Source organism: Pyrgilauda ruficollis, unplaced genomic scaffold (genome assembly GCF_017590135.1).
Source record: "Pyrgilauda ruficollis isolate IOZ18807 unplaced genomic scaffold, ASM1759013v1 scaffold25, whole genome shotgun sequence".
NCBI classification, from domain to species: domain Eukaryota; kingdom Metazoa; phylum Chordata; class Aves; order Passeriformes; family Passeridae; genus Pyrgilauda; species Pyrgilauda ruficollis.
This window is the reverse complement of record NW_024523822.1, coordinates 2,381,877-2,526,055: the sequence shown is the minus strand read 5'-3', so window position 1 is coordinate 2,526,055 and position 144,179 is coordinate 2,381,877. Positions and strand designations below refer to the sequence as shown.

The following is a 144,179-nucleotide window of genomic DNA, read 5'->3' as shown; positions in this document are numbered from 1 at the left end:
TTTCTCTGCCAGCAGTCTCTAACTTTGTGCTCTTCTTTTGCCCCATTTTGTCCTTTCAGAAGATCTGCTCTCATTGTTTAATGTAAAAAACTTTTCACACCTTTACTTTGCAAGTGATTTTCTCACGGAGTAATCAGCCAGAGGATCCAGCAGTTAGGTACATCTCTAGAAACAGGAACTGTGGGGGGTTTTGAAAAGCCCACAGAACTTAAGTGTGGACTTTATTTTGACAGTTGATGTTACCTCTGTCCACTCCAGTTTTTCTCATGCCCTTTTCTCCTTTGTCATCCTTTTTTTCACTGTTTTTGTTTCTTACTTTTTTTCCTCATAGCCTGTCTCCAAATAGTAATGAAATTAACATTTGATTTGCTACTGTCACATAAATTATTTGGGAACTCCTCATGGCAGTCTTGAATGTACATACAACAAGGCCCCTGGAATCCACTGATCTTTAGATCTGTGGCATCAGTATAGTAAACATGGCTAACAAAAATAATAAATTTTTCAAACTCCTATATTTTGGGAAAAGTCTGGAAAATCTCACTCAACCTCTGACTGATGTTTCTGATGAATCACTTATTAAATAGGTGTACCAGTACTTACTATCTCTGAAAAATGCTTAGTAATATTACAACGTATTTTAGTCTTTCAAGGAAAAGCATTGTTTTCAAATATTCTGTTTTATTATTGCTATAGTGCTTTCTAAATAATGCATGTAGATATTACATTTTTATCATTGTTTTCATAATTAATTTCTTTTGAAATTGAGTTTTATATGTCAGTTTGCTGGAATTCTAAGCCCTAACGGGTAACAGCACATAGCAACTCCTGTTGCTATGTCTTGTCATGTCATGTCACAAGTGGAATCAGTTAAAAATCACTTCTTGAGCAAAAACCAGAGTGTTACTAATTTATGTCAGTAAATAATGCTTCACAAGGGGATCTAGAGGTAAATTTTAGAAGGTATTTGAAGATAGAAGTGTAGCTGATTATGAGCCTTTCAAGTTATGCCAATTTCTATGCCCACAAAAATTAGAAGCACCAGAGAAGCCTGTGTGATGCAAAATTAATGTTAGACCAATCAAAAAAAACCATTTTCATTGCAGTATTTCTGGGAAAAAAATACTCTTCATACCTATCTTCACAGATGTAAATAAAAGTTGTGCTTTTGCTAATCTGTAACCAAGATGGCCAAGAGGAGTGCCTTTGTTGTCCCCATTAGGCCCACTGCTTTGACACCTGTTTCAATAGCATATTTCAGTATTTGTCTTCTCTAGGTTTCCAACAAAACACAGGTAAAGCTAAGAATTTAGTGATAAGTTTTAAGTGCTTCTTTCCTGAATGTTTTTCTAAATGCTGTTCGATGAAGAAATCCCACATGGCTGCAATTTTGGGTGATAGACACAAATTTGGGTGATAGACAGATACATAGCAAGGTGTACAAAATCCGTTGTAATTTTTCTAACTGCTTTGTCACTCTGTTTCTGAACAATTAAGTAAATATTTTAAGCCATTATCTGGGCATTAAGAGCTTGTCTTGACACAGCATTAAATGAAGCATTCCTTAATACAGAATCCTTCCAGTACTACCAGTTAAATGCTATTTAAATTCTTGTTTTAAAATTAAAATATACTGAAGTGTTGGATGTTATTGAATAGAATTTTTTCCTTGATGGGAATATTTATAGTTCTACTTTTACATTTTCCATATAATTTTTAACTATCAGAGAAATAATATACTGAATTATTTGTACATTAACATAGGAGGTCTTCTTTTCTCTCATATTCCATTTTTTATCTTTCTGTTCTTATCTTTCATAAGCAATGCTTCTGTCATGAATATTTCCTGGCAGCAGATCTGGCATAAGAATTCAAATACTGGCATATTAAATTCTGTGCTCAAAGTTGTTGAAGAAACTGCTTTCCCATTTCAGAAGTTTGCATTTATTGTGTGAGCAGAGAAGCTGACACTTCATATCTCTGTCTATCACGGCAAGACAAATCATTGCAAATGTACTGCTGGTAACCTTGGCAGCATGGCAAATGGTTGAGTGGCAAAATACTTAAAAGTGCCATGTTTATACAGCAGCTTCCAATTATTTCCAACAGTTCTGGAGTTGTTATTGTGGTGAAACAGCACTATCCACCCATACGTGTTTGCAATCCCTCCCAAAAAAAAATCCCAACACCAACAAAGCAGTTTGGTACTTGGGAGTATTATGACAACTGCAACCACAATTTGTAAGACTGAGTACAGGGTGAGGCTGTGTGCTGAAGAAGCAGTCCCTTCATGCAGAGTGAAGAGTCACAGTGCACCAAAGTTGTGGACATTCCAAAGTCTGGGCATGTAATTTATCTGCAGACCTACCCAAAGTAGTGTGTGTACTGCCTTTTGCAATTCATTTTGCATCATTCAAGACTGAGAAACAAGTAGTATGTCTGTGCAGCTGCTAATATGCAATACTGAATGCCTGAGGAAGACTTGATGGAGAAATCTTTGTTTCCCAAGCAGAAAAAAGGGCTTTTCAAAGAGGGGGAAAAAAAAAGTAACACCAGTTCACAAAGTCAAGTGGAGACCAAAGCAGGATTAAAAATCTGAAGTGAAAAAATTGCAAAGTTCTTTTTGCTTGAATACTGCTTCCTGAACACATTTTATCAACAGATGGTTTAAAAAATTTCTTTCTCCATACATGAATTTAAATTCAGGAAGCTAATCTATTTCTTTTTTCCTTCTATTTCCTTCTTCTTTTTTTTTCTTTTTTTTTTTGACACATTCAAATTTTCTCAGTCTCTCAGCTGTGATTTCTAACTACTTGTACAGATTTGATCTGTGAAGTATCTGGTGGAGCTGTGTGAAATTCTTCTACTGATTCTCTAACACAATTTCTTTTTCACTTGGAATACTTTTATGTGGAGGTATTTGAACATTCTTTTTCTTAAAAAAAAAGATAAAAAAATACTCTGAGGTATAAGCATGACATATTCAAGGCACTCCTAGAAGCATTTGATACATAAAAAACCCCAAATACTACCTTATTCTGGGCAACCTAATAATATCTTCTGGATGCACTGTATTCCTTCCAGTTTAGAATTGTATCAGTCACAGTATTGGTCTATTTGACGAACAGACAGAAAAAAGGGATTGTGAAAATGTATAGATTTTTTTTCAATAATTGTTAATGCAATATAGTTCTTATCCAAATCACATAAACATCTTTCCTTCCGTTTAAATAGATAGGTGGTTTGTAATATTTTTGAGGAAAAGCAAATATATTGTTCCTTGCCTCTTCTCACTTTAACGTATCTTCACAACCACTCTGGTTTTCTCATTTTGAAATATGGAAAACCAGAAATCTGAGTTACAACCATATAACAGGTATCCAGATTACTCTAATGCTTTATGGAATGCCTTTTGGAAAAAATATATTGAAATTTATATTCACAGAAGGTACTAACGACAGAAATAAAATGGAAAAAGAAAGTGTCACAAATCTGAGGGATTTAATCTGGTTTAATGTCCTGAGAATGGTCAACAGCAGATGGCATCACTCGCCTGCAGTGAGTTCCTTCTAAATCCAGTATGTATCTAGCTCATTGTGACCTAGATCCTACAGTATCAAATACCTGAAGCATCTAACTCTCCTTCAGGCTCTCTGGAAAGTTTGACTCTTTTTGTCCACACAGATCAGAACCAATTTCATAAATAACCTCCATCAGATACTAGTTTTCATAAAATTTCTGTACAACTGTTAATCAAAGGAACTGGATGGGAGTGTAGGTATGAATCCATATATATTTTGCAGATTTTGAAAGGTAGAGTTTATATGTCATTCATTAAAAATAGTGAGGGATTAAGGGACATTTTAAATAACACAGAAGCTTAAGTAAAGTCAAAGGGCAAATCCATGGGCAGCATGACTATCAGCTGCTTCAGAGAATTTAAAAGAGGCTGGGCTTGAACCTGTTGGACAGCACAAACTTATCTGTGCTTTCTTTACATTTTTATCAAATTCATTTGAGAACAACTCATTGATGCTGACAAGGCAGTGTTCTGAATAGGAATTTCTTAGATAAGCTTATGAGTTATTGCATATACAGCTAATGTCACTGTCTCCTTCTTGGTTAGCACAGATCTTTTCTGGAAGGTCCATGTAATGGTTTCGATTTATCTGTTATTTGGTATAATATAATTTGAAGCTGTGAGATTTTTTTGTTCAGCTGAGGCTAAAGCTAACAAGGCTGACTTGAGAGCTAACCCAAAGTTTTCTTTTATCTACCTGGACACTACCTTCTCAACAGGTTGTCTGATAACCTGCAGAGAAAAAGACCCTGTTCAGCTCATATTTGACTAGTGCAGAAGTTTTCTGGATTTCTCGAAAGTAGAAGCAAGGGTCAGACATCTGAAGGAGGGAACAACGGGGTTAGGGTGTGGTGGTCAAGCCTGCATTTTGGTTTTGGTTTTTTTTTAAATTTTATGAGAACTCAAAAGTGTAGTTGACAACACACATGCAATTTCATTTGGAATTCTGAGTACTTAAAAATATCCTGCTGGGGATTTTAAGCTTAGCTTATCTTATTTTGGGACAACAGCCAAACTCACACCCAATTGCTTGCTCACTCGCTCCTCAGCAGAATATGAGAAGACAGAAGAACAGGAATGAGAAAGATTAGGTGGAAATAAAGATAGTGACATTGACTGTCTGTAGAGCAGGCTTGACTTGGGAAATATTTCCCTAATTTATTGCCAATTAAAATAAAAATAATTACTAATTTAAATAATGGGAAGAGAAAAGGAACATCAAGCTCGCACCTTTTTTGCCTGGCTTCCATGCTAAACTTCACTCCAGACTCCTCTACCCACCCCCGCCCTCCCAAGCAGTGTAGGTGGGATGGGAATATGGGGTTACAGTCCGTAACCAATCTGCTTTGTTTCTCCTTCCTCCTCACATGTCTCCTCCGCTGTAGTGTGGGCTTCTCCACAAGCAGCAGTCCTATCAGGAAAATCTGCTCTAGCATAGGTTCTCCACAGGTGGCAGTTCCTCCAAGAACATCCATCTGCTCTGGTGTGCTCTGTGGGCTGCAGGGAAGATCTGCTCTGCCATAGAGAGCCTCCTCCTTTCCCTTACCCTGATATTCCCTCTCTTGTTTCTTACTCCTTTTTTTCCCATCACTCCTTCTCCCTGTGGCTATTTTTGCCCTTTTTAAAAATAAGTTTTTTGCTCAGCAAATAGGTTCAGTATGTCCTGCCAAGGGTCCCTTGCAGGAATGGCTGTGTCCAGCACAGGGAAGACCCTCATCTCATCCCACAAAGGGCACCCTGTTGCCACCATCACTACCAAAACCTTGCAACTGCATTCAACACATCTAGTATTACCTAGAGTGGAGTTTACATGAAATCTCTTATTTCATTGCTGTCATGTACTGGGTGATTTATGATTGGGTTTGTCCTCTTGTGGAATAGTTTGGATAGTGCGTTGGTAATTTACCTATTGCCCATGTTAGTTCAGCAATTGAAACTGACTTCTGAGGGAAGAAGTCTAGAAAATTCTGGTCTGTGATTCTGATTGTTTCAAACCCTCTTTTTTATTTTTTTTATTTTTTTTTTTTTTTTTTTTTTGAGGTTGTATCTAAATTGTTCTATCATGGAAATATCTAAAATGTTATCAGCCTGGGAGGTAGCAAAGTCTACAATATGAGCCACTGCATTGTGGTTTTGTTCTGCTCATTGTATCATACACTCAGAGACTCCATCAGCCTTATCACAGTTACTGGAGATTTACACTGTTCTAACAAAATTAACCTGATCACATCTTCTGTTACTGTAAGCACTGTTGTAACTGCTTCGAAACAACAATCTGATTTAATAAGAACAGCACTGCAGTCATTTATGGGTCTGCTAGGGAGAACAAACCCTGCTTTTTTCCTGGCTGGACAGGCTAGGGAATAGCAATTGTGTCACAGTATTGCATAAGCAGAGAACAGCAAATCAACACATGGCACTGAAGCTGACAGCAGTTTGTGTGCATTTTTAAAAAAATAACCCCAGCAAATGGGGGGAACACAAATAAGAACATTTTCCCAGGAACTGTTTAGAAGAAAACACAGTTGTTGGACAACTTTTCTACCTATATTCAAAATGAATTCACCAGTCTTTTGTTGTCTTCAAAGATCTATGGTTATATGATAAAGAATAAGCAATCTGTTTAAGATACAAAAGCAGGGGCAGATTTAGTAGGCTGTTGAACTGAGCTGTGATCAGAGGGGCTTCTGGTACTTGGTATGTAAGGGGATTAAGTGTATCTCCTCTGCAGTATTTGTCACACTTTGTATCCGAACAGAAGCACCACATGTTTGAGGTAAGTTTTGGTTTTCATCTTTTTCATCCTTCTACTGCTTTATATTTCTAAACCACGATGTTTCAGACACTAACTTAAAATACAATCTACATGGTAATATTTGTGGACAGTAATTTTTCACAGCTCATCAAGTCAACTTACATTATTTTTCAAGGGAAGTACATATATGGAGCATGAGACAGAATTTGATTATTTAATTTGCACTTCTGGCTGGACAAATGTTTATTTTCCTTTGGCTTTGAAGACTAACAAACTTCATTATATGTCTAGATAGTTCTTTTGGCGTATAGTATTTTGGAAATATTAATTCTTTGGAGTTAAGCATAGAATTTGTCAAAACAATGCTTTTACAAAAAGGTTTATCAAACCCTTTATATAGCTTAGCTACTCTTTTAATCATAGATGATATATCTATTTTTTTAATGTTGTTGATGCTAAAAGTAAAATGCTGTTCTGTTGTAAATGTGTGACTAAAATTTTTAAGTTAAATTGAGAGTTAGACGATAATGATTTTTCAGTTTTTAGTAGTCTTATGTTTTGCTTAATTTCACGTAAATTTCACAATTTCAGTGCAACTGCGAGTGTTGGGCACCTGTGGGAATTCAGGAAAGTCTGAAGGTGTTTCTCAGTTGTGACCAACATTCTGGCAGTACAGTAAAATCATCTCTCAATTATTTTAAAGGGAAAATAATTTTTAATGAATTTTTACTCTTTTCCTTTCCATTTAAGGAGGATCCTTTTTTTTTTTTTTTTTTTTTATTACCAAAATAGCTGCATTTACCTTTCTTAATGATACTGAGTTCCATTGGTTGGTGCAAGAGCTCCCTCTATAGGTTTTATTTCAAATCTCAGCTTAGGAAAATGGAAAGGAAATTCAACTTCCAGTGCTTTATAAACATATTCAGTTGATCAATGTTACATGATTTTTAAACAGCAGGATTTTATGGAAAGAAAGCCATCTATTTCACCAATGGTGAGAATGTAACAGATTTATTACAGATTTTATAAAGACTTACATTTGTTTTTATACAAAATTATACTTTTAATAGCAGCCTGATAAACTGCATAATTTAAGCTGATGTTTTATGTAGGAGTAACACAGCGTTTTCACTTTTGTAACTACATTTTGTACTGTCAACAATGAGTTGCTGGTCTGTGTTTCATGGGCAGGTACACAGTGCTGTGTTAGCTCCCATACAGTCAGCTGCTTATAAACTATTAAATAGCTGTGTTGCAAACACAGTCTAGCACAGCATTGTATAAGATCATGTTATATGAGGTTTTTCTTGAATAACTTAAGTGGTCTTCATAAAAAAATTAGCTGGACTAACTGAGCAGCTGACTTGGGGGGTAATATTGGAAGTTTGCATGAACTTTCCTTTGTATATAAATATTGATTTGCTATATAACTATTAAATAATATTTAACAGTAGTTAATAATAAACGTATCATAACAAGCATTCTGAAATTTATGTTTGTACTAGTCCCCTGTTCAGCATTTCTCATGGCATGTCATTGTACATACAGAAACAGAAAAATTGATAATACTTGAAAAGAAAATGTTAAGTCCTGTACACAAAATTCAGGGATTATAAAAGAAATCTTTGTGGGCATTCATATCAGAGCATTTGGCTTTCAGAGATGAAAATGAGGCCTATATACATGCATAAAAGCAAATTGTTTGGCTGCAAACTAATGGATTTGTTGTGGTCATTATTACAATTAAACAGTCATTAAATAGTTTGAGAAAATTAGTGAGGGTACTGGGCTGGAAATAATTCTCATTATATAAACTCTGTATAATATTTTTCTTGGATATCATTGCTGTAAGTCTGGATTTGCAAATGAGAGAAGAATTTTGCCCATAGTCCAGTTAGAAATGTTCTATATTCTTGAGAAAAAAAGAATGGGTCAAAACATGCATATATTGTTGATGTTTCTAGTTCTTACTCTCATGCTGTTCATAAATACAGTTTGCAAAAAAAAACCCACTAGATTTATGACAGCAAAACAAGTCAATTAAAATGCCTATTACTATGCTTTTGAATACTCTTCCGACTTTTTTGTAAATAGGAAGCCACTAATAAATCTGAATTGGCTCATGAGTCAAGCGTCTTATTTATAATTGCTGCCTTTCTAGTCTGCACAATAAAAAAATTCTGTCACTAAGAGCAAAAATGTTTTAAAGAAAAGTTTTCACCGTTTTTGCTTCATAGGAATTTAATTGCTGTATAAGGAAAACACTGTTTCCTTACACCTCTGCGCAGATCCTGAAATCTTTTTGTCAGTGACAGCTAGAAAGGAACATCATAAATTATAAGTAAACATTGCAAACAATGTTCCTGTAGTAGCCATGACTTCTGAGAGGGTCTCAGGGTTTGTAAATATCTGAAATAGTGCAGAGAAAAATAGAAGAGCCATATTTTTATTTTTATGTTTTATCTAAGTCTGCTACAAGGAAATTATCTTGTCACAAGGTAGTGTCTGTTTCTCTTAGGGATAGACTTGTCGTTAAATAATTGTAGTTTTCAGAAAAGCTAGACAGAATCAGCTTGTCTTGCATGAAGAAAGAGGAGTAGAACTGTATCTCCCAATCAAAAGAGCTCTCATCATTGCGCAGAAAAAGGTAATCATTACCATCTCTGGTGACTTAAAGTTTTTGTAGGTTCCACTTTACACAAGCACATGTATGGGTAAATCCCCTTTCAGGTGGAATAGACAAGTCAGTGGCTTTAGGGCAGAAGAAACCTTGGTCACAGAGAAGTGTTCAGACATCTAGGAAACTTCAGCAGAAACTGATTAGGCCTGTGTGTCTATTGGTGGGGCTTCAGGACTTAGGTACTAAGATTGACCTCTAAAGTTTTTTCCTTTAAAGGAAGTAACTATTTGCTCATTGAGAAAAGGGCTGCAACATTAAGTGATGCACACATTGTGGGGGGGAAAGAAGAATTGTGATTGAACCCTTTTTGTTGTGCACCATAGTTTTATTCTGTATTTATCATAAGATGCAGAAAGTATCATGCATGATAATTTTTCAACAAATCAAGACTTCAGTTCAGAAGTAGAAAAATAGATGTGGCTTAAGAGGAATAAAAATATTACAGTCTAGCCAAAAGAAATAAAGCTGCTAGGATGGGCAGGTTTATTACCATGTGTTTGGTGTAGCTCCTGTAGTAACAGACCACAGCAATTGTAATTTATGCTCCAGTAATTTCGTGCCTCTTTGATGACATCTGCTTTGTAATGCATTGGCAGGTGGAACCAATCGTCCTTTATCTCTTCCAATTCCAGAATAATTTCTCTTCAATCTTTAATGTATTTTGGGGTGTTTATTTTGTTCTTCAGCCTAATTTTTTTTCTTGTTTAAGCATTGTACTGCTTTCCACTTCTGTGATTCCAGCCTCAAAAAGTGATACTTAATGTGATTTTACAACCAGGCATGAGAATTGGTTCCTGAAATGGAGGTGTAGGATTTCAATTTTTGTTTTCAAGATTGTTACTACTTTCCTGAAAAACGTCTCACACATCCCATTCTCCTCACAGTGCAATATCACATCACTACTAATTTAAATATGGGGGAAAACAAGTTCAGGCAGAATGTATAGAACAAGTAGGCTAAAACTGACTTGTTTCTGTGAGTGTGTCTTCAAAGTAGGGTTGATTAGGTTTGATACAGGATTTGTAATCTGAACAGGGACTGTTAAAATGGCCTAGTAATCTCCTGCATCTGTGTCAAGACCAAGGGTAACTGACACTAGATGGCAAAAGAAGGCTTCAGTCTCACAGAAAATACTTATCCAAAGCATTTAATGAGAAGATATCTCAGTCAGTTATTTACCCGTTTCTGAAAACATGCAGAGGAGATAATAAGGACATGCAGTCTTACCAAAGATAGCCCGAGTTCAGCTATGTTAAGCCTAGAGTTTTGTAGTTCTAATGAATTGTTTGTAAATACTGTTAGGTAGAAAAAGCATAATAGTTTGTGAAGCAGATTGTGATGTTGTTGCTTGCAACAGTAAGGAAGTGGATTTTATGACCCTCACATTCTTCTAGTCTCATTCCTAACTACATTTTTCTCTTTTATTGCAGCCCAGAAGATGGTGAAATTCATCCTGAAATCTGTAGACTATATATCCAGTTGCAATGTTGCTTAGAAATGTACACAACAGAAATGCTAAAGTCCATATGTCTGCTAGGATCACTGCAGTTTCATCGGAAAGGTACTGAATTGCACAAATATGCAAATGCTTGTTTTAGAAAAAGCACACTTTTTGGGGCATGCCCAGATATTCATGAAAGACAAAACACTGTCCTGTTTTTGGCTGGGGTGGAGTTAATTTTTTTCATAGTGTCCATCATGAAGCGATGTTTTGGATTTGCACTGGAAGCCATGTTGATGATACAGGGATGTTTTAGTCATTGCTAAGGTCAAGACCCTTTCTGCTCCTCACCCCACCAGCAAGGATGCTGAGGGGGCCCAAGGAGCTGTGAGAGGACACAACCAGGACAATTGATGCCAGCTGACCCAAGAGATATCCCAGACCATATGGCATCATGCCTAGCATATAAAGAGGGGGAAGATGAAGGAAAGTGAGGATATCAAAGTGGTGGCATTTGTCTTCCCAAGTCATCATGAGGTAGCCTTGTTTTCCTGGGGATGGCTGAACACCTGTCTGCCCATTGGGTGTGGCGAATAAATTCCTTGTGTTGCGTTGTTTGCATGCATGGTATTTGCTTTATTAATTGAAGTGGCTGTGCCTCAACCCAGGAGTTTTCTCAATTTCACCTTTTTAGTAGTCTCCCTCAACCCACCAGGGGTGAGCAAGTCAGCAGCTCTGTGGGGCTTCATGGATATCCGAGGTTAAATCACAACAAGCACCAAACTGTAAAATGAGTTATATATATATATCTGTAGATAGGTTTTCAGTTACTAAAAAAGGAGCTCTATTTCTGTTTATGATCATTCTTACAGAAGTGTGTCTTACCAGGTACGTATCACTAATTTTAATTGCATTTAAAAGTCTGAGTCTTTTTAAAAAAGAGTAGTTCCTTAAGTTTTAGCTGTCATTAGTCAGACTAGTGGGCAAACTTAGTAATGTTATTAGACATACCTGTCGGCAAGATATGTTATTAATAGTGTTGCTGTTGCTATTAGTTTTCTTATCTCATTGCTTCTTACCTCTTACTGCTGGTTATCTCTTACTGGTTCCAGTAAATTGTTCTTATCTTAACCTGTGATCTTCACCCTTTGTGCCTCCAATTCTCAACTCCAGCCTGCCCCAACAGAAAGAGGAGGGGGAGAGGGAGAGTGGCCCATGGTTTGGAAGAATGTCAGTGGTAGCACTAAATTGGGGAGTATCATTCCTAAAACACTACCATAGCAAAAGGTAGATAAATATGGTTCAAAAGATGCCCACCTTTATAAAAGCAAATACTAGACTTGGAACTGGAAGGAGATGTCCTCACTTCAATGAAAATGCATCTCTCTAATAATTTCATACTTGATTAGCTGCCTATTGAAAGGGAGATGTAGAAATGCTGATATTTTACTGTATAGTTTACTTAGTAACCTCATTGCTCAGTGCTGGCACAGGCTGATTAGGGCTGTATCTGTGCTGATTGTAACTAGTCTTTCCCCAGATGGTATATCATCAATAAAAAACTTGGTAAAGCAAGAAGAAGTTCTGTAATGAACTGTAATCAAGATCTTGTAATAAACCTGTTGAATTTCCTGTCATGCTAAAAGGTCCTGTATCATACTTTTCATATCTACCAGTAGCGTACTGCTAAAGCCAGGGATATTTTTATTATCAAAGTAAGAATGGGAGATTTGTAAATGCTTAACTGTGGTTCTCAATTGTTTTTTCAACTCAAAAGTAAGTCTATAAAATAGGAAGAGAGAGAATTAGCAGAGCCATTGTAGAATAAGATAATAGTAGCTGTTGAAATGAGTCATCATTTTTAAGACAGATTGTACTGCATTTCTTAGCATTGGCAACAGTTGTCAAACCACCTGCTGAACTGCTTAAAGTGACCTGAGCAACTCTGAAATGTCTTATCTTTCCCTTTTTCTTCTGGATGGGATCTTAAACATCAAACTATTCAATGTCTAAAGTTGGAGTTACACCTTAGTTCCTTCTTTGCAGTACTTTGATAGACATCCGTTCCTCAACTCACCACAGAAACCATCGTGGTAGTTATTCTGTCCTTACCAAATAGTGATTTTTGTCCTTGCCAAACAGAGTGTTTTAGAGATAAGCACAGTAACTTTGCTCTGAGCTTCTGTGATGGTCTTTGAAAAAACACATAGTAGGCAAAAAAACTATGTGATGACAGGGATTCAAATAATTTGAATATCCAAGAGACAACAGCTTTTTTGTATTAAATATTTAGTATTGGCAACACCTAGAAGTATTGCAAGGGCATCATGCAATGGTGGAAATTCCAGTCCTGTGTTAATTGTTTTTTCACCATGAAGGCAGCTGAACGCTAGACAGGCACCCAAAAGGGCGGCAAAATACCCGTTCTTGGAGATACTGATGACTCAGATAGTCTTGAGCAGTCTGATGCAAGTTGGCCCAGCTTTCAGTGGGATGTTACACTAGATGACTTTGCAACTTATTTATTCTGTGTTCTGACAGAACATACTGTTTTCAAAGGAGCATTCTGAACCCATACTTTTCATTGATTTCTTTACTTACAGAGAATACTTTAGTGTAGGTGAAGTGCATAAATTTATCTCTAGGAAGGAAAGAGACAATAACTTCACCATTATAACATATATTGTGATGCTGCTGTATATAGGTTTTTTATTTCTCCACTTGTTTAGTTTTACACAGGTCTTTCATCATCTGAGTGACCATGTTAAAAAAAGTTTCTTGTGTACAAAGAATACTGCCCTTATAATCTTTGCTTAGCCTGTAAGTGTGCATGTCTGGTGTTCTTCTTGTGTCTTGAAGCTAATTTCTGTGGGTAGTATTTTCCATTTGGATGTATTATTTCCCTTCTCTAGCTCTTTTACCTGACAGACAATTTGTATGTTAGTTTTTTAAACATCCCATGAGATTTCACCAATTCATGTTCTTACTCAGGAGGCAGCAGAGATTCAAATAGACTGTTCTTGGAAATGTGTGGCTTATAAATAATAATGTATTGGTACCTTGATCAGAATTTATCAAACAAGCTATAGAACTGATAAAACTAAGGCAGAGTGCTGATGCTGATGTTTTCCTGAGAAAAACTCAGCCAGTAGGAAAGAGATGTCCTACTAAGAAAGATATTCTCTTAAGGAAACACCACACAATAATTTGAAGGTGTGAGCTCTGGGTCTTTTGGCTGCCTTTCACAGCACATATCTTCTCATTATCTCCTTATCTTTCTTTTCCACAGAATCAATATTCTTTTATTTACTGTATATCTATCAGTCTTCCTGTGCAGAAATTTCTTGCATGTTTACAGTGTTTTAGAATAAATTACTGCTGTTATAGAACCGCTGCTAGGAAAGTCAGATAGTCTGTTATTTCTTTGAGATGTAATGGCCACAGTGGGGCCAAAAGCTATAAATATTTGCAGCTGTTATGCAGTAAGTAAACTAAGGTAAGTCCTCTTCAATTTTTTTTTTTTTGTAAGATACATACACTACAAAAGCCAAGTGTTGAGAATATATAATGATTCAACAGTTCAGCATTCAGAAAGTTTGCAGAGGGCACAAGGAATCATGCCTAAGTATCATTAATTCAAGTGTTTTGTAGTTACTAAGTCTTTGGCTACTTGATCATTTATTCTATTACTCCTCCTTTCCATAATGCCAGGAGTTCTAGCTAACTAGTACACATATAAGTACTTGGGCATACATCTTTCTTTCATCCTAATTTTTTTGTGTCGTATATTTTATTTATTGCACACCATGAAGAAAAAATAACAGTTATTGAGATGCGTGAGTCCTACCTGACATGTATAACACAGATGAGGGCAGAATGATACCAGCACTAACCAAAGTGATAGGTACCTGTATAGTCATGCAAAAAAGGCAAGAACTGAGTCTTACAGGAAAATCAAGCATGCATACTACTTACTTGTGTTTCATGTAAGAAATTAATATAGTTAATTATTGTATTTCCAGTGTGTGTTTTATGATTACAATATGTATTTCCTTAAAACAATACCTAAAAGTGATAGCTTATGTTACAAACTACAAAAATAAACCCTTGGTTCAGTGGAGAGATTTTCTTGCTTTTTGGCTTTGTTTAAATGACATGCTTTTTAGAGTTTTGAAGGGGAAAAGAAGGATTATTTAATGGTTGTGCTACAATCTCAATGTCCTATTTAAAGACTGGTAGATATGTATTATTACTTACACATACCACTTATGCAAGAGGGATAAGTGCAAGAGTGTAGAAGAGCACACAGGTATGGAGAAACAAAAACAAGAGACTCACCCATTTTTACATGCCCACTATGAAGAAGCGAGAGAATGGGACAAGAAAAGCCATGGAAGGAGGGTAACACAACTTTCATAAAATCAACAACACTATAAAATTGTTGTTCCTATTGCATTTTCTTTAATAATAGTATTTCCAGTGAGACAGTCTCCAAGTTCTGCAGGTCCCGAGTGTAAATAAAGAATTAAATTCCTCAGACTGTTAGCTGTATTTGTCCAATACCTTTTTTACTTCCTGCACAGTACTGTCCTATTCCCCTTTCTAGGTTTTCCTGCTCGTGTACTTTAGCTGGGATATATAGCTTGTGCTTGTATCCTTAATTTCCAGTTTAGAAACCTGACGTAAACACTGCTGTCTTTTTGAGAAAGGGATTCTCTCAGCTTTGCTAGGCTAGTATTCTACTCAAAGATCTCTAGTTCCTCTGCAGTGAAATACAACTAGCACTGAGGGGCTTTTTTTTTCTTTTTTTTTGTCTTTTTTTTTTTCATTCATCACAGTTTCTGTGTGAATTAGGTGATGACTAAGAGTAGGTGTCTAGGGTTGCATGAAGGAAGCAAATACAGACATCACCACAGAAGCAATAAGGGGCACAGCAGGTGAGACACATAAAACCAGATGATGTATGTAACCTTACTGAACTGACAATTTTCTGCCCTCTTATTTATCCTCAAGTTTGATCCTCAGCGTTATTTAACTAAATTTATTTAATTTCATATCAAAAGCATTTTCTGCTTCTTACAGTAAAAAAAAACCCAAACCAAATTACCGATGAGAAAAGAATACATCATTGCAACTAAAATTATTAAAAATCTTTCCACTGACTACATTGAAAGTGAAATTAAGGGTTCATATCCATCTTTTAAAGTATCTATGACAGAAGATATCCTTACCAGTGACTGTAAGGATGAAAAGATTTAGGAGATTTTGTTTCTCTATAGGCTGTGACCATAGTAGAAATGTTAAGCCTGAGTCATACATTATTCAAGCAAAGCCTTTATTATTAGCTGATTCTTTATCTGCTTTCAAGAGACTGAGCAAATGATCTGAAATTCAAGAAAGGCTTCATGAATTGCTCACAATACAGCAGAATTGGTAAAGTTTTTTCCAGGTGAAAAGAGATGTGTGTCATTCTGCCAAATCTGCAAGAGCTTGTCTGTGCTGGTGAAAGGAACGTTACAGTCTCTGCTTCTGTTCTCAAGCTGAGAAAAAGAACCTTTACTATTATTTCATCTAGTGCTGTTACTGTTTCCATTGAAACAACTTTCACATCCCTGAAGGATGCATCTCTACAGCATGTCACCAAAGGTTAGGTCAGGGTTCCACCATAACACTTAAAAATAATGGAACAATCCACTAATACCCTGTTTCATGAGTAATGCCTTGTGATATCAGTGGCACATTAGATGGTTTACCTGAAATCTTTTTAGTGAAAAAGTAATATGTGAACTGGACACATTATGTTTTGTTATGGACTTCTTGTGATGGGAAAAAATAATGAAGTATATATGACTGAACAATGAAAACTGTACCATATGAATCACTTTTAAATAACAGCATAAACTGCACTTAAGGACAAGAAAAATTTGAAAGTCAAACCTTCAGGGTGATACAGAGTATAAAACATGTAATCTGTGAAGCAGGCTTAATCTGCTGTTCCACAAGCAACGGAGTAATCTTTCAGCATAACCGCTTGTAACCAACAGAAAGATTTTGTCTCTTTCTGTCTCTCCTCCCTTGTAATGCCTTCATTTCTTCTTCATTTCCACTGCTTTTGGAAAAGGAGTAATATGATCCTCCTTCTCTGGAACTTGCTGTTGGACATGTAGGGTTTTTGACTGACTTTACTTCATTAGAAAACATCACATTTTATTTTTTATTTTGTTGGGGTAATCTCATTTCAATGGCTAAAGTGGATCACAGAAGGATTTGACAAAGCACAAGTTAGCAGTGGATGCTAGTAAGCAGCAAAGAAAGGACACAGGAGATTCTTTCATGGAGGCTAAATTTGTTATGGTCATGTCATGTACTCTTTAGGATTCATTTAGGTAACTCTGGGCTTCCTACTGGCTTTGAAGAGCATTTAAACATAAACAAGTATCTTCTGTAGCATAAGCAACATCTAGTTTGAGACAGGTAGCTAAGAATAACTTTTTTTCTTTCTTTTTTTCAAGGAAATAATTTACCAGAATGCAACTATTTAGATAACTTACCCAAAAATGTTATCTTATGATCCAGGAAATTGTATATTTTAAAAAACAAGGTTACTTGCCTGATAGCAGGAATATGTGTTTGTGATGTGGAAGAGCAGTATATCATGGTCTGCAGTTTTGGTCTCTAGTGTCCCAGAAAAATGGCCTGAATGACCACTGCTCTATTAGCTGGTCTTGTTTTTCAGGTACTTTGTCAAACGTTACAGGAACTACTTAGATTTGTACTGATGTCAAAACTTTTCCAATTGCAAAAATTGCAAAATGAAAAAATATTTCCTGCTCAACTTTTTGTACTACTGGTTTAAGTGTTGACAGTTGTCTGGGATGCACTCCAGTGTGAATTTTCTTCTGTATTTGCTGCCAGAATTGTACTTGCCACTACAGAAAAGCAATGCTGTCAGGTAGTCCAAAGGAGATTTGCAGGTTTACCAAAATATTCTTCCAATGGTTAACTCTCTTGAATGCTCCATTATCATGATCCAATCCTTTCTCCCATTCTCTTCCTCACAAAAGCCCTGGAAGATCTGTCATGAAGCTTCCCCTTCACTTTCAACACTATATTTAATTTTCATACAGGGAGCATGAATTAGGTAGGTGTCAACACAGAAGTTCAGAATGTAATGCATTTGGGCTTTATATTGCTGTTAAATCATAAAGTACAAAATTTCACATTTTTGTCTTTGGTGTTTCCTCAGTACTGCTGTAGTATTCAGAGACATGTATTGCACTGTTCTTTAGTGCTAGCATTTTGAAATTGTTTCCAGAATGCGTGTTGCAATTTCCTCACTTATTTTGTTCTGTTTTGTTTTCTGGCTGTTACTTTGTGTTCCATGAGAGCCACTGGAGTTTAATTGAACCCTTTTAAATTGGTAAGAGTAATATATGGCAGCACTCTGATTTCTAGCTTGGTGTCTGCTCTGCTTCTGAACAGTTCTTACTCAGAGTTTGCATCTAAGCAGTCTTTTTCTCCATTTGTATTGTGCAAAGTCAAGTTCAAAGCATCAATTAGATAATTTGATTATCTGTTTTAATCAATAAATAATAGGGATACATGTTTTAATATTTTAAAGGAAAAGAACCTTGTGGCCCACCCAAGCTCTTAGATACTAAAGTGGAGGAGAGTTCTGAAGTACCTATTTTAGAAGACACATCATTATCACCAACAGATATTCAACAGCATCTATGGCAGGTTTCCACAGATATTGAAAACACTGAAAGGTATGTGTAGTACTTCATTCCTAAACAAAAAAATTTCTTTCTAGGATTTATGTAGTCTTTTTTAATTTGACAGCCAGTGTTGCTACTATGAAAATCATAAGAAAATTAAATCACCTGTTAACTTCTCTGGTACATTTAACAGTTTCTGATTTTGTGATACGCTTGAAATATGCCAGACTCCAATCATGCATTTCAAAATCAAAAACACAGAATCTAATTAATTTCAGTTAGTTCTGCTCATAGTTTTAAATTTGGAAGTTTTAGGAGGGGAGGGGATGTCATAGCGTTATTATCTTACTCTCCTAACTAAGGCAGTTGAAAGACAAAAATGAGACCCTTACTAGAAAGTAATCCTGATGGCCAACATTTCTTTGCAAAAAGTCCTATTTTGAGGCTTTGTATACTAAGTTGCAGCTGAGATTTGAATTGTTAACATACTCATTTGCATAAAGCCAAGTTCTATTCTACTGGGCCATAGTGTGGAGAATAAACTGCGCAATTTTTTACTAATCATGCTGCTGCATTTCTGAGAACCATTTTATGTGTGGAAGAATGAAGCAAGACCATATTGGATTTAAATCCTGAAAGCATTAAGACATTACAAGCCTATAGGTCTGCCATCTATGTGCAAAGCAGCAACAATTTGGAAATTTCTGGCCTCTTTCAAAACATATCAAAATGCTTTTGGAGGTGATGTGTTGGTATCATATTTTCCATCATCTGCCTTTCAGAAAATTTAATGCCAGAGTCCTCCCAAGGCAGGTGAGAATGATAGTCCTGTTCCTAAAATTTTCGTTTAATGTCCAGTGTTAAGTGTCAAGGGTTAGTTGCATATGTTATAATTTTCTTCAGAACAGTGAAACACATTCATGGCACAAGCTACAAAATGCTGATAAGGGGTATGAAGATGATATTAGTACTTATGATTAGTAATTATGAATTAGTACTAGCCAATATTAATTTTAAGACATATTGTGCATTTTGCCACTAGGATCACATTGTGCCCCCAGAGGCTTTTAATATGAAATATTCAAGTGCCAGAATAAGTCATAAATTTGAATCATGAAAAGTTAGTATCAGACTTTCATAAAAATGCTCCCCTATTAATTTTATTGCTCTTTCTTTTGGTATGCATCTTCTGATATATGTATGTAAACCAAATGCTTGCTCAATAGATTTTTGTATTTATTGCTCCATTCTTTTTGCATATAAAGCTATACTGTGAGCCACACCCCATGCAGTCTCCAATTGTTGTTCCATTGTATCTTTTTAAACTGTTGTATCCACAGAGATATGAGAGAAATGAAAAACCTTTTAAGTAAACTCAGGGAGACTATGCCTTTACCACTGAAAAATCAAGGTAAGTTTTGAATTTTCTTTGTTTAACAAAAATTAAGATAATTGAAAGGTTTTCCTTTCAATTATATACAAAAAATATTATACTAAAAAAATCTAGGGTCCTTTTTATGGAAACTACAAAAAGGAAGATCTAGGCAAAAATCTCTTCCCTGCTGATTCAGTGGAGCCAGAATTTAGCACATGATCATTGGCCTCTTGAGTTTCACATGAGTTATTCTGGAATTTATAGATATGGGATCTATAGATAAAATAATAGACTTTTCCTGGTGATACAAAGGCAGGAGCAGAACTACTTCCCAGTGTCTGGTGTCCTTCTTTCTCAAAGGCAATGAAGGTGCAGATTGCACCTTCAGATCCTCCTGAGTGATGAGGTTTGCTTTACCCCTACAATGCTTGTAGCTTCTGTGACCTAACACTGACACTCTGCAGAAAAGCTACGTGCCTTGAGTCTGCCACCAGACTGCTTTTCCCATAGACAGCTATCAGGCACCCCATAGAAATGCCCAGGTGGGCAGGATCTCCATCCTAGTGCATGTATTTAGCAATGGGCCTTCATTTTGTTGGCATGTTAAATACTCCACATCTACAGGAACTCTGTTTGTGAGAACAGCATTGAAAAGATAATAATTTTTCTTTTTGATTTCTCTTGATAATGGGTGTTCCTTAAATGTGGTGCAGTCTTTGCACAGTGGCAGCTGATGAAATGTACTGAATGTGTCCTAGATCTTATCCCAAGTAACTAAGCAGCCTAGCATTCATCATAATATGCTAACAGATGAATATAGAATGATTGTATTCATTATACAAGTAAGATTTCATGGCAGGATAGTTTCGTTGAGAACTATGTGAAAAGGAAGAAGGGAATCCCTTGTGATACAGACCTACCATTGTAAAGACTGGAAGAGTGATGAAAGGTCTAGGGTTAGTCTAGAAGAAAAGACTGTGCTGGAAATAAGGAAGGGAAAGACAAATTAGGGGGAGAGAAACTTGAATTCAGAACAGAGATGAAGGCATACAGAATTCTTCTTTGTTGGTGGTGTCTACACTGCCCTGCAACAATGACCAGAAAATCACTGACTCCTGGTGCAGCAGGATAGGAAGCATCCCAGGGTTTTAAAACTCATAGATATGCCCCAGGATTAGGTAATCATCATTATTATTAAGATCCTGTAAATTAGCATTGTAAGACTCTCAAATGCAAAATTCGGGTTATTATTTTCTCTCTGCTCTGTGGGATCTACCACATCACAGAAAGGGTTGTCAAGCATTGGAATGAATGCCCAGGGAGGTGGTGGAGGTGTTCAAGAAAGGCCTGGACCTGGCACTTAGTGCCATGATGTGGTGCTGATCAGTTATAGGCGGGACTCAATCTCAGACACATAAATGATTCTGTGATTCTATGATCATGTAGGTGCTGCTAGGACATATAAATGATATAATCTCTTTTCTGTGCATATGTATACATGCTTGTGTTAAAACGTGGGGTTTTTCATCACAGACGATAGCAGCCTCCTAAACTTGACTCCCTATCCACTGGTAAGAAGACGGAAGCGAAGATTCTTTGGATTGTGTTGTCTTGTCTCAAGTTAAAAGATTAGGCACAGAAGCACCAAGGAAATCATCACTTTGATTAAACCACTATTATTTGACCACTGAAAAGATGAAAGTGGCTAATCTTGATTATAAAGTATATTTTCTACACTAGGCTATTCATTTTTGTCTTCTGCTCCATCCCCCTTTTCAAATAAGGGTTTTAATACTTTCAAATTATAGTGGTCAAAAAATGGCTGTGGAATAGATCTAGCATATTTAAAACTTTTTAAAGTATGTTTTGCATGCTTACTTTCAATCACTCAAAGAAGACACATGAATTAAGATTCATATATAATTTTAGAGGGTTTTTTTAATTGTTTGAGCTGCAACTAAAAGTTTGTGTGTAGTACAGTACTCTTACTAGTATCATATTAAAATCATACTTTACCAGTCTTTAAGCATAGGAGAAGAACATTTGATCATTCTCTCACAGTCTTTAAGCATAGGAAACCATTTAAGAGCAAAACTATTAAAGTTCTAAGACATTCAAACAATATTGTAACAGAATTTGTACAAAATCTCCAGTTGCTTTTTGTGCTTTCATTCATATTTAGTCTTCCACTATCTCAACTTCAAAGCTTTACAGAAAAATATCTTAATTTATGATAAAAAAACCATATATGAAAATAGGTAGGACTTGTAAATACAGAGAAATCATAGTATCTATAAACTGTACAATGTTTAGAAGCAACAAATTTCCTTTTCAGGCAATAGTATAGCTACAAGCTTTTGGAAAAAAGAAATAATTTATTAAAAGAAGGTGTATTAAAATAGACAATGTAAACCACAATGCCAACCCATTTTGTTGCCAGTAGAATTCAAAGCATGGTATCTGCATATCAAGTATTGATCTTATAAGGCATGCCAAAATTATCTCAGACTGTAAGATACTAAACGTTTTACATTGTTAATAAAGTTTTTTATTTAAATTAAATGTTGTCTTTTTTCTAGTTGTATTGCCAGACTGTATTTTTTTTTCTAATTTTGTTGTCAGAGTACTACACAAATTTGTGACAATATTTCCATTTCAACAAGAATATTTACAAAGACAGATTAAAAAAATATGCATGACTAAATTCTTTAAATAGCACAAAAAAGGTAACTTCAATGTGTTTGAAGATTTCAGGTTATGAACTGTTCTTAGGCATATATATTCCTAAGCATCTGAAATGGGGAGATTCCTACACACACAAAACTGTGTGTTTGTGAGAGCAAACAACATTTTTAAGAAGAATTGAATCAAAGTCCACAGCACAATGTTTTTTCTGAGTTAATTCGTTAAAGTTTTCTGCACATTTCTCATTAACCTTGCACTCACATATCAGAGCTGTTGTCCGTAGCATTCAGCACTGACATGTTTTCATGAGAAGCGTCAAAGCAATAGACTCACTCTGTGATTCCATTGCCACAGATATACTAGATTTTGCAACTGTTAAAACTTCAGGAAAACAACTCCTGGTGTCTAATAGCTATCAAAAATACTGTCTGCAGAACTGATCAGTAGTTACAATTAACCAATTAATTTTTGTTCAGCATAAGTGAAAAAGAAAAACATTAATGCCAAAAAAAGTGTATGAATTCAAGACTGAAGGTACAGTGATGCCATGAGAAGGAAAGGGGGAAAGAAAATTTCACACAAGATTTCTTTAAAAATCCTGGTTTTTTTGGTATACACAGAGAATCAGATGGACAGATAAAGCAGTGACCTTGTCTAATTCATTACCTGCCTACATATCATCACAAGGAATTTCATATGCCAAGTTGCATGACAGCTCATATTTCTGTGTTTTAACCACAGCTATTGCAATGGTATATGCATTAGTGAGACAAATGTATAAACATCTTAATATTACCAAGCTCTTGACATCAGTCAAATCACAGTGAGTTCCCTAACTTCAGCACATTCTGTGATAGACTAGAACATAAAGTCTTCAAAGCCCTTTGAGATTGCAGTATATTGAAGTGTGCAGTAATATTTGTCCTTGTACCTTTTATTATTCTGGAAACTTTATCAGTGTTTCTTCTTCTCAGCTAAAGACTACTAAAATTACAGTCTTTGTTTTGAAGCCTTTCTATAATTCTAAGCAATCCAGCATCTTACCTGAAGCCTTTTGTATTGCCACTAATCCTAACTGGAGACATGCTGTAATTCCCAAGCTTTATGGCCACTTAAGGAATATTGGTGCTCAAGGGTGAATGGAAGTTCTCTTAACAGACAGTGAGATGAACCAAGTCCTGGTAAGTATCTGAATTGGTGTCAAGGGATAAGAACTGGTTTACTTAGGAATGCAGTGGATTATCTTTTACTACTTCAAAAGGAAAAAAGAAAACTTTTTAAGCCCCAGAACATGATGTCGGTAAAAGAAGGATAAAAGTTAATGATATTATTACATTTTAGTTTAATGGAATACAGCAAGGTAGGATGAAAGTTTAAAAGTTCCCTCAAGGAAATTATATACAAATTATTTAGAGATTATTTAGAACTATAATTTAGTTTCCAAGTACTTTGACATGCTTCACAATAAACTCCTAAATTTGTGGAAGCAAGCAATTCAGGAAGAATACTGAGGAAAGCAGCACTTGCTTTCTAAATCCTTCTTTGAGTTTGAACATTTTAGTTGAAAGTGTTATAAGTTAAAGGCACCATAATTATTTTGCAGGGTAGGAAGCAAGTAAAAATTCCTGTTCCTACCAAATATGTCAAGTTTCACCAAATCTTTTTTTTTTTTTTTACTAAAACTTTGTGCAGCTCCAGCTTTTCAAATTCTTTATAGCCACCTTCCACTGGCAGCACATATTTTTCAGATATTTCATGTGAAAAAAATACCTTTTTTATGTGAAAAAAATATTTAATGTGTCATAAATTACCAGTCTGAGAAATCAAATATCTATGTACACTGTAAAGTCTACATTTTTCAGAGCAGAATCAAAATACAAGCTTTAGACAGCAGTAGAGTAGCAGTAAACAGCACACTAACACATGCAGTAGGTTGCATGTTAACTTACCCAAAATGAGAACTTACCATGCAAAATTTGCATGTTAATTTACATAATAGGTCCATGTATCTCCAATACAACTCAGAAAATCTGTGTCAGAGAATGGGAGAAATAAAATAACCAACTTCTATCCCATCTGAGGAATAAATATACAGTGGGGCATTAAATGCCTATTGGTCTCACATCTGTGTAATGGTGAAATTCCTTATTACCTCTGTAAGCGATATCATACCTTCATGGACAAGAGGCAAAAGAAGCTAAAGATACATTGTTTTTGCTTGTACTTTGTCGTAAGTGACTCCAGTCAATGAGGAGACTTGTAGCATTATTTTGGGAAGTTTGTGGTCCTGTTTAAGTTCTAGGACCTTGAAGGCACTGACTGACATGCAGGAAAACTTACCCTTTACCAGCACAACCAAACTTTTCTGCTTCAAAAAGAACTGAGCTGGGCTAAATATAGGTGAGCAGGACATATTTTCTAGAGATCATGATGTGGCAAAAGCTATAATAATGACTTTTAACTGTTCTACAGCTGAATAATTCGTCTCAAATCTAAAACTATTTTCCCTGAGATTCTGTTTTCTGCTAGCAGTTTTCAAAAATAGCCCCAGCATGTTTGAAGAGGTATATGTTTATCCTTTAATTGGTGGTTGTATCCTCTAATGTGGTGTTTGGTTTTGTTCAACTTAGGCTGTTCCCAGCATATGTATAATCTGCTGTCCAGATCTAGCCTCATGTTGCCAGTTTTAGACATTTTCCAGCCTGAACTCAGTTGGCTTTGAACTAAAAGTTTCCATCTCACTAGTACTTTGAGCCTTTTCCTTATTTTGTGTCATCTGTAAAATTTCTTGGAGTGGTATTTCTCTCATTTCCATTTCTTAGAAATGTATTAAGTACAAGTAGTAATGGGAATTCTGGTGTCCAAGAGAGCACCTGTTTCTATTTGTCCAGTCTGTTGCTGTCTAATGCAAGCATATCTTCATTTGACCCATTATATGTACTCAGATCCCTCTTCCAAAAGTTATTTCTAGCTCTTCTGGGACTGCAGTTCTTTGACAAAAACAATGTTTCTGCCAATTTTCAGCCTAAACCTACTCCTGGACAATTAATAACATATACAATGTGTTTCTTACAGGTCAACTTTATTCTTTGTTAAAATTCTCTGATGGTCAAAATTCTGCAAGGATATTTTATAAACTATTACACTAGATTAAAGCCTCAGGAAAATATACAGTACAGACAAATAAGGACTAATCACTCCTTGACAGTATACTTTCTCAATGAGACAAATATTTAGCTTACACAGAAAACTAAACCACATCTTAAGTACATCTTGCTAAAGTTTAAATGAACTCTATTAAACAGCCTTTTTCAGACTTCTCTCCTTTATTGCTAATATTTAAACTACAACATTGCTTTTCTAGATAAACCTTTTCTTCTGGTCTTCTTTCTCATATAATTTTTCCTTTTCTTCCCCCGCTAATCTCTTTCTTTATTCTTGTACCTCTTTTGTTTCTTACTACCACCACCTCATTTTGTGTTCTTTATTACCTGAATTCATCTTCACAGATTGTTATACTAGAATTTCTTGTGAACAGTGTAAATGTGCTGGCATTTTTATTACAGAAGCATTTTTGATCTATTTTTCTCTATTCGCCCTTATTATTACTTATTGTGATTTGCATCTTAGAATTTCTGTTAATGCCTTTCTCAGGTACTACTGCCATGGGGCAGAAGCATTGTAGTAAGAGGCACAAAGTGTGTGTTTGCCCAAGAGAGTCTGTGATGTGTGGTAATTGTCACCAGGTAAGATAGGTTGGCTGCCCAGGACATGGCAGTGTCAGTGAAACCTTTTAGCAGCTTCACCGCTGGCTCTACAGTGGAGACTTCGGAGCACAACTAAATCATCAGTTGAGTGAAAAAGTTTGGCATGTGTGACATTCTGTTTTGCATACACAGAGATTGTGTCCTTTTTTGACTGGGGAGAGATGAAGTGAGGAATTGCAAAAGATGATCTTCTAAAAATACATCCCAGGCGTTCCTAGAACTGATTGTTACATGAAACAGATAACAAGCACCATGTCAGATTCATTACTCATGATACTTTTCAGAGGGGCCTGCAGCTATGACATTCTTTCCTGTTGTCTACTACAAAAGCACCAAGTAAATACAGAGTTCAATATGCAATATCTTAGCAGCTTTCAGGTCTTTAAAGAACAAGCCTGTATATGTTACTTAGTCCGTTCCAAGTTTACAGCTAGATGCTGCAATTTTTCTCTATCCCTAATTGTGTTGTTGCAATTCTGAGCTATGATTCTTCACTATGACTTATTTTTGAAAGGAAAAAGCCAAAACCTTCCAGCTATAAAGCTGCATAATAATACAACATCACAAAGAATTTAAGTTTTCTTTTTGTTCTACCACTTGGATACCTATGGCTAAGACTTTTGTTTGTCCATCATTTACGCTCCCTTGCAGAGTGCACAAGAACCAACACATACCATTGAAGAGAACACAACAGAGGAAGTATCTGACTAAACTTCAGGAAATACTCAGGAAAGAGTTCTGTAAACAACAGAAGTTGACACTATCAAATGACAAAATCTTTAAAATTATATTCATACAAATTTCAATGGTAGTAGAGCTTATAGTGGTAACACCATTGCCTTTTTGCCCAACCTGGAAATTAAGCTTGAGATCATTTTAGTAAGTTGGTAATACAAAAGAGGATTTTTATTTGAAGGTCTTCAGGAGCAGTTATGGAAAGATGTCCACAATAGCCCACCCCGTCCCCACCAGGGGTGAGTACATTTTTATAGGTTTTAGGCATAATTGATAAAAAGCACCTATTAGGAGGACAAACGGTGATGCAATTTCCTTTGGCTATTTGTGAAACAAGAGCTGTTCCAGGCCTTGGTGCATTTTACAGCACAGTTTGTTTCCCAGCTTAGCAGCTCAATTGCCAATGTGCACATTTTTCTTCCACTGCCTGGGAAAGATGACTGAAGGAAACAGCAAGCTTTTGTTTCCTGTGCCTATTGACAGAGACTGACTTGCATTTCAGAGTTTATTGTAAGGCAGGTTGTTGACCCTTCACTACACATTTGGCATGCCTACCCCACATACTCACGTGCTTTATTCTTGTGTTTCTTTCTGGAAATAGGCATTTTATTCTGTATCTGAGATAAACTGACAGGGAATGGCACTCGTTTGTACTGGCATCACCTTTGCATTGCAAGAGCTTTGGAGGTTGTAGAGTACCAAGGATGCAATCCCTACTTGGGGCCTGCACAATAGCAGGAGTTATGCCAGGGTTGGCCTTCAAAATTCTGATTCATGCAAAGTGAAGCTAATAACAATTGACATGAATGAAGAAATAGTTTAATACTAGAAGTCTTGTTTTGATTCCCAAACCTTTACATCTATGTCAGAGATGAAATGGCCACAACTGTAAAAGAACAAAACCCAATGAAAAAGGACTTTAAAAATTGATAGCTTTTGTTTGCTTCTGTTTATTTTCAGCATGCTTATAGTGATCCTCCCAAAAAAATGTGTAATTATGTTTCACAGTCTATGACTAGATCAATTTTAGGAGATAATTTTGAAGGATCAATCTTTTTTAGATTCTCATTGCTTATTCTTCCCCTCTTGGGACCTGAATACTGATTCATATTTGCACTTACTGATTAATGTATGTAAGCAGAAAGTGTTGTGTAAAACATACATTTATTAAAGGGTAATAGAAAATCTCACTTGAATTTCCAAATTTGATGTAACCATTCTGACATTAAGCATATTTAAGTCCATATCTTTCTACACAAAGGCTTGTGAACTGAAATTTACCACATCCTACTGTAAAGGATTTCAAACACAATCACAACTGAATTAAGAGTGAAGAAGTAGTTGCATGGTTTAGTTTTAGTAAACCTGAAATAGAAAAGCAGATTTTTTTCATAAAATGGTCCATCTAATAATTTGATGCACTGATGTATGCTAATAGATTTCTCAAAAAAAAAAAAAACATATCCTGTTTTAAAATAGCATTGCAAAGCATAAATAAACTCACTATGAAAGGAAAATCATCTTCTCTGCAGAAGCAAAAGCAAAGGCAGACCACCATGTCAGTCACTACTCGAACTGTCTGAACTGTTAGAAGATGAACTTTTTTCCTTTCGTCTCTTCTTTTTCTCCTTTTTATGATGCTTTCCTTTCTTAGATTTATGCTTTTTCCCCTTTTCCTTTTCTTTTTTGTGTGATTTTTGTTTTTTTGACTTTGGTTCATCCTCGTCTGCTGAACTTGATGAGGAAGATCTAGTAAAAAAAATGCAAATCAATATGTAATTAAAGAAGGAAAATGACACGATAATAATTCAAGGTATCAGTATTTTTGTAATGTCACCAATTGAATTTGATGTAGAATTTGTAGAGTAGCATACACTGGATAGCTTATGATGTCTGGGTCTGCATGTTTAACTTAAATGATGACTTTTCTAATACAACTTTCATGCCAGAAAAGCAGTATAAAACAGATTAGAAAATAATGGAATAGGGAAGTTGTGTGGGTTTTTAGTCTTTGAGAAAAGAAAGACCAAGAGTACAGACCATCAAAAACTCAAGTATGACAACAAGACAGAGCTTCTGTTTTTAAAATACCACATGATCAGTAACAATGCTAATTAATGCCTTCAGATATATGTCCCTGATGCAAAAATCTAAGAGAAAGTTATGAAAAATTGTTATGTTCTTGCAGCTCATACTATTGGTCTCTAACCAGCAGTGATGAGTGATTACATACATAAAATAACTAAGTCATTAAATATTCATTAATACTAAAGAGGGCAGTTTTATGCTATTGTTTACTTGATTAACTATTACTTGAATGTAAAGAAAACTGTTACAGATAACTATGTTGTTTGCTTTTGCTATTATATATGGGCTTTTGCAAATTATTTTGATATAGCACAGTTTATAATCTCTTTTTAACTGCTTTTCATATAGTATAATTTGTTAGCCTTTTATGGGTAATACCCTAATCCCTGTGTAGATTGTATATTTTAGTGTGATATATATTATAGTTTAGGCTTTCACAAAATATTAAAATAGAGGTTATGTGCTGTATATTATAATATTGACTTTTGCAGAATTAATTGTAGTTGTGAAATAATAACTCATGGTTTTATTTTTTTAACTAACTGACAATGGTGAAATAGCTAATATTAATTGAAAATACTTGTAAAAATGGCCAAAACATCTGTGTGGTAAGATAACTTTGAAAAGAACCACGCAAATAACACTGAAAGAGCAAGGAGGAATCCACCACCTTCAGCTATCAGTCAAACCACAGACCAGGGGGCCTTGTGAGGAAATAAAATACAACACTCTCAAAGTCACATCTGCATTGTGGCACATACTCTAAGATGAAGCCAGGAATTGAATTAAGCAAAATAATTCCTGGAACATATAAACTCAAAGGAATGTTTGAATATGTATAATCTTCGTGAATATGCATTTGACCAATGCAATGAAAAAGTATGTAAGAAAAGTTGTTACAGTTAACCACATGCATCCAGCTATGGCTATGCAGCCAGCGCTGTTACCTTTGCCTTATCCCTTACTAAACTTGTAAAAATTTTAAAGATTGAGCCTCGTTCCTCACAAAACTGACAACCAGATTGACTCTTTTCTACTTCTTTACAAGTGTAAGGACTATCTTCAAAAGTGGAAGTTTGAATTACAAAATGTAAATAAGGAAAAATACAAATACAACAGGTAATAAATCCTGTTTCTTTGTTTTGGAGGGACATCTTCTTGTGGTCTCCATACATATTTTACAGTTCATATTTTCCAGTGCAGTCCCTGGCATATTGTCTTATCAATTGTCTTAATGATGAAATATTAGTTTATCCATAGTCTCACTTTAAAAAAAGGCAAAAAAAAACTCAAAAAACCAAGTCAGTCCACAGGCCAGAACTCAGATTCACAATCTGGGTATTATGATATTTTCCTCTGGAACTGGAGTAACACTGTTTTTAGGCTTCTATGTTAACAGATACACTAAAACACCTGTTCAACATTACAGAAGTTTCCCTTTTGATAACTGTGAGTTACTCAGAGCACGTTTGTGTGCCTACAGGTGTGCTTATACATGCATGTCTGCACACAAAGAACCCCTACAGTCTCTGAATTTCAGAGAGCCTTCTCTGCCCTGGCTAGGCTGGGGACCAACTCCACAATCCTCCTGACTTGTTCTTTTCCCATCACAGCTTGCCTAGAGTTGGACAGTCGGGGCAGTTCTGCTTTCTCTGATCTGCAGACCTGAAGCTTGCTAGAGCTCTCAAGACTCCTATGATCCTAACTCCACAGCAGAAAGCCTGTGACTCCACCACTAATCTAAGAACATTTACCGTACCATTATTTTACCATTACCTTACCATTAGCCAGTTCTCACTGGAAAACAGAACACTTTTCAAACACAAGAAGTACTTGCAAATAATGTTGCATCAATAGAAGCAATATTTCCTGAGAAAACACAAGTATCAAAAATATTTCTAAAGCTGTGTTTTGAAATGAAAAGAGGTGTGTGAAGGTTACCTTTTCCTTGGTCTTTTTAATTTTGTTTTCTCTTTGCTTTTTCTTTTTTGTTTCTTTTTTTCTTCCTCTTCATTTAAATCTGTAGGTAGAAAGTTAAAGTTTACAAAACACTTGTCTGAATTAAGATCAGCATTAAAAAAGTAGCTTCAATGGCAATGTCAAGTTACTACAAAATTCTTGTTAAAAGGCTTTCTTTTCCTTTCCCCAAATTCTGGTTAGTATAGCAATTTCAGAAAATATTGCAGTAGCAGGAGGACTTTTATACACAACTTACATTGTATTGACATTGATCTAAACACTAAGAATGATGGAAGGCCTATAAAATGCAGCAAAAAGACCTCTTCCTATACATTTACACCAGATTCAGGTTTTCATCTGTTCTTTATCACAGAAAGGGTGATAAAAGTACAGCAGTGGTCTGCCCAGGGAGGTGGTGGAGTCAGCATCCCTGAATGTGTTTAAAAAAAGACTGGATGCGGCACTTGGTGCCATGGTTTAGTTGAGGTGTTAGGGCATGGGTTGGACTCGATGATCTTGAAGGTCTCTTCCAACCTAGTTATTCTGTGATTCTTCTGTATTTTAACAGTTTTAATATTTAACATACATGTCCAAGTCTGAAAACAGAACAAATAAAGAAAATATTCTTTAGGCTTCCCTCAGTTACTTCCACACATCCCTATTTCATGCTTCACAAACAGCAATCCCATAAGTGAGACATATTTGAGTTAATTGTCAATGTACTGCCTACAGAGACTGGCAAAAGAGTCACCCCTCCTCTGGTTGTGTCTGCCCCCTGCCCTAACGCTCTACAGTGTGGTATCATGACTTCACTTCACTTACAAGCAATGCTTTCATGACACTGATGAAATTTTAGATTTTTCTATACCAGTTCAAAAAGTACTTTTGAACTCTCCAGAAGGTAAATCCTTCTGGAGATAAATACATATTCAGCTAAGGAAAACAGTGCCTTTACAATTTATCCTTAAAAAAGAGAGCCAATTTTGAGTATTTCATTTTATTCCTATGACCCTTTCCATAAAGTCTGAACGCTGGTGTAGTTACTCCTTTGCTACAACAAACACAAATTACTGGTCTGTATGTTATGGAGTGGAACCTGAATTAATTTAGTATGACATAAAAGAGCAAATTACCTTTGGAGCAATGAAAAAACATGAATGATAATGGATGAACAAGCAGTATTTTTTAAAGAAAATAGTGCAAGAGATGAGAAAATGAGAAAATGGCAAAATTCCACCTGGATAACTGAGATATACATTTCCTTACAGTATACAGAGGAGCCACAGTTTGCAAAAGAACATATAATAAAAGAGGAATATTAGAAGATCAAGTAAACATCTGTTTTTCCTGCAGATATCCATCTTCAATAAGCTCAGGACAGAAAAAAAACAACCTTTACATTCAAAAATATGTAATAAGCGGTAAGTATTTTTTGCAAAGAGACTTGTTCCAAGAAATTACCATTGCAGTACCAATTCAACACTCTTGATAAAACAGCCCATCCATTTCTTTTGAAGAGCACAACTATCTATAAGTTCTATCTACCCCTTTTCCCTTCTAATTAGCATCTTCCATAGGAACTAAATGTCAGTGCATACAAGAGCAAAAGAACAAAACAAAATGAAAAACAGAAGGGCAGAGGAGAAGAATGTTCATTCACTTAAAACACACTGAGGTGAAACCCCCCTTCTTACTTAGGTGTACTCTTTGGAGTCCAAATTCAAATGAACTCAAGTATCTGATAGACAATTCATCTTTTCTCACTCTGGCAAGGAGTTGATACTCAGACCTTCCAGAAATATAGAACAGTACTTCTCAAAATATGTATGACTGAATTCCAGTCTACTAACTGTTTCAGTCAAAATCCTACTTAGAAACTGGAGAGAAATTCAGGTGTCATATTTCTCAGTAGTTAGAAGATGTTTAAACTACATGTCATAATCAAAAGATTAACTCAGAACACCCATGTTATTTTCTTCTAAGCAGCTTCTTAGTAAAAGACCAACTAATCTCTTGTATTTAGGAGCCTTTTGAGATATTCCAAACAGGTACATTAATAACTTCCGATAGAAGGAATTAATCATAACACTGAAAGAGTGTGGGTGTATCAAACCTCTGAAGTCCAAACACAAAGTAGAAGACCTATTTTTAAATCACAGGCTAAAAGAACTAAAAGTAGTTATCACAAAGGATAAAATCAGAGTCCCTGCACCTCAGAAGACTATTATCCAAAACCCACAAAAAACACCTTACTCTTTTTTTCACGCATGGCTTGTAATCTCTGTAGTTCCTCTTCCTCGCTGTCTTCACTGCTAGTGCTGCTGACATCTAAAACAATATCTCTTTGAGGATCTACTCGGAGAAAGTTTCGACATTCAAATGTCAGATGACCAGCTGAACAAAATAAATATAAAGAAAGAAAAATTACAATTTACTAAAAAAATACCAAAAACTAAAGAACATTGATTTTTGTATTATTTAGTTTTGAGAAGTGAAAGAAAAAAGGTAGGTTGTGATCTGTGAAAGGGGCAGGAGAAAGTTTACTTTGAAAAACTCTATCCAAGAATGTGATAGGTTGTGCAATGCTCTTCTATTTAATAGTGCTTTATGGCCTCTCTCCTCTTCTGCTAATTTCAAGATTTTTTTCAACTTTAGTTTCTATTTTTTAATGGTCTTAGGTACTTTCTTAAGAAACTACCTAAAAACATAGAATGAAATATTTCAAAAACTACAGTAAGTGTTGCATTGCTTAACTCCCTCCAGTGAAATCACAGAATCCTATTTGCTTATGAATCATAATCTTTAACAGCCAGCACTTAATACTGACTAAACTACTGCCTGACTCGTATTTTTAGTTTTCTAAGTTACATCTTGATAAACATGACCAGCTAGAAACCTTGTGCTGATACACTAACTGAAATTTAAAAAAGTGAAATTTAAAAAAAAAAGGAAGATATGGTTTGGGAGACACAGTAATTCAAGCAGTAATTGACATAAGCTCATGTTCTTAGTAAGGATGATGACAAACTACCTACACCATGAAGACAGAGAATTTAGGAACATATAAATATGGATCATGTGATATGACTACAAGTTTCCTTCTCTTTCAGAAAGCTTCTGATACTTGCTGCATGTAGAAAAAAAGCACTAAATATGTCTTTATATGCACTGTTCTTTGAAAGAACAGATACACAAAGCAAGTCATTGACAAAATTTGTTGCAAAAACCTGAAGTGAAAGAATGAAGACATTTTTTTCCTGTCACTCAATGTAACACTCATATAAAAAACCCAAACAGCTTAACTCACTGTACTACAAGTTCAAGACAATTCAGTACAAAACAGTGTCCATTCCAATGTTCTAAAAATAAGTCAGTGACTAAAAATTTGAAATCTTCACTAAGACCAGTCACCATTAATTAGGAAAGTAGTCACAAACATTTACAATCAGTGTATAGTCCAAAGCATGAGCTAAATGCCAAGTGTAGAACTTGTAAGCAATAAAGGTAAGCTGTTTCTTGAAATATACAATGCACAAAATAATATTTTCTTAGAATAAAAGATTATACAGATTCTAAACTATTTTTTTCTGGTGAATTAGATTGGACTTAACTTCAACTGAAATGCCTGCCTCTTTGCAGTCAGATTCAGAAGAAGCACAAGTGCTCATCTCAGTATATATCAAAGAAGGTGCTTTCAATTCAAAGTTTCTCAAGTAATTGCATTGAAATGTAGTATGTATGAATATAATAGCATATTTTTTTTGCTGAGACACTCAAAGAGCATTGATAGGTGTGAGAAACCAGAGAACAAGCATGAAATAAATATAAGAAAGATAACATGGTAATTTAAACTGACAAATGCCTCGGCAACAAGGGAGAATACTTCTTTCCTTTTTTTCCCCCCTCCTCAAAAGGCAGTTCCAACCAACACCATAAACTGAAGAAAACACTGTAACTTCACATTGCTTATTACAGACTTACGGTAGCCACACTTCTTGCACCCAGCTCTGATATTATCCTTATTTCCACCTGAAAGAGAAAATTTCACCAATTAGGTGTTGCTGAAGAGAACCTTCAAGTTTCTTTCAAATGTGGCTTGATAATGTCAATATACAGACACAAGTTATCACTTCTCATGAATATTAAGTACACCAAGATCTCTTTTAAAAACTGCATTGCTAAGGCTACTTTTCTGTGCAGTAATCTATCAGAACACACTTGACTAATTTAAACTACTAGAATTCATTTAGTCTTACAAAATGTATTGCCAAGTCCTAATTTGATTTATTGTGACCTTTCCACTTGTTTAGTTACGAACACAGTAGCAGAAATCTAAAATTCCCATGATCTGTAGTACACAATATAAATTCTAGCAATGCAAGGATGTTGACAGGCATTCACTGGAAACTCTGAAGGGATTTATATTTTAATTACAAGAACTGACTTTACAAGGCAATTAAAAAGAGCAAACCAAATCAAAAAATCAGTCCTTGAAAATAAAGAATTAAAATGTCAACAAATTATTCTGAATCCAGATGACATCAAACACAAAAAATGCAAGAAAACAAATGTGTATGAAAGTGAAGACAGCAACAGAAAAGTCTGGATTCTAAGCAGGAAGAAGGATCTGAATAATGCAAATTTTAGGTACTGAAAGTGTGTGATTCTCCCATGTGAGACAACAGTTAATTTAAACTGACAGAACAGGACACAATTCAGGAGAAGCACCAGGGATTTGTCCCACTGCCCAACAGATCAATCTTAATTTTAATAATTTAAGCCATTGGTAATGAAAGTGACAACTCAATTCCCAAATCAAAAGATGCCATTCTATCTCCCAACTGAATAAAGCAGAAAAACCCCAGCGACTTAAGAAGTCATATATTATCAGAAATTGAGTACATCGGTCCCATTAATTTAAACTATGACTTACTGAAACAAGCACTGTCTTTAGAAAATTCTACTCAAAATAACAGAAACCTTCAAACCCCAAGTTGAAAAAACTACCTTGGAAACTTGGACAACTAAGGTGTATGCCTTAATGAGTGTTGGAAAGCCAAGCAACAAAGATTCATACATTCCATCATAAACAGATTATTTTCTGCAGATCCCAAACCCTTAGTATTACATATCCCCTTCAAGGTCAGCAGTGTTCAGGTACCTGTTTTGTGACTACCTTTAGAAGGGCACCCACAAGTGAGATAAGGAGGTAGGGAACATAGAAGAAAGAGTCACACAATAAAAATCAAAAGCGTACCTATAACTTGCAATGTCACATCAGAAAAACACTCAAATCAGCATTTGCTTGTTCACTACTCCTTGGGACTAGAAAACAAGATCACCCAAATCACCTACTTTGTCCCAATTTTCTGAAATATTTCTGAGTCAACCTCAACCCCACTGCATAGCTGACCCAGAGGTAAAGAAAGATTTGGTATTCCAGCCAAGGGAGGTCAGTACAGTCATGTGCACACTACAGAAATCTCCCGTGTAAGCCAGGATGTCCAAAAGAGACATCCAGTCAACGACAACAATGTGAATATTGTCATCAAATATTCCTGCCAAATTCCTAGGACTGAAATTTTGTTATTGTTTTAGGCTTTATATAATAATGTTAGAAGCATTTAGACTAGATGAAGTTTTAGCTGACTAAAAGCCAACTAAGGAAGCTTCTTGCACTTTCTCACTCCTTCTTCTTCCCATATCTTAATTCTCAAGACAATTAACAAGTGGCTCAGAACTAAGGACTTCATTCAGTGGCACATAAGACTGAAAAGAAAACCTTTGGAAGCCTTTGAATGTAAACATGTCTTCCTCAAAAACCCCTTCTAGAATGGGAACAAGCTTATGAAGGCCTTCGTTTCATCAGAGAGGCAGATCACCAAAGCTCAGGCCTGTTCAGCTGTTCTCGAACCACACACTCCCCGTTTTCAGGGCAAGAAAACGCTAGGGAGCGATGGCGATCGTGCTCGGCCTGAACGAACACCTTGCAAACCGCGCAGGTGTTTCTGCCTGCCCTGACTCACGCGAACAATCTACTGGGACACAAGCACTAATCCAGAAGGAGGGCGGAAGAGAAAAGCCAAGTCTGACAACCACCGTTCTTTTAGCTCTAACCTCAGAGGAGGACGCGATGGGAACGCAGCGCTGGGGCACCCAGAAGCTCGGCCCCGCAGAAGAGGGGCCCCGCAGCCCCAGGAGGGCGCGCCCGCAGGGCCCCTGCCCAGCGCGGGCACGGCACGGCCCCGGGCCCATCCCCATCTCATTCCCCATCCCCATCTCATCCCCATCCCCATCTCCCTGCCGCTGCCCCCCGCAGCGCGGACCGGAGCAGCGCCCACCGCCCCCGGCACGCTTCCCCGTGCCGCCCACAGCCGCGCGCCCTCCCCGGGCAATTGTCCCAGCTGTCCACCGCCCCGCCGCTCGTTCCCGTTCCCGTTCCCGTCCCCGGGCTGCCGGGCCGGAGCCGGCCGGCGCTGCCGCTGCCCTCACCCGGCAGCGCCATCCCGCCGCTCTCTCCGGACTGGACCGGGCCGCACGCGCAGCGACACCTCTCCCCGCCGGAAGGCTTTTCCCGGCGCACTCCCGGACCGTACCACTCTCAGAGAAGGCAGTGGGCCTCAGCACCCCTAAGGCGGGAGCCACGGTGGGGGACCACAGATGTGTGGAGAAGCCTGCGGATCTTTCTCAAGACAGGTTATTTCTCAGTGAGTCTCGAAGAGACTCCGGCCGAGGACTCATTCCTTCATCCTTTCTTCCGGCTTGTGTAACTTCATCCCCCCTTCCCTGGGCTGCGTACAGGCGCCCAAGATGGCGGGCGGCTCGGGGCAGTAGGAGGCGTCGGAGGCGAAGCGTGTCCCGCGTTGGTCTCTGGGGAGGCTCGCCGGCCGGGCCGGTCCTTCCCCGCCATGAGCAACATCTACATCCAGGAGCCGCCCACCAACGGGAAGGTGAGGCTGCCAGGGTGAAATCCTGGAGAAGTTCTATGTTGTAGGTTTATGGGGGGACAGGCGAGAGGAACACGAGCTTGGGGGTTGTGGTAATTGGGGCTGGGGAGGTTGTTGGTTCTGTGGTGGATTGGTTTGGTTAAAGTTACTTCTTTGGCGCTGCTGGAGGCAGAGCATGAGGCGTGATGCGTGATGTCTGGAGACGTAACACAGAGCAGTCCTCGAAGCGTTTAATTTGATTTCCTCTATTCCCGATTACATCTTACTTCCTTAATTTTCTTATGTTGTATCACTGAATGTAATGATGTTCCTTGTAAGAGCGATATCTTTGGATATTTATGGGGATTTTTTCCCCATGTTGTTTCGTCATAGAAATTATAAAGAGTATCTTAAGTTTCTATAAAGCATCAGCCACGTTATGCTATGTTATGTTATGCTATGTTATGTTATGTTATTACAGCTATATTATACATCTTTATTATACCTATTGATTCAGAGCTGTATCTCAATTTCTGGAAATGCTAGTTAGAACTAACAACAGCTACCTGACACACTTAAATATGTACCACTCTTACAACTATAACAAAATCAGATTTGTTTTTTAGGCAGTTGCACTCTTTGATCTAAGTTACAGTAAAACTGAGGCTGCATTTATCTCTATGTTTATAGGTTTTGCTGAGAACTACAGCAGGAGAGATAGATATAGAATTATGGTCAAAAGAAGCACCAAAAGCATGCAGAAATTTCATCCAGCTATGTATGGAAGGTAATGACTGAATGGGATGGGAATTGTTGAAATTAATTACTATGCCATCTTTGTTTCTTTTCTGTGAAATAGAGATTGTAATTATGTTTTGACTTTAGCATGTCAGTAAGTTTATTTCTGGTTAGGAATTATTAATTAACACTCAGACAATGTTTTTCAAGGTTACCAATGAAGCTGATGGAGAAAAAAAGGTGAAAATTTTGGATGGTTTTCTCAAATTAAGATGATGACATTGAAAAGTACTGAAACATTGTCTTTCAGAGTCCTGAGAGGCCTACTTACACCAAATATTTACAAAGTGTAAAAACTTCAGTGTGTGCATGAAATGACAGTGATGCAGTATTGGACATTCTCCAAAATTCTCATTTCTGCCTCACAATTCACACTACCATTTCTTTCTTTTTTTTTTTTTTTTTTCCGTGAGTGCTCCTCATGTTTCAGTTAATGTATTTTTTTTTGTTGATGAAAGCTCTGTAGAATTTTCCACTAAAGTAGTGAGTACCAGAATGAGAAGCTCCGTACTGAGAAAACTGTAACAAAAATCTGTGAAAGACTTGATGCCATTATGTGTTTTCTAACTGGTGTTATTTTCCCATTTAAGCATTTGTAGAATTGTGAAGAGTTCTTTTTGCCTTCATCTGTTAAACAAAAATAGCAGTCTAGGCTTTGTGCCTCCAGCACAGATCCACTCTGTTTTGTCCAGTCTCTTTTCCCTGATGTTGAGACTTTTTGCAATGGCAAAGGAATTTCTTAACCCATGATGAAGGTTCATGTATACTCAGGGGGCTTTATTTTCTTTCTGATATTTTTTAAATTCCTTTATAGCATCTTGTGCTTTGTAATAAATTTAAGTATTTCTCATTAATATCCAGTGTATAACCATCCACGACTTTGCACACCCTGCTTTGTCTTGCAGTGTGCTGCAGATATTATTATTATTATTATTATTATTATATCAACCAGGGTTTTGCTGTTTAGGTAAAGTTTTGGTTTCATTCTTTTTGCTTTCTTATGATCTTGTAACCTCTATCAGATAAATAGATAAAAAAGATAGCTTAGAGAGCAAAATGTACCACATATTTAATTCTGCAAAAATTATTGGTTTAAGTACATTATAGGTGATGAAAGTTGTTCTGTGCTAGTGAGTGAAAGTGGAAATCATCTCTATATGGATGTTGCTAATGTTGTATGTGAGATCACATCCAGGACAGAGCACAGCATTTCTAGTTCTCCTTTTAAATTGGTGTATTTTGATAGTGTCATTCAGTAATAAAACTTAAAAGCCAAAAAGACTGTAATTCATCAAGGTCATCTTGTTGGTGATGGGCAGGATTTTTTGTAAAAGAAACATGTGACACCTCAGGATGTGATTTCGTAAGTCTGTGGAGAGCAGAAGGGAACGAAATAGAAGCCAACAGCAGAGTCTAGTTACAGTATTTGCTTTCTGGAACTTCGGTCTTTAAACATCTCTACATGATCTGTATGAAAGTTTGGATTTGAGACCACTTACATGTATTTAATATATTTTTCTTTTTTTTTCCTTATTTTTTAGAGTATTACAATAACACAATATTTCACAGAGTAGTGCCTGGCTTTATTGTTCAAGGGGGTGACCCCACTGGTACTGGATCAGGAGGAGAGTCAGTCTATGGAGCTCCTTTCAAGGTGTGTATCTATAATTTACACATCAGTTTGTTTAGTATTCTCTATCCTTTGTTCCTCCTACCAAGTTCTGAAAAATCAGATCTTATATGAAATGCATACCTGTGCAGTAGCTGCCTTCATGTGCTGCTTCAGTGTGTTTGAATATGCGGTTCTAAATTGAGAGCTCTTAGGTCTAGCTACTCTGGTATAATAAACTGGGGGCTCAGATCCTCAGCAGCTGTGTTCTGTTCTGCCTGACTGTTTAATTTCTGGTGGGGCAGGCACCTTTAATATGTGACTGAAGCTGCAAAGCCTGTTTCTGGGCCTTCCGTCTTCTTGCTGCTAGACTTTTGCATCTAGAATGAGCCTGAAGTTTTTGGGAGGGAATGGTACCTGAGAGAACAAAACAAAAATTACCAATATTGCAGGAGCATTGCTGCTTCAAAGTAGTGGTGTCTCAATATTGATTGCACTGTTTAGCATTGTGATGTTACAGTGGTATTCGTCATGTTCTCCTTGCTTTGAAAGGAGTCCTATTTTGTCTTCCTTATTCCAGAAAATGTTATTCCTATGGATTTTTGCATTACTTTGCTATTACAACCTGTTATTGTGCTTTTAGTAACTTTACATGAATTAGGATTTAAATTCATTTTTCACGTAAATGCAGTGATAGTCAAGAGTAGTATTTTTGCAAAAGTGTATGAAATGCACTTACTTTAACTTACTTTTCCTTACTTTTTAAGATGTTTTTTATTTTGTTAATATTGTGGGGATAAAAATTAAAATAAAGACAGTGAATAACAATTGATTTTTAGGCAATTAATGAAAAGAAATAAAATTAACAAGACAGAACTTAATTTTTTTTTAATTAGTAATGTGTCTCTGTTATTGATATTTTAGTTTCTAGTTTTTTGTTTGGTGTTTATTCGTTGTGTGTTTATGGTTTCTTTTGAAGATTGTTCATTTGTTGGCATCATTACAGGCACAAGGGATTAGAAATACTGACTAAAAATAATTTTTGCTGCTCACAGTAGGAACTTTTAGATATAATTCTGGCATTGAGTTTCAAAATACTAGGGATTTATTACTGTCTGAATTCAAAAGAAAACTGTGTGTACATGTTGATGTAAGTAATATAACTCCTATCTCCTATCACACTGCAGCTAAAGGAATGAAAAGATAGTTTTATACTGAATTCGTTCTCTTTTCTGTCCTGCTTTTACCAGGATGAGTTCCACTCACGATTGCGATTTAATCGAAGAGGACTTGTTGCTATGGCAAATGCTGGGCCCCATGATAACGGGAGTCAGTTTTTCTTTACATTGGGTCGTGCAGATGAGCTTAACAACAAGCACACAATCTTTGGAAAGGTCTGTTACAGGAATTGGAGTCCCAGTACAAGTCTGACAGAAACTGCTAGAAGTTTCTCTGAAGTTTGATATTGTTTGCTGCTATGTGCATTTGAAATTTATTTCAGTGCTTTCTGTGCTGTCTCCATTCTCTTTGTTTCTTATATCTGGTAGAAATGTTTCTGTGAGTTATTCCTGTTATTATCTGACTTGCTGTTGTTATTCTTCTAAATTGTATTTTCACCTTGTGCTGCCTTTAAATAATCTTATTCGTATTATTATGGCTTTGTTATTTATCAGTTCATCTAATACTAATCACATGTTAGAAAATTCTGTTTAGAATTAATTAGATTCTAATTACCCAAGAAGGGTCAGAAAGATGAAAAACATGAGATGAATTTACCACTCTCATGATTTACTTAAACGAAAATTGAGCAAATAGTTTTGTTATTTCAGTGATTTTTGTTTTCCTGTTTCATAGCTCACAGTAATACTTCAACATCTTCATCTGCCTACATTCTCAAAACCACCTGTATTCCTTCAACTTTTGCCATTAAATTTAAAAACCCAAACTTTTGTACATTGTGCTTGCTGTCTTTTAGAAGTCTTACATGCTGATAATATTTCCTATAGCACTTGTACTTTCAAGATTTTTTATATAATAATTGCCTTGTATTTTACAGAATAAGTAACACAAATTACAGTCATGAACTTTCAAACCTTTCTTTGTAAATTTGCCAGGTTACAGGGGATACGATATATAACATGTTGCGCCTGGCTGAAGTAGAAGTTGACAAGGAAGAGAGACCTCTCAGTCCACACAAAATAAGAAGCAGTGAGGTGAGTACGTTCTGTTTTGAAATGAGACGTTTTAAAATTCTTTTGTGCATAGTGTTCAGAAAGTTTGTCTTGTCCTTTTGCATATTGTTTTAAAATATTGAACCACTTAATGACAAAATATCTACTAGAGATGTGCTTAAATACTGTTCTTTTAAACAGGTTTTGTTTAATCCTTTTGATGACATTGTCCCACGACCAAACAGAAAACTGAAGAAAGACAAACCAGAAGAAGACAGTAAAAAGTCCAAAGTAAAAGGCACAAAGTAAATATATGCAACAGAAATGGTGGTTTATTTTATTTTACCTTTAATTTGTAGCTTGGCAGGTTATTACTTCCATTTCTGCCTTTGAAGCACTTCCTTGTTTCTGGGTGGCGGGATCATGCAAATCTAGTTTCTCCGACTGAAATGTTACTGTGCATCTGCTGACTTGTAACTGTTTCATGCATAGTGATAGTTTGTTGAAAAGAGAAGGTTATCTTTCCCATGTCCCTGCAGTCATCTAACTGCAGTTAAAAACCTACTGGTAGAAGTAACTGAGTCGCAGCTCAATTGTTTGGGATTTTTTTAACTTATTTTATCAGATACCATTTCTCCCCCACTGAAGTACTTAGCAAAAAGCAGGCATTTTGACATGGGAAATTTTAGTTTCCGTGAATCAAAATTCACAAACATGCAATGAAAACTAGTAGCAACTCTAAAGTGGGCATGCTGTCAGTTCTGCTGCATAAAAATAGAACATGTTGCAACTGACTGGTTCCGGCAATGTGAACAATTAACTATTGGAAAAAAAAAAATTGTAGCTCAGAATTTTTTTAATTGCATTCTGTGAATGTGTGCACAATGGATGTGTTTCTGAGCTGTCATATCTTGAAAATCTTCTGTCTTGAATGCTGCTCTGTTGAAAAAAAAAAATACAACAGAACTGTCAGCATTCAAGAATCTGGGAAAGCTAGTCAAGACAAGATTTCTTAAATTGTGTCTTAACTGATGCTTTGCTATCCTTGTTTTATCTCAGGAGTATAGTACAACATGCTTTTCTGAATATTTATGATTTATTGCAAAACAAAATGCAGTAGTTGGTTGGAATTGGTACATTTAGCAGGACAAAACGTTTTTTTGAAAGGTCATGTACAACATGAACGTAATATATTTGAAGTTAATGGAATGTTACTAAGACAATATTTTAAATTTTACTAGAAATTTCCTTTTTTCTCTTAAAGAAACTTCAACCTGCTTTCCTTTGGGGAAGAAGCTGAAGAAGAAGAGGAAGAAGTCAGTAGAGTTAGTCAGGTATTGTACCAAATTATCATTATTTGTCTTTTCAACCTAATTACCTTTTCTGCATATTTGTAGAAAACTTTAAAGTTTTTAGTCTTCTTACGTTTGCATTTTGAACAATAATAATAGCAGTTGCTTCAGTTTCTAGGGTTCTGCTGTTGCAGCATTTTGCAAAAACAGAAGTTTTTAGCTTTCTTGATTTTGAAGGTACCTTTAGTTACTGCATGGAATTTTTACATTTCCATAAGCAAAACATTTCATAGTATAAATCTATGTCTGCTGTTTAAAAGTCATGGAAGCAATAGGTACTTTATTATTTTTCAAGTCCTTTATTTATAATTGCAATTATATGATCAAATACTTGAATACTGAGGATCATCTTATGCATTTCCAGTGCATGCTTAGCTCCATTTTCTTACATATGTCCATCCATCTGTGAGCAAAATGAAGCTTGGTTATTTTGGAGAAAATAGTCCATTATCATAGTTTAATAGTGCACCATAGTGTTCACATTCCAGGATTGCACAGGTAATCTTTGGTCTAACATTTCCTTCCCTGACTTGGCACTTAAATAAGGCTAGTTTAAAAATTTCTTAAATAAATTTCTGATTTCATTTCTACTGCTGACCAAGTTGTTTCGCTAGATTCCTGGACTTTCTACAGTACCTCACTGCTTCAGTTAGTGATCAGGCTACATGGTCCTGCATCCTGTACCCACATAAGTGAAAAAATGGTTGTTAGTCCTCAGAAGTTAGCTAAAATACAAAAGGAAAACATGAATAATGATGGACAATATTATAGTGAGATGATGTCAGTCAGAATGATAGTAGATATTTATAACAACAGCAGCTTTAACTATTTTTCTTTCTTTTTCAAATTACCAGTCAGACAAAGTTTACTTGTTTACCTTGATATGCTCATCTACTGTTTTGCTCTTGCTATTTATCTGGCTTGTAGTACTGGATTTGACTCAGTTCCTTGGACTTCCTTTCTTTTCATGCCAAATACTTGTTTTCAGTTTAAAATTATCTAAATAGAATGCTTCTTTCATGATAAGCCTAGTTTCAGTATTTTAATATTCTCTTTCAGCCCAGCCTCGAAATCTCATCTGCATATTTGTCCTGACTAAATTCTGGATTGGTTGTAGCTAGATAAGTAACCACAACTATTCTTTATGAAGAATTTATCTTCATTCTTTGTAACAAAATAAAAACTTCTTTTTGATACCTCATTGTTTGTTCATAAGAGGTCTAGATCAGTGTCACTGTAGTTCTGGACATTATCTTAATCTGTTTAAGTTGAAGTACTTGAATATCAGCACTAACTAGCATTCTCTGGTTTTGATAAGAAAAATGGCGGGTCAAAGTTGTTATTGAGATCCTTTGATACCTGCAAACTTAGAATCCTATGAGCTTTTTGTGGGTTCTAGATGCAGTAAATCTTGCTTGTTTAAGAAGGGCAGAGAAGCTCTGCGTAAAACCCCTCAAGGCCATGAAGGCTATTAGTGCAGTCAGCAATTTGGCTGTAGGGCCCCCACTGGTTGTTGATCAGTGTTAGCCTTCAGTGTCCAAACTGCTTATTGTGTGTACCTGTTTGGAGCACTTTGCCATACACAGCCTCACCACCACTCCAAACACATCACCCCTTCCTTAATGAAGGAATTATATTTTCATGTTGCTGAATGTGTTAGTCTTTGTTTTCTACATAATAAAAAATTGTAGTTACAGTTAAATGAGTAAGATTTTGTCCACATGTCTAATGTCTTCCCAAAATCATTAGACAATGCATCTGCAATTGAGACATTCACAGTACAGGTCATAATACAGACTGTTCCTGCAGCAGAGATTTCTCAGTCTGATTTTTCTCTGAAAATTAATTTTTTTTTTTCAGATTAACATGTAGAATGCTTTCTAACTGCAGTCTATATGCCTGAAGACCTTATGTGTTTGATTTATTTGACTCCTTGTGTCAGTAAATGATTCTTAAATTATATATTCTAGATTGATGTATTGCAGTTTGTTGACTTTTTTTTCCTTAGGGTTCCAATTAATGTTCTTCCAGTTAATAAATACTGTTTTGTACATGGTGGTTCTTTTAGTTGTCTTGTGTCATTATTGGAAAGTTAAGTTCTTAACTCTTTATTCACTCAAGTTTATATATGCTAGACCTACCATCTTTATGATGTGTAATGATTGTACATGACTAAACATTATCTTTTTTTTTCCCCTCTCTCTCTCTATCCTTTAAAACTAAGTGCATTGCTATTGCAAAAATAAATTTGTGGAGTCAGTTTGATGTTTCTCTTTCTGGAGCACTTTCTTTTCCTTCTGTTCTTAAAAGTGCTTATGCTTACTGGATAGGCTAAAGCTAAAAAGAAACAAGTTATGATTTTCTTACCACAATCCTTTTTCACTATCTAGCCTCTTAAACTGAAATGAGTAATAACTTTTTTCTTTTTCTTTTAACAGAGCATGAAGGGAAAAAGTAAAAGTAGTCATGATCTCCTGAAGGATGATCCACATCTTAGCTCAGTTCCTGCTGTCAAAAGGTTAGCATGTGATTTCCAATTTCTAGAATAGATCTACTTTCAATATCTTATACCCAATTATCAGCATGTATGCTCATTTAAGAAATGTCAATTCACATAACTCATTAAAAAATTAAGAGTGCCAGTGCTAGATTAGACCAAGTATTTCTCTAGACCACTAAGCTACCATTGACCATCAGTGATGCCCGGTAAAGAGTAAAAGCAGTCCAAATGTAACATTTATCTGCGTAGTCTCCCAGCCTCCATCAACTTTCACCTCAGAAGACAGTCAGAGTTTGATGTGGTTCATCTATTTAATAACCTTTAAGAGCTCTCCTAAAACTGTGTATTATATCTCTTGTAACATTGCTTCAGTTCACACCATCCTATCCACTACAGGAAGAAGTATCTCCCCTTTTTGTCTGAACCTGGATGCTACTAGAGCATTTACATTTCATAAATTCTAACTCTCATTCTGGAAGAGAAAGTGAGCTGACAGTCACTTTCATACCTCTCTTTACCACTGTCCTTTCTTAGAGTATCTCTTTCATAGCCTAAACTTTTATAGATACTTAAATTTTCTTCATGTTGAAGATGTTCTTTGCTGTGATTATTCTAGAGCGTTGCTTTTCCCAACTCTGTAACTCTGCTTATGCTTGAAAATGTATTTTTTTTTCCAAATCTAAAGAACAAACAAATTATCAGGTTAATAATAAACCTGTGTTTTTGAATAAACTTGGTTTTCTTCTCTGTCTATTTTTAGTACTTTATAAATTCTGATTTTAATCACAGTTAAGTTATAAAGTGAGAAAATTCCATGAAAATATGTTTACTCCAAGAATTTGCTTATCTTAGAATTCTAGACTAGTTGGTTTGGAAGAAACTATTATAATTTATCATATCCAACCTCCCTTTAGTGAGCAGGGACATCTTAAACTAGATCAGGTTGTGCAGAGTCCCATTCAACCTGGCCTTGAATGTTTCCAGGAGTGGAGCATTTACCACCTCTCTGGGCAACCTGCTCCAGTGTCTCACAATCCACATCATAAAAAAACATCTTCCTTATGTTTAGTCTGAATTCACCCTCTTCTGGTTTAAAACCACTACCCCTTGTTCCTTCACAACAGGCCCTGTTAAAAATTCTGTCCCCATCTTACAAATCCATGTTAGGTATGTAAAGGCTGCATGCTATAAGGTGTCCCTGGAGTCTTCTCTTCTCCAGGCTGAACAATCATGCCTTTCCCCATTGGAGAGGTGATCATTTTCATGCCTCTCCTCTCGACTCCCTCTAGGAGGTCCATGACCTTCCTGTGCTGGGCCCCAGAGCTGCTGCAGCCCTGCAGGTGGGGTCTCAGCAGAGCAGAGGGGCAAAATCCCCTCCCTGGCCCTGCTGCCCACACTGCTCTGGATACAGCCCAGGGCACAATTGGCTTTCTGGACTTCATCCACCAGCACCCCCAGGTCCTCCCTGCTGGGCTGCTCTCAGTCCATTCATCCCGTCTGCACTGATGTCAGCAATTGTGCTGACCCAGATGCAGCACTTTATTAAATAGTGTCATTGACTGCAACACATCTAGGTTTCTTTAGTGATCTTGATTACTTATTGATTGCTTTGAACAGACTTCAAAGTCTTGACTTTTGAGACTTATTTAATATTCCTTGGTTTTTCTCTAGCATAACTTTTTTTTTTTTTTTGGAATATGGGCTAAAATGGTTCAAGGGCTCTTATTATTAGTTTGTGATAATTAACAGTAGGTGTGTTAGCCTTAGCGTATTCAGATAGATTTCTTTTTTAATTCACCAAGCTGTAGCTGTATAACAAATTTAAATCTTGATGTTAAACTTAAGTATCAGTAAAATGCATCTTCCAAAATATAAACTAGTTGCAATGAAATGCTAGTAATTGTTTTGATAAATGAGATCAAAAACATCTCAACTGAGTTTTGGTTATTTTAACCATACATATTAGTGTTTTGCTTGAATAGCTCAAGATTTGCTTGATAGGATAGGATAGGATTCTCAAGATAGGATTTCTCCATTGCATTAATGCCCTTGTTTTAAGCTTACTAAAATTTCAGGTGGCTAACAATTTTTTGTTATTTAAGAAATGTTGGGTTTTAAATAATATTTTTTATCTCCTCTAGCATTTCAAAGTAGTTATTTTTCTTTTTCTTTTAGTGAAGTGGCAGATGAAGAAAAGGATTTGAGTGAGGCAAGTATTTTTATTTTTTTACTTATAATTCTTTGTTTTTTACTGTGAGCAGATAAGATTTCCTTTGGGGAACAAATGTTACTTTAGAGATCTTTAAGAACTAGCTCAAGTCAGATTTCTGGCAAAAGTGTGAAGGCTCTCTCTAAGCTCTAAGGTTTGGCTATTCAGGGTAGGGTAGAATTAGCATACTGCCTGCTACCTTTTATAGAAACTGGTTATATTGTATTTCAGTTAGTAGATTAGTTATATAGGAATATGTGATATGGGTTGTGTACTACAGGGTGACTAACCACCAGAGTGATAAAAACCCTGAAACTGCTTCTTAAAAAATAATTAAAATCAAGTTTGTCATGAATAGTTATTTAATTGCAATGTTTGAGGATAAGTCTGCATGTGAGTCAGAGTCCTGTTTGAAAGATTTCTTCAAGAGAAGAAAAGCTCAGTGAATTATTAAATTGTAGCAGTGAAATTGTATTGTTGAAGACTGTCGCCTCTGAAAGACGTGGAATTTGCATAGTCAAGCAGTAACATTCAGCTAAACATGGGGGCAGTTTAAGTAGAAGAAAGTTGTCATACGTGGTGCAGGTAAGCATAAGCTTGTTGCCTGAAGTATGTCTCTGTCTCCAACCACAGATCATGGGTGTACCCCTTTGAATTGCTGTTGCAATAAGGATGTAAGATATGACTAGGACTGTAATCTCTCATTCACCTAATTGAATCCTGGAAAGTATTGTTTTCTATATCTGTCTGTCATGCACAAGTGTTAACTACATTGTATGTAGTTAACATACATATGTTGACACAGTGGAAGTAAAGGAAGAGCACAGTCTGTCACATTCATGTGCCTAGAAAAAAAATCTGCTTACATGCTTTTCCTTTTTTCGCAAGGCATAGTATGAATTCAGGCTTTTTCATTCTTTTCCTTTGCAATTCCTGCTGTATAGGAGCATTGTAGTGTTACAAGGGTTTGGAGAATGCTATTTAATTAGTAATTCTTCAGATACTCAAATATCCCTTTCTTAAGCAAACTGGATTTGGGGAGTGTAGAACATGGATGTATTAGGTTGAAGAATAAAAATTTAAATAAATGTATCTAATTAAGCCAAAGTTGGAAATATGAAGGCTTTTTCTCATTTTTTCCTGGAGAAGTGTTCTCTTTAGATTTCACTGCATTTAAGATTTTAGCTAAGATCTAGCACTTCAGGCAGTTACCTGGGTCTTTGAAGTGATACTAGTATTTTATGATCTCTCTTGGAGTTATTTTAATTAAGGCATCACAGTATCACTTTTGCATTTACACTGCAAAGCTGCAACATGTTGGTAGTTTTATAGCCAAACCTGGGAGCAAATAATTCTTCCAGATCTGCCTACTTCCCCCAGCTTACAAGCCCATAGCATGTAAGAGAAAGTCTTGTTAGTATTCCCTAAGCACCTGGCCTTGCTGTTCATGCTATTAAATACCATCCTGTTTTTCTTACTTCAGTCCTCAAATTTATACATCTAATTCTTTGAGACAGCCTTTGTATTAGCACTACCTCATAGCTGTTTCTTAGGATTCTTTTTGTGCCCAAGTCATTAATGAAAACATATGAAATGTATCAACAAAATTTTTTTTCACCAGTGACATTTCTTTTCTGCACAATTTCTTTTCCTCTCCCTATTTGTCTGTCAGTTGATGAATAGTAAGTTTCATGCAGTACTGTGTGTAGATAAAATTAGTTATCCACCCCTCAATTCAATAATCTCCTTAAATGGGAAAATCATATCACCTACAGTAGCCAGTAGTCATTCTGTCACAAAAGGTCTCATTACCATTTTTATTTTCATATTAAGGAGAAGAATAGGGCAACTCCACCCAGCTAATAACAGCAGCAAGGAGTAGTATAGCTCTCAGGCAGGCAGTTTTGCATTTCTGTGTCACATGGAGAGCAACTGTCAGCCAACAGAAGAGCCTCTTCCCTTTTGAGGTGCCATGCAGTTCAGTCTGAATTATTTAATCTGTTGTTAGATCTGTTTGTTGATATCAGATGGACTTAATGAGAGAGAGAGGGACTGAAGGAGGAGACTGGGCAGGAGAAAAAGAGTAGAGCTGCAGGAGGGAAAGCAGTGTATTTCTAGAAGAAAAATGGTGAAATACTGTGCAAACTGGGGCTGATGCCTGGTTTGGGAAGTAGAGGATTTAGCCAAGTGGGACAGGTTAAACCATTTTGTCTCTCCAACCCTCTTCCTGTTACTCAATTATCTGCAATTTTTAACTAGCTTGCTACTTAGCCAATGCTATTTGTCTAGAGTTGTACATTTTTATTCCATTTTGTTCTCCTGTACAATTAATTGTGTGTCAGTGAAATGCTCTTACCTAAGCCCTAGTCAAATCTCCACCAGGAGTCTGTCTTTATCCTTGACTGTTAAAGACTTCAAACACAGTCCTGTCACTTTTTTTTTTTGGACCTCCCCCTGCTATTGAGGTCTGTAGTCAGGTATCATGTAAGCAAATCTTCTAGAAAGTTTCATTATCTCCTCTGTCAAATAATATTTTTCTGGTAAATTAAGGGAAATGCTAACCCTGTTTCAGTTTTCTCTTCCCCTATTAAAAAGGAACAGACAAAACTCCTCTAACAACCTTTCATTCTTTTCATTGGCAAAATATTCAGCTCTTTTACTGTGCTGAATATTCAGAGATTTCTTTCTTATTTCTGACTGATCTTGTCTTGTCTAAATCTCGAATCTAAGCATAGTAGTTTAAAGATTCCTAAACAGTGACTACTACAATTTCTGAAATCCAATTCTTGGTTTTTCTCTTCCATTCCCAAATTTTGCGTCTTGCTGCTATTACTTTTTTTATTCTCTCCTCTTTCATGTTTATGGACATGATCTTCATGCTACTCTTCCTCCTACCTGTGTGTCACACTCAGGACATGTACATGTTCTTCCTTCCCAAGTGCTTACATTCTGGCAGTCTCCTGTGTAGTCCTCTGATTTGCTGTTTCTAAGTGTCCTTTCTTTCTTTGGCTGAAAGTAGAATCACATGGCATCTTACACTTTCCTTTTGCTGATGAGGATCACACCAAAGTAAATGTGAAAAGATATACCATGTCATCTTCAAGTTGTCATTCTTCAATTAAGGTTCATACAGACTTCCTTCTTCATTGAAGGAAATAGTCAGACTTAGATCCCTCAGTCTAGTCAGGCCACTTGTTCATTCTCCAACTATTTCTCCCTTCAAACGTCTTTGGTCCAAGGTGCTTTATCCCCTTTTGCCTACCTGTGCTAGGCGTGGAGGCTTGAGGCCTCTTGTTTGACCTCTGTAGCAAGCTGCAATGATCGATTCCACAGGTTTTCACAGCTTGTTATGATCAATTTAGTACTTGTAAATTCCCTAATAGGAGCTGATGAGCTAACCTCTTCTATCCCTTCATGACTGTAGTACAGCCATGTGGTAGGGAGTTAATTCTCCCTTTTAGTGGAAAATGAAAGATGGTATCATCATGTCTCAATACCATTGAGACAGTGGTATTGTCTCAATCAAATTTTGGATTCATGAACAATGGTACAGGTAATATCACACTGCTGTGATGTCCTCTATAGACCTGTAAGAGTTAATAGTCTAGAACAGGCTGTTTTTTGGTTTTTTAACCCTTACACATAAGTAATTGTGTATGGAAAAGAAACTGTCATGTCTTTTATTTTTTGTTACTTCTGAAGCAAATGAGGATATATTTGTTTGAAAAGTTTGCTTTTTTCTTGGAAAAGGTTATATTTATTAAAAAAAGGATTTCCATATTTAGTATTCTGTACTGAAAAAAATATAAAGTAGTTTTATCATTTTAAATCAATAAAGGATGAAGAGGAATATGATGAAGATGCTGATAGTGTAGAAGATGAAGCTGCTAGTCATGAGAGATTTCAAATAAAGGAACGCATTGCCAAGAAACTGAAAATTGATACAAGTGAAAATACTAAACAGCAACTTCAAGAGGAAGAAACCAAGACAGAAAGGAAAACAACTAGTCGCAGGTAAGGATTGTGTTGTTTGGTAGGTGCTTTTCTTTAGATTATTTACAGTTTTAAGATTTTCAAAATTTATTGATTCCTTGTATGGGAGTTTTCTTTTTCCCTGCAAGTTAGAAATGAAGTGTATTTATATGTATCTGTCAGTCTTTACTTTGTCTTTCTTCTGAGTTGTAAGATTGAGTTTAGCAGCTTCATTACCTGTGTTAACACATAGTAGTAACACATAATAGCTGTCCACCACTGAGACTCACAGAAAGGAGAGTGATCCAGTGAAGTATGTTATAACATAGTACTCATCCTTGCAGTATACCAGCTTTTCAACACTGCAGTAGACGCATCCATTTTTCTTTACAGACATAAAAGCATAGATTCCTGTCATGTAATTTAGTCGTGCCAGTGTTTGTAAACATCTCTACCAACTCAGTTGATCCTTCTTACCACTTTTTATACTGATCATGGTGTCACATGGCCTGAAATACCTCTTTTGTCAATTGGGACCACCTGTCCTGGCTTTGTCTTCTCATATCTCCCAGACACTCCATTTCTCCTGCTTGCACAAAAAGCAAAAAAGGCTTTGGCTCTCTATATAACAGTTCTGTGTTCAACACAAGTCCAAAACACTGCCTCATGCTGGCTACTGCAGAGAAAATTAGCTCCACTCAGCTGAAGCCAGCATGAAACTCTAATTCTGGAGCACTGGTTTTCTGTGTTTCAGTTTTCCTTTCTCTCGGTAAGAGCAGTACATATTAGTACATATAGCAGTACATATAGCACAAATTGCAGTATATAAAATAGAGTATCGTGATTGTATGGCTATGTTAGACATAACTATGTACTTTTTTAAAGAACATGTACAAAACGTCTTGTAAAACAGATCCCCTGACTTTTCTTTCTGTTGTCATTGGAGTGTGATGTGTGTTGCTTTGGGAATTGGCGGCTGTACTATCGCTGCTGTAGACAGATGGTCCACAGGAAGTGGAGATCAATAAGTATGATGAATAACTTCAATCCCAAAATCTGGTTACTAGTCCTGTGGCTGAGATTGACAAGATGTTAAGCTTCTCAGAGTCAATGAATTGTTCTTGGCTGGGGAGAATAAACAATTATAATTTAGCATTAAATAGCCATTTTCAGTGATGGAGGCAAGGATCTAGAAATTTGAAGGCCTCTAAGAAAAGCTCTTTCTGAAAAAGAACCTTGAGCTATATGGCAGCCAAATAACTTCTTTACAACAGCAAAGGGCTTTGAAATCTTTACATATTTTCTACCTACCTATCTGTCCAAGTACCTGTGCACCAATCTGTTTAATTGTCCCTGGGGTTTTATTAGAATGGCTGCTGGAAACAAAATGGACTAAGGTGTAATAGCAAGTTTGAGTAGCAAGAAGAGAATACAAAACTACTTCCCTTAGGAAGGAGGTAGTCAAGGCACAAGCTTGCATCATGTTACAGCTTATTTCAAGAGACATTTGTGTAGTCAGTCTGTAAGCTGCTGGCTCTACGTGTGGTCGGTCAATGTGCTCTGTTTGTGGTTATTCTGCTCTTTCAGGGAGGCAGTAGTAATAGTATTAAAGCCAAATGGGTTATCTTAACTCAGAAGAGGGTTTTATTGGTTTCATTTTTAGCAGTTGAGAGCCATAGTCTTGGGAAATACTGCTTAGTATCACAACTAACATAAATTTCTAGACTTACTGTTTTCCAAATAATTGTCTGCAGTCCTCTGGCATGAAAATCAAAGACACGATATTGTTTGTTGTAAATAATGTGTTTTCACATTTGAGGTCTGTTTAGATAAAGTAAGACAAACAATATCAAGTTTCATTGTCTGAAATAGTGACTATTTGCTCAGTGTACTAGCGATGTTTAATAGATACTCAGGGGTGTTCACCACCTACTACAGTCAAAGCCTGTGTTGATCAGAGGCAGAGATGTGGGAGGTGTAAATATCAAACAACAAGTTGGATGGACTATCCACAGCTTGAGGGTAATGTCTACTGACATATCAGAGGGTGAAGAAACTTCTGATATCTATCAAAATTTCTTCTCATCAGATACTTAAATGTGCTATAGAATAATTGAACTTCTACCAATATTTGTTTCAGTGTACTGTCTTTAACATGCATGACTTGTTCTGCAAAACTGTATTTATTTGTATGAGTCCAGTTTCTTTTAATCCAAATGCATTTGTGAGGTCTATTTTAGAGAAGCAGTATGTAAACAATAGACACTTTCTCAGATTCATGGTACTGAGATCCAATACCACTTCTAAATGCAACCATACTTGAAGTGCTCAAATGGTGAAGTTAATTTTAGTCATTTCAGTATGGGTTTTAACCTCTTGTGTATATTCTTAAAATAGCTTCATACACTTGACAACTTCGTATTAGATAAGAAAACTTGAGAAAAAGAGCCTTCCAGTCATTCTGGCAAGTTGTTAGAGAAGTTCTGTTGGTCTGGGGTTTTTTAGAAAGCTTAAACCTTAACTTCACACTGTAGAACAGCTGTTAACGTATAGGAATGTTTAGAGATAGAAGTGTTTGCCATCATTGCATAAGTAATAAAATTTCTCAGCATCACATTGAGTTTGTAAAATGGCAGTGGCTTGAGAGGACCATCTGAAGGCTTCCTGAATAGCCCTCTTGTAGTCTGGGAATTAAAAATATTTCTTTTACATTTCTTTTCATCCTGTAGGTGGAGCTCAGATGCTACACATTTCTGCTTACTAGCTTTAAAAATGTTCAGTGCTTATTGTTTGCAAGACATGCAGTGTGGGGTGAAATACAGTAGACTGTACAGTTTTTCGCTGTATAATCAAGTTTAGTTGCATCCTTGTAATGGATATGGTATTAAATGGCAATATGAAATAAGTGCTTAAAATAGCTAAACTATTCAGGCAGAGAAGCTGATTTCTTGAGTAGTTAATATCACTTGAATTTAATTTGGTGTTTCCTCTTGTATATTTTCTCTTAATAATCCTGTAATTTGCAGTTGAGCTAAGTAATCACATTTATTTTGTTTTACAAAGATTATTATCCCAAGGAGATGAATAGCAGTAAATACTACTACTATTAACTACTTTAATAATTATTAAAGTAATTTGTAGTAGCTCTATTGCCACTCCTTTGCATTCCTGTTGTTTCCTTGTATCCATTTGCTTGTCATGGATAAAATAAATAATATGTGAAGCTTTACATATTTTCTGTAATATTTTCTGCATATATAAGTAATTCGTTTCTTCATCCTCAAAGCAGAAACCTGGAACAGTTTTTAAGGTGTACTTCCTCAGGCTTAGTTTTTTATTGAAAGACAACATGAAATAACTTGGACAAAAACTTACACCCCCACAGTCCTGTCATCTAGACACAATCATAATAAAAATAGTTAATAATGCCAGGCAAAGTTTCAAGTTCATGCTAAATCCAGTTCAGACCGTACAGTAAAAATTGAATATTGTCAAGACACGTCAACGTTTTCTTGGCATCAATATGAATAAATATTGCCACACTGAGCATGCAAGCTTGCTTTTCTAAGGTGCTCATATAGTACTGTGGTGTGGAAAAGCCAAAGGTAATTTTACGTGATCACATGGAAATCTTTTTTAAAAGATCTTGACATCAAAACTTTTCTCTTTATAAATCTGCAGTTGTTATAAACAATGAGTTAGATATTTTGTATTTGTAAATTAATAATTTATGTTAAAATACATTGTTTTATATGTATTACTGTGTGCTTGTTACCTTATAATGCAAGTGAAAAGTAGTAAAAATGTGTATCTATATGTTTCTACTTATTTAAACTTAATCTAGTATCTTGTCTTGTGTTCAGCAAGCTACTTTTCTGTTAATGTTGGCTGTTAATAAGTGTAATAATGTGATGCAAATACCATATATTTAGAGCTACTTATTTACTTTGGAATGTTAAGTTTTATCTGTTTCTATGTGAACAGATATATTTCTTCACAAAACTACTATTTTAAATTTAATAACTGTACTTCTAATCCTACTAGCATTTTCTTAAACTAAGTGTAACTTACTATCAGGCTTTGTCCAACAATAGAGTTTGTCTCCCGGTTTTTCAGCTTAGCACCAGAAAATAGACATTGTATGTTAGTAAGATTGGCTTTTGAGGTTCTGAATAGAAACTCTTTTTGTGACTGATTTTTCACTATACCTAGAGAAGTGCTGCTGTTTTCATATAGCAAATTCAGGTACTCTCTTAATAGTGTTGTAAGCCAAAGGAGACAATTAGATAAACTGTGTATCTCATGCCGTAATTTATTGCCAGTTACCCTTGTATTGAACTCACTGATTGGCAACAGCTGAACTGGAAAGGCATTCAAACATAATTTTTTTAGATATCAGGAGAGCATAGTTTGCTCCATATCTAGTCAGTAAGTGTATTCTATTCCAGTACTTAGATACATGATTCCTAATGGTTCCTCTTCCAGTTTCACATTTTAACTTGTCTGGGTTCAGCTTGTAGCCACTGAATTATTTTTTGCTGTGCCTTTTACTGAAGTTCACTTCAGCAGGCTGTATTTTCTCTTACTTCAACCACTTAAATTCTAATTGAGTCCTTTCAATAAGCTGTAGACATTGAGTTCTTTCTGGCCTTCACAGTAAGAAATTTTTTCTAGTCTTCAAATTACTTTATGGTTTGGGTTCTTTTTCATCTCCAGTTTTTCAATATTCTTTAAATCTCTTTCATCATTTATCTTGTATTAGCCTTAGTAATGCTGTATGCAGAGAGCAGCAACTTTTTTTTTTACTTCCACCTCCCTGTTCATTCATAGGTTGATCACGTCAGCCCTTCTTACAGGTATTCAACTGGTAGCACTTATGTTGCTTGGGCTTGCCAGTTTCTTTTCAGTCATCACTCTCTGAGAATTAGTTTGTCATTTTCTCTGGTTTTTAGTTTCTAGATTTTGGCAATTAGATCTTCAGTTTTTGTTTTGTTCAGCAAGCCCAGGTTGCCTAGCAGTTCTGATTTGACAGTTTGCTACTGTGACAGTTTGTGCAATTCACTACTAATGGATTTAGTAGAGTTCCCTGGAGTGAATAGGTATATTTCTACTCAGTGGTTATGTGCCTCTGACAACTATTTTAAGCAATAACTTTGTCATCTAATTCTTGAAGATGGTCTTTTGGCCTGTTTTTTGTTGCTGTTTTTTTTAAGACTTCCTTACATATCTGTACTGGGAAGCACATTGTCAGCTTTTTTGGACTGACTCTAAAATTAGCCAAGTTAACAACCAGTCAGGAACTTATGCTTAGCTCTAAGAAACTCCTGGATAGCATTGTGTCAAATCTCAGCAGGACTCAGCCTCAGTAAAGAAGTAGAATTTGGATTATTGTTGAAAGTAATGAAGTTGTTCCATTATTTATGAATTAATTGACTTTACAGCATAAGAACACAGAAAGCACCTGCCAGATATCAAGATCAACACATTTGCCCGGCATTACGCTATAGCTACAAGTGCTCCAACATCCAATCCTTACCTCACATGTCAAACTCAGCTTGTACTCAGAGCACACGTGGGGCTCTACCTTCGAAGAGTTTTAGAGTTTATCAAAATGACACATGCCTCCACATGCAGTGGTTTGCAGATGGGACTGTCCTGAATTCTAAATACATTTAAAATTGTTTTACCAAAGAGAATATGTCTTGTGTTTTGTAGCCACAGCAATGCTATGCAGATATGCATAAGCTATGCAGATGTGCATAAGCTGAAGCTACCTGAAAACTTTTTTTTTCCTCCTGTGGTGCAAAGAAGAAGCACAGACAATAACTGGTGGGAATTCATTGGCTAGGTGTCAAAAACAGTAGAATGGAACGTAACCTGAAAAAGGAACGTGTTTTTTATGTATTCTTTTTAAACCCAGCTTTGTTGACTGTGTTAATATAATAGCACTTCTAAGTTTCTGCCTTTCAGAAGGTATAAATACTTCCACATATTTGTAATTTATAAACTGAACTTTCAGTTTGTTTCTGTTCGGGAGTTCTTTGGCTTCTGTGAAGATGTCTTTATACACCAGATCCCCAAGAAAAGAATACTTGTAGATACTTTTATGGTGCCTTGCTTGATCTTGATATGGCAAATGTTAAACTAGAAAATCACACACACACACACAAATTCACTACAGATGTAAAGAGAAAAAAGGAAGAGACTTAGTTTTATGTATTTCAAGTGTCTGAAAGAAGGGAAATGTTTTCAGAATGTTTTGGTTTAGTGCTGATGTCCTAATTTTGTAATTGTATAATATACAGTCACCCACAGGTCATATATTGTTACAGTTATACTTACCTACAAGTCAGATGTTTATTTTGATAGGATTCTACATTAATTTATGTGTATTTTGTATGCTTTGAGTGACTTGTTGTAGTATATAAATTCAATAAGGATTTGAAATGAAATTTGTAAATTGCCACTTATCCACAGTCATATGAAAATGTTCACTTTTGCAAATGTTTACATGACTCAATGATTGCAGTGAAACTATTAATGTAAACAAAAAACCGTAAATAAACCTGACAACCAATGAAGTTCCTTTGGACTAGAATTTGATAATAGTTTTATGGTATGAGGATATAGGAGAGAAAAGAATATTTTGGTGAAAATTACTGAAAAAATCCTTACCCTTGGGACTGAGAGACTTTTTGTTTTTAAGACTGTCTCAAGAGATTGTCGTCTTCTGTTCCTGTCCACTTGGCCTGGTTTCCTTGCCAGTTTTTATACAACTAGAGAGTTCAAGTTGTTTGTGGCGTTCTCTATAGAACAGATTGCTTACACAATCTCAGTACATCAAATTCTAAAAAATTCGGCTACAAAATCAAGGTCCAAAGTAAGCTGTCATAGACAAGAGACTTCTAATCAAGTTTTAGTGGAGTGGTATAGAAGGTGGGCATGACCTTCTGTCCACAGTATATTGTATAAAAGGTGTCAGTCTTAGAGTGGAATGGGAACAGCGTCTTGTTGGAACTAGAACCTTGAATGATACTTTCTCTTGTTTTAATCTTCATATGTTTTATCAAGTTCATTTTTTATTAGTTCTCATCTTCTGCACTAATGTCATAGCATTAATGCTTCAAAAGTGCACTTAATTGATATTTTCTTTTGCTTTACATATTTCTTTTCCTCAGTGCATGAGGGATCACTCACTTCAGTCTATTTTTTTGTAAGGATAGCAATAATATTTGGTTTATCTAAGTGTAATGCTTCATATTTTAACCATTTTTCTTTAATATATTCCTAAGTTATTTTTTAATAACTGATGATAGTGTCTCTGTAATTGTTTAAGAAACTGTAAACAATTACCTACCTTTATTTTAGTAAAAATGAGTTTTGAAGTTATCTGCAAGTTTAAGAATCTAGTATGTTTCTTTTGATTGGCATTTTTATATTTTGTTCAAGAAATTCAATATTTTCAACACATATTACTGACAGAGAAAAAAAAGATTACTCCAGAATTGTTTTCAGCAATACATTTATGTTCTGAATAAGTCTATTTTCTTAGTTCTAAGGATGCACGATTCACATATTCTTTTCAAAATAATGTAAATTTTTCTGCCTTCTTTACGTTAATAATATTCATTGTAAAGACAAAATAATCCCAGACTTACTCTTTGTGGAGTTAATGATTGGCAGTAACTTAAAAGCCGACTATACTATATTAAACAAGCCCAGATTGTTTGGGCACAAAACCCAGAATCCCAGCACTGAGGTTTTTCTTGGCTAAGCATCAAAGCTTGTTAATAGGTAGAGTGTTAGACTGGGACAAAGACGGGATTGTTACTGTGGTATATTTCATCCTGCTGCTACTTGGCAAGACTCAGTGTATTTTTAGGTGAAGTTTGTATGTGCATTTGTCTAGTCACCTGGAAAAAAGGATGCGTATATGACCCGTGAAAATGCAGTTAGCATAATGGGAGGTGAGAACGTGTAATCCTTATTATACAGTGAATTGTTAGCACTGTATAGTGGGCAAGATACCATTTCAAAGAGTTGGAGTGTTCTCAGTTGTTTAGCTGCACATGTGATTTTTTTTCTTCTTGTAACATAACAAGATGGATTTAGCAGTGGTATAGCCATGTACTTTTTAATTGCTAAATGTTCATGCTCCATTTCCTTTCTTTGTTTCAACGGAGTTGAGTAGCATGGGAAGAGACTTTTTAAGGGTTTCTTTCTATTATAGAATATATTTTCTGTAAATATGGGCGGTATATTTTAAAGTGGCACTGAAGTGAAGGATGACTGGAGTATGTTCAGTTTCTTTAAACATCGCATCTGCTGTTCAACTTTAGACATTCAATCCATGTTACAATTGATATTTTTATTATTTGTACATGCCTTTCTACAGAGCCAAGCAGGTAATAAGTATTTTTAATACAGTATAGAAGAAGTGATGTTGGTTACCAGATTCTGGATGTGGAATGTTTATAATGAGTAATGGTTTGTAAATAAAAAGAAGGGAATTCAATTATTGCCTAAAAAGTTGTTTTGTTACAGTTTTGTAGATTAACTACATAATTAGTAGTTAATAGTAGTTGATAAATTGATAATACTGAAACAAAATAAATTCCAAAACTTTCTGATCTGAATCACAGAATGGGCAAGGTTGGAGGGGTTGAGTAAAATCTGTACCAACATGAATAAAGGAAACCCAACTTGAATCCTTATAAGGGTATATCTGCTTCTAATGAGAAGAAGCTGTTTATCTAATGAAAGTGGAAAACATCCAAAAAGCCTGAACCTTGAGAGGATAAGGCAGTAAGGGCTGCTAGAATCATTTCATCCAGTGCTTTACCTAATAAAGCACATAAAACTCCTAAATTCTTTTATTTCATTTTTATCTTTTGGTGGGGAAAAAAAAATCCCATTTTAATGTAAAGAATATACCCCACAAAAATTTTCTTTGGTAATTGCCTTTCTTATTAAGTAAATTAAAATGCTACTGCTTGTCAATCCTTTTGGCTCCTCTTGGACCCTTTTTCACTTATCTGCTAGCCTTCTGTTAGCATATCTTTATTTGCAAATTGCACCAAATTTCTCTTGGACATTGGTGCATCATGTAGATTAAGCAATAACCTTCTTTTGTGGCATTTTTCCCCAGCTTTTGTTGTGTGTCAGCTTCATCAAATATTAAGCTGTGTTTTCTTTCTTCACACAAGATAGTTTGATAGTCTATCTTTTCCTTGTGTCCACAAGTAGTAGAAATAATTTTTTTATGAATCTAACTTATGGTTCTGATATTGTTGCTCAAGAGCACTTTGTCACTTTCAGGCATATAATTGTCCAAGTTATATTTTCTCATTGTAAAGAATGATATAACACTACTGTTTCCCCTTTACTTTCACCCCCTGGTTCTCTAAATTTTTTCTCCCCTTTTATTCACAACTGGTGTTCCTCATGGCTCAAAGGAAAAAGCCTTCTAAAAAACACTTGGAAGCAAACTGCATGACCATGTTGCTTTTTTTTTTTTTTTCCTCTGATGCTTATTTTTACTTGCTTTTCTTTCTGTTTTGAGGTAATTCAAGAAGACAGAAAAATATGTCATTCTCAGATATCATATCAGCCTTTCTCTAATATATCAACAGAAAGGGCTATTGAATCTTTTTTTTTTTTTTTTTTTCCTTTCTCTAATTGTAAGTCCTTTTCCTTTTTTGGGAGGTTTTAATCCCTAACATAAAACAATAATAATGTTGGGGGGGTTTTTGTATGTGCTCCGAGATAAATGTCTGTATATCTTCAGCTGTGTCTGTTGTGGTAAATAAATGGACAATGGTTGCTAAACCATCAGTTTTCTATCTATAAATATTTTTACCCTGTGCAATAAAATCTGAGTCTGAGTTAAAATTTCTTTTTCCCATATGGTCCCATTTTTTGATTCAGGTCTATGGCAGCAAATTACAACTACCCAGCTTCACCCTTTATTCCATACAGTTGTTTATTCTTTGTATTTTCCTTGACCTTAAGTACAAAATTCAAGATACTGGTAAAGTCAAAGTATAAAGCCAAATATCATGTGTTCATGGCATCTTTTTAAGTAAAAATTTTATTATAAAGGATTGTGGGGGATTTTTGTATTTTAGTATGTTAAAAGCTGTAAATATGTATGTCTGTGAATGAACACCCAACAGAAAACTGATTCAGTAAATTAATGTAGTTTCTCTTTATTCTACTGGAGATAACTGTTGTCTTAAACCCAAAATACCTTTACTAATAATTGGACCGGGTATTGCTAGTTTCTGCAGAGCATGGCATTTTGTAGAGTCTACCTTTTTTACCAAGGAGGTCTGAGAGGTTTGGACTAACACTACAGAATGGCTGTTACTCTGAGGGGTTATTAGGATATTATAGCATCTGGCATGAGGAAATAACTGGTAATACAAGTAGCACTGTTAATGGCAGTGAAACCAGCAGTTCAAAGTACACAATTTCATGGAGCTGGCTATAGCATGTGAATTTTCATTTTACAGTTTGCTACTTTCACTGTGACATGTTTTCTGGTTCTCTTGGATCTCAGAGCTCTGAGATTAGTGGCACTGCCCCTTCACTTCCCAGTGAATTAGGGAATGCTTTGAGGCATCAGACAGATAGGGGCAATAAAAGTGAGCAGGAGAGAATAGTGTAGAATGCTGTTATGCTGTATTATTCTTGTCCGTTCATTTCTAACTAAGGGATATTACAAAAGAGGGCATATTACAAAAGAGGGCAGCATATTGCTGCACAAGTTAGTGAGAAGTCAGTCTGACTTTTAGGGGATTTTGTGCATTGCTAGATAAATGGGGCTTAACTGTCTGCAAGGAGAACTCAGTTTTAAAATTTGTATAAACCATGTTACTTCAATGTAGAATGGAAGTCTTAGAATCATGCCCAGCCTATCAGATAACATGTGGAGACACGCTGTGTGTTCTTGTACATATTCTTAGAGCAGTGGAGTTGACTCTTTTGGACCACGTGATGGTGCATGGGGTCAGTGTGGCTTATTGAGTCCTGCAAAATCTAGGCTGCACCCAGCTATATCTCCATAGTGTCTTTAACCCTCCAGAATGTGGAATACACTCAGACATACTCACCTGGGAGAAGTGGGGTGGGAAGGTAATTAACAAAAACAACCAACCAACAAAATGAACGCATTATTAAAAAACAAGCTATCAAGCAAAAGCCCACAATAAACACAACAATGTAATTCTTACCACCATTTCCATTAGTTCACATTTTGGCTCATTGTGCACCTGAAAATCTGTGATCCTCTCAGTAAAAAGGTTAATGCACATTGTTTGACAACTTCCCATGTTAGGGAACAGCAAAGCATACCATAGTCACAGTTGGATAATTTCATAATAAAATCGCTTTTTAATGAGAAGTGTATCAGCAGTACAGACCTTTTGAAGTTCTTCTTAAGTTTGGCTGATAAGCAGCCATACTGAGCTCATTGATGGAAAAGCATTATTTGCTGAACAAGCCTCATACTTAAGACTGGAAGTCATTGTTACGTCATTTCTTGGTTAATTGGCTGCACCTGTGATTTGTTAACAGCTCTAATCCAGTGGTCTCTGAACCACGCGTGGAAAGGTCAGCAGGAGAGAGTCTGGTGCACTGTGAAGCATTGTTAGAGGTAATCTTAGTTTGGCAACCTGTCATGCCTGTTAAATCCAGATTGTCACTTTTCAGCTCATGACGTGAGCTTCTCAAAATGAGAATGGTGCAGAGAACTGGAAAATGAAGTCTGTTGTTCTTTTCCTGCAAGGCAATGCTTACTTAAGAACACAGGGATTTTTTGAGAATGTATTAATTTGTAGGTTTCTCTTTCGTAATGAAAAATTATTTACAACTTTGTTCTTCTGACAATTGGAATTTGTTGTGTTTTTTTAAAATAGAAGCGTAAAATTAATATAAATCCAGTGAAATATGTCTAGTTATCTATATGTACACATGCATGCAAATGTATTTGTTGGTATTTCACTCTCCCTTTCATGTCGTAGAGTTTGGTCCTCAGCAGTCTCAGGCACTTGTCATTTTGCTGCCTTTATGATGTAATCATATCTGGTATTTTCAGTATAGTTTTTGTATACAAGTAATTATGTTGGTGCTATTTATATACATAAAGTTTCTTTGAACTTCAGTGTGCTTTTCAGCTAGTTAAGTTGTTTGAGTCTTTCAATAATCAGGAAAGTACTTTCTACATATGTTGATACTTTACCTGAATTTTGAAAGGACATCTGAGTGTCTTGGGCTGCAGAATTTGCCTTTGTCTTTTTTATACGTTGTGTAATAAGCAAGTTTCTGAATTTGTTTAAATAATTTGAATAAGTTTACCTAACTGAAATATCTCTTGTAACATTCTTTATTAAATAGAAATAATCTTGCTAAAAGTTATACCAGAGAATCATAAAATTGTAGGGTAGGTTGGAAAGGACTTACAAAGGTCACCTAATCTAACACTCCTGCAGTTAACAGGGATATCTTCCACCATATTATTTTGTCCGGAGCCCTGACCAGCTTGACCTTGAATGAACCCCAGGGATGAGATATCCACTACTTTTCTGGGCAATCTGTTTCAATGTTTCACTGCACCTGTTGTAAAAAATGTCTTCCTTACATCTAGTCTGAAGCTGCACTCTTTTAGCTTAAATCCATTACCACCATCCCAACCTTTTACAGCAGGACCTATCCCAACAGGTCCTGTTGCAAAAAGACTATCTCCATCTTTTTTACAGAACCATTGAGATACTGAAAGGCTGCAATAAGGTTACCCCAGAGCCTTTTCTTCTCTAGGCTGAATAGCTTCAACTCTTTAAACGTTTTTTCATTGGACAGATGTTCCAATCCTCTTTCATCATTTTCATGGGTCTCTTCTGGACCTGCTCCAGCAGGTCCGTGTCCTTCCTGTGCTGTGACCCCAGAGCTGCTGCAGCCCTGCAGGTGGGGTCTCAGCAGAGCAGAGCAGAGGGGCAGAATCCCCTCCCTGGCCCTGCTGCCCACACTGCTCTGGATGCAGCCCGGGATATGGTTGATCATTTGGGCTGCAATTGCACGTTACTGGGTCAGGCCCATCATTTTATCCAGGAGATCTCCAAGTTGTTCTTACTGGGAGTTGTTCTCATGACATCTTGCAGCACAGGAATCATGTTTTTTTCAGAGAAGGTATAAGTTGGTAGGATTTTCATGGTTGAATTAAATTTGGATATTGATTGTGAGATTGTTGGTTGTATATGGGTTGGAGAGTATTTCTGAATGCACGTGGATTAAATACTACCCTAGTACCGTGATCGTTAGCTATTTTGATTATGAAATAAAGTATCTGAAACTAGCCATTTTGTAAAATATCCAAAGAAAAACAGATCACTTCAGCCATCTAAAATGTGAAACTGTTCATCAGCATTATATGTTTGAAGTTAAAGTTACCTTTCATCAAAGAAGTGTGTTTTTCTCATGTAAAAAATAAGTTTAAATGAAAAATAAACCTTTGTCTGCTTAAAATAGCTGTATTTCTTATGTCATGGTATCCCTTCTATTTCATAGTGAGGATAGTATCTTCACAGTAATTATTTTTAGTGGAAAAAGTAATTGAATTAAATTTGACAATAATCTTCAATTTGTTTAAAAGCATAAAAGTTGAATTAAAAACTAATTTTTATTTTTAAAAACACTAACTAAGTGCATGATCCAGTGAAATCAATCCTTTTAATTGAAGCTGTTGGATTTTTTAATAACACCTGTGCCCAGAAAAAAGAGTTGTTAGCTGGTGGAATGTTAACAGATTTTAGGGCATTATTAAGGCACTGTCATATATCCTTCCTATGTAACTGAATGCAAGCCTCTTTGAAAAAAAATATGCCTACAAAGAAAATAGTATTTATATTGCTTTTTAATCAAAATTCAGTGTTACTTTTAAAGAGTTATTATCTGTTATAAACTGATTTTTGTTTGGCAAATCTTTAACAAAAACTATCCGAATAATATGGCCATCCTTAATCAGAGACAATTTTTTAATCATACAATCCATTTTCCTTTCCAGGTCAGTTACAGGGGCTGCCCCTCAAATCCTGTCTGTAATTTGTATGATTAGAAGTTTCTCCTGTGGAACTTCCAATGGACAGACAAAAATAAATAGCTTAACTTGTTCAAAGGCATAAAAATACTTCTATTTTGCATCTGCAAAATTTTATCTGCAGTCTGGCCTTGGCAGATATATTATTACAAGGTTATAGCAAGGCTTTAGAGTTGTAGTTGTAGCTATTTTCTGATGGTAAGTTAAAGGATTAAGCATATCTTTTCAAAATTGTGTCATCAGTAAGGTGGTAGAATATTGGTGAGGGAAAAATGCATTCATGGGTGTCTGTTTTAATTCAAGCATTTCCTCCGCAAATTTGCTGCCCAGTAACCTTTAGGCTCGTTGCTTTTTTTTTTCATTGACTGATGAAATGATAGTTGCAGGCTGTTGGCAGAAAAGGATGGTTTTGAATGGTGGCTATTGTTCTGCTAACATTAGACCCTCTGGCTAGAGGATCAGCAAGAATGCCTGCTAAGATTAAGTGACAATGTCATCTCCTGTTCATGGAAATAACTTGCTGATAAACTATGACAGTACAAAAAGCCCTAAGGACTTGGGGTGGGAAAAGCTGTATTAAACTTCATGTATTACTCAGCAGAATTCTCACTTGCTAGCCAATTTGTCCGCTAGTATCTATTGGGAAGTAGGAATAAGCCTTACTTGTTTGTACTGCTTTGATAATTCTTGAAACAATTACTATTCGTAAGGTTCTATTTCTGTTTTTCCCTATTTTCATGTTACTTTTTTGATACTGGAACATCCAAGGTATTATCTGATCCTTAGAAGGAGTTCTGTCATATCTATTAAATAAATGCATTTCCAGTGCTCTTACTGAAATTTGTATCCTAAAGGGCTAAATAGCATGTTCCTATTCCATACCTCCACATCTTTGAGTATTTCTTACATTCAGGCTAACTGTAGACAAGCATTCGTGCCATAATTTGATCAGGCTCTGCTAGCCTACTCCAAAAGATACTCAGTTTTATTTAAATGCATTTGTGAGAAGTACTGTTTGTGATTCATATAATGCTATACAAACGCATGCTCCAAAATACCTTAAATTTAAAATGTTCTGTCATTCTTGAAATATTTTAATGTATACAGAAGTTCGGAATTCTCAAAGAGAATTCTAAATTCATCTTTACAGTATTTCATCTTTACAGCAATGTGTACTTCTAGAAATTTTATAACAAATGCTGAAACTGTTAATTTAGAATTACAGAATTACTGAGGTTGGAAAGACTGTTAAGATTAGTAAGTCCAGACATAAGCCTGACACTCCTAAGTCCTCCACTAAACCATATCCCTAAGTACCGATTCTACATGTCTTGTCCATAAATACAGTGATGCGCAACAGCACAGTGTAAATAGTGAAATTCTTAGGAAGTAATATTTTAAAGCAGTTTTTAAAGAAATATCTCTATGATTCATATGTATTTGAAGAAGATTCTATGGGAAATTTCATTTTATTTCTTTCTTTTTTCTGTCTCACATGATTTTTATCAAGTGTGTAAGGCTATCCCTTACTATCAGGTCCAAACAATGCAAGTTGCTATCTGTGTAAGTGGAATGAACTTACCTGTTTTAGAGCAGTTGCAGATTAATGTGTTTTAGAGCTTCCATGGTTCCAAATATTCTGGATAATTTACAGTATTACCAGAATATCACGACTCAGTCTTAAAGTGGCATTGCATACATTTATTTTATTAAATAATAATTGTTCAGACTTGTAGCTGAAGGTTCAAGTCATTTTTTTATAGTTACTCTTACTCTAGTAAAATAATTTTTTCTGGCTTAAGTTAAGCTCCTTGAAACTTATTTTTTAGCCTTATCAATTTTTTTTTTATTATTTCATTTTCTGAAAATTTAGTGCATCCTCATGGGGAATATACTTTGTTATAATATAAAGTGGTCGATTGTAGGCTAAGTCTCTGTTCCATGCATAATCTTTTAAATCCCTTTAGCTGTGCCGAAGGAAACTCTTGATGTGCTCTTGCTTTGATTTTTAAGACTAATCTGAAATACTATTTGAAATACTATTTTCTCATTTATGTTACCAAAATGGCATCATCCATTCCTTCTTTGCCCAAAGAGGGAAGAAGGACTGTCCTATGGGCCAAACCCAACACAGGGTTCAAGGTGTGGCCTCACCAGTGCCCAGTACCGGGGACAATCCCTGCCCTGGCCCTGCTGGCCACACCATTGCTGATCCAGGCCAGGATGCCATTGGCCTTCTTGGCCACCTGGGCACTGTTGGCTCATGTTCAGCCGCTGTCAGCAGCACCCCCAGGTCCTTTCCAGCCACTCTGCCCCAGCCTGTGGCACTGCCTGGGGTTGTTGTGACCCAAGGGCAGGACCCAGCCCTGGGCCTTGCTGAACCTCACACCACTGGCCTCAGCCATGATCCAGCCTGCCCAGATCCCTCTGCAGAGCCTCCCTGCCCTCCAGCAGATCAGCACTCCCACCCAGCTTGGTCTTGTCTGCAGGCTTTCTGAGGGTGCGCTACATAGAATCATGGAGCTGGTTTGGTCAGGAAAGACTTTTAAGATCCTTGGATCAAGCTGTAAAGTTAACACTGCCACATTCACCACTAAGCCATGTACCTAAGCGTGGGACACGCATCTATCCCCAGTGTAAAGGAGCCCAAGTCCTATGAGGAGCAGCTTGGGGAACTGGGGTGTTTTAGCCTGGAGGAAAGGAGGCTCAGGAGAGACTTTATTGCTCTCTACAACCACCTGAAAGGAGGTTGTAGTGAGGTGGGTAGCAGTCTTTTATCCCACATAACCAGAACAGAACATGAGCAAATGGCCTCAAGTTGCACCAGGAGTGGTTTAGACTAGTTATTAGGAAAATTTCCTTCTGCAGTACAGTTGTCAAGCGCTGGATCAAGCAGGGAAGTGGTAGAGTCATTGTCCCTGAAGATATTTTTGACATACATGTGATGTGGTGCTTGGGGACATCGTTTAGCGTTGACCTTGGCATTTGCTGGCTTAACAGTTGAACTCAATGATCTTAAAGGTCTAATATAACCTAAAAAATTTGAGAATTTTATTATCTGCTCAGAGAATCTCTCAAAAACTGCAATTATGGGTGCTCTAGCCTGTTTTCCACAAATCTGTAGGTTCTTACATCAACAGACGACAAGATGTAGTGTTAAGAACACCTTTGCATATCAGCTGAGGTGCTCCATATCATCTGTAGAGGGCTGGGTCTGTCATTTTAAGCTTTGCTAAATAATGCATGCTGTACACACCAATCAATTTTTTTTTTTGTTGTTATAGACAGTCTCCATTACTCTCTAGGACAAAAGATCTGGTGTCATACCATTCTGTACCAGACAAGAGATTTGTTCCTATTGTTTCCAAGTCCTTTTCTCCCTTTTCTAAATATGCTCCTTTGTGCTTTCTTTTCATGCTTAATTTCAGTCATGGTGATATTAGCTTACTGTTTGAAGCCTTATATTGGCCAGGGAAAGAAAAAACTTGTATTTAAAATGGGTACTTAAATGGAATTTTGAAGGACTGTTGTTCCAAGTATATGTTAAGGAGCTGTCTAAGTAAAAGTTTTAGCTTCTGGTGTTTGTATTTCACAGTACAACAATTTATTTCATATCTTAAGGTCTTTTTCTATGGTCTGTCCTTTTTCCCGTAGACTAGCCAAGAAATATATATTTTGTGGTAGCACTGGTGTAAAGAGTGAAAAAATATTATTGCATTCTTAGGAATCTGCAATTAAAGGAAATAGGTATTCTGTTGTTCAAGAAGTGCTTGGACAACGCTCTCGGGCACATACTGTAATTTTTGGGGTTGTCCCATGCAATGCCAGGAGTTGGGGACTTTCATAATCCTTGTGGATTCCTTCCAGCTCAGGATATTCTATGATTCTCTGATACTATTGACAGGAATGGTCATCTATGTTTAATGAAAAAGAAACCAGAGGAGGTTTTTTTAAAGAAACCTTTTCATCGTTAAAATGAAAATGTAAAAGATACCCAATTACTGGGACTTCCTAGTTACCACAAAGTCATTACATTAAGTAATAATCACATGTATTTTTTTTTGTCTGAGTATTGAGGCTGTGTGCTAAACAGTATGTTCTCTCAATGTGAATAGACAGAAGCAGAATAGATAACAAACCCAGCAAATGCCATAAACTAGCTTAGTGATTATGAGTATTTGAAGCATGACCTAAAAACCTGAAAAATAGAGAGGTGACCAAATTTCTTAGCAAAAATTAAAATTTATTTGGTAGTTCCAAATAATAATCAGCAGGTCTGCAGGACTAATATACCAATCTCTTTTCAATCATTTTCTTACCCCTATAATTCCAGCTCCTGCTTTTGCATTTTTGCTGCTTACCATGCACACTGTTCCAGCCTTCATTACAGTAACACTGTCTTATTTCACTTGCCTATAAGAAAGTAAACTTAGCAAAAGCCATTAGAAGTATGGCTGCCTAAACTAGATGCCATGGTAGATGAAGGAAAAGCAATTTAGGAGGGGACAGTAGTGCAATATCTTTTGTTTTCAGTGTCAGCTGACTATTAAAACAGCTGGGCTGTTAATGAGAGCTTCATCTCTGCATGCTGCTAAATCTCTTATAGTTTCTGTAGAATATCAGTGTTAGTTTCCAGCTGTCCAAATGTATTATAACACATTCAGTATTTTCCTATCTTTTGATCTTTTTCTTTCCATTAAATTATTTCATTTGCTAGTTACAGGTAGAATTGTTACTTAATTGTGAATGAGAAATGTGGACTGTTGTGATGTTATGGTAGAAAATATTCTTTGAAAAAATATGAAATCATGTGATTTATGTAGAATTGGTACTATTGCAACACTCACACTGGAAAAGAAAATCCAAGTGCACAGGATCCCCCTTTATGTCTGCCAGTCTTGTAGTAGTAAAATACAATAGTGTTTCCTGAGAAAGGCAAGAGACCTCAGTACCTCAATGGAAGGAAAGTGCATGTGTGAATAATATATCTCACTTATTCTAAAAATTATGTCTTTAGACATATTTAGTCATAAAATTATTTAAAAATTATTGCCTTTAGAATTTGAGGTGCATACTTGTAAGGATCTGGCTCCTTTTATTCTTTTCCAGCATGTTGCCAATAACAATTTTCTATCCCAATTTGAATGAAAGAGTGCATCAGTCACGCTTGTACAGTCAGTGTTTTACCACTTCTTCCACTAGTACCATTCTCTCAATAATGAGGAGAATAGCCTAATGCAGAACAGAAAATTTCTTCCTACTATTTCCTTGGGAACTTACATGATTAATTCAAATACATTATCAGATTTTTACTATTCTTCAAATGCCTTTTCGAGGGCTTAGATGGTATTATTTCTGCTTGCATTGTTAGATTCAGGTAGAATCAACATAAATTGAAAAAGAGCAATTCTTCTTAAGTTGATTTGCCTCTCTCCCTGAAAGTTTTTGAAGGAAAGCTAGAGAAATTACTGATTACTTTAAAGTTGTGTTTTCTTTTCTGTGGCATATGTACTGCTGTAGTAATTTGCCACTGTGAGATCTTGTTATTCTGTTTTTCAAATCTGAATGGTTTATTTCTCTCCTAGTTTTTTCTCTTTCTTATTTAATTTTTCTGCCTGGTCTATTTTGATGTCATGTTGAGCATTTTCCCAAATTAGGTTGGATTTTTTTTCTTTCTTGTGTCCTCTCCAGTTGGCAATAAGTTATTATCCGTTGCTTGGACTGATTTGAGATTTTAAATGTGTGCTACCATAAATTCTAACTATTTCCAGTGTTTTGATTTACGAACTTTATTTTTTTTATAGCAGGAATTTTAAAACTTCATTTGTTTCATACTGATTTCTTGCAAAATATACCAAAATAGAATTCATGTGCACCCTATGCTCTTTTCAGGCTTTAAGTGATTCTGACTTTATAAAATAGGAAAAAAATTCCATAGTATGAAATAAACCATATAATGCCCTCTAACTCACTCTTCCTGGAAGTGTCTAGGGTTACATAAACTTTTTGCCAACCCATCACTAAAACTGCATTTTTTGTCATGGCTGTCATAAGAGTGATGGATTTCATGATTGTCGTGTTTTTTAAAAAATGTCCATGACTTTTGACATTGTGGTTTTTTGCATGTGTGTGGGAGGATGTGATGGTAAATAGTTTGAACCAATTACAATGAGAATTTTCTGAGCTGCCAAGTTAAGCTTTGAGCTCTATGGGAAGCAAGTGGAGAACAGGAGCTCAGCAGCAGTTCTGCAGTGACACACAGGATTAGGCATGTGAACTCTCAGTGAGAACTTCTGCTTCTTCCAGAGGTAGTTAGGCATCTGCTTCCTCAGGAGAGTGGGGTTTTTTCTTACTTAGAAAGGTCAATAACTTTAGTTATACTGTGATTGCTGTTTGAGATCCTGCTGTGGTTCTCAGAGTAGACTCCACTCTGCTTTTTGAGGGGGTTTTGCCTTTTTTGGTGGAGTAGAGTACTTGAGCATCTTGGTGTAAAAAAACATGGCTTTTGACAATTTGCACTGCATTGCTGTAGTCTTTAACTTCATCTCATGCTCTTAGCTTTTAAAAAATATCCAAGGAAGATCTCCACACATGGTTGTTGATTATAGACAATTGAATCAATTTCAATAAATGCTGTTTAATGTTTTGCTTTGAAAATACGATGAATTAGAAAGCAAAATCAGTTTGTGGATTTAGTGGTTCCTGAGTTTGGCTAGACTAGGGTTTGCAAATAACTTCAGGGACATAAATTAAAACTGCACTGGATTAAATAACAGTTTAGAAATTCAATCTATTTTTACCTTAAATGCCTCCATATTTTCCAGTTGTCTCTATACATGTTACAGTGCTTCATAATTTGATACCTAGCACGTATTTGGATGACAGGCTTTCAAAAGGAAGCAAAAAATAACAGGCATCTAAGTTTTGTGCTACAGTTGGGTCTTGTATCAAGAGAAGTATTTGACATTAATGTATGACGTACTCATGTTAAATGCTGTTTGCTTATGATAACCTTCATGATCTGTCTCAATTAATCTAAGCTTGTGATTGAAAAGAGGTTCAAAACCAGTTATGCTTAATCAAGAAGTATTTCAGTCCATGTGTATTTTCTCTCAATGAAAGGGTCTGTTTTGGAGTTTTTGTCTGTTAGTCTAGATAAACTTAGTTTTGCAGTTGTACAGCAGAGTACAGGGACCTTAGGTGAGGCAAGCTCCTACTTAATAGACCCAATGTATTGAGGCATCATGTACTTTCAGAGATGTCCAGCAGTCCTCTTTGTCTCAGGGATATGATTACACACAGGAATATTTCTTCCATCAAGTACGTCAGATTTGTACAGAAGAGTACAGAAGGAGTTTTATCTGTTTATTAAAGAGATTGTATTTGTTTTTTCTAAAAGAGAGTTGACTATGCATTTATAAAATGTGTAGGTCACTAGTAAGATGTAACTGTTTGATCCTTCATAGATTATGCAGAGCCTGGAAGAGACTGGGAGGAGAGTATTTCCTGCATGTTTCTGACATTAACTCAAGTAACCATGGTGTTTATTAAATTTGTCTGAATAGCTGAGCTTAAATAGTCTAATAGTATTCAAGCTTTGGAAAGTACAGCATATTCAAAGAATTTTCACCATATTCTCCTTTTGAATTTTTTGTAGATAAATATCCAGAATTACAATGTTAGAGCAAACCATGCTCTCCCTATGTGAGTTAGTAAATCCTGCTTGATTCACCTTCTTACTAATGATTGTCTGAAGAGATAGTATGTGATGGAAACTTTGATCAGATATCTATGATTTGCTAATTTCTTTTTATATAAAAAGTCTATGTTCTGTTTTATAAATCTTAGTTAACTTTGGGCACTATAGATTTTTGAATGCTTGGCAAGGAGGTATGTTTATTTTGGCTAAAGATATGGAAATGTGAATATTTCCTTTTTCCCATCATGTAAACTAGTAATGGAGTAATGGAAAAAAGCAGGGATTTTGGACCTATTAGATCATCTAGTCTGACCTTCATTATATCATGGTTTGTCCCACTTACCCTTTTCATAATCCCAGTATTCCATGCTTTTTGAAGGCAGAAGTTGTGCCTTCAGAACATGTTCAGAATATGTTTTGAAGAAGTGGGTATCATGATATGAAGACAAGAAAATGTGGAGAATACACTTATTCTTTCGGCAGTTTTTGGTAGTGAGCGGGATATACTTTCTGTGAGACATTTGTGCCCAATCTGCAACTATATCTTCTTGCTTTTCTCTGCTAATGTTAGTCCTCGTGTCTCAGTATTATTTCCTCTTCTTTTATTTGTACATGTATATTGCCTGTCTTCTTACTCTTTTTTCCTTGAAAAGACAGAATAGACAGTGTTGTACTCTTTGAAGTTCCAGATAACTGGAAAAACGTTTATTTAAAAAGGGGAAGTACAGACCAGCCAGTTTCACCTTTGTGCCAGGCAAGATCATGGAGCAGATTCTCTTGGAAACTCTGCTAAGGCACATGAAAACAAAGGGGTGATTATTAACGGCCAACATGGCTTTACTAGTGGCAAATCGTGCCTGACGAATCTGGTGACTTTGTGAATGGAATGACAACATCAGTGGATGGGGCAGAGCTACTGACATCCCCTCCTGGACTTACGCAAGGTGTTTGACACTGTCCCCAACATCATCCTTGTCTCTGAATTGGGGAGACATGGATTTGAGGGATGGACCACTGGGTGGATAAAGAACTGGCTGAATGGACTGCTGCGTTCAGCTCTGGTCCCCCAAAATAAGGGCAAGGAGCTGCTGGAGCAAGTCCAGAGGTGGCCATGAAGCTGATAAGAGGACTGGAACACCTTTCATGTGAAGACAGGCTGAAAAAGTTGAGATTATTGAGCTTGGAGAAGAGAATGTTGTGTGGGGACCTCATAGCAACCTTCCAGTATCTGAAGGAGGCTGCAGGGAAGCCTGAGGGGCTCTTCATCAGGAGCTGAAATGATAGGGCAAGGAGTAATGGGTACAAAGTACAAGAGGGGAAATTTAGGTTACGTATTAGGAAAAAATTCATTACTGTAAGGGTGGTGAGACACTGAAACAGGTTGCCCAGGGAGGCTGTGAATGCCCCAACCCTTGCAGTGTTCACAGCCAGGCTGGATGGGACCTTGAGCAACTTGGTACAGTGGGAGGTGTCTCTGCCTCGTGGTAGAGGCAGGTGGGATTAAATGATCTTTAAGGTCCATTCCAACTCCAAAGTGGGGTACAAAGTGCAAGAGGGAAAATTTAGGTTAGGTATTAGGAGAATGTGAGGTTGGAGAGACAGTGGAATAGGTTGCCCGGGGAGGTTTTGGTTGCTCCAACACTGGCAATGTTCAAGGCCAGGCTGGCCAAGGCCTTGAGCAACCCGGCCTAGTGGGAGTTGTCCCTTTCCATGGCAGGAGTGGTTGGGACTAGATGATTAAGGTTCATTTCAATCCCTTAGCATTTCATGTTTCTTTGATTCTTTATACCAAGTATTTTCTTCAGTAGCTGAGCAATTTTTTGGCTCTCTTCTGTAAATTTGCACTTGTTAACTAACTGTTTTCAATACAAATCTTTCATAATTGAAAATCTATCACTTACTTTTTACAAAATACCCTTTTTTTCCCTTCGCATTTTTTTCTTGTATTTAACAGTTTGTTGATACTAAGGCAACTGGCCAGTAGAACTGCTGGGTAATTCTAAATCACTTTTTCAAAGATTGGCATATTCTCAGTCTTCTAATTTTCATATGATAAATCAAAAGATGAGGAGACAGAGAGTCACTCATCTAATCCTTTTGGAAATTTAAATAGAAGTTCACTGATTAAAATGTATTTATTATTCCATTAGATGAATTCTAACAACTTGCTTTACAACTGACGTACTGAAAAATTGTGCACCATTTTTATGTAGAACGATTCTGGTTTTTGCTAAACACAGAGATGTATTTTTTTATGTATGTGCTTGTATCTCTCATAGTACATAGTTCTTTTCAATTCGAGTCGCTGCATTCAGTTTCCCAGTGAACCAGTCTGGGGTTCCTACCAGTGCTGTCCTTTTTATGTGTGGCAGAATTGTGACTTGGGGCCAACTAACTTAGGTCTTTAAGGATTTTCAAATGCAATCACAATTTTTTGGCATTCTAGTATTCTCAGTTTTGTAATAATTGTACAATCTTTCTATAATTTTTATCAGTGTTGGAGAACTAACACACTGTTTTCATATGCTTGTGAGCCAGTTTGCTCTTATTTTCTCTTTTGTTTTAATTTGTGATCAGTGGTCTCTAGGCAGTCGTTCTCAATTCAAAACCGACTAACCTTCATCTCATAATGAAGTCTGAAATCTTTGTGTTGGATGCAATATCAGTGATTAAAAGGTCATGTAGTACTCCTTAAGCTATTTTCATCAGAACTTCCACTATAATTTCTGATTTTTCTCTCAGTGCCTTATTAACAGATAATTTTAAACTATTGTATTTTTTTTGTTTGGGGTTTTGTTTTGTAGACAACATCTTTAACTACTCTGTTTTCAGGATGTTCAGGTTTTTTAGGTATCAGGCTGGTCTGCAGGCTTGGAAAGCTCTTCAGCTTCAAAAGTATTTTTAAATAATTTCTCTTTCTGGACTTGTTTTTACTCTACACTATCTTTTTTAACTAGAATTCTAGTCACTGATTTCCTCCTAGAGTTTTCAACACTGTGTGTGTATTGATCCTGTAGGTTTCAACAATGTCAATTATGTCAGTTAGCCAGTTGTACCAATTAGTTTCATATCATGTAATACTTGGAGTATGGGATCATTCCTACTAGAAATGAGAACATTGCAGTAAATTCATGTAATCTAAATGCAGAAGGGATATATTAGGTCATCTAGTCTGTCATCTCATCAGAGGGGGATTATACTCTTTCATATTCTCTAAAATCTTGTTGGGAACAAAATGTTCCAAGTAATGGTACTTCCATCGTGTCTCTTAATTACTCCACGTACAAATATGTTTTGCAGCAGCAAAATACCTTTGTGTGTCTGTGTTTGTGTGTTTTTCCTACTGAATTACTAAGTAACTGAACTTTAAGGTACTTGTCTTGGTCAAGGTAACTTACGGTAATAGCCGTGGTCAAGCAGAAATGTTTCAGCAATGTATTTCTGGTATTGCTAGTTTTGTTTCCTGTTCTTTTAGATGGCAGTGCCCTTTCCTAAAATCCAGCTTTTATGGATGCTTTTAAACAGGGATCTTTTGTGCAATCCTGATATCCTTTTCTAATTTTATGAGGACTGCTTCAGTAAGTGAGTTCATATGTCTCAGCCCTCTTTATTTTCCTCTAGAATGTTGAACCATTCTGATTTCATTGTCTCATTCACCGTTGATCCACTATTCTTCATAGTGTACTGACTTTTTACATTAATATGTAATCATGATCTTGGAAAAGTGGAATAGGGTCATCTGAAATACCATTTTGTTAAAAAGTTGGGATCTTGATGTGTTATGGCTCTGTTTAGTATTTTTTTTTAATCCCTCTGTGTGTGTCGATAGAAGTTGCTTGATATAGCTATCTTTGTAATGTTTTTCTTCACCCTTCTCCCTGAGGTCAAGCAGCAATTCCTTTGTTTAATTGTTGATCCAAATGTTTTCATATACATAAAATACTTTAACAATTACTTCTTTTGTTGTTATTGTTGTTGTTATTATTGTGGATTAATCATGAATGGTTCAGTGCAAACCCTTGACATCATGTAACTCTGAGAAGTTACATAGTTGGCCAGTATCTGTTTCTCTCCTTTGGTGCTAGCCGTTGACTGCTTAAACTTGGCAGTTTCTGTGCATGGTCTATCACTGTCTTATACACTGGCAGCAAGTAAAAAAATTGCAACAGTACATCTGTAATAGTGTGAGTTCTAAAACTTAGAACAAGATTCATGAAATTGCTTTAAATATTTATTGAGCTTAAATGGAAGTAGGTAATGGCTTTATTTTCCTTTTTTTGTAAATTTTGATAGTTGTTTCTACATGCAGTGTGTACAGTTCACCTTTTGGTGGAGACATAGCATGCTCTGCAGGCCTTTCAGTGGAAGGTAAAAGCTGCTGACTCATTGAATTCAAAAGGCTATGCTCTGGGTTGTGTGGTAAGAGGAGAGGCTTGTTAAGACTGAAACTGGAGACAGACAAAACATTGTCCAAGCCTTAGAACTTCTTACGAAATACATAAACACATAGCACAGAATGGAGGTGAGAGGAGTTTGGAGGTATCTTAAGGAAATGAAGTTAGAGGAAAAGGATGCATTTTAATGAAAACTCACTATGTGTGCTGGAAATGTCTTTTATATGCCCCCCAAGCAGATGAAAGGGTGCTTTTTTCTTTTCATGAATTGAGACTAAAACATAACATCACTACTCCGCTGGAGACTCCTGTGGGACAGGTGTGGTCAGAAAAAGACTGCTAACACTGTCTGAAGAGTCAGTGAGCAATGTCTTGAGGCAGTTAACATTGACTGTTTTGTCACATGTTTTTGCACTCATTTACAGACCAGCATTTTTATAAAGCTTAGCTTGCTATGTTTTAGGTTATTGACTTGAAGCTCTTTGCATGTAATTCTTGCTCATCTATATTGGAAAATAGCATGAAAAAACTGCATGATACAAAGTTAATCTAACAGTTATGAGGAGGAACATGGACAAGCCAGAAGTTTCCAATTACAGGAAAAACAGAAGAGCAAGTTATTTCTTTCACTGTTTCTATTGACAATATTAAATATATAATACCGGTTCAACTTAGTCTGGGTTTTAGTTTTTGAGTTCAAAACAGATAAGACACAAAGTAGTAAAACTCATCTTCAAGTAGTATAATGAATTGGGAATTTTTTAATAACAAATATGGGATACCTATACCCATCCAAAATTAAAACAATAAAAACCCACCCAAACAAAGGCCTGAAACATGAGTAAAAATGCATGTGTAGTGATAATCTCAAAATACTTTGTGGAATCTGTGCATCTTCAGTACTAAAAACTTCAGTTAAGAAGTAGTTTAATGGATTGTTACTTTTGTCCTTTATTTCCCTGGGCCCATCACTTAAAATGTACATCTTTGCAGATTTTGGATATATATGAGAGAATGTATATGCTCTTTTTATTCTCCTGGCTACTAACCTGTCTGATGAGATATCAAGCTGTTAGCTAACTATTGCTACTGATAGTTTCACAAACAAAATTATTACTGCATTTCTTGCAGTTTGCTATGTTGCATTTCCCAACACAGCAAGTGGGTCTCTACTCCTACTGAAACTTAGACATACTCTGTATGTATTTACCAATCTCTAAAATGTAACATCTTCAGTCTTAAAAATAATGTTTAGTAGCCCACTGTGCAGATTTTTTCAAAATCACGGTTTTTCCCCCCTCAACTAGATTAATTTTTTCTCCTAGAGAACTCCTAAAGCTAATCCTTACCTGCATAACTCAGTTTGGTTTGCACTGGCATGGAATGCAAGATTACCAGTTGTCCCAGAATTAGCTTCATCCAGACTAACACCGTTAGCTGTATTCAGTTATTGTTCCAACATTAACTTTTTAAAACATGATGTAGACGCTGCACTGAATTTGGTCCCTGAAATATTCTTTCATGATGTGCATTTGAACTGGATTGGGGTTTTGTCCATTTACATAATCTACTCTGTATAAATAAGTATTTTTATTAATTTAGTTATTGTATTCATATTTAAAGGCATTTGGCAGTTAAAACTGGAGAGAAAAGTTACTTTTTGTATGTGTGTATAAATAAATCCAACCTGGTGGTAGATTATGCTTATTTTTAACAAAATAAGCATGTAAAAACTGTAAATAGCTGTTCTTTCTTTGCTGCCAGTTGATGGTGTTGCCTGTTTGGAAGATGGTCTCTTGATAATGATTTTTTAAATTACACTTAATATTCCTGCTCCTTTTGAAGCACTCAGCAAAGTTGTTTTTTAACAAGAAAAGTAATTTATTCTCCCTTGATAGTTTTGAGGATTATTGACAGTGAGGCTATCAATACCACTGTATGTAACTGTATTTTATGCCATTTCAAGCCGGATGCTGTGTTAGCATGGAAAGGATACAGTCTTTGCCAGTGTATTTCCAAGCTGTAGGCAGTCAGAAATTTGGGTCAGGGCATTGATGCAAAATGCAAATACAGAGCACAAAATCACAAGGTTGTGTTTAGAAATTAATGTAGTTCTGCTCTTCTTGTTAACTGTTTTGGTAAGTGGGAGTAGGGAAAGACAGTGGGAAAAATAAGAGGGCAGAAGGGGCTATCAGCTGACATCTGCTTACAGATGTGGTATTATTTGCGGATTTGTGGATATTGTGGAGGATGAGTAACACAGGAGGCTTTTGAGGATGTAGTTTTAGTTTCTATCTGAATTTTATCACAGAATTTCAATCTAGACAAAAGGGGCAGGAAAACAGAAAGCAAAAGAGTGCATGGGGAAGGAGCTGAGAAGTATTTATGTACAATGCTAGACTGTTATGGGAATGCAGCGACTTACCTTTTTACACCACAGCAGATGCATGAAAGGCAGTTACCTGAAGTCTTTTTACTTGTCTGTAGCAAACGCAAATTTTCATATTCCTTGTGCTCATACAGTCTGATTGGAGTCAAAACACACAATCTTACATAATTGTGTGAGACTGCTCTCCTGTTGGACAAATGTAATCAACAGTGGGCATGTGGTGTTGGCATATGCAATTTACTGAATGCCAGGGTAGCATTTTGAGCTAGTTGTTTCTATTACCTATACCCAAGGCAGACTCTGTATGTTTCAGTAATAACAATTAGCACACTCTTGTGAAGAAAAATAGCAAAAACTTACGGTATTTTCTTCTTTCCTATGTTGCCTTTTCTAATGCAAAGGTAGACAATACTTAAATCATCACTTAGGGTCAATTTAATTTTGTGTTTCTTTCTCTTCTCTCAAATTTAATACATTTCTGTTACACTTCTGTAATTTCAAGGTGTCAGTCCTCTCCAGAAGCAGAAAATTCCATTGCCTTAAAAATTGTAATTTGTACAATTGTAATTTTCTGTTTTAAGGAGGCGTCTTTGAAACTTAGATTTAAAAACTACATATTCACTCATCTCTTCTTTCCTAAATGCTCTAGAATATATTTCTGGAGAGTTGTGAACTGCTGTATTTCTGCAGTCTACTTAGCCTAAAGGTAATGCCTTACCATATACTGCAAGAGGTGTGGATGCAGTTACTACTTATGCCTCTTTCCAAATTAATTAATTTTCTAGTTTGTTGGGTTTTTTGATAGATCTGATGCTGTATTTTAGTGGTATTTATATGACATCTGTTACTGGCTAAGCCCTCACTATGTTGCTTTGCTTTCTAGAGAAACTTAAAACCACAATTTTTAAGGCAGTGTTTGTTCTCTGTTAGTATGAAATCCTTTGTGTAGAAAATGCTGAATATCATGAGGTACAGGAAAATTAAGTGATTAAAAGACTACTTCTTTTTCTAATGCTGTACTTTGTAAAATGTAGCTAAGTTAAATATTCATCTATAAGAAGTATTTATTAATTTTGCCCCATCTACTTGAACAATTTTACTGCTTTCTTATGAATGTTAAAGAAATTCCTTTAATTTGTCATAGCATTCTGACATACCTGCTTAGTGTCAGGGGTGGATAGGAAGGGCAGACATGAAGCCTGGAAGGTGAAAGACATGGCTGTACTTTCCTAAGACTCACTTCTTATGCTGCTGGTTTCAATCTTTTGCATACTTTAAACTAGTTGTGGAAAAAATTGTTCTTAATGAATTAACCCTTCTTTTTAACTTTCAAAGTAGTTTAGTAAAGCTGTTGATAAAAGTATACATAGTATGGCTTTTCTGTATGACATATACCAGTCAGAAATGTTAAATGAATCCATTCTCTTTTTTTTTGTTTACGTTTTATATGAAATTAAAAATTGTGCAATAATTTATAATTTGTAGGTTGCTGCATTCTTTGTAACAAGTGCTTAATCTTCTGCAAGAATGATAACGCAAATATACAAAAGACAGTATTTGGCAATAGTTTAGATAAGGATGAATTGTTAAAAGGCTAAAGAAGATGGTAGAACAGTCTGAAAAGAAAAGTAACTGGTAGAAAGGCAGGAAAAACTGTTGAAAGAGTATCTACTGGAAAACTCGAGGCATGAGCCAAAGCTGATGTCAAACACATTAATGTCTCATTATGATGAATAACCAAGTATCAATGACTTCTCTACCTAAAATAAATGCTAGCACTGGATTTACTGGATATTTAATTATTCATGTATTTTTTAGTTTTAAGTATTCATGTCAGAAATCATCTGGTTGTTGTTTTTCTTATCTGGTAACACAGTGAAACAGAAGAGTTTGGTGGATTCTTGTAGTTGCACTGACACAGAAGAGAAGCTGTTAAGGACAAGACAAATCAATGGTAATCTTGTGAGAGAAAGAGTAGTTCTTTTCCTGCATCCAAACTTAACAAAGTTATGTTAAGTACTTGAAAGTGAAAAAAAGTGCATGAAAGAGCTGACTAGCTGCCAGCCTAGTGCAGGTTTCATTATCAGGAAAAGATAGATTAGCCTGCAAAAGAAGCTGTGAACAAGCTTTTAAAAAAAAGCCCTGAGAGCAGGTGGAGGCAACGTGCACAAATGATATATTTATGTAGCTGTGAGACATAAACACATGAGTACAGCAGCTTCCATATCAATATGGACTTCAGTTTTACTTTATTTGCAGTGTGCAATTTTTAAATGGAATGTACTTTAAAAATGTTCATGGAATTAATAGTTCCATGTTTTCATGGTTTAGAAAACACTTTGATCATGTTATGCCTACAAAAATCCAATAAACTGTTGCTGGTTTTTAAGAAGTTGTGTTATATACCACAGTTAAAAAAAAAAAAAAAAAAAAAAAAAAAAAAAAAAAAAAAAAAAAAAAAACCCAAAACAAACTACTTGCCAGGTTTTAACTTGTTGATTTCCTGTTAATGTTTTGTTGTATAGTAATTGCTTCATTGGATCACTTTAAAAAGGTATTGACTCTTACTGAAATCCCATGTTGAGAAAGATTCTGAAGTAGGGAAATTCTTTGGAAAGCAATGAGTTGCAAGAAAGTTTCTTCATGTATTACTTGCTTTGCTGTTAAAGCTTTGTTTAACTGAGTTTGCTTTTACTAATTGTGAAATGTTCTGCAGTATATGTCAGTAGTAGAAATAATTATTTATCTTTTCTTTCTATGTTTTGTTTTTGTAAGACTTATTTTAAACAAAATGTGCAATGGTTCATGATTGCTTGATCATTTCTGAGACTAAATATGCAAGGGAGTTATTTTATACAGAGTACTTAAAAATATTTATAATAATTGCAGGAGAAATATTTATAGGCCTGTAGTCTATTTATTAATACATTATTACTTCATAATACAATGAACACTAACTGTTTTCCTCAGCTAAATTATGTGAAATATGAACAGCAGCCTTGTCTTGCAAGTCAGAATTTTAAGGATGTGATGGTGTAAATATTAAATTCACTTGGGAGTAAATTTAGTATTTACACCATCACATCCTTAAATTCACTTGGGATGTGTTGGAAGACATTTATATAAAATATTAATCAGCTACTCACAAAGTACCAGATTTAAAAGATACGTAGTTCTGCTTTGGTACTGTATTTGTGTTCCAATGGCCACAACCCCCAAAAATTGTAGAATTGTGGATTATGAAATTTCTGGGTTTTCTCACTAGAAATATTAATTGATTAGTAGGATCATGAAAATAGCTGTCTAGCTTTTTCTTTACAAATTACTTTTTTTTTTTTTTTTACTTTGCCTACTAAAGGGTAAGGAAACTTTAAAAGAAGCCTGTTATCCATTTTAATTTTTAAATGTATTTTGAATACTCAACAGAAAATCTGTTTCTGAAATATCCACGCTACTTTCATTATTCTTGAATTCCATTCAGTTTAGAAATACAAGTGAATATAGTCTCAACAAAGTGCCTTCTGGCTTGGCTTACCAAAAAACTTAAAGTTGAATTGACATGGTGCTGCAAGATCAATTGCCTTGAGAAGCTGTAATTGGCATTTTAATTTAATGTTAAGCTAATATGCTTTATTTTGTATTTGAGTTTGCCTGAGTGTATATACGGTTATAACTGGTCAGTGGACACAAGGTCATTTCTAAAGCTTTAGTGTCTACTCATGTCTGAGGATGTACAATAGCATATTTCTTATGGGAGTTTTCAAAGAACAAAACCAGAAAAGTTCCAAGATGCTGAAAGGAAGGGAGAATCAGAATATTTGAACGGGATATCAGAAATATTTTCCAAATTATGAAACATAAGGAAATGATTGTTTGAGATATTTATACTAAGTATAGAGTACCAAAAAGTGGTACGTGTCTCATAGGAAAGAGGAAGCAGATAAACTACGTAACCTAGTAGATCTTCTGCATTTTCTTCATCCAGCTTGAAAAATAATTTGCAGCAAGTTTTGAACTATCCCTTTTCAGCTGTTCCAAAAATCAGTTTAACATTTGTCATGTCATTTTTGCAATGGAACTTCAGCCAGGACTGGTATGACCAGAATATTAATTCCACAAAAATTTTTAAAGAGAACTCTGAATATAGCCACAATGCTGTCTTTAGTTTTGTTTGCATTGTCTGTGGGTTTCATGCTACTACGTGGTTCTTCCTATTGACTAACTTCACTTTTAACTATCTTCCCTAGATTTTTTTCTCGCACTTTTCAAAACAGAGTTCATTTCTGCCTGCATTTTAATTTTTATAAGTCTGTTAATGCATTTCTTACTGCATTAAGGAACTAATGTGCTAAGTGCAGATAGGAATTATGTAGTGTCTGCAGATTTTTATTAATATACTCTTTACTGTCTGATTTGTAATTTAGCCAAGTCAGTTTACCCATAATAGCTAGTGAAGAAATACAGAGTTATGAAAAATACCAACAAATTCACACAAATGATCACTGAAAGGTAAGATTTATGGAACTGAATGAATGATGACTGTGTAAAAATCAAAAAAGCAAGGGCAAATATTTCTGAATAATGTGGTTACATATATAACATGCTTATCTTGTGTGTGTTGCGTCAATATAACTGCAGCTCAATCATTATGTGAAATGAAACACTTTTTACATGAATAGTATTTAGTCTGAGCTTAAATGTAATTCCACTTTTGTGGAAGTGCAGTGCATCTGTATTAGCAGACACACAATGATTAAAAAAAAAATCTGCTAGCAGATGGTGTTCAACAAAGAGTACTATTGTTTCAGTATGAGATGCTTCAAATGTTCTGGGCATTTAGCCCAGACAGAGCCATTTTTCCTATAGTATGTGATCAGGCAATAACAAAAAGAATGAAAATAGAGGTGTCAGTCCATATAAAAATATTTTTATAACTTAATATATCTAACAAGTCAGTGGCAATTATTAATCCAAGTTAAATTAACAAAACTGATCAGATCATTCTTTTTACATTTTCATGTCTCTCCAAACAGTTATTTGGCATTCTACCTTCTAGGAAAAATGAGTTTGGAAAGTTAAGCTACCTGCTGGTACTGTTTAAATGCCCACAGATAACATAACTCAAGCTGCCTGGTGCCTGAAAGTGAGTGTTGGGGCAATCAACAGGAACAATAAAAATCTGTTCAAACAAAAAATCCACAAATACCAAGGATTTGGAGCCTCCCTGTGGATTTTCCACAAATTTTGCTGTTTTCAGCAGAATCTAAGCTTTTATTTTAAAGGTGAACTGCAACACTGAAAAGAAAATTGAGTTAATAAAATATGTGCTGAATCCCCTGCTCTCCTTTTGCAACCTCCTAACTGAGGCTGTGTTCCACATGTCTCAAGTTTTTCTTTTTATAAAAAAAAGCATCAACACACTCAGTGTTTAAGTAGCATCTAATACTTACTTGCTGACCTCAAGAATAAACCTTACCTCAATAATCTATTAACACTGAAGAATTTCTTAAATCCATTATTTTGTTTTCTTCAGCTGACATGTCTGTCATCCCTCAATTTAGTCTCACTTTCTTTTTTCTGCATTTAACCCTTTAGAATATGAACTTCTGAGCATACAGCTGTAACTTTCTATTTATAAGGATACTACAGATATGAAATACTTTTAGAATAAAATGTGGTACAGCTGGCTTGAATGAGGATGGACTGCTGATTTTAGTTTGCAAGCATTTTACCAAGTATTTTTAGATTTAAATTGTAAAAATCAGACGGACTCTCACAAAATATTTAAAATATGGTAACTTAAGTGACATGAGTATTTTATATGAAGCATTTCAATTGACATTCCTTACTTGAGAATATTTAGTCATAATCTTCAGTAGTTCAGTAAAAACAGGAACACGATTTTACTGACTAATCAGCAAATGAAAACCAGATCCCAAAATGCTGATAATGATGAATGAGAAGTAACTAATACTCTAATACTATATTATAATACTATATAATATACTGTACTATATATAATCTATGTATTATAACACTATATATTTTGAAGTAAAAACCCCTAAATTACTATATAAGTATTATTTTTTATGTTGTTATGCATAGACTTCATTATAGAAAGGATTTTTTAATATAAGAAAAAAGTAACATTGAGAATCATGAGACCCATTATCCATGTCCAGTGATTCTTATTGTTTAAGCGCTTAAATTAACAGGTGCAGTGAAGAAATTAAACATGAGATGAAAAGTGAAAAGAATATTGGCAACTTTTTTATCTTATGTTGTTGTAGAAAGACTACTCCTTGGTATGATCTTTTTATCTTTCCTTTATTGACTGTCAGTAAATGTTCTTTGCCAGTAATTTTAGTAAGAAAATTTAAAAGAAAGGGGCATTCTTTGATTTTTAAGTGCGGATATCATTATTATTTTAACTGTCTACTTGACTTTTCAAGCACTGATTTTTGTTGGTTTATTGGTAGACTTTAGTATTTTTAGGTGCATGCTGATTCTAAATTCGAAGCAGCTTAGGGATAACACACTGTTTAGTGCTAAGATGTTGGAACAAATAGACTCCTGAAAATTCTAAGACTTTTTCATGAAACAGAGTTTGCCCTTACTGATTCTTGTACTTAATTAAAACCTGGGTTGCAAGCTTTGTTATGATGCCACATGCCTGTTTTGTTTCCAAAATAGAGATGAACCAGTTACCAACTTTTTGTTCCTTAATCCAAATAAATGCTGTCTTTAGCAGGTGATAGAAATATTTCTGTGTGTTACAGCTGGATTTCTTGTCTGTTGAATGGAACTTGTCTATACCAAGAATTATTTGCATTACTTCATAGAGTGTAAAACACCGTATGGTTAAACTATATGAGTTATACTGTGTAGTATATTACTTAAGCAATAGTAAAGCAGTTTATTAAATCAAGTACTATATTTGCGATTTTAAAATATTACTTATGTGACAAGATGTTTATATGTGACAGATAAATGCCCTCTGTAGCCCTATACTGATCAAATTAATGTCTGTGGTGGCATTATTACGAGAATCAAACTGTTCTTGTGATATGAACTGTGAAAATGTTACCTATGTCAGCTTAAATATAAAATTTAGTCAACTGTTTTATAATAAATTCAACTGGTAAGGACAAAAACTTAATTGACCAAAGCCTAAAAAGATGAAACTTGCAGGATATTTCCTAATTGAAGCAGTTACACATGGTATAAAATGCATTCTAAATAGCACCTGTCTTAGAAATGCTCAAATATAAGGTTAGTTTTCCTTGTGTACTTACAGTTAGTTGTTTGGAAATGTTTTAGCCTCAGCATTTTAAACCTATGTAATTAATAGATATGTCCATTTGGTTTTTTGTTTGGTTGTTTTTTTTTCATTTTATTTCATTTTGAGATAGGTGTAATACACTAAACTGTACTTATAATAACCCAGTAGAATTACTTATACATAAAGCAGTGTATAAAACCAAAGGATTGGAGACTGCACTTGCAATGCAAATAATTGACATGGTTGTATATGCCAATCTATTATCTCTAAATTGCTATGGCTACTAGAATGAAACATCCTGTTGAACATACTTAAATAGGCTTGATGCAGATAATGTTCATGATTAGTCAGTTACAAATCTTTTCAATCGTACCTGAGTGTGGGATGATCATCTGAAGTAGACTTCTATTGCAACATAATTATTCAGGTCCAGTTTCAGATCTACTGAAAAAATACAATGTCTTTGCTACTTGATTTCATTTTTGAGATGTGCTTTAGCTCAATTTAGAAATTCTTTTCATTCATCCTAAAGAGCTTTCAAAATGTTTTTTCTGGCTCACATATAGTCCATGCTATACACCATGTACAGGTGTGGGATAAGAATGTAAAAGGCATTTTGGAGCCATTCTTTTTTCATGTGAGCAGGGAATGGATAATGGGAAGAGATTAGAGATTAAACTACTTCATAAGAATGTGAAATCCACCTGGAGTATGAAGCAGATCAGCTCGAATATTCCTTTGTAAAATAACCTAGAGCTGAGATGGTGCTTGTAGACTTTGAAATAATGGACCTTACTTTTGGTTATTCATAGACTTCACAGATTATTATAATTGTTATAGAAACTATCACTTTAATTTTATAAATTCTATTGTAGTAGTCTTACTGCTGTGCTATTTTTTCACTGGTTTTTGTAACTCATATAGTTGGAGTTAAAAAACTGATGTACAGAATGTACTACACACTGAAATACATACCTTGATAACACTGTGGGAAACTGGGATAGTTATTCTGGTTGTATATACATTGGTGTAATTAATTCAGTAGACTTTAGACATTCTTCGGATAGCTCTTATGTGAGATGTGGCATGATGGTTGAACATTAAGTGTTCAATATGGAGGAAGTTTCCGAAGGTCATAAACACTGAGTAAAGCTTTGATTGTATTTCAGTATTAGTCTGTTGGTTATTAATCTACTTCCTCATTTTACCATTGCTGCATTACATAAAATTAGAAAGCTTTTGCTTTTTGTTTTACCATTGCATATCTCACAGTTGTTGCATAAAATAGGAGGATGATCTTTCTTGGAGTAGCAAAAAAACTTAGTTTCCCTCCATTCAGAAACAGAAAATGATGCATCATTTTCTGTAAGGAATATTTTTACATGAGCAATATTTAATACTTTAAATCCATTTAAAAAATAAATACATTTATGAACCTTCAGACATGGAGCTCTCTAGTATGGCAGATATCACTCCATGCTTGTGTGATACTAAGTCAAAATAATGTGTCAGGTTTTAGAAACCATAACTGATTGAAGAATGCCAAATTAGGTCAAAGATCTGTTTAGCCAAATGTCCTATCTCTCATGGTGAGCAGAAGCAGTGTAGTGCTTACAATACTACTGGGCAGCTTTTCTTTTTTCCAACAATGTGCAGTTCAAGGCTTATTTAGTCAAGAAGTTCATTTGGCCTTTTCTGTTTAATCTTCTGTGGTATATTTTTCTTCTGTAACTAGACGTAGCTGCTTTGAACCTGTTCATGGTTTTGATCTGTTTGATGTCTTGTTGAAGTACATTCCTCAGTTTAATTGTTAGCAGTGTGGACAATATTTCCTTTTATTTCTTTTAAATATGCTGGTTTGAAGTTTCATTTTATACCTGCAAGTCCTTGTCATATGAAAAATAGCAAATAACACCTGTAGCTCACATTTTGTTGAAGATATTTTTGTGCTCTGTTTGTTTGGATGTGTTTTTTAGGCTCATTCAGATCTCCTTTTATATTCACCTTCCACACAAAATGTCTGTAGCCAGTATCTCTAATCACATCCTGTCTCTGATGTCTGGAATCTGATTTATAAACAAACTTTGACATGAGGATCTCTTCTTTTACTGGACAGCCAGGAGGACTTGATGGCCCATTCTCACGAAATTCCCAGTTTAAACTGGTCTGCTCCTTCTGTCAGCTTATTTAGATAGAGGAGGTCATAAAATCAAGTCAGGGGGGTTTTAAAAGGTCCTCTTAACCAGCTTGTGTTCTGTTACAGAAGCAGGAGTAGACTGACTTAACAGTGCTTGACTAATGAATGAGCTACATAATTTTTCCAGAGACGGAGAATTCACAATATATTACTTGGCTTATTTTGATTGCATTCCGTTGTGCAGCTCAGGAGGGCAATTCCCTGAAGTGCTGTGTTTACTGTGTATGTCTCTGTTTTCTGCCTTAAATAGGAGAAGGGAAACAAGGAGCAGGATGCTGCTACCAGAGCATCTTATCCAGCCTGTACCTAGCAATCTCTGTCTTCAGGAGTTCCTCAGAAGAAGTATGATGTTAATTGTTCTGACAGTGGAAATCCTGGCTTTTGACTTTCTCATAGTGTCCTACATCTCTACCCTGTCACATCATGTACATGTGGTTCCTTCATGTGACAAAAGAGGGCTTGGGAAAAGCAGTTGCTGCAGCTAGTTCTTTTCTTGCTGCCAGAAAAATTCTTTCCAGTCTGCTCTCTCTTGTCTGGATCAGAGGAGCCCCTAGAAGAGGGGGCAGCCAGGGAGGATCCCCAGGCTGGATGAATCACCCTGTTGGATCCTTTGAGGCTCAAATAGTACCATTGGAAGAAGGAGGGGGTTTTTGTTTTGAGTGAGGCTCAGTGATTGTTTCTAGACTTGAAACATTCTGCAGACAGTCTTTAAACTGGCATTAAGTTGATGACATTTTTATGGACAAAAAAAGCAATTTTATGTAAAGTTGACATTTGGGAAAAATTAAATTATTTTCTCTTCAGATATCTACTCATTTCAAGTCTTAGTAAAAAAAAAAATCTGTAGTTGCTTATGGAGGAATACATTAGGTAGGTTCTGTAGGATGTTTAGCTGATCTTTCAGACATTTCAGCATTGATTCTGAGAGCACCTCAAGATATACTTAATCTCAAGCCTTTTTTACATTATTAGAGCTACTAGCTACTGTGTACTCAGGGCTCCCAGTTGTAGTCTGCAGTAGCAAATCGTTTTAACATGGTTTGGGTTTTGGGTTTTTAAAATACCAGTTATATAGAGACTGCAGAGCAGATTCACTCAGAAATAATGTTGACATTTTGTAATATGGAAGAATGTTACAATCTGTAAGTGTCTAGGCCAGCTAGCTCTATGAAAGATTTTTGGCAAAATTCTTTTTTTAATATGGTTCTTCAATGTAATTACAAATAAAATTTGTTTATTTAACATTGCTTCTATTATAGAATTTACTATTTTGTATTGACAGGTAATGTGGTAGATCAGAAATTATCTACTACAGATCTGTATATCTGCAGTGACTATATTTTACAGTGTCTGATAGGTTTTTATGGAAGCCATTTGGTGATCTCATCAGCAACAAGTCTATTGTTTCATTACTATCAGATTCAGTGCGTTTGTGATTAAATCAGCAGAATGGAGAACATGAAGGGAGTGCTGTTCACTTTGCAATCATTTCCATCTGTTAAAAATTTTTATCAGATGTTGGGAAACAGCAGGCAAAACTCAGAGCAAGTGTTTTATCCAGTTTCCAAGAAATGGTAATATATAATTGGGATATATTATGTTCTTAGTTTAATCTGTCCAGTTAGATGTTTTAAATAACCTATGGTATACCAGTATTAGTAGAATATATAGAAAGCTATTTCCATCATCCCTCGTATTATATTCCTTTGAAGACTCTGGTGCTGATACAAATATCTTGGTGCTTAGTAATCATAAGCACTGATGACACTTTGCATAAAATGGAGAGTCAGAGTGAGAGTTGTAGAGAAAAATTTCCATTTGGCATCTGCTGTAGTCTGAAGTGTCTTTGCCTCCATTGATGATGTAGAAATCTGCAAGTGAAATTGTGTGGCCAGTGGCCAGTACCATTGGCCTCAGAGAAATAGGAAAGGAAGCCACCAGCAATACCCGTAAGCTGATTTGTAATAAGGTGGTCTCGAAGCATAGAGTATTCCATTTCTTCTGAAATTAATTTTTATCACTAACTGTTCTAAATAGATGGTCCTGGTTTTCATGTAAATGTCAGACATACTTTTAATAATGTGAAGGGTTTTTTTTTTTTTTACCCCAAAGAAACTGTGGTCTCATCTGAAAAGTGAAAATATTTTATCTTTTTTAAATTACTGAGATATTACTGAGTGGCTCCTTGCCTAGATATTAAAGGTTTGCAGTAACTTGTGGTTTTACCACACTTTTTCGTGGTTCCTCTGTCTTATCTTCTTCTGAAATGAGTAATTCCTTTTTTCTTTATCTTCAGGTGATTTTTCATGATGGGAATAATCTTGGTCATCTTTTCTGGAGTTTCCTGTATTACTGTGTTGGTAATTTTGGCATAGGATATTCTGTTTCATTTATAGTGTTCTAAATGGAGTAATATTGACTGTCTCTTGTATAGCCACTGTAATAATTCTTGGTTTATTCTCCTTAATAAATGTGCCTTTTCTGTTATTCTGTAGTTTTCCACAACTGCAGATTGGTAGAGTTCTTCATTGTGCTGTTACTAGTTAAGTTCATGTGCTTTTTTCATGAACTTGTTCTGTTACTTTAGAGTAACAGTCTGTTACTTTAGAGTAACAGTCCTCGTAAAGAGTAGAAGGACTTCACTCTGCAGGATATTCTTCAGTTTTGTAAGATAATTTTATTAGAGTTTCTGAGAACCTGCTTGTTCCATTTTCCATTCCTCCACTAAAACCATGAGAAATCACCATATTTTGTCTGGGATTAGCTGAGTTTTGGATCTTCTATAAATGTATCTCATTCCATTTACTCAGAGTATTTAACTTTAAGTATTAATTTAGTTATACTGAAATAAACAGTGTAATTCCTTATTCTTGTCATAGTCTAGATAATTTTTTTCACTCTACGCCTTATTTTAAATCCACTTTTCACCCTTTTCTCTCTCTTTAAAAGGCACATTGTATAAGCTTTTTGAATATATAAAGCTGTTCATCTTGTTGTCCGTGACTTTGTTCATCCACACCTTCACCAGTACGTTTGAATGAAATTACTGGATTAGTGAGAAAATTTAGACACTCACTGTACAAGCTGATTATTACTTAATTACTTGATTAGTAACTTCAAATAGAAGCTGTCATGACACCCACTGTGCTGTCCTTGGTCATTCCTTTTGTTCTAGAGGTGCAGTTACTTTTGTTCTAGAGATGTAGTTTGTTACTACCTGGTCATCTGGAACCACATTAGTTTTAAGGTGAGTTAGTGAAACAGTAATTTCTGAGTTTCTTTCTGAGGATGTACTCTCTCTGCTCTTGTTTCATAATTTTGTCCAAATCAGATCAAATTCTTGGAGAGTTACACCCTAGAATCTTCTTTTGAGAAAATTGACACAAATCATTCATTTATCTAATCAGCAGTGATTTTATTTTACTTTATTATTCCCATGTGATTAGTGACCTCTTGCTCCTTTTATTTTTCTTGTTTTAATTAATTCAATCCTTTTAGCATTAAACTTTCAGCTGTTTCCTCTTTAAAACTCATCTTCGCCTCTTTAATACACTTTCTAACATAAGATCTTTTACAATGTATTCTGACAGCTCTAGCTTTAGATTTACAGAGGCAAAGTTCTTCTAAAAATTATTTTACTGCTTGCTAGTCACACTAATTGCTCATATTTCTGGTCCATTTTTTTGTAAGTTTTGCATTGCAAGTAATACTTTTGGGATTTTTTTTTTTGTAAAGCCTTGCTACTTCTAAAGGGTTTATTACTTTTATCTAAGATAGTAGAACCTGCTTGACTTTTCTGGTAAAACCACTCTTCTAAGATTTCATATCGAGTTACAGATTTGGTTTGCTTAAGATAGTAGAACAATGTAAGACAATGATCTAGATATGAAAATAAGAATATTAAAGATGCTTATTAGTGACTAATAGAAAAAACATGTTGGGTTGGTTTACTAAAAAAGATTCTGATAAATTGACCAGCCTATAAGTATTTCCTGAGCTGTGGTAAGCTTTTCTCTAGGCTACATATTCATGATAAAATTTATTTGGGATTAATCTGGAGGAGATGGTTAAAATTAAAGAGAGGGAAATACGGAAGAAGAACAAGAACTGCAAAATAAGCAAGAAGTTGGTCAAAAGAGAACGTAAAGTATGTTGAAAGCTATTATTTTGGGTCAAATTTAAGGCTAGTTCTAATTCCAGGTTTTCAGTAATGCTTTAAATACTAAAAAAAATCCCACCACAGTTTGTTAACAGAAGCTTGTAAATACTATGAAGTTGGAAAGTAATGTTAATGAGACAGGAATATCCTAATGCAAAATGGTATGATCTCAAAAGCTTGAATTATAGAAATAGGATGAAATTTAAGAGTCATAGAATCATACAGTAAGGAACAAAACCAAAAATTCCTCCTGTAGGCCATCATTCAGAAGTGACAGCGTAAGAGGAAAAGCTCTTAATTGCAACAGTTCTGCAATGTGCTGTGTTCCTGAAAGAAAAAAACCAAACCGCAAACCTACTTATATCAAGCATTAAGCTAGGCATTTGCAATCCAGATAGATATAGCATTGGTCTGGATGAGAGATGCTGTTGGTCTCCACTTTTTGTTGTTTTGTTTAACAGTTGTTAACTATCTTGTAGTAAGCAAAGTTACGTTTTCATCTTAAACTGAGAAAACTTAGAGTCTCCTATCTGTTCCAGGATCTGCTGTGAACATAGAAGGTCCAGATAGTGCATAAAATCAGCCTTAATATATGATATGTGGTATATGATATATGCTTCTATACATACCGTAATGCATACATCTGCATTTTCTGGCAGTGTAATTGGTGGGTGAACAATGTAAGCAAAGAAAGTTTATAGTGAAAGCTAATACCTTTTATTAACCTAACTGTGGAAGAAAAATAAACTAGCTGAAGAAGAGCTCATGTGCCCTGAAACCTGTGGGTTTTTTTCCTTCTACATCTGTGTTAGTAACCATAATAAAATATATTGCGTCTGCTTTGATATATTTTTTGCGCAGGTTTGTAGTTAATGTTCAGCTTATGGGCCATGTTGTTTGCTGAGTTTCTCCCAGTAGAGTCAAATGGTAACATTCTTCATCAGTTTCAGTTGTGAGAATTCACTGCACAATATTGGGACTGCAGACATACCACATAGCTTACAGTTCAGTATGTATAATTAAAATAGGGTGCCAGTTTTCTGAAGTGTTAGTGATGTGATGCACCTATTTGCACTCAGGTTTATGGTAGTGAAAAGACAGTAACAGTTGGCCATGTAGTCTTTAATAAACATGCCAGTCCTTTTAGATTTCATCATTGAAATCTTTTCTAGGTAAAATATATAAATACTGGTGATTTATCCATAAATTAATTCAGTGCAGAAGTTTTTAACATTTTATTTCTAAAACACAGAATTGCAGTACTAATTGCAAACTGTAACAGCTATTGCTAAAGTCAAACATGACATTAACTATCACAGGTGGCCATACAGGACCCAGCAGCTATATTAAAATGTTTCATCTACAGTTTTCCAATGTAAAGACTGCTGAATATGTCTGCCACCATTTTTATATGATCATCTTATTTGAGATACACTTGCAATACACCATTTGCAGAAAACAGACAGATATGTGTCTGACTTCTACAGCAAAACCAGGCTGGCAAGGAGACAAAGTGCATATTCCAAATCCATAATTTTTATTCTCATATTTACAGTTGTAAAATTCTTGCAGTACCAGAGATGAACAGTAATGCAATCCAGACAAAAATAAGATTCTTGAACCCTAGAAAAGTCTTAGATGTACATGCCAAATGGGGAATTTGCTATCCATTCCAAGAATTGCATGTTCGCAGATACCCCAAGGAGCAGAAGGGGGAATATCAGAAAAGGCTTCAAAACTGACAGTGTAGAGCATAACATTCACCTTGATTCTTCCACACATTCTGCAAATCAGCGAGTTGTGCAAACATGACATTTTATATTGTTTTGTTTTATCATTGGGGTTCTCTATTTGAAAATACTATTTGTATTTTAACATAGAATTGGAACTCTCAAACAGAATATTAGGCATTTTTCAAGAGTGTCTAGCAGAAAACAAAGCTGTTATCTGAACAGAAATTTCTGTTTTCTTTCTCATTGCCTCTGGTATTATTAAGGTGCCTACTTGTCAGTTCTAGAACAACCTTTCCATATAAATCATGGATGTTGAAAATTATCATTAATGAATATAAGAACAAGAACATTAAATGTGCTTTTCATGGAATTAATACATTTGGGGAAAGATGTGGCAGCCTGTAATTAGGAGGGGATTGAATCCAGGACTTCCTTCCAGGCTATTAGTTTACATGATGAAAGGATAATGTTGTACTGTAACTTGGTTTTTGTTTGGTTTATCTAAACTGAATTAAAATCATCTCTTCTGATATGAAATTAACATGAGCATTGTTGAAGTACTTCAACAATTATTAATTTTTAATAATTTTAATAATTATTAAATAATTTTAATAATTTTATTTTATTAAGATGTTACAGGATTCTGCTCATGTAAAAATTAAACTTAGGTAATAATCTTGCCTTATTATTAACAACACTCTAGAATTGCTTTTAAAATTAATAAGAGTATTTTAGGTTGTTCTCTTTGTTCTGATATGCTTACTTGGAACAACACTTCGTACATAATGTTACCATTTAAGGATAACCAATTAGTAATTTTCTTTTGATGTTACTTTTGATGTTTGACTCTTACTGAATGAGAAGACAGCAAAAGCAAATGGAAGGAAATTGTCTTTAAAAAAATATAAGCAATGTAATTATAATACTAAAAAAGAAGGGAAAATAACATGCTATGCCATCAAAAGTAATAATTTAATCATTACTACAGCACTTCCTTGAATTAATTCTTGTTTCAACCATGACTTGCATTCTAGAAAAACTCCAGGCCCAGTGATGAAGATGCCATGATTTTTCTGTTGTTTAGTCTCTGAATAGTCCCTCCATTATAAATTTACATTTATCTCAGTAAATTCTCTGAGGCTATCGGTATTGTTTTGCCATCACCTAAATATTTCCATTTTGAAAGACTGTGGTCTTGTTTAGTATTGGTTATACCACCATCAGTGAATGACTTCTTGAGGGTAACCTCAAGAAGTTTGAGCCTCTCTAGGGTCTTACATGGAGTTTAGAGAGGGAGTAGTGAATACTCCAAATTGTAGGGAAGTTTAGACTGGAGTTGGCGTAAATTTGGAAATGTGTAGAATGCAAAGTTTTCCAGCACTTTGTGATTGGAATATAGCATCAGATGAATCTTAGCATCTTCTGAGGTTTGTCATCACTGGATGGGAATAGCTGAATTAGTTTTGAATATATGCACCCTTTTTCTTTTCCCGAAATCACAGTTGAATAACATACTGTGACCCTCTAGGTCTTATTTGTGTCTATACCTAATATATATTTTATTTGTTAGAGACTTGGTATGCTTAAATAAATACAGGTAGTTATGGTTTATATACGTACGCACAGAAGCCTACAACTACGAAGAGGCTTACATATGTATGTAGAGAAGGAGGAATGTTGTTGGACTTGTGCATAGCAAGTGTGATTGTATGGTCACTTACACCAAAGTCACAATTACTGTTTATTTCTGCAATCAGTTCTCTTTTCTTTTGCCAAAGTGAAGTCAAATACAGAACTTCTCTTTTTTGAATAAATTTACTTTGTAAATTCGGAAGACCCTTAATTACTTTCAGAAAAACACCTTCAATACATGGCACTTAGAAACAATTTCATCCATTTAATCAAAAATATTTGACTAAATTTCCAACTGATTTTATTTCTTATGAACTGAGTATTATTCTGATCTAAAATAAAAAAAAATGTACATATGAGAAAGTTGAAGTATGGAATATATGTTATTAAGAAGATAATTGCAGAAAATAACCTCCATCTCTCTGGGGGCCATGCTGCTTTTGATGCAGCCCAGGACACAGCTGGCTTTCTGGGCTTAGAGTGCACACTGATGGGTCATATTCATGTTCTCATCCATGAGCACCTCCCAGTCCTTCTTAGTAAGGCTGTTCTCAAACATTTTTTCCCTCATCTTTTAAGATTAAACATTTTCAGATACCAGGGTTAGCTAACTTAAGTGTAAGAACTTTGGTGAAAATGTAATGCTTTCTGATTTACTAGTGTTCATTTTAATGAAAGTTAGAAAACTACAAGAATTCAAAGAACAGAACTACTTTTTCATCATGTAGGTATGATACAGAGAAATGAAGGCAAGTTAGCCTTCCTTCACACCTAACCAGGTATAATAGAATGGTTTTGTACACTCTTCATAAGAAAAAGAAATTACCAAAGGTAAAATTAATGCAAGTTAGTGTGATGTTGTAGGCAGTAGATAACTGTATTGCCTTTTGGGAAAACTAGAGGCAGGGAATTGTTATGATACAGGTTCAGAAAGTGTTGAGTCTTTGATATAGAGAAATAACTGAATTTCTGCAGTGTTTATAGTTCAGGTAGGTTTGTTTCAAGCATTTATTTGAAAGCCAGTGACATTCTTATTTTTACTTTTTAGAAGTCCTCATTAGAAATTAATAGAGTACATGTCAACAGAATATTACAAATAATTTGAATTTAATACCTAAGTTGGCACAATACAATAAAAATATCCTTGTAATATAATTAAATGCTACGTTTTACAGCTGGAAATCAAAAATGCACATGTACTGCCCTACAGCTGTAGGAAAGTACAACAGATGAATGACATTTTGGAAAGAAATGACCAAGAGGTGAATTGAGAGTGATTGTGGAAAATTAGTGTTCAGTGCAATGTTGACCTTATGTTCCTTTTTGAGTTAGGAACACAGTACACCACCAGCAGAGACTTGCAGGAAAGCTGAAACCCATCAGTATATCTGATTCCGAATTCCATCTTCAGAAGGACTAAGGAAATACTGCAGGGAGTTCTGGATTAGACAGAAGAGGTTAAAGTGAATGTTAGAACACTTTCTCTTTAAAAAAGAGCTCTTTTTAAAGAGTATTAATTAATATGCTAAAGAGAAGCCAGAGTGGTGACCATAATTAACAATGTAGAGTTGTTTCTTGATTGTGCATTCAGATAGTTTACCAGGAAAGCTGATCCCATCGCCATACATGGTGTCTTCAGGGTGTAACTAGATTTCAGCACAAGTTACCTAAGTACTTACAGTTCTTAACATCTGGAGTTCCTATCAGTTCACTGTTCACAGTAAGAACTATCAAACCAAGGCACAGCTGAACCAGAAATTCAAATGGAATATCACTAAGTTTTGTGGATATAATAATTTTATTGTTCTGAGTAGAATCTGAAAATTCTGGTGTTATGAACCATTTGGTTAGATCCTTTTCGGTCTTCTGCAGGGGAAGGTTACATCTGCTCTGGCAGCATGTCTGCATGTAGAGAGTAGAGGTTTCCAGGCTACAGAAACTTGGAAAAAGAGGAAGAAGCAGGAAGCAAGAGGAAGAGGAGAACCGGCTGTAGCTGTGGAATCAAGGGAGCAATGGGACAAGGACGGAGCAGAGAGCTGTGCCTTTTTAGCAACAGAAATTTTCCAAGGATAGCAGGCACTTACATAATTGATTATAAACTAACAGCTATGTTATGTGAAACCTGAATGCAAATATACTGCATGCAAAGACCTAGGCATCAAAGATGAAGTTACTGCCTTTCTCACCAACCTGATTTGGCAAAGTCACCTAGAAATAAAAAAATATGCTAAGTGTGGAGTCTGTAAAGAGCCAAGTATCAAAGTTGTTTATTGACCTAGTACTGACCATAGAAAGGTCTTGAAGAAATATTTTGGAGTTAGACTTACTAAGAGTTGAGATTTTCTGTGTTCTGTATAAAAACTTCTTTCGACTGGAGAAAAAGAGGGTGTGGAGGGGCTGAATAATAGTTGCTAGCTAGTTCATTGTTCATGCTGCAGTAGTTCATTGTTCATGCTGCAATAGTGTTTAGCTAGCTAAGAGAAAGAGTAAGTGGGTCCCCCTTACAGGAAACTTGTGACGTGCTAGACTCTGTTATTCTCAAGTGCCACTTGTAACCCACTCTCTCTGTGTTGCTGTCACTGTCTGTCCCTCTAAATATTTTAAACGTACAGCTTTTTATTGATATCTGTTGTTCCTGCTGTGCAACTTCAATAAGAAAACGTTGCAGTATACAATAATAGTATTGTAATGCAGCTTTTTATAGTTTCACCCCCAGTTTATAGAAAAGCAATGGAGATACTTGGATCAAAAATCTCTCTTTATCTCTTTTTCCCCTATGATTTTATTTTCAGGTAGAAAAGTAGAACTGTAGTTTTTTGTAAAAGCTGTTAATCTTGCTTAGTGCAGCTTCTGCCATGCTGTTGAAAATAAAGACCTCCTGATGTGGTTAGCTGAGTAACTTTACAGTGATAGTCTTCTTTGCTAATGTTTTTTGTAAGTGCTTTTTGCAAATGCTTTTCTGTATTTGTGCATACATACAAATGACAACGAAAATCAAAAGTAGTCATCACCCAACAGTTCCGAGTCTTTTGTTTAGAAAAGGGTGTAATCAGTAGTGGTATTACAGATTAAATTTAAGGTACATAAAATGACTGCAGGGAAAAAATGCTTGCATGTCACGTTCCTGCATTGTAATAATTTCTGCAGATCAATTTATTTTGATGAAATTTAAATCAGCCAGAACCTAATTTAAAACTAAAAAGATTTTAAAGGGCAAAATACAAATTCTATCAGAAAAATTTGAACTAATTATCAGTTCTTTTCCACAGGTAACCATTAGATGGTCACAAATTGGCATGAGCTGAAATAAAATTTAAATTAAATTTACAGTAGAGCTTTTTTTGCATTGAGGGAGGTTAAGAAGTAGTTGCCCAGAGACTTTTTGGTTATTCAAAACCTGACTGGATGGTGCTCTCAGCATCCTCCTGTATTTGGCCCTCAACTGAACAAGAAACCTGGAATGTCTGATCTTCAGAGGTCCCTTAAAAATTGTAGTTCTATGAAGAAAAATATTTTTTTGACATTGGCACAATGATTTGAAAATTTTAGTTTCTTTTTTCTAGTTCTAGTGTTATCCCATTAGGTATTTGTAGAATTAAATTAATTTTCATATCTAATAATATATGCTTACATACGTTTCATGTCTTTGTCACTGACCAACTGCATTGCTTGTCCCGCCAAAAATGCAGGAAAAAATACTAAGATTTATTACTTGAGCAAACTGAATTTTATAACACATGGAATATTTATTTGGCAGTACCTCTGTTTCAGATTCTCTTCGTGTGCTTTTCATTGCTAACTAGAATGTTAAAATTCAAATGAGGATTCCTTGTTCTATTATTCATTTCCTTAACATATTTCTAATGGGGTCTTAAAGTAAGATGTCTGTTAATGTTCTTTTGTTATCCCTGCTAATGAAAATATGGACTTTCTGAGGTCCTAAGTGATTTTTAAGCCATGTTCTTAGCATCAGTGAGTCTGTACCTTCCCTTTGTATCAAAAATCTACTCCCATTAAGTTTGATTCTGTTTCTTTTGAGTAGTTGTACATCTCAGAAGATTATATTTTGTAAATGTTTCTCTTTGCAGTGAGGAGCTACGGAAGGAAGCCCGACAGCTGAAACGAGAATTGCTGGAAGCAAAGCACAAAAAAGAAGAAAGAGCTTTAAGACTCAAAGACAAAGAAGGTAAGAGGTTTGGTGTAGATCTCCAGTTAATGTTCTGGTTTTAAAGGGTTTCTCGTTTTCTATTTTATAAATGTACATAAATGTGGACTATTGTTGAAATGTAGATTTTTTTTTTCTTTCCCTAGGGATGGTAGCAATGTAATGATGCCAGTACGTAAGGAAATTGTATAGGTAGCATTTGTTCTCAAATCAGGTAGTATTTCTCCTTCTAAGTATTCGTTAGTTACATCCGTGCTCTTTAATTTGCAAGGTCTTTTTGACTTTCTGACTTGGAAAGGTTCTTAAATGCAGATGGCTAACTTTGAACTCAAAGCTACTGATTTAAAACTTAAGTGTATCTTAAGACACTGATGGAATTCAAATTCACAAAGTCACTACCATATTTATTTTCCATAAACCTTAACAAAATGGGATCTTCAGCTGCCCTCTTCTTTGTCAGACAGTTTTTATATTCTGTTTCTTTTTAAATGTGTATAAATTGCTACGTTTATAATAGCATGTAAAGTGCACATTTTAGTCCAGAAGGATGAAACACCCTTTATTAGCCAAACTGAAGAAACAAAAAAGTGTCTTTAAACACTGTGGGGTTGCGAGACACACTTTTAGAGTGGATTCTTAGTTCAGTTCTCAATACTATAGAAATATGAAAGAAAATATAAAACTATTTTTTTCAAAATTCAGATAACACACAATTTACAAGAGTGGTAGAAAGTATAACGTAATTTTTAGAAAAATTTGTGGACTCTCTTGAATAATAGGTGAGCTTGATCAGTATTTCGACAAAGTAAAGAAATACGTTATCATGGCTTTGTATATGAAATCTGGCACCAAATGTTAAAAATTGCTGACTCTGAAAATGTTCCAGTAATCACTAGAATATAAGCTCTCACTGGCAAAAGAATGAATGCTGTCACTAGCCATGTAAAAAAAAGAACTGTGAGTAGAGGTATAGCAAAGGTAAAGTGTAGTCCTTTTGTACGTATATAATAAATTATCTTGAATAGTGCCATGTATGGCAGCTCTTACACTATTGCTTAAACTTATCCCTATTTTTGTGCCAGTCGGTGGACTTTGTAATTTGAGGAAATTCACCTTTACAGTGACAGAATAAAGTAATACTTGGGCAGTAGTTGCTACTATGGTACAGTTTGGAAGGATACCATCTATTCAAGCAAAGGGAGCTTATATACCAGAGTTGGTGAGGGGCTTCTATTTTCTTTGAAACAAATAGCAGGCAGGCCATAAATTAGACAAGTTACAGCTAATGACACAAATAATCTTGAATAATCTTGACTTTCCTTTTTGTGATAGGAAGGGGTCTGTTCCAGTACCTGTTGAGAAGGATGGATGGCAGGAAATATCTATTGACCTAGTCAGTGGAGTACCTAACTAAAAATTTTTAAAATAAACATGTTCTAAAATTTAAGGTAAAATTAAAAGGATGTTAAATGAGATGCAAGTAGTGAAGGATAAAATTATTTATGAAAATGTAGTGAAAGATTTCAAGTTTGTACTAGAAAATGAACTGAACATGAATTTACACTCTGATGTGGCTGTCACTGTGTGGCTGTTGCTGCAAATGCAGTACCTGTAAAAGTGTGGTTGTACTATTGCAGTCAGTTCCACGTATTGTACCACCAAAAAGGATAATGAACAATTCAATTAAAATGGACAAAACCACCCAAAACTAGCAGAACACCATTGGACAGCTTTATTAGGAGATACTTGAAGATAAGTGTAATTTATGTAGGGAGGGGGGTTGGAAGGGTGAAATCTCAAGGCCAAGGAATGAAGCATACCTTTATTGTGAAACAGAATTTACAACTGAGGAATAATAGAACAGACTTTAGAAAGACTTTAATATAATGAACTCTAATAGAAGTGTTGTACCAAATAAGTAATTTTGCTCCAAAGTTAAAAGCACTTAGTTATTTTACATTTATTGGCCTGAATTTTAATCAGTACAGTAGAGCTTTCAACATGGAAGGCAGTCTGCTAAACATATAATAGTTTACCTATTCCACGTTAGTTTATGTGTAAGAAATTGTACATATTTTAGAAATACTTCTATCAGGAAGTTGATGTTTAAGTAGCAGTAGATTTTTCCATTGCTCTCTGCCTATCCTCTTGGGGAGTTTGGGATGGGGAGTGAGTTGTCATACTGTATCAGATATGCCTTGTGTCTTGCATTGTGTCTGCCTATGCTTTGAGCTGGCTGGATTAGGGAAAAATGTTAGTTCACAGGCTATGTAACCACATCAGTGTGATTCTGTGCTTGATTAATTAACACTACATTGCAGCCAGAACTTGCAGCCACAGTGGGAGAATTTCACTGAAGATCACAGAACGGTGAGAATAAGGCTTAGGTCATACTTGACAAGGTTGGGTCTTGTTCTGAGAGGATGCTAAGAAAGGGTCTGCAGCATGAAACATCTATTTTAAGTCTACAGCACAGATCTTTATTAGTATTGGCATCACATTTAGTATCACTTCTTCAAATTGTTCATATTATGTTTACCTAATATTTTTCTGTATTTGGTGATTAGATTAATTAAGAAAGACTGGAGAGTGAAAATTTAAGTGTTTACATTGTTTCAAGAGGTCAGAGAAAAAAACATACATGTTTGATTATAACCAGTCTTCCAATTTATGAATAGTCTTGTTGACAGTGCCAGACTGCTGTCAAGACCTTACTTTAAATAAGATGTTTTTCTTTTATGTGACGTTTGTTGTAGTGATGCCAGAAATTGCATCAAACACTATCATTTGAGTGCTGAATTAGTTCAGCATTTTGAAGTACTTGGTCAAATATTCAGAAAATATTTTTTTGAATTTTCAAAGTTCTGTAGGGTAAACCTGGGAATGTACTTCAGTGAAATCTGCTTCAGACATACAGCATCTGCGCAGTTAATTATATGTGGGTTTTAAACAGTAGAAGTATTTAGGAAGTAATATTTTAGATTTTCTTGTTAGAACATTTTTTGTAAGCAGACGACTAATCTGCTTACATGACTATGTAATGAAATTGTAATGACAATTTCATTACATAGTCATGTAAGACTATGAAATTTAATTGTCATACATGAGAAGACAGAAAAGCTGTAAAACACTGTCTGAATAGGGAAACCTAACAACTAAAGTAAAAACTAACATTCAAGGGTAAGAATTCTACTAAGGCATGTAGTACTGAGGCATTTTCTGCTTGGTTTTTTATTGTGGAAAATGAAAATTTAGAAAATTATTTAGAAAATTCTCAAAATCAAGTGAGGATTCCAGTGTAACATTGTGTTTTATTTCTGTTTTATTTTAAAATCTGGGTAATGTAAGGGACACTCAATGAATTAAGCCCTCTCTTACATGGAAAGATACTTTCTTGAAGTCTGGGACTTTAATAGGGTTTTGGACCCTTCAGAACTCTCTGAAAATAACAAAATCCAAATTTTGATCATTTGAGAGCTTTGCAGCATAAATGCATTAAGTATGAAGATTTTTTTCAGTATATACAGTTGAGCTGCATTGTAGCAAAGTATCCGTCTGTCATCTTTGCAAAACTTTGTTTTCTCCCAGTGTTCACATTTTTTTTGACATTTAATCCCCTAATACCCAGCAGTCCCCTTCCTGCTAAGGTGAATACTTTTCTCCGTTTGTCTCTCTGTCTGCAGAAGAAAAGAGGACAAAACCTCACTGTAAACCAGCTTTGATTTTAGTAATAATCTTAAGTATGTACTCAAAATCCACCAACATTTGAAAATTAACTGTATTTTAGACTAGGACCATGTGCCTACCAAAGTTCAGAAAGCATTTACTAGAAACTTGCAGTTCACACTATTTTGCAAATCTGTTCTGGTCTTTCAGGTAAGTGTTTTGAACCTCTAGGAATTACTTCTAAGATTTTATTGTTTGAGTTTTCTGAATGAACTAGTAAGTTTGTTCTAGAACTATTACATTTTTCATTATAGCAAACTGAAAATCTAGTAATCAGTCCAACCATGGAAGCTCATTCTGTAAGCAAATCTATTCAATTGTTCACAGTTGCTAAATATTTCCTCACTCTTACCTAACTTCTTGGCAAACAGTGGCTCTTTAGAATCTTAGGCAGCCCAGAGCTATATCAACATTAACTGAACAGTTCTTGAAGGTGCAAAGAAAACCTAAGTAGAAAACATAAGTAGAACTAGTCCTAATCAATAATATACAGGAGATTATGTTACTAACTTTCTCAGCCATAAAATTATTTTATATTGTTTTTCTGGTATATTAATTTTTACACTACTTTACACTAAACTATATTTTAAGTTTCAGATACATAGTATTTAAAGCTGTATTTTTTTTTCTTAATTCTGGGAGAAGTGAGTTATTTGTTTTGATTATTAATTATCCAAAGTGTCTCTAAATTCTCTATTTGTAACTTCTGATTGGAATTCTATTTTAATTCCTCAAATATTATGGCATATTAGAATTTTTTTTATAATTTGTGAGGATTTTATTTGGTTTGGAGCAAAAACAACTTCTCTTTTTAAGATTTCAGTCTCAGTAAGATTTTTTAAATGAGTGCGGCATACCCTTACAACTCCAAAAGAATGCAATATAAACTGTATATTGATGAGCTGAAAGTGGAATGTACTGAAATAATACAGGAATGTGTTTTAGGTCTCTTACTTTAATTCACCAAAACATTCAATCATAATTACTTTCTCTTCAAACAACAAACAAGAAGTTTTTAAGGTTTTTTGACACTTTGGTATTTAGTCTAGCTATGCCATGCATTTTTTGGAATTTCTGTCCCGTAGGTATTTTGTCATATGAAATGTGACATCTGAGTTGCTAAAGAATACATTTTGGATACTGAGGAAAATTTATGGGCCCAGCACATTTCAAACATACACAAACCCTTCTAAATAAACTGGGATGCCTTTTTATATGTGCGTCTTTGTACATTCTTCTTGTTACATTCTTCATCTTATCTCAGTTCTGCATAAACTCATGATTACATATGAAAATGACATTACAATAGTTAATGAGATTGCTTTAGCATATCCAGAATGTTTTGTAATGTAAAATACTTAAGTGTGTGTAAATATCTTCATGCTAGCTCATGAAAGAAAAAAATTAAAGAAAAATCATAAGTCTTTCATTGATCCTTTTCAATGCTATAGGCTCTTGCTTTTTTTGTGGTAGCATTATATCTTCAGAATCAGGATGTTTTTCTTTGTTACAATATGTATTTTTTTCTACCCTTCATGCGTGTTTCTGGTAAAACTTTCACCAAACCAAATTCACTTCATTTTCCAATGAGTGATGTATGTGCAGCTTCATTATCTCTTTCTTAAAAGGAAATAAAATCTGTAGAATTTCATATGGATTCTAATTACAAGAAAAGTAATTACTGCAAGGTTTGTTTAAAAAGTTTGTACTGTGGAAAATTGCATGCGTACTCTCAGATCTGCATTTGTGTCAAATTGTGCTTTATCTGTGCCACAATTGGTGGACTTGTTACGACAAAGTTACACTACCTGCAGTGCTAGCAATGGAGCCCAGTCTTCAAGAGCAGTATCAATGTGAGCATAAGCAGTGATCATGCTGTTCTGATCTACCACAGGCAGCTGAATTAGAACTCATATTTCTTTATTTCATTTAGTGGAAGATAAAATTGCAGTTTTGAAAACAGAACAATTCTGGTACATCTTTTGTTGCGTGTTTGTTATGTTGTTAAATGTACCAGATGCTTCAGAAATTAAGCTTAAAATTACCAAGCTTTCTTTTCTGCTTCACTTGTTATTAGGAATTGATCATTCCTAAACCATCCAGTCATTTCAGTTCAATGCCCTTGGATCAAGTTATACCTTTGGTATATTTCCTCCATTTGGTAGTTAAAAACAGACATCATTTAAACTGTTCCTTTTTTAAGTGTGAGCAAAATAAGGTCTTTCATATTTTTTTTAATTAATATCTTCCTTTCTGGTTTAAAGACTTCAGGATTTCCTCCTTAGTTTCAGACTATCACTGTGAACCATGTCCCAAACCCAAAGTTTTAGGTTAGATTACATCATCATGTTGGCATGTATTGGCCATAATTTCAAGATAGAAGAATCAGCCTGAAAGAAATTAATTTGACACAGTAAGATGAAGACTTTCTTGGTGGTAACTCAAGCTAGCTTACCTAAACAGCAACTTATAAATTCTTTTGAAAGTATCATGAAATGTATTTTCAATAAGGTAGGTTATCTGTTTTCTTTTTTTTTTCCCCCTCACCTTCCTTCCTCATGGAATATACACAACAGCTTGTTCAAACTCAACAAGAAATTCTTTCCTTCACGCTATTTACACTTCGTTTGTGGTGAGATCCTCCTAGGGAACAAGATTCCTGTAACTTAAATTGGCTTCTGTATCTTGTGATACCTCTTATTTTCAATTCAGCTGCAAAAGACTTGCAGGGAATCTGGGTTGCAGACTGGGAGATATGAAGTAGTAGGCAGCAATCTACTTCTACATTTTAAAAATTTTCTTCCCACCAAGTCTCTCTCTTCTGGACTTTTTTCCTTGCTTGCTAGTTACCACTCAGACACAAAGGAATTTTATCAAATAATTCCTGCTTACCAAAAACTGAATATATAATTTCTATTAAAAAGTACTCTATGGTTTTGTAATCATTGGAGTTTTCAAGTTTTAAAATGTTAATAACCCGTTGGCTTAGGGGCTCTTGAAAGTTCTTCCTGTTTTGTTGCTTGCTTTAAATGTTGTGTGATAGGTTGTAGGACTTCATGAAGAAATACAAGCATGTTTTTAAATAATTTTAACGAAAGTTGGAAAAATATGATGCATACAAGGGGACAGCTCTTTTGGTTGAGTCACTCTGAAGTTAGTTCAAGTGGATCTGATTGTCTTTTGTCTGAGTTATGAAAAGGCTTTCCTAGTAGGCAGAGAGCATGAAGTTGAGGATTAGGAAACCTCTGACAGGCAAAGACCCAAGAAACAATAATATCAAAAGAAGTCTTTTAACTGAAATTTAAATTACTTGTATTAACAGTAAGTGGCACACATAAGGGTGTGATAAAAACACACAGACACACAGCTTCAGGGGAATTTTACCCTTTTTGTATTAGAATTGTATTTGAGCTGCACTACTTTAAACTAAATTTTAGGCAAAAGACCTATCTGAGTAAGGATCACATCTTTAAATTCAGCACATGTATATCAAAGGGTGGATTTCAGGTTTAAATGTTTGTGGCCAGTTTGTGACTGGTGTTTTCAAATATGTTCATGAGCACTCTTCTCAGTTCTTTTGCTTATCATAGATAAGCAATTATATTGCATTAAGGGCAGTTATATTGATCATGGGGTAAATGTGATTCCCTTCAGAGTACTCATTTAGCTAAATGTCACCTGAAAGGTTGTTTTTTATAAGGAAGCAGATGGTTTTCTACTTCAAATTATTTATCTAGGGGCTAAATGTTAGTAAAAGACAACATTATGTTGTTTCCAGACAGTCAACACTTTGGATACATGCATTTATGCTAAAACTAATGCATTATTTTGACAAGGAGGTGGTCTTGAATTAAGAAAAAGATTTTTAATTAGTAGAATAGATTGACATAATAGGGGGAAATACTGAGCTTTTTCATTATATGTGGTAGTTTTTTTGTGAATTTCTGTTCTCCTCAGTTCATCTGATATTATGCTGCATGAAATTTTATGCCAGATTTGATTTCATTCATGCAGCTGTTTAATCTTCCCTAAATGTGTGTGTGTATGCATTTTTCTATTTTGATCATTCTGGAAGATTGATTTTTCTTTCTTTGTTTTGCTGGTACCTGTGATACTCTGTTCATTATTATATCCAACATATCAACTGGAAACAGCAAAAAACCCCAGCTCTGAATGGTATTAAGTATGCTTGACTACTTTTCCTGGTACCTTTTAAATACAGTGTAGAAAGGGTTTAAATGTTGTTCAATTGCAATGTAGAAATTAGGATTAAAAGGAAATAAGATATTTTATTTATAGAAATATGTAAACAAGTATTTTATATCTAAATATATAATTACAAATTTATTTCCTTTTATTACAAATGGCTATGTTTATAAACTTCATAGTAAACTTGAGTTGCAAGAGACATTTAGTTTGGAATCAGAAACTTTTTCTGTACAGCTGTCAGCAGTCATCTAAAAAACCTGATAACAACAAATTCATTTAGATTTACAGTTCACCAGACCATATATCCTGGAATTTCTTGAAACATTTTTCTCCAAAAATATTTTCGTTTGCAAATGTTCATTATTTGCAATGGATATCCAGGAGGTTTATTCTTCTGTTTCTTCAGGAATAACAATTGTGTAAATATGTGTGCATAAGTTTTAAGTATACTAAATCAATATGTACATTGTCTTAATGCTGTTCAAGAAGAAGAAAATAATGTGAAAGTGTGGTGTTGATCAGTTTTCCAGTTCAGTTTTTGTCCCATTAAACTACTAATGAATAATTTATTCATTAATAATTTAATGAGACAGTGAAAAATCTGCAGTGAAGACACTGTAAAAAAAATACAGAGTAGCTCTTGACTCATCACTTTATAAAAAATAGTTTTATTCCTGAAGAGTTATATAAAAAATAGTTTATTCCTCATTAATAGCATGGACTCTTAAAAATTTAAATGTTACTGAGTTTTTTTCCATATTGCAAAATCAAAACTTGATTTGTGGCTACTTCAGCCTACAGAAGAGGAAAACTGTGACATTTTCTATAAATTGTTTACTTTTGAACAAATAGTCACAGAATATTAACTCACACAACATTTCAACTGCTACAAGAAAGATCTTCAGTAATTAAGGTCATCTGGTTAAAGGAATTCAGCAGTTTTCATCAGAGGTTTTATTTCTGTTATCCTGCTCTCCCTGGCTCCATAGTTAAGTATAATTGAAAGAAAAATCTTTTGACTCATTCTCTGCCCAATGCAGTGTTGTGTTTTTCATTTCAGCAAGTAGCAAATCATTCTACTGCTGAGAAAGCAGTACAACTGAAATGTTTTATGGGAGTGTTTTGCTTGGTATTTTATCTCCAAAAATACATTAAATCATGAAACCAAACTAAATTTGTTTAACCAAATATGTTTCCTTATTCAGAGGAGGAACCTGCTCCAAACAGTGTTGTTGAAGAATACCTTCAGGAGAAGAGAAAATACGAAGACAAGCGAAAGCAGCAGCCAAAGAAAGGAGTTTCCCGTGAAGATCAGGTAATAGTTTGATAGCCTGTGCAAAAAAAAATCCAGAAAACGAATTATGTTCATTTTTGAGTATGTTTATCTCTTGATTTGTATAAAAGCAGAGTTTTAAAATCTGTTATTTCATTTTCTATTAAAAGAAAGTTATTATTCATAAAAATAAATATTTTAATTACCCAGTTAGACAGGTAAGTGAATCTTCAATGTGTGCTTGAAGGGGATCCCAGTTTAGTTGCTAAAATCTTCTGAAAGGAAATGCTAGTCATGAAGAGGTGTCCTTGATTACATTTTTAAGAATTTGCATTTTTTCACCTTATGCTTTCCTTGCTGTAAGATAACACTGGGACAGAAATTTACATATTTGGCATTTGGTTTTTAGCATTTTAAATTACAGTTTAAAAATATTAAATTCATCAATACTTCTTGTTGTGAAATGAAAGAAATGGTTTATAAGACTGTAAAAAGAGAAGCTCTTTTAAATACAATTAAAATTATTATTCAAAATTAGTTAGCATGTCTGTAGGCTCTAGTAGGCAAATATGAGCAAAGTAAGGTTTGCTTTACAAAGGCAATTGTTTTTTTCTAAAACAGGAAAGTCTGAAATGGTTAAATATATGAAACTGCCTATGAAGTGGAAATACCATCAACTTAAAATCTGTGTTGTACATCAAATACATTGGTTTGTAAGTGCATGTCAGTTCAACTACGAAGATGTTCCTGTTCACATGTTGAATCTAGAAGAGAGTGGAAACTTGAGGCTTAGTAACTTCAAAGCAGCATTTGGCAAACCTTTATATATGCAGCAAGCTGATTTAGCCCTGAACTAAGAAGTTTATGGAAACTTTGTACATTCAAAATCCCATTATCTTTGAATCAAAGAGTACTAAAGCTCTGTTGGCAGTGTGGATCAAGGGACTTAAAACCATGTCTAATGAATTTATATCAGCCCTGTCCTAGACATCACCAGAAAACAAGATGAGTTGATAGGGATATATATTGTAGGAGATCTTCATTTTTATTTATGTAAGCCTGCTGGCAGCTATTCAACAATAATTAATCAAGTTTTTTGTGATCCATTTCACTTGTGGAGAGCCTCTTCTTGTCTCACACCCCTTGTAACTTATCCTACGATATGACACCATTTTCTATCCTCAGTGCAATAGTTAAGGGAGGGGGAGAAAAGGTATCTTTCCCTAAAATACTAGATAATGGTAGTCCTAGCCCTCCTATTCAGCAAGGGTCAAATTATAAAGTTATTCAAAGCACAGTATAGCATCTAGTGACTCAATGCAAAAATGCCCACTAAGATATTTCAAAATTATTTCTGTCATCAGGTCTATTCACAGGAATGCTGTCACCAGAGAAAATTAGACAAGACACAAGGAATGTGGCTTTTTTTTGGTCACAGTTTCATATTAAAAGGGGCAGTTTGAGTTTGTTTCCTTCGGATGACCTCAGCAAAGATTTGCTGTCTCAGGTGTTGCAAGTACAGTGTTTGTTTACAATAGTATGGAAAGCTGTAAAACTAGAATGATTTTCAGGCCCAAATATCCTCAAAACTTTCATCTTTCTCACCTTAAACAGAAGAATAGACAGAAAATAAAGAAAGTAAATGCAAAAAAAGTCCTCCAAAATCTACCCTTGGCAGTGCTAAAATATGTTTTTGAAAGAATTCAAAAGCCAGGAAACTCCTCAAGTTAAGATTGCTCCCAGAAGGAAATTTGATTCCAGTGAACACTTCTGGTATTTCCTATTTCTGTTTTCTATTCTTGTTTAGTTTTTATTCTTTTAAATTTGAAAAACTTGACCAAACAAAACTACACAGCCGTACAGAGGTGTTTTACAACATAGGTTGCCAACCTATCACCTACAAATCAAATGTAGCCTGCCACATAAATTCAGTTAGGCACTTACTCCCTGATGCTTTCATTTTCAGGAATGTCTCAAATATCAGAAAAAAAAAAAAAAAAAAAAAAAGCTGTGGGCTGTGCAAATTATTCATATGCTCTTCACTTCTTTTTGAAGAGCCCCCTTCTACCATCACAAGGCTCAGACGTATGACTTCTGTATAATCAAACTCCCATTTGAGATGATCAGAAACAAGAACTATGGTATGATCTTCAGGTGTCATCTGAGATTTGGTGATTTCATTGTCCCTGAAAGATCAGGCAGTGTCCATTTGAGAATAAAACAGCAGATTTAAATGAGTATGAGCTTTATGTGTGCAGCATAAGAACCTGTATCTGCAGAATTAGTTAAGCTGGTTCATTTTTTTGACAAAAACTTCGAGTTTTTTCAATGTCCACACATAATTTAAAAGATCATCAACATAAAGTATATAAGTATCAGTTAAACTGGGTCTTCGAGGCTTGAGTGGTTTGTAATTTATACAGTAGATTACTTTAAAAGAGGACAGTAGCATGTCCAAAAAGCAAAATTCATTGTCGGCAGTGTTATTTAATCAGCTGTTTTATTCTCTAGGTAGCTACAAGTATTTGTTCCTTAAATATTCCTTTTTATTTCACTAGATGGTGAGGGAAGTGCTTTTTCACACCTGACAGGCCCCTCCCTGCTTGATCTTGTTGCCTCAGCATTGCCTGCCCTACTCACTCCGGCGCTTTCCATGCAGTCCTGCTCTCACACCTGCCGTCACCTCTTGCTCTCTCACTTACCTCTCTAAAGTGTTTCTTCCAAATTCATATGAAAAATCACTCTCATTGTTCTTTTTCTCAAAATAATAAAAACGTTGTATATGCCTGTTGGTATGTAGAAATATACAATTTCTCTAAAACTGTGTGTTTAATTTCAGACACTGGCATTGTTAGACCGATTCAAAACAAAGTTAACCCAGGCAATTGAAGAAACTCCTGAAAATGAGCTTTCTGAACCTGATGTAGATAATGACGAAGGATGGTGAGTTTTTTTCCTTTGGATTTCTGTGTTTACCAATACAAATCCTGCTGTACTAGCACAGTAGCACTGGTATGCATAAATTTGAGTAGCAGAAAACACCAAATGTGAAGGCTGCTGCTTCATTAGGAGTCAGCTAAAAGGTACTGGTTTAGCACTCTGAAAAATATGTCATGAAAGTAGATGACATTTAGTGTTCTGTAGTTTTAAATCCTTCTAAAACTGTGTGTTGAGTGTGGTAAGTATTTTTAAATGATGGATGAGATGAAGATAGTCTGACTCATCTGAAGTGTAGGGTGACCGCTAGGCAGTGGGGTATTACTGAAGTTGATAAAGCACTGCAGAAGTTACTGCCTTAATGCCTCCTGGTCAAGGAATCAGTGTGTACCCTGTTGTCTCATATTCATCTTTAATGCAAACTACCCACCTTAGGTAGGTAGTTTGCATGCTGTTAAATGCTCATAAAAGTAGGCATAAGGCAAAAATACATAAAATACCTGGAAAAAAGAAAATAAACCCTAGCAAAAAAGCTTTGTAAGGATATGTCATCTCCTTATATGTCATGTTTATAAGGCAAACACTACAGCTGGTCCAACAAAATAGGCTGTCTCTGCCTACAGTTTTTTTCATAGTTGTATGCATAAGCCATTGGAGCTACGGCAAAATTACCAGTAAAATAGAAACTTTAACAAAGTTCTTGACAAATGTTTTAAGACAACCAGTATTTCTGTATATCAGATGACTTAAAATTATTTTGTTACTTCTTCAAACAGTGTTTTCTTCCTTCATTATGTCTTTTCCTACCTTCATTATGTCTTTCTCTTTGAGGATGAGATAACACACAATATAAATTTCGAGATCCTTGGATTTCACTGATATTTTGAGATCCTTCTGAGCTACCTAAGTGCTTCTAAGTCCTCCAAGAGTTATAGAGCAATTATTTCATTTGGAAGGGATCTACAACCATCATCCTGACTGCCTGATAACTTCAGGGCTGGCCAAAAGCTATGTTGTTAAGGGCACTGTTCAAATGTCTCTTGAGCACTGACAGGCTGGGGGCATTGATTTCTGCTCTAGGAAGCCTGGTCCAGTGTTTGACCACCCTCTTGATAAAGAAATACTTCCAAACATCTGGTCTAAACCTCCCATGTCCACTACATGATTCCTTTATCTGACCTTTTAATGAACATTTTATAAACTTGATCTTCATGTCAAATATTTTCTTTATAATTGCACTTGAACAAATACTTAAAATAATATGAAACTACATAATAGACTAATAATTAATATCATTAATTTTGCAGCTCAGTAACTGTTCATGTTAACTTTACAGACAGATGAGGTAGTCTGTTTTCAAATCATTTACTTTGAGGCCAAGTAAATTGTAAAATGTGTGTTACACACATTGGCTATAAACAATGTTAACAAAGCAATGAAATCTTCTGAAAGCTTAACTATTTTGTGAAGCCCTCTGAAAGTTATATTGCAAATTTTGGATTAAGTGCTTTACGTTTTACTTTTGTGGTATAAGAAAATTTGAGATAACTATAGTGACTTCAAAATTTTAAAATTCTTTCTTAATTTGAATCTGCTTCTCTAAAGACAGTAACTTTATTTGATTTTTATGAAATACAATTAATGTATGGCATATGCATATATGATACACACAAACAACATGATTCTTCCAGGCCATTTTGTAGGTCATGGTTGCTGTTTTTATGTGAAAGGAAAACCTGCCAGTATGCTTTGCTCTACTGTCAGGGTCTATGTTATCTGAGATAAAATGATTGCCTCTAAGACATTTTTATGTGTCCATGAGTGGCCACACATTGAGGTATAATTTTCATTCTCTGTCAAGATAGAAACCATTACCAATTTGTTATGTTTTCTTTTGTTTGGCAAACTTCTCTCTGCATATTTGGCTGAGCTGCTGTATTGGCATGGCACATAGCAGACATTTGGGCACTTTTCAGCAGCATTCTACTTTTTATGCAATAAAAAAGGAAGAAATATGACTCTATTGTAAACAGTGTGTATGGTGTTTGATAATTATTACCAGACTTTACTGTCTAAGAACACATCTGAAGAAATGTTGTGAGTGCTGAATAGAAATGCGTAAGACTAAGTTTTAATGTGGGATATCAGAATCTTTGCTGAGACATTTTATTGCAACCTCTGCTGCTCTGTGAGAATGATTATTTATATTTGTCTGCAGCAATCAAAATCCAATTTCCCTTGCAGAATTCAAAAATATCATCATAAACATTGTATCTGCTCAAAGAAAGGGTCAAAGAATAAAAATGTCTGACACTAAGTTAGTGGACACAATTTTATAGCATCTGCGTACCTTAGAAAGACATTCTTGATCTGAGTTCTTCCAGCCATTATTTTCCTTGTGGTTTCATGTTGACAACTAATGCTTGTGCTTTCCTCTTAATGGTTTGTTAGATGTTCTCAATACTATTTGATTACTAGTTGTTCGTTATTTGCTTACAATCCAAATAAGAAGGACTCAGATGCATTACTATATTCTTTTTTCTTAAAGGTTGTATAGAGTGCTGCAGAGGTAGGTAGAGATTATCTGTCAGAACTCAATTACATTCTTGGCTTAGAATCTTAACCAAGAAGACTTTCCCCAAAAATGTAGGTGAGGTCAATCACGATGGCAGTGAGGTGTCATTTGCTTAGAGACTAATATTGTGGAAACCAAATATGTCACAACAGAAGAACCAGTTGTAATCTACTTGATACTTGCCACTTGGATTATTCAATAGGCCTCAAATAGGAATTTGAATAAGAAAATCTGCACAGGCTACACTTACTCAGATCACTGCTGCTACTTATCTTGTGTAGGACTTACTGTAACACATATAGTTGCATGCATGTGATTTTTACCCATTCAGGTAGTAGTGACACTTCAGGGTTCTGATGGTAATAACAAATAGTTGCAACTGTAATCAAATACAGATTTCATTCCAGAAGATATTACAACAACTGCAGATAATGAAACTAATGATACAGATCCTGTGAACATGACAAAATGTTTTTCATAGAGAAAATCCAGCAATGGGATTTAAAAATTCTGATGCAATCAAGTACATTCAAAAATTGTTTCAGTTAATCTGTGCAAAATATTCCTCTTCAAATAGGAAAAGAGTGATACTTAGTACTGTAAAACACCCTTAGATCAAGTAATTCTGAGAGTTCCAAGTGCTTCTTTCAAGATGTGAAATCTGAGACTAGATACAGTACTTAGCTAAGTCTGTCTGTGTTGAGAGGAAGGATTACTTTTTTTGTTGCTGTTTTTTTCACACCTCGTTTCCATTCCTTTCTAAGCCACAAATCCTTTCCTACTGAGTGGTTGCCTAACTTAGTTCTGTTCTGTACCCATACTCTTGATCACTCTTACTGGCATTTAACCATTGCACTTTTTTAATTGTATCCCATTTTTCATACTGCTACTCCTGTTTGCCAAAATCACATGCATTCTGAATACTCCAATAGACATTCAAAACTTCATATTATATATATGTTCTGTAATTATATTCTTCACCAGTATAGTCATGAATAGAAATGAACTAACCAACCATTACCACATTAAGCTTTTCACTTTGACATTAAACTATGTCTGTCTGCTCCTAAAAATAGGGCTCTCCAGCTGAATTTTTAGGAGCCTTACATGCTTGTGAAATGTAAGAAATATATCTACACTTTCCTATATGGAATATTGGTTTTTGTGGAAGGAACAGATTCTCTGCTATAAAAATTCTCGTCATGTCCTTAACCAAAATCTGGACTTAAACTCTTTTTCCTCTGATCTTTTAAAACAAGTGGAGGCTTCCTGAAACTACAAGATTTACTGGCATACTGAAGTATATCTAGTGCTATGACAACTTTTGAGTTGGTGGAATTTTCTGTGGTAAGGAAGTCACCACATGGCGTTTTGAAAACTCACCTGGTTGCCAAATCAATTTAGCATATATCTATGTATGATCTCCATTATTTATACAGTCTCATAGACAAAATGCACAAAAAGGTTCAGGAATCAACTTCAGTATCATTCTTGAACTTAAAACTTAATTGTCCTTATCAAGTAACTGAAGAATCAAAATGGTCATCACTCCATACCACTAAAATACCATACATTGCACATAAAACCAGTCAAGTTTATAGAACTTTATAAGACATGGAAGACATATAGGTTAGGAAATCATGATGGGTTATTTCTTGGATTGATTGAACAGACATCCCCGTTCATTCACTTCTTGAGACTGATGCTCTTCAGTATCTTTATCAGCGACAGAGGCACTGGGACCGAGTGCCCCCTTAGGACATTTGCAGAGACAGGAAGCTGAGCAATGCAGGGGACACTGCAGAAAGATGGGATGCCATCCAGAGGCACCAGGACAACCTTGAGAAGCAGGTTCATGTGAACCTCGTAAAGTTCAACAAGGCCAAGGTGATGCATCTGGGCCAGGGCAATCCCAGACAAGAGCACAGACTGGGAACAGCCCTGTCCAGAAGGACTTGGGGGTGCTGGTGGCTGAGAGGCTGGACATGACCCAGCCAGGGGCACTCCCAGCCCAGAGAGCCACATGTGTCCTGGGCTGCATCCAGAGCAGTGTGGGCAGCAGGGCCAGGGAGGGGATTCTGCCCCTCTGCTCTGCTCTGCTGAGACTCCACCTGCAGGGCTGCAGCAGCTCTGGCATCACAGCACAGGAAGAACAGGGACTCTTTTGAGCTGGTCCAGAGAAGGAACACAAAAATGATATCTGGAATATCTCTCCTGTGAGAAAAGGCTGAGAGAGCTGGGGTTGTTCAGGCTAGGTAAGAGAAGGCTCTGGAGAGACCTTATTGTGATAGATATTTCAGTAATTAAAAGGTGATTAAAAGGAGGGAGAGTGACCTTTTATTGGGCAGGTAGGGACAGAATGAGAGGTGATGATTTTAAATTGAGAGATTTAAATTAGGTGCTAGGAAGAAATTCTTTACTCAGAGGGTAGAGGTACTAGAACAGGTTGCCCAGAGGGGTGTCAGATGACCCTTGGCAGTGGGGTTGGATTGGGTGACCTTTATAGGTCCCTTTCAACCCACACCATTGTATGATTCTATAATATGAACATTGCATTGAAGCAATATTCTGTTCCTGCTTGAAAACTATTTCCATGCTGGTAATCTGAGTTCTGATAAATACGGTTTTACATTGTTACTTCTTCATTTTTGACTTCGTGGAAGATGCCAGATTCATTCTGTTGGACCTTTAATATTCAGTGTAGAAACTGAAATATTAACATGTGAAAGTTGTTCCTTACCAGATGGATATGATTACGTGAAGTGCATTAAAATTGCTGCCACCAGGGAATCAGCCAAAATCTGTATCGTCCTCAGTAGAAGGATTTGATCTGTTATTAATCCCATCAGTTCACAAGTCAGGGCTGCAAGTAGACCCCCAGCTGATTTTCGAGTTTGTGTTACAGTGAAGCCCAGTAATTTTTCCTTCATTCTGCACCTGGCTAGAAGTTTAGGATTTCTTCTTCAGGATTCAGATCTCATCACTGGCCTTTATCTGCTCTCAGTAATGCACTCTGCAGCCTTTCAGAATTTGACTAAGACTGCCAGCATGCTACATAGTTCATTTAATTAATAGCACGTGATGCCAGTGCTTCATAACTGAACCACTGCAGTGTTTTCTGGGTGGAATGTAAGGTGTTACATGTGAAACATAAAGCTTCTTAATCTTTAGAAGAGATCAGTTTTTTCCTTCCCTGTGGAGTGCTGTCACAGCTGTAACTAAGCAACAAATGCAAATAAGTCACTTAAGTTTTTTTGGAAATATGTCTAGACTCTGAAACTTGGTCTTTCTTTTTATTTGAAATAACATAAATCCATTCAGCTTTCAGATATACTGTGGGACAAGAAAGAATGAGCAAAATGGGAATTTGGAATGAGGTGGTAGTTTTTCACATGGTTTTTCAGTCTAAAATTCTTCTGGTTACTTACCTTTGTTGAGTCTAAACTATTCTAAATGTTGGTTAATTTGAGGTATAGGAAAAATAGACTTTTTTTTAAAATCAAAATGAAAAAGTCAGTACCTGAAATACCTTCCAATTTACCAAAAAGGTTGTTGTGAAAACCGTGACAGTCAAGGTCTTCTATTTTAAACAAAAAGGTATTTCATGTCTTGCTTAATGGATGGTTTCATGTCTGTACTGTGTAATTACTAGTGTTGTCAAAATTATTGTCCTCTTAAGTCATTTGTAAAAAAAACTCATGTAAGATAATGAGGGTTAAAACCAATTCAAATGAATGTAATGACATGCATACTTTAAAGGCACTATTTAAAATGTCGTGTGTCTTACAAAGCTTTTAAACATATCTTCTTCTTGGTCATAAAATATCTCAATCTGCACAGTGATGATTTATATAGATCAGATCACCTGATTTTAGCAGAAATTGAAGGGAATAGGTCTGGTTTTATTAATTTATTGGTTCTGTGGACAAAAAACTCACAGAAGTTCAGTGCTACTCATTTAAAGTGCAGCCTGGCTTATAAGTCAGATACTGTAATCTGTTCCCAATTCTGAATTTCAGAAAACTGTCACTGAGGCCACTTAAACATTGTGGGAACACTGGGTGCTAATTCTGAGTTCTTTTTGCTAGGACAATAATTGCAATTCAAGTGTTCAATTTTTTACCCAGTTTGTAGAGATAGTTTCATTTTACTCTAGAACAAACAGAAAATAAATCTGTATATTAAATGAAGGTACTCTCTATCCACCATCAATAGTTATGCCCTCTACAGCCCTCTATCTTCTTTAAGAAACATATTTGTTCATAATACAAGGAAGTTTCCTTTCAGAATATTTATGGTTGGTTTCATGAAAAATACGGCACAATTAGGAGTGGCAGCACACAATATTTTACTTACCTTGTATTCTCACAGTAAAAGATTTTGTAACAGAGGGGGATTTGGGTCTTAAAACAGTATCAAGGCATCACTTTTCAATGTCTGTTGTAGCGTATAGACTAGAATTAGTTTGGGCTTGGGTATTTTTTAATTGAAATAGCAATTTTAGAATCAGGTAAATGCTGAAGTTAGCCAGACTGGTTTTATATTACAATATTTAGTTTCTATTAAGAACTAAATCACAATGCACACTGTTAGTATTTAATCCATATACATTTGATAATGTGTTCCATTTTATTTCCAGGATTTCCTATTTACTGCAGCATATACTATTGAAATTTGCACGGTGAAGTTCTTCAGGATAGACACCTAAAATACTGGTTATATTTCTTTCATAAAACTTGTTGTATATGCATTTTATAAAATACAGATTTTTCTTTCCTACATATTTAGGGTTATGAAATACAGCTTCCTCAAGATTAGCACCAGTCTTTGCAGCTTCAGTTGCAGAAGCTTAACTGACAAACACAGAAACCCCCTGAAAACTAAGCTGCAGTCTGTTTTACATGCTGATGCTAGCTTGGGGAATGACAGAAAAAGTGCTGCTGTAATTTATGCCAGTGAGGCACAAAGATGGATTAAAGCCATGTTTGCTCCCCTCCTCCCATCCAGACTTGAGCCAGCGTTCCTTCACTAGTCTGGAAAAACTGGCTCTACATTAGGTCTCTCCTGCTAAGGCCATTGATTTACTCAACTACATTTTTTAAAAGTTGACAAAATACTTACTTGATTGTTACAAAGGATAAATGAATGCCAGAGGTCTGTATTAGAAACACATTGGAAAGAGAGGTTTCTTTTCTGTTTGGCAAGAAAATAAGCGTTTGTTTGGGTTTTAGTACTGCCACTAACCTTTAAAGGAAGAAAAAAAAAATCTTCTGCTGTAAATCTTTCTTTTTTCCCTCCAGTTTTTTCTCCACCTTCATCCCTGTACTGCTAGAATGTGGTCAGACCTTGCTTGATTTGTAAATGCCACCCCCTACCCCACTGCTTCAGTCAGTTAATTCAAATTAACAAATTGTTCTTCTGCTGACGTTGTATATTGATTGCCTCTAGCTGTTCAGCATGTCTGAGAAACTCAGAGCATTTAAAGTGGGGGTTTTTGCTTGTTTATTTTTTGCTAATTCTCTCTGTATCTGAGCTTATTTCGACTAGGCATCTGAATTTTGACTACTGTTTGACTTAAATTCAGAGATGATCCATGCTTCAGTTAAGGGATATCTAGTGTTAGATTTACTGTCTGGAAATCTGACTTTTTTATTGCCAGAAAATCTAGTGAAGAATGAAGAAATAATCTCCTAAATCTTTATTAGCCTGGCTTAAGCTTCCTGTGTATTTACACACCTTTTCAAGCACCCCAACTTCATCACATTGAATGACGAATTTAAGAAGTAAAGATTTTATATATTCAGAATGAGAAAGGGAGGGGCAAAAGAAAAGGGAGAGTGTCCAGAGAAATATGAATGTTTTGAAAATCTGAGTATTTTTGTGCTAGAAATACTCTCCTCTCCTTTCTTTTCACTCTGGCTCTGTGCTGTGTTGATACAATAATGCCTGACTGCTTGTGTTAATGTGGGGTGATTTGCTGACTGACTTCAGAGTATCAGATGTTGTACAAGCTATTGCCGGAGACAGGATGCTAGAACAGATGGATCACTCATCTGTTCCACTATGGTGGCTCCCATGTACTCTTAGTAAATGCTGTGTAGAGCTTTTCTGTACTGGTGTGCTGTCTGGAACTACGTCTGGAATTTGCATTTTAGCCTTCCATACCAGTCTACCTTACCAGGAACAGTTGTTTATTTAAAGCATCCATCTTCTTGCATCAAACTATTTAACATTTTTGTGAAGGGGTCAAGGATGTAGTGTAAATATACTATACATATTAATTGTTATAGAGCAGAAGCAATATCAAGATAGGATAGGATAACTCAAGATAGGATAACTGAATTTTATTCAGAAGAATATTGCTTGAAAAAGTAAGTCACCATAGTTGAACATAGTTCTCCTGATACTGTGAAAAGCCATCATATTTTCCCACAGATTATTACGACTAGGGTGAGCTTTTTCATAGCTAAGGTGATTTCCCCTTCTCTTAGAAGGTTACTTACAGTTCAATGTTCTTTCAAGAGAAAAAAGATTTTTATTACTACCTTAAGCATTCCAAGGATACAATACTATATTAGTCTTCACCAAGATTAGGTTACTTTGTTGTTAGCTTTGCAAAAACTGGTATCTTTGGGGTTCTTTTTAAGCTGGAGGTCCCATGGTTAGTGAAACTATTAGTTTCTTTTTCTAATTTTGGCAGTGATTATTTTGTGATAAAACTAAGCATATTATGGTTCAAATAAACTATCTCAGAAAATTATTTTAGAAATATCTGCAGAAGTTCTGTTCTCATCATTTTATGCTGCAGGCCAACACAAAGAGAAATTATAAGCAATTAAATCTTCGGTCTGTGGAGGATCCAAAACTTGCTGGTTATTCTGAAGAGGTTAAGCCAATTTTCAGTCCTCCAGTAACTGTAATATACAAATTCAAAGGGCTGGTTAAAGTCACTAGAAGTGACTGACTTTGTCATCAGAAGGGCTGACTTTGTATAATATTTTTAAAGCATGTTTTCATCAGTTTTACTTGCTTAACGCTGGGGACATTTTTGCTTTGTGCAAGAGCAGCAGTAATACCTCCACTGTTGTCATGGTTTAACGCAGCCACCAGCCAAGCCCCAGGCAGCTGCTCACTCACTGCCCCACCCAGCAGGGTGAATCAGAAGGGTAAAACCTGCAAAACTCATGGGTTGAGATACACACTGTTTAATAGGGAAAACAAAAGCCCCACACACAAGCAGAGTGAAACAAGGAATTAATTCCCCACTTCCCATGAGCAGGCAGGTGTTCAGCCATCTCCAGGGCAACAGGGCCCATCCTGCATGACAGTAACTTGGGAAGACAAACACCATTGCTCTAAACATCTCCCTTTCTTTCTTCTTCCTCCTGTTTTATATAGTGAGCTTGATGCCACTTGGTCTGGAATATCCCCTTGCTCAGCTGGGGTCTCCTGTCCTGGCTGTGTCTACTCGCAACCTCCCAGGCACCCCCAGTCTCCTCACCACCACGGCAGTAGGAGAAGCAGAAAAGTCCTTGGCTCTAAGTCCTGCTCAGCAATGACAAAAACATCATGGTATCATTGACCATGTGTTCAGCACAAATCCAAAACACAGCCCCACGTCAGTCACTGTGAAGAAAGTTAACTCTCCCCCAGTCAAAATCAGCACAAACAGCTGAAACCTGAAGTACTGTAAACTTTAACAGACTCTTCTGGGTCTTGCAATTAACCTCAGGAGAGTGCAGGGCGGGGCGGTGTTTATAGCAATAGTAAAATTTTAAATTTCTGTTTAAAATCTGTATCATAATCCCTAACATGGATTGAAGCAATATTAGTTCGAAGTGGTATTTTATGTGAATACTTAACATTTGAAGTGGAGTGCAATATGGCGCATAGCTGTATTTATACCTATTTTCTCTTCTAAGCATTTTTTAACATTTAAAACTTCCATGGAATAACTAATTATCTTGATATTGCTAGATCTGAATAGCAAATTTTATTTCTCTTTTTAAATATCAAGTCAATAAACATGAAAAATACATGGTGTTATGAAAGCATTTAAAAAAAGGTACAAGATAGCCCATCATTAGGAAGGGAGATGAGGAGAGAGAAACAAAGAATGTGGAATGATGAAAACAAGTACTGGAAAAAAGAAAGAGTGAAATCTCTTAGTGGTAACAATCACAGCGGAAACCTAGGACCAGAAATTATTCCTAAAAAGTTTTGTGTGAGTCAGTCTCTTCTCCCAGTTAACAAGTGATAGGACAAGACCATGCAGCCTTAAGTTGTGCCAGGGGAGGTTTAGATTGGATATTGGGGAAAATTTTCTTGACCACAGAGGTTGTCAGGCATAGGAACAGGCTGCCCAGGGAAGTGGCTCCATCCCTGGAGGTATTTAAAAAGCATGTAGATGTGGCACTTCAGGACATGGTTTAGTGGGCTTGCCAGTGCTGGATCAATGGTCAAATTTTTTGATCCAAAAGGTCCTTCCCAATTCAGTGTTTCTATGGTTCTCTGATGATTAATTTACTTTAAGTGAAATCATACGTGGTTTGGCAAACTAGGCGTGGTGGAAATGTGTGATAAAGTGTAAGGTTTAAATACCAAGTGCTACAAAGGGATACAGGCTGTTGTAGGTAATTTAGCCCAGCTCCAGTATTATGAGTTAATGAGACAAACAATACTCGAGGAAATTGTTTTCTGAAACATCCTTTTTAAGACAGAAGTGGCTGTGTGAAACAGTGATAATTAGAGAGATGAATCCATCTTTGAGACTGGGTCTACCATGGTACTTAGGATATCAACCCTCATTGCTGTAAGAATTAAAAACTACTTCAAGTACTTGGTAAAAAATTGCTCTTCTTTTAATTTTATTTTAATGATAAGGGAGAGGAACTTGGATTTTCGCTCCTTTGCTTGAAAAGAGAGATGATGAGTTATGTTACACAAGAAGGAAAACAAATCTGGATGTTGAGACAGGGCAAACAGAAGATACAAAATTTGCTTACAAGAGGTTGTATTACACAGAGGACTTAGTGATAGTTGCATATTTCATTAGAGACACAAACATACTTCCTCGCTTCTGGTGCATTGTGTTTACAAAATTGTTTGTAAAGCTCTTGGACACACTGGTGCAAGGAATAATGACAGTAGCCTGATCCAAGAGGCTTATTTTGCTTGTAGCATCTCAATTCAAAACACTTCTTAAAAAATGGAAAAATATTAGATGTCAGTAATGTATTTCCTCCTTCAAAATTTCCTTTGTTTAAGGCCTTGACATTCTTTTTGCCTTGTTCATACTCTTGTTCTCTTGCTTTGATTCAAAATTGATTTAAAATTTCATTTGACAATTTTCTTCACTTGATTTACATTTTGATAAGTCTCTTTCTCTCTGTTTCTCATTCTTATATTTTTTTTAATCTTTCCCTTCCTCAGGTTTTTTTTGTAGTCTCTTAACTGTCTCTCGGTGTTTCTCAAATGTCTGTCTTCTTCCTGTGCCACCCACTATTCTGCTGGGAGCAGAGAGAGTGCCAGTGAGTTCATTCTTCCAGAGCAGCCTAATTTTTTTTCCTTGGGAGAGAGATCTCCTTTGCTTTGATCTGTGAACTCTTATCTGTTTTCTCATCTGTTCACTTGAATTACTGTTCTGTCCACTACCTAGCTGTCTTGAGGATGGTGGAAGAAAAGTGCTAGAATGTTTCCTACATTAATGATTTTTGCTTACACTTCAATATTTACTGTATCTGAAGGAAAATTAGCATTTAGTGGAATATAAGTTACAGAAAGCAGTAGTGTTTGAGTACCTGTCATTGTTTTTGTTTTAAATATGGGATGCATTGTGAAACTGTGAAAATAGGAAGCCTGTTACTTGCAATCAATGTTCAACTCAGAAACAAATGGTACTACTAGTAATTTTAGTTCATATTGGTCCTATTTTTTTAGTCAGCCTATAAATACAACTGAATTTCTTGACACAGATACTTGATCCTTCAGCATTCATTTCAGGCAACCTGATTGAAAGAACCAATAACTATCATAAAACGCAGCTATAATGTTCAAAATTATGATACTCTACATTTTATAGCAACATGATTAGTTGCTTTATTTATTTTGTATGCATTTAGTGTAAAAAGAAGGAGTATGGCACCAACTGCAATGTTTTATGCAGCCCCCTCCAAAGTGCAGGCAATTGCCTAAAACTGCTTAAGAATTTACTGCTGCTCTGCCAGAAGCTACTACCCTTACAGTTGGCAGGATGTAACTTTTGCTCATACTTGTTGATGACTTCCTATTTAAAATGCTCATGTAGCTGAGTGCAAGATAATGTCCCAGATTTACCTCCAGGCACCAGGAGGTTTGCTCTGTAGGGCCATCTGTGCAAGGAAAGTCAAAGGGGGCAGTAGGCAGGTGGTAGCAAACAACAGCTGTATCAGTTTGAAAAGCAAGTGTGGTCTTAGGCAATACAGCTTTGCCCTTTCATTTCACTTAGTATAAAAATCGCTGATGCAAAGTTTCAGCTTTATCAGTAGAACAAAAGCATAGTGCTTCCTTACTCTTGCCAAGATTCAAAATTATTCAGTTCCCTGATTGCCACTTCAGTTTCTCCCAAAAGGGGTTCTGGGAAGGCCAAAGCTTTTGGACCACGGGGCTTCTTTTTATGCTACACTTAACATGACTACCACCTGTCAGCAGCTGGCATATGGTTCAGATCCAGTGCATGGCTCACACATCGCAAAAGCAGAGGGATTACAGTATATCATATCTTTTGTTACAAGTACCGTCTCACTAGAGTACTTCAAAAGAGCCTGATCTGTTTGCTGACCTGAGAATATCACTAGGCCACAAGAGTATCATTGTACCTTTGAAATCCTGTGCTGTCTCTGAAACTCTTAAATTAATTTGTGTATTTCAGTGTAACATTTCAAGACATTCAATTTTTGGAATACAGAAGAGAGCCAGCTACTGAGTGTTCTTTAGTAATGTGAGAGGGAAGAAATGCAGGGCAGCTTCTCCCCCATTACATGGGGTAAGACCATGGTCAACTTGTAGGATGCTGTCATCTGGTCAGGGTAAAAATCAACCTCTTCAGCAATAAATCCTTGCAAAGATCGCTTGTTCATTTCTGTTAAGATGATGAGCATCTTAACAGAAATCTTGTGATTGTGTCTTCTATTTAGGAGGAACAATAACTTGCACAACTAAGTACTTCAAACCCAGAGTTATCAGTTTGGGAAAGCTATTTTATTTTACAACTTTTTAGCAAAAAAACTAAGCTGCAAAATTGAGGTTTTGATTTCTTTTGAGTTTTGCTTTGTAGAACAGACTACCTCTCATCCTTTAAATTTTGAAGAAAAGTGGACTTTAAAATTGAGTGTCTCTCTTATATAAAATGAGCTGTCAGCAATCAGTGATAAGCACAAGTTAGTTGGTTCCTGAAGACCAGAGACACAGAGATGAAGTTACTGCTTTCAGCACAGTGACTGAAGAAACATGACTGGGCAGCCAGCTCCTCACCAAACCCAGGAGCATGCAGAAGGGAAGAGAGCTATAAATTGAACAAGGAAAAGTCTTATGAAACTTGTATTTGTGGAACTACGCCCTAACTCTGCACTTGGAAAATTATGCAAAGGCAAACTTCAGTTAGAGGAGCTTGAGTAAGATTAATTTAAATTCAAATGCTTAATATAGAAATAATTATTAAATGCTTCCTATGTTCCTTTAAAAAATAATTGCTTTTGAAGAACAGTATTCACTGTGATTCACCATTCATATAGGTGCAGAACAGGTCTACCTGGGAAGATGAGTGACTTGCTAAAATAAGGTTAAGTTCACAGAAAGAAAATATTTCTTAAAATCTCCACTGCAGTCTGTGTTTATTTTGCTTTACCTCTGAGATGCTGCATCTAAAATTGATTCTGGGAATATCAAAAAGTTTCTTAATATTGGCTTATTTTTAATCACAGCTGGGAGTGTCTTAGTGGAAAGTTATGAATAAGAATCAGAGAGTATGACTTCTTTCAGCTCTTGGGGAGAAGTAAATATTGCTTAGTCTGAATCTACTGCTTCTATTTTGCAAACTACTTGGGGCACTGCATGGCCTGACTCAAGAATTAGAGATGCATTTAATTTTAATTCCTCTTAGTTGTATCCTGCAGGTTATGTCCTGTGCTATAGTATTCTTGGAAAACCCGAGTTGATGAAAGGGCTAAGTGTGACTACACTTCTACTTACACTCCTATAACACACTTTAAAACCATGCACCGAGGAATGACTCCATCTCTTAGGCCTGTACTTTATTCATACTAGGACAGAGGGATTTGATATGTGTACTCATCTTTAATAAGTTGAGAAGAATGACAAATGCAAAAAGCATGTTAGCCAAAATAAATTACTTCAGTCCCTCCACTGTGAGACAATGTTTTTATAATTAAACTACAAATATGCAACCATGAGTCACTCTGATGGTACATTATGTTATTCTGAATTGTAGAGATGACTAAAAAAACAAGTTTAGGTGTTAGTAGTGTGGACAGGGTTATAAACTACCTAAGTTTCTTATAATGGAAACAACTCCTTAAGTATTTATGAAGCACATATGTCAAGAATCAGTTGTGATGAAAAATCTCAATTTTTGTTTTTAGGAATTTCGTAAAGCATTCAAGCAGATCATGTATGGTCTTATAGCTTTGATTTTTTTCTGGTTTGTTTAATAGTACTATATTGTAATCTGCAGTAACTTAGCTGGTTCTCCCTCCCTTGCTTTATGTATGGAGATTTGCACTAAAATTCTTTGAAAACTGTTTAGTTCAGAATGTCTTACATGTTGCAAGAGACCAATAAAGCAGTGCTTCATTGGCCACAAAACTTTCCTTTTGAAACTTGCTCGTTTTCCTGGATTTTCTGTCACAAAGACTGTTGACAAAGACATGCTATAGAGATTGATATGCTTAGATTCAGATCAGTATAGTTCTTAACTTGTCCTATCGAAGTCAAAGACATTTTTGAAATTGATCACATAGAATCTAAAGGTTAAGTGTGGTTTTTGCCTAGATACACGAGTTGGCCCTGAAAAAATAATTTACCACATCTCTGGGCAGCCTGTTCTGGTATTTCACCACCCTTGTCTTAAAAAATGTCTTTCTTATCCCATCTGAATATGTGCTCTTTTGGTTTAAAACCTTTACCCTTTGTCCTGTAACTACAGGCCCTTCTAAAGGGTCTGTCACCATCAGTCCTAGTAAGTCTTGTTGTGTACTGCAGTAAGATCTCCTGAGAGCCTTCTCTTATCCAGGCTGAATGGTCCCATCTCTCAGCTTGTCCTCACAGAAGTGCTGCTCCGTCCTTCTGGTCATCTTTGTGGCCTCCTCTGGACTCCCTCCAGCAGGTCCATGTCCTTCCTGTGCTGTGACCCCAGAGCTGCTGCAGCCCTGCAGGTGGGGTCTCAGCAGAGCAGAGCAGAGGGGCAGAATCCCCTCCCTGGCCCTGCTGCCCACACTGCTCTGGATGCAGCCCAGGACACGTGTGGCTTTCTGGGCTGAGTGCCCATGGCTGGGTCATGTCCAGCCTCTCAGCCACCAGTGCCTGTAAGTTCCTCTTGGCCGAGCTGCTTCAATCCCTTCTTCTTCCACCGTGTGTTGTTATCAGCAGTTGCCCAGGTGTAGGGTCTAGTACCTGGCCTTGTTGAAGCTCCTGCAGTTCACGTGCACCACTTTTCCGTTATGTAACGTTGATGTTTTCAGGTTACTGGAAATTTGCTGAAATTAGGAAACATCTAATAGGGGGGAAACTTCTAATGAACAGTAGGAAAAACATTGAATTGAACAAGGCATTTGTTTAGTCTCGTATTCTGAGAATTAAAAAGCATGATCTGAACCAAGTTAATGTGAAGCAGCAGGACATGAAGCATTCCCCTTTTGATCTTCTGTGTACCTGCTTCAAGCATTTTCCATGTAATCTCTTCCCCACTTTTGTAAAACCCTCCACCCTGGTGAAAGGTGTCTAAAGTGACTAATGGGAAAATTTGAGAAACACTCCCTGTTCCTGGGAAAAATTTGCCATACATTTTAGAAGATATGCTAAATAGAAAAAAACAAGAAAACAGAGGTTAGTATGTGAAATAAAATCCAGAGGAAAACTATCTGTATTTATCTGTATTTTTCAAAAGGAGGCTTTACAAAATTATCACCTTATAAGGGTCTTCTAAGAAATTAAAAAAAAAAAAAAAAAAACAAGAGAGAAGAAAAAAGACCAAAGGAATTTCTAGGAATGGCTCCAGTCTGTGTTCCCCTCTCCTTGAAACCCAGGTCAGTTCTTTCTTGCTATGACCAAAAATAAATCAGAAATCTTACCATGCATACTATAATTGCAAATTAATTACAAATTGTATTTTCCATTCTTTCACTGAGTTGGAGTTTGGTTTTTTTGCAGGATGTCGCATGTGCTTCAGTTTGAAGACAGAAGCAGAAAGGTGAAAGATGCAAGCATGCAGGATGAAGATACTTTTGAGATCTATGATCCACGGAATCCTGTAACTAAGAGGAGAAGAGAAGAAAGCAAGAAGATAATGAGAGAAAAAAAAGAAAGGAGATAAAAGGAGTGTAAAGTTAGCCAGAGCTGCCTTGGAAAGTGACTGCAATAAAGCACTGGCTCTTTTGTAAGCTGATCCTAAAAATACCACTGGACAAGTGTGAAAAGGAATCTCTCGAGAACCTGTCGTGCAGTTTTGAGGCAGAGATGTCATTTGTTTCTTAAGCTGTGCAGTCAAATGCTCTCACTGCATTCATTATCCAACCTCTCTAAAGGTTTTTAGAATGATGTATTTAATAAAACAGCTGACTTGACTTTTGTCCGTGTTTTAATTACAGTAGTCAAAATCTTTGATTAATCAAAATATGATAATCAAAAAGTTTTCAACATAATGAATGGGAATTTGTCTAAGTGAGGGTCAGGTTAGAAGACAGAAACCCTGTCTGCAGTCTTTTAAGATTTTATGTTAATTATTTTCATTGTTCTTTAAAAGACATGTAAATTTTGCCTGCCTGAACCACTCTGATACAGAATTTAGAAGATGCAGTACTTTTGAGAATGGTCCCAGCTTTCTTGAAACAAGCGAAGTTTAATTTGAGAATCTGGCTATTGTCTTCTTCTTTTGAAATACACATTCCAGTACAGATCTCATCTTGGGAAGCTGGGATAATGCATTTTAGATGTGTTATTTCACTATCCATACCACATTAATAAAAAAAGATAATCTGAATATGCTGTAATGGTTGATTAAACCACTTGTTGCAATACCAGAAAGATCCCTTTGGTAGAATTTTCACTGTAAAGTGGTGGGTAATGTTAATTAGTGGCAAGTTTGTGAATTAGTGCAATACAGAAACAAAAGGAAATATGATCAGTCTCATTAAAAATATAACCCTGCTTTAAACAATTATTCTGTCATCTCAAATTGAACTCAATTGAGCTCAAGCCTCCAGTTTATAGATTTTCCTCATATTTTACAACTCTGGATGTTAATATTTTTACAGATAAACATGAATTTTCATTGCTCCTTTAGAGCAGTTCTGGTGCCACAGGAACATGAATTGTCCAAATAGCCAACAGCTAAAGAGGAGTGAACAAGGTCATTAAAAAGTGCCACCAGAGCAGTGTTTTGCTGATGTTGTTTTTAGAACAAGTTCAGTAAGGTATGGTGTCCTTATCAAGCTGCCACTGCCAAATTTCTTGATAGGGTTTGAGGTGTGAGATACATAAACCTGCATTGGTGGGTTAATATGTCCCAAATATCAGAGGTTAGATTAATACAGATTATTGCTTAAATGCACAGTGCAACCTTTGAGATAAGGAGAAAACTTGGAGGTGTGAAGTGAGATCCTGTATAAAGCTGTCATTATCCTCCTCTTAGGCTGAGTGAATTATACTGTGCCATGGTGTAAAGAAGTTAAGAGGGGTTACATTCCTTAACATGGCCATTCACAAACTAGTGAGTCAATTGTTTTTAATCATTAAGTAATTTCTGTCAGGCTGCTGCTGGCAAAGTGAAGAACATCTAATGTCACATGCTGTTACCTCTATTCATTGCTTTGTTTGTGGAGAAAATTTTAAATCAGTCATTACAGGAAATGAGCATATCAAACCCCCATTCTGGTGGAGATGGAAAGGAGGAAAAGGTGATGAACATGGGGAAAAGTGAGGGCTAGATCTGAAAAGAACCTTGAGAATCAATTCCAGGACAGTTACTGCCCCTGGAATAAAAAAAAAAAATGTTCAAATTATGTATTTTTCCTGCAAGCTAAAGTAGGATGTATGAGTCAATATATGGACAAGTTGACTAACACTCTTCGTAGCTGAATATTTTTGCCGACTACCTGCATCAGCTCTGAGTAAGCTGTACTAGATGATTCCCAGTTTAAAGCACTAGAGAAGCCCAAAAAGGAATCTTAACTTGAGGTTTAGGACTCTGCTCAGTTGGAAGAGATTTGAAAAGTCTGGACCTTGCACACAGGACTGGTAACCTGACAAGAACAAGAGAGTAACTATGTTGACAATGTTGACATTTTCTTGTTAAGTGTGCATTCAAAGTCAGATTATCACAACTAGTCAAGGGAGAGTTGATGAAGTTGACTATAAATGGGCTAAGGTGTCTAAATTTTATTCATTTCACTGAAGCAAAAGTCATTCTGTATTTCATTTAGGAGACACTTGGAGCAAAGTTAAGAAAAGCTTATATCAGAAGTACATTCTCAGGTAAAGTCAACACCAAGGAGTAAGAACCTCACAGAAGGAAGTTTAAATGATGACACTTGTCTGAAACAAGTAGTTTGCAGTGTCACAGGTAACTCCCATTCTGCCAGTAACAATCCTGCCAGTTTCCCATACTGCCAGGTTAACAATCATTTTAACTCAAACCTATTTCATTCACCATCTGGCTTTGCTGTAATTACATAAAATGTTGACTGGTAAAGCATGACAGTGTTCTTTTTATAGACTGTGAAATGTGTGTGCTCAGTGTTACACCTTTTATTTGTCAATTCTGAAAATCAAGTGGGTGATACAATGTGGGCAGGTGCCCCCCTCTCTGTGAAAGAGTCATATTGAGCTAGATTAGTGGCTGAAAACTGAAGGAACAGTTGGTTTTGTGGCTGAAGAATTTGTTCTATGGTAATGAGATTTTTGAATTATTATATTTTCTTAAATCTTAAGCATCTCCCATGTTCCACCCTTATGGCCACCATCTCACCTGTCTGTATAAACATGAGCATAATCTCTACATAGTTTAACAGACAGCTAGGTACATATGTCTATGCACCAGTAAAAAAATAGTGTCTTAACAGCTGCATGTAAAGCTTTACTTCCTAAAAATGCTAGTTATGAGCACATTACCCAGCTTGAAGATGCAAACCACAGTACTCATATGTAATAATTTCTGTACAAGTCAGGGTTTAAAATTGCTGGATATGCTCTACTTCCCCACCATCACCACCTGCATTTTTGAATACTCATTACATCAAGCTAAAAATCTTATAAACCCAGATTATGACTGAATTTTGAGTTAGATCTACCAAAGGTCTACCAATATTTAGTGGCAGCTAACCTGCAATTTCAATGTTGGTAGCTTTGCTACCAACACAGTGAGCTAGTGTTGGCAAATGTTCTGTGAGACAGTCCCTCCAGTCATACCTGCCTTTCTTTTAATATAAACATTGATGGAGCCTTTCATTTTGCAAGAGGGAATGTGATTCGTAGCTGAAAATAAGGGGTGGGGGGAAAAGGTTTTCATCCTTGCAGATACCATTATGTTGGTAAAGTCAACATTTTCATTTCCAAACCAGCTGGATTTTGAGTAGATAAGATCCTTCTAGGCCACATCTGGTAATAGCAAGATCCTCAAGAAGAGCTTAAAGGCTTGCCTCAAATGCTGTCAGTGATGCCAGCGAGTAATACAATGTGCCCTTTTTGCTTTGGAGCTGAAAAAACCCTGAGGTACAACAGAGCCTGGTTTATTTCTGTCAAATAGCCACTATGCCTAGGCTGCTAGGGGTGTAATCTGCAATGCCACATTATGTAGCTTTCCCTTAGCTGCTGGCTTCCAGCATGGGCAGGTCTGGGAAGAGGTTTATTCCATCCTGTCTCCTTTCCCCAGCAGAAGAGTGTCTGAACTATAACGGTTAAAATAACCACACAGCGATGTTGTCTGCTTTCGTCTAGAGGACATCAAGTTTGCAAAAGACACAATTATGTTTTGGCAACAAAAAACCTAGCTTCAGACAGAAAGCATAGCTCCAGACTCTGCCTCATTCTGGCAGAGACATGTGCATCTGTCATTACTTAAATGATGACAGATTTGGGCTGTTAGAAGATGAGGGGACTCCTTACCTGTGTGTTCTCAGTAAAAGATGTAGGGATTTGCTTACATCTTTCACTGTAACAAAGAATGAGCTGATCATATAGTGGCTATATTTATAAAGTTCCTGATGACGTACACACAGCACAGAGAATGTAAACTGAAAAGTTTTTGAATGCATCTGATCATCCCTTGATAGCACATTCCTGCTCTACTAGTAAAGCAAGTACCAGCAGTTTGCTGCTTCCCAATTGAGCGCCATAAAGTGATTCCCTTCAGTTATCCTGGGCAGATGTGCCATATTCCAGCTTGATAGTCACAAATTCCTCATGCAAACTGACAGACACCTTGTGCCCACACACACTCTGATGGATACATTCTGGTCTCCAAGGCACCCAGGGCAGGTGCCATACAGCCTGTCAGAGGCCCTGTATACCTCAGCTACTGTCCCAACAAAATATTCCTCTGAATTAATTTTCACAGTACTTTTTCCTGGCAGGATTTCACTTCCTCTTCGGTATCCATCACAGATGGGGTTTTCCATTTGATTTTTCACTTCTTTTGGTGTTTTAAGAGCCTGCTCACACAGCACAAGTTTCATTTGTAAGTCACAGATTAGAAGAGCATGTTTAAAAAGCTACTGCACACTTGGGCAGGTCTTTCTTACACATCTCACACAGGCACATAAGAATTGGTTTCTGCCTCCACAGGCTTCATCACCACTTCTCTCATCATCGTGCCTTCCCTGTCAGCCTCTATTACCAAGGGCCAGACAAAGAATTTACGCCCTCCTCCTCCTCAACCTTTCAATTGTTTTTGCATTTGTTGCTAGCCTCTGCCCTACTGTCTTCTCCAGCTCTCTTTATGTCTCCTGGCTTCCCAGTAGTGAGCTGAAGAATCTGGTAACCACCAGATAAGTCACACACAAAAGCTGAAGCTGCACTTTATTATGTGCCTGTGTAGATTCTGTACAGAATACAAATGCAAAAAACATGAAGCCAAAGCTTCAGAGAGCAGGCTTGAAATTTATATTTAAACTATTTTTATGTTTTTAACACTTCCTCTGTATATATTTTCTTTTTAAAATTATTATTCCTGAAACACATACCAAAATAGCATTGTACCCGATCTGGCCACAGAATGAGGATCTGCTGATTGTAACCTACAATTGTCTGGTACTGCTCCAAAGCAGAACAAAAGCCTGAAAGCTACTATTTTTGGAAAAAAAATCAAGGCCTTCTTTAAAGCACAAATTGGTTGGTACTAATAACCTTCTACTCTTAAAGCACTGTTTTAAAACAGCACAAGGACCCTGCCTTAACAACTCTAAATTTACAGACATGAAAGAGGACTACAGACAACAAGACAGCACCTTTTGGGGAAAAAAAACTAATCCTAAACCACAACATATCAGAAAAAAATTTACATTTTTAAGACTAATTCACCAAATCTAAATGAAAAAAAATACACTATAGGGAAGGTGGGTGGGAAATCTACGCTTCTTGACCTAGACAATCACATGGAAGAGAAAACAAGTCCTGATATGAACAGGTTCATATACTTTTACTGTGGTTCTTATTTCTAATTTATGAAGTGCACTGGCTTTGGAACCAAGCATGATATGATGGTCATATTTGTATGTCAATGGGTATTACACACTTGAAAGTCCAGTCCAATATTCATAAGGTTATTTAAGCTGCACACTTGCCCTTTGTGATTTGTTTGTAGTAGTAAAAGGGCACAGTTACAGAATGGCCCTAGGATAGCCTTTAGTTTTGGCAGTTTTATTTGGCAGCAATAAAGCATTGAAAGCTGAACCTCTTTATATTGAACACAGTCTGGAAGATCACAGATTTGCAGCCACTATTGAAACTTGGTTCCAAAATCACATATGTTCTTCTTCAGAAGTAACTTCTGAGTCAAACAGATTTTAATACAGCATTGCATTCAAAGGATACTTCCTTCACCTGCTTGAACAGAGACTCTCTACAGTCTTGGGAAGCATGGTCTGCCCTGTATAATGAAGTATTGCATCCTTACATCTAAAAAGTTATTTCACTGGAACAGCAGAAAATAACTGTCAGTATGTGGTCAGTTATTTTAAAAAATATTTCCATTACAGCTACAGTATGCTCTCCCTTCCATTTACAGAATATACAAACCAAAGAGTTTACACATTAAACACATAAATTATTTCAAATGTCAGGGCATGAGTTGGTCCTAAGTGTTCGAGTAGACTTGGCAAGATGGTATAGTAAGTATGAACATCTGGATAACGATTCAGGGGCATGAGCTGGTAAATGAGGTCATTAACTATAATACCTAACCCTGCCCTACAGATTAGGAAGACAGTTTTTAGGATGATTGACCCTTGAGGGGAAACAGAAATATGCATCTTGTGCATCTTGTGCAAGATATTTTTATCTAGGGCACCCAAACAAGCAAGTTATCCCAAATGACAACAAAAAAGCATTTGAAAGGGCTGTAAATGGGGAGGAAAAAAAAATCTGACCCAACTATTCCAGATTTACTTATATTTATAATGTAGTCAAAATATTTTCCTCACAGTGTTTCATATAATTTTATTTTACAAAGACAAAAATCATCAGACAGGAAAACCACAGTAAGCAATGTTTGCCTTTGCCAAACAAATAATTTACATAAAAGTTTGCAAATAGATTTTAAAAACCCCCAAAACTCAGCCCAGCTTTCTTCAGCTTCTAAATCTGATGCACATTACTGTTTTTTGTTTAATTTCAGGTGGTTTCACTGCTACAAGATGAGACCTCATATACCAGAGAGACCAAAATATACTACCTCACTGTCATATAATTTAGGCTCAGTCATACCTCAGACAATATTTTTACAAGGTCACTTTGCAAAAGTATGTCTAGCCTATCCAAATGACAATATTATTTATGCCAAAGGTTTTGCTTTACAGATGGAAGTATTCCAACCACTGTTTAATAGGCTGTATGGAGAGGCTAAGAAAACATCATTTGTTGCACACACAGCTTAAGTATACAATATAGAACTAAAGTGTACAGACTGATCATTGGCAACATGGGCTAAAACTGGCCTCAGTGAAAAAAGCCACAAAAGCAATGAGCTTCTGAGTTTTCCTCTCTGATATTATTTTTGGAATTCCTGAGCTTAACCAGAAATATGAATGCACAAGTGAGAAATAGATGTGAATTCAGTAACTACCTGGATATTAAAAATGCAAAAATGATATTTTTCAAAAGAGACTTTGTAACACAGACATATAACTTCACAAGCAGACAGGACAGCACATTCTCAGCTGCAGTCTCAGAACAGGGAGTGGATAGGAGAGTAATGACAGGAACTCCAATAAAAAGCTTTTTAAAAGTACTGAGGTGAAGACAATACAGTCTTCAAAGCCAAAGTAATTAGTACCAGGACCAAGTGTTTCTGAAGGCAATTAGAGTAAAACAAGCATGTTTTTTCTCAAGCTCTATTCTTAGAAAACAATTTTCATCCATCAACTTTACTTCTACTCAATTTGTAACAGTTTTTCTGGCAAGCTCTAATTCTTTAGAGGCTGAAACTTGTCGCTGCTGCTGATTAAAATAATTGTGAAAATAGCTAAGATTAAAAAATCCACACCAGACAGGCACTACCATATACACCAGAAAATTATAACATGTGAAAATCAGCTGGCACCCAAATAATTTCAGCATATCAGACTTATTAGGAAAGTGTAATTAAGATTTGGAGAAACAGAAGTACAATAGGAGACCCCAAGGACTGAGGAGGGAGCTGAAAAGGTATTGTATCTCTGTAAGGATCTTAACCAGGCAAACATGGTACACAGGCCACTGCATAATATTCTCTAACAGTTCTGTTTTCCATATGCTAAATTAATGTTTATTTACCCTACAGACCTGTGGAGTAGCTGCCATTCTTCCTCTGTTAAATTAAGTCCATGTTTTCTGACAGCACCAAAACATGCAGAAATCTGGGAGTTTTTGCCATGTGATAAAAACTACAGCAGGGTAAGCAACCTTTTTCATTGTTTTATTTTGAGAATACTTCTTGTAGGCTGGTGGTCAAAGCAGCAACATTACTGAGACTGGCAGCAGACAGTGGAGTTTTACTCTTTCTGTTCTGGCCATTGTGATGCTTTGGTCTGATCTGTATTTCACAAATAAAAGTTGGTCTTTCAGTTGTCAGACCACAGTTTTAGTTCAGGTTTCAGACAGGAGGGGGAGAAGCAAGTAAAGAACTTGCATAGTGACAAAGTGTTTGCTATTTCTACAGTGTGGCTTTTGGAGTAGTGGTCCCTTGTGACCACAGAAAGCCACAAGCATTCAGAGCCATTTGAGTAAGCCAATACAGTATCACACAGCTATGGACAGACAACATTTGGCTTCTGCACACCCTGTGTGGAATGTAGTTTTAGAAGAAAAATATGTTAAACTCTTGGTTAGAGGGCAAGTCCAAAGATATCTCACACAAAGAAAGACTCAGTGCCTCAAGTTATCTATTGATTTCTACCTTGAATAACTAAAGTACACATTTATAAACAGTATGAATGCACCTAAAAAGAGAGTTTGGAGGCTGAAGTGCTATTAATTCACAAACTAGTGAACAGATTACTGTGCACTATTGTGCACTAATGATTGCACTTCAGAAATATAGGCAGCATTAGGAAGGGAGAATAAGGCTGCAATGCTAATAAGGGGGAAACAGATGCTATTGTATGAAGGCCAAACAGGACCAAACTGAAGTCTAGTAAATTAATCAAGAATGTTTCATGCCAGAGATACACCAACACCTAATGGAGCCACATATGAAACAAATATTCCTGAAACTTCTCTTTTCATGGCTCTCTACTTACATATAGCATCCTATTTCTAGTGAGTTTCCAAATAATAACACAGCCACTAAACATCATTTCAAGTCAGAACAGACAAGGCATAATCAGGTATACTTCCATAATTTAAGAGAGAGGTTTTTCTAACCTCCCTCTATACTCTACACCTTTTTTTTTTCCAGTGCATGAATATTCTTGTCTTCAGAAATATTTTTCTAAAATCTTACCTAAATCTCTTTTGCTGTAGCACAACCCGTAACTTCTTGTACCAGTCTGAATGAATAACCTTGTCTGCTCTGCAGCAATATTTTATGTATTGAAAGATTTATCATGTCCTTTTTCTTCTCTAGAATAAACAATCACAAAATTTTCATTTTCTCCCTAACAGTCATGTTTTGTATATCTTTAAATCATTCCTACTAATCTTCTTTGGCTTTTCTCCCAGCTGGTCTACATTTTTCTTTACCTGTGTTACCTAAAGAAAGCTGGATACAGCAATCTCACCAAAGTCTGACTCATGCTAAAAACAGAGGAATGAATCTTTACACACAACACCCCTGTCTGTACATCCAAGCATGGGCTTTCCTTTCTCATCCATTCGCACAGGTTTTTTTAATGATGTTCAGCTCTGAACCTGTATAATTCTCAAATTCTTTGGTATTAACCTACTGATTAGCAGGCTGAGGTTTTTTAATTGTAGCAATTGATTATTCCTGGGAGTGGTGTTTGGTATTCATCCATATTGAACTGCACTCTGTTGTTTTGGTGTGTTTTATCAAATAGTTGCAATCGTTATGAATTTGTCTTGTTCTCAACATGCTTGGAAGGCCTTCTAGCTGTAGTTTTGCCAGCTCAATACTTCACAGATTGCTTATCAGTAAGCCATGTGAGACAGGTGGAACCATCACATGATGAAACTTCATTACTCCTCTACTACATGCAAGCCCTATTACCCTACACTAGACTCCAATTTGGCAATAAAAGTAAATTTATGCTCTCAAAACTAAGGTCAATTTCGTAATGTTCTGAAGAATTATATGAGGGAGGAAAAAGTCTACTCCTTGGAAGGAAAATATATTCTGAGATGCAATTTATCCTTAATATTATATAGAGTATGTAAGATAAGAAATGCTTTTCATACTTGACTAAATCCAGCAGCAACAAACCAAGCTCATACAGAGTTGAGGCTTAAAGCCTGATTATCCAGTCAGTTACAGGCATTTCTCTTCCCCGGCTGTGTCATGAACAATAGTAATAAAACGCCTGGCTACAAACAGCAGGAATTAGTACACCTCAAACCTCAAGTCCTTTCAACTGTCTGGATAAAAGTGTGAAAGTGAATAAAAAGGCAGCTCTGGGCCAGAACAGAATGATGTGAAGGAGGTAAACACTCCTGAGCTTTCTTAATCTTTCATATTAGCAAGGGTATGGAGCTCCTTCTGAAAAAAAGGAATCTGTAGTGGATTCTTCCTTGTGTTGACATGGCAAATTGTGTCATGTATACACAGTAACTAAAACAATTTCATTTTTTGTAAGTCCTCATGTGAATAGTTATAATTCCTCTCACCAAGGCTGAAAGTGAAAAGGAAAATAATTAAAGTGTCAGAACAACCATTCTCATCTGTCATTTGATAACTGATCTGCCATGTCTGCACTAGAGAAGTGCCTCCAGCCATTGTTCTTGGATGAATTTCACATATTTTTTTACACTTTAGTCAAGTGTACTGCCACTGAATGGAAGCGCACAGGCTACAGAGAAGGAAGATAAGGGAGATGCTAAGTGTCTGAAATACTTAGTGGTGACTGTGAATGTAAAACAGCATTTCACATTTATGAAAGTCAACTGCACATAGGGTAAGATGGGATGCTTTCTAAAAAGACCCCCAACACTGAATACACTGAATGTGAAAATAGAATTTATTCAGTCAGTGGTCAGGCTGATGGTGAATCTCTCCTCTTTTATCTTTTGAAATATTGGACACATAATCAGAAAACATCTTCTATCTGAATTGTTGTAACTATTCATGTCCAAATATATTTGTCCTGTGTAGTGCCGTCTTTGCCATAACTAGCCCTTGATTCTGGCACCTTTCTCTGCACATTAGTGAGACTTTAGATGGCTTGATTTGGCCATCTTCTCAGAATCAAATGGCATGTTTTTGTGACTGGGACCTGCTAGTTCATTAAACAAAATCTAAGGAACATAATACCTGTTGTCTTGAAAAGTCTGTTGAACTGGGAAGCAACTCCCTCTCCATGTTCCTGCTGGTACATCAGTACAGTTTAGGGGAATAGGGTTTCCATACAAGACTTTAATCCTGGGAATTAGGATAGCAGTAGAGCAACCTGTTACAAGTAAAAAATAGTGACAATTGTTTCCTGAGAGATACTGGACATATAATGTGATTACTTCTTGGTATCAATATAGTCTTCATGTTCTGCTGTTGATGCCTTCTGTAGAACTATCTCTTCCCATCCTCAAAATTTTGACCCTTCTTAAATGAGATACTTATTGAACAGAGCCACTGCTTTCCTCAGACCCAAATATGATATCATCTGAATAAATGAACACTTCTGCATTTCTTCAACAAGACTTTTTCTGTGGGCATTACCTAATCAGAACAGATGTGGCTGTTGTAAGGGTAGTTTGTGCCTTAGAACTCCAAATTTTTGTTCCCCGGACAATAAGAAACAGCTGGCCAAACAACAGTCAGAGATACATCTCCTACAAAAGGCACACCAGTATCATTTTTTTGAAATGAGATGATTTTTAGCATGACAAACAGGACTAAACCTTTCACTGTAGATTTATCAAAAAAAAAAAAAAAAGAAAAAAAAATCTTTTCTGGTCTAAAGATAAAAATTAAATATTCATCTCTTCATAACTGAATGAAAGCAGTCCTACATCAAGGTTGAGCTGGATTCATACTGTATTGCCAGCCTCTCCCCTCCCAAGCAGAACTTAAAACCTGTCAGGCAAAACACAGCTATGTCCAAGTGCTGCAGTCTGGGCTGTACTTCTGAGAAGCACATTGCAGAAGCTCAGTCTGTCTTAGCTTTAAACACCTGCATGCTGCTTCAGACACAGGGCTAACTTATCTCCTCTGTCTGCTAGCACCTCATTTATGCTGTGATGCTGTTCCTTGAAAAAACAATTGTTTTCCTGTTAGAGCAAATCACAGGGTGTCAGAGGCAAAGAGCACCACTTCTTTATACACTGGTTGCATCACAACAGTTGCTTCTCTTTTACCTAACATATTTTTACTTACTAGATATTAGAAGTTACTGTTACCAAGAAGCTGTGTTTGTTTTGGGGTTTCATTTTTGGCCAAAATCTGTCTTGGAAAAAGACCAAACAGAAAAACATGTATTAAAGCTTCCATCTTATTGCATGGGTTTAATAACATGACATTTTTCTCTTTACCAAGTATTTTTCCATAGCACCCATGCCAAATTTCTCTTAGGCTCTAGGGAGGCAGAAGACAGACAGGGACAATGATATTTGAAAGCAGTTTAACTCACCTCCAAAATAATACAGCTGCAATCTCTTTCTACACTGGCCCATGCTCACTAACAAAAACTGAAATTAAGTGCTTGAAGACAGCAGTTCATTCCCCTAAAATCCAACAGAGCATATCCCTGCTTAGCACTTGGACCCTGCTGCATTTTGCATGCAGGTAGAGCTAGGAGAAGTTTTAGGTGTTGAGTACTGACCTGATATTTCAAGATCAGCTCTCAAATTCAGGATTTTGATTTTAGACTAGCTAGAGACCTAAAAAGCCATTCTGAAGTACTTGAGGGTTTTGAAACTGACATAGTCTTGAAAGCTCTAAACATTGGACTACAATTCTAATGGGTGGAGGGGTGGGGGGGAGAGAAAGAAAGAAAAAAAGAAAAAAAGAAATATCATCATGCATTTTGTAATGTTTAGAGGTAGTTTTCTGAATTCTTGTTCACCAGAATTCTGGGAATATTTTTCTGGATCAAATGGAGTTGTTGTAACATAAGTGCAGGACCCAGCACTTGGCCCTACTGAACCCCATACAAATTGTTCTCCATCTCTGTGGAACCCAGTGTAGGAAGGGTGTGGACCTGTAGGAAAGAGTCTGGGGGAGAGCCATAAGTTAATCACAACACTGTGAAGGCACGTTGAGATACTTGGGGTTGTTCAGCCTGGAGAAGGGAAGGGTGCATGGAGAGCTCGTATCACCTTCCAG

At 35.8% G+C, this 144,179-nt stretch overlaps 3 protein-coding genes across 4 annotated transcripts in view; 2 read left to right on the top strand and 1 right to left on the bottom strand.

Moving 5' to 3' along the window:
* The window catches only part of LOC121355341 (regulator of G protein signaling 7 binding protein), a 33,622-nt gene extending 11,511 nt beyond the window's left edge, over positions 1-22,111 (top strand). The window contains exons 3-6 of the mRNA XM_041470698.1: positions 10,446-10,576; positions 18,078-18,225; positions 19,515-19,585; positions 21,083-22,111. Of these exons, the coding sequence (XP_041326632.1) occupies positions 10,446-10,576; positions 18,078-18,225; positions 19,515-19,585; positions 21,083-21,174 (442 nt within the window). The 3' untranslated portion in view covers positions 21,175-22,111. The remainder of the gene's footprint in view (positions 1-10,445; positions 10,577-18,077; positions 18,226-19,514; positions 19,586-21,082) is intronic.
* Positions 22,112-27,881: 5,770 nt separating this feature from the next.
* SREK1IP1 (SREK1 interacting protein 1) lies at positions 27,882-37,375 on the bottom strand. The gene is made up of 5 exons (XM_041470699.1): positions 37,276-37,375; positions 34,765-34,812; positions 33,037-33,177; positions 30,766-30,844; positions 27,882-28,485 (listed from the first exon to the last, which is right to left on the bottom strand). The coding sequence occupies exons 1-5, from the start codon at positions 37,286-37,288 to the stop codon at positions 28,296-28,298; spliced, it is 471 nt and encodes a 156-aa protein (XP_041326633.1). The 5' UTR covers positions 37,289-37,375; the 3' UTR covers positions 27,882-28,295.
* Positions 37,376-37,445: 70 nt separating this feature from the next.
* On the top strand, positions 37,446-131,619 carry CWC27 (CWC27 spliceosome associated cyclophilin). Of its 2 annotated transcripts, XM_041470696.1 has the most exons (14): positions 37,447-37,733; positions 38,400-38,496; positions 40,049-40,161; positions 41,367-41,510; positions 42,231-42,329; positions 42,489-42,592; positions 43,552-43,621; positions 46,078-46,157; positions 48,315-48,348; positions 52,187-52,362; positions 101,986-102,083; positions 111,203-111,312; positions 114,110-114,213; positions 131,207-131,619. In XM_041470696.1, the coding sequence occupies exons 1-14, from the start codon at positions 37,692-37,694 to the stop codon at positions 131,367-131,369; spliced, it is 1,434 nt and encodes a 477-aa protein (XP_041326630.1). In that variant the 5' UTR covers positions 37,447-37,691; the 3' UTR covers positions 131,370-131,619. The 2 variants fall into 2 exon arrangements, with proteins under 2 accessions (XP_041326631.1, XP_041326630.1); XM_041470697.1 differs by lacking the exons at positions 46,078-46,157; positions 48,315-48,348 and having other exon boundaries at positions 37,446-37,733.
* The last annotated feature ends 12,560 nt before the right edge of the window (positions 131,620-144,179 follow it).

What these genes read in the sequence shown, in the direction of transcription:
- SREK1IP1 (XM_041470699.1), bottom strand. An exon ending in AGCCATGCGTGAAAAAAAGA is followed by an intron (nt 30,845 to 33,036) that starts GTAAGGTGTTTT and finishes TTCTACCTACAG; the next exon opens with ATTTAAATGAAGAGGAAGAA. An exon ending in TTAAAAAGACCAAGGAAAAG is followed by an intron (nt 28,486 to 30,765) that starts GTAACCTTCACA and finishes TTTTTTTACTAG; the next exon opens with ATCTTCCTCATCAAGTTCAG.
- CWC27 (XM_041470696.1), top strand. Translation starts at nt 37,692, where the DNA reads ATGAGCAACATCTACATCCAGGAGCCGCCCACCAACGGGAAG. An exon ending in AGCACACAATCTTTGGAAAG is followed by an intron (nt 41,511 to 42,230) that starts GTCTGTTACAGG and finishes TAAATTTGCCAG; the next exon opens with GTTACAGGGGATACGATATA. An exon ending in AAGACTCAAAGACAAAGAAG is followed by an intron (nt 102,084 to 111,202) that starts GTAAGAGGTTTG and finishes TTCCTTATTCAG; the next exon opens with AGGAGGAACCTGCTCCAAAC.